The following is a 144,179-nucleotide window of genomic DNA, read 5'->3' on the forward strand; positions in this document are numbered from 1 at the left end:
ATCTTGGATATCAGACCTGATACCAACATCGCTCTGTACCATATCTCTACTATCTTGAGAACCACAGAAACAATATACTTATTATTAAAATGATAATTATATTAATAGTATAAAATTAATAGGCGATCATCTTAGATCTCACAAAAAATGCAGATTCGTTTTAAGCCATTCGATCCGAGAATCTTGGAAATTATTATCTTTTCTTTCTTCCACACTCCTTATATAGGGACCTGACCTAAATATCCTTAAACTCTCATTCTCACACTTAAAACTACATGGTTAGGAGAAGTTAATTTATTTATTTACTTTATTTGGACTAATAAACAGTAACACCATTACATTTAACTATAACTTCTACATATAATCCTTAATTAAAAATTGTGAAACCAACTACATTAGCCACAGATAAATTATATGAGAGAGATAAACACATGTATATAAATAATAAAATAAAATTTAAGTGCTTCGTAATAATTAAATAGAAATATCGAAAAAAAAAACAAAGTATAGTGGAGATTATGATGAGTATGTTAATAAATATAAATGTTTATAACATAAGCATTATTTATTAGCTTTAATATACCATTTAGTTTATCTTAATAATAGTATACTCGTTCTACGCACCTCGAGAAAATTACGTCATTCTCACCCATGCAAAATTGACAATAGCGGGTGGCAATGTCCTACTTATACTTACGTACACGTGGTGCGTGTACGATTTTTTTCCCCACCTGGACGGAAGGGTCGCTTTGAGTCCCGAACTGGTATGAATGAGAAAAGCTGTCTTGCCGGGAAATAATCGGCCACTTTTCTCCCTCCTACCAGGGGCTAAAAGTTAGCTTTTCATTAAGGTGGGAAAAAAAAATTAATTATATTATTAGTAAAGACGTGAAAGCGTAACAAACAAGCAAATAATTCGACTAAAGAGCACATATTTTCGTTTAAAATATTACTAATTATAAATAAAAACAAACTTTCAATAATTTATGTACCCACCTAATAAAAGTTGTTGAGTAAATAATTTGTCTCGAAGAAGTTGACGGTAAAGTTTACGAAGTAGATACAGAAGCAAATAATATGGAGCTATTCAATCGCTGTGTCATTACAAAACTTCGGTTCAAACCAAAGTTAGAAGACAGAAGTAAGACGAGACTTGTCTCTATGTAACTCTTATGTGATGTAGCAGAGACATGTTGTGTCCCATAATTATTTAGTTTCAGTAAAGTTTAGAGAACATTACATGAGTTGGCTTTTGATAGTAATTCATCGTGAAAATTATTTCTCTATGGTCAGTATAATGGCTTGACAACAGCATGCACTTTTATTATTTTACTAGCTGACCCGACAGACGCTTTTCTGTCAATAGAAAATAAATTATGTAAGTACTCGGGAATGATATAGTCTAAAGTCATCATACCAAAGTTAATGAGTAAAAAATTAACAAAAACGTATTTCTGAATGATTTTATTATTTTGTAATTAAATATGATAAGGATTGATATCGTATTTGTGCTACTACATACCAAAAAAGAAGGGGATTTACTGTCAGTAAATTTTGCCAAAACCATCTGTCTACAGCAAATACCACCTCCGAGGCAATAAATGGCGCTAAACCTCATAATGACAACTATGACAAATACTATCTTTGGCTAATTTCATCTGCAGTCGCCCTGAAAACGAGATCTGGAAAGGTCTTGAAACGTCGGGGTAACTAAAATGAAATATAAATAAAACTTTTACGCAAATATCGAATGTAAGAACCATTACAATTACACACGTTTTAATCCTTTAAAAGTGTTTTATTTAAATGTATTGGTGTCCCCGTTGAAATTACTGCTTGAGTGTGCCATTGTTGTAAGTATATACAGACCCCCCGATGCATTATATGAGTTATTTGAGAGTGTATTGGAGGAGGTTCTATCAAAATTATCAGAATCTAAGAAATATATTATGATTTGTGGTGACTTTAATATTAACTTATTAGAAAAATCCACCACAAGTATTAGATTCAAATCTTTGTTTAAATCATATAATTTATCAAATATTTTCTTAGAACCTACTAGAGTAACCAGCACCTCTAAAAGCTATATTGATAATATTTTTACTAATTATAAACCTATTTCTCAATCAATAATTAGTAAACTGAGCTCAGACCACTTTGGTCAATTGGCCTCTTTTAATATTGAAGGGAACAAATGTACTTCAACTAAAAAGTTTATGTTTGTTCCGGTAAACAATAGGCTAATGGAGAAATATAGAGGCAATGTTTTGGAAAAACTCTCAAACTTGTATTTGAATTATAGCAATACTCCAAATGAGATGTATGGTAAGTTATTTAAAATAATTAAAACAGAGTTTGCTTCTATATTTACTTCAAAGACAGTCAACTCGGGTGGTCTCTTGTCATTTAACAACTGGGCAACAGCTGGTATTCATAGGAGCAGACAACGGTTATATGAACGGTTATATATAATGAGAGATCATCATGTAATCATGATGCATCTTTCATGTGAAAAATTATTCAAAATTATTTAAGAAAGTATGTACTATTGCTAAGTCAAATGCATATTATAGAAATAATTAAAAATGCTTCAAATAAAATAAAAATGACTTGGAAAGTTATTAACTGGGAATCTGGAAGAGCGACTGCAAGTTTGAATATAATCTAATAATAAACAATACAAAAATCCACTCTGAGCAGGAAGTAGCTTCTGCTTTTGAGAAATTTTTTTCTGACATTCCAGTTTCCATCTCAAGCACCCTTATCTCCTCCACCAGTGTTGCCGAGTCACTTCTTTTGGAAAATGTTAAGAAATGTAAACAACAATTGAAATTCAGTGTTGTTAGCCCAGAAGAAATAATTAAAACTTTCAGATCCTTAGAAATGAAAAAAACTGCTGATATATGGGGCATATCTGTAAAAATAATAAGTTCTGTTATTGACGTCATAGCACCATATCTAGCACTAGTTTTTAATAGCTGTATTGAACATGGCGTGTTTCCTGACCTTCTGAAGTATAGTAAAATCGAGACTTACTTCTGACCCGAATAACTATCGCCCTGTTTCGGTGTTGCCGACCCTTAGTAAAATTTTTGAAAAAATTATTTTAAGCCAAATGCTTACTCACTTTAACACTTATAAGTTACTTCATATAAAACAATTTGGCTTTACTAGGGGACGCTCGACTACGGATGCAGGTGTTGAACTCATCAGGAATATTTTTGAGGCCTGGGAGGAATCACAGAATGCACTTGGTATCTTCTGTGATTTATCTAAGGCTTTTGATTGTGTTCAACATTCAACGCTGGTCAGGAAGCAATGCCACTATGGTATTAGAGGATCTGCACTCGATCTTCTGATCTCATATTTAAATAATAGGATTCAGAGGGTCGAGGTGAATGGCAGGAGATCTCCTGGGACTCCTCTCGGTACGGGGGTACCACAAGGGTCTTGGACCCTTCCTCTTCCTAATTTATATAAATGATCTACACCTAACCTTGTAGAAAAAAAACACAAGGTGGTATTGTTTGCGGATGACACTTCACTTATATTCAAAGTGAAACGAAGCCAAGTTTTATATGACGAAGTAAACAATGCTCTATCTGACATCGTGTACCGGTTTAGCGCTAATAACTTATTGTTAAATAGTCATAAAACCAAATATATTAAATTCACCGCGCCAAATGTCAAAAATGTAGATGCGAATATTTTATTAAATGGAGAGGTGGTAAAACCAGTGGAATCTGCTGTATTTCTTGGCATTACTTTGATTCCAAATTGCAGTGGGGCCCCCATATTGAGGGATTGGCGAATAGGCTTAGTTCTACAGCATATGCGGTTAAGAAAATCAGACGGTTAACTGACATAGATACGGCGAGATTAGTATACTTTAGTTAGTTTCATAGTATTATGTCCTATGGTATATTGTTATGGGGCAGTGCGGCCGATATTAATACTATCTTTGTGCTGCAGAAGAGGGCTATTCGCGCGATTTATAACCTAGGTCCTAAAGAATCATTAAGAGAAAAATTTAAAGAAATTAACATTTTGACTGTTGCTTCTCAATACATTTTTGATAATGTTTTGTATGTTCATAAGCACATTGAGGAATTTTCTAGAAACTGTGACATTCATAATGTTAACACGAGGAACAAACATAAACTTGTTATGCCTACTACTCGGTTGGGTCGAGTTAGTAAGTCTTTTGTTGGGCGATGTATATGCTTCTACAATATGATCCCAGAAAATGTACAAAACAAATGTGTTACGAAATTTAAAAGAATTGTTAAAAAACGTTTGTGTGGGAAAGGTTATTATAGCATAAACGATTTTCTTAATGACACCACGGACTGGTATTAAAGCGAACACCCTCAGGCTCTTTAATTATTAATGTTTATTGTACGATATTACATTGTAATCCACATTTTATATAAAAAAAAGCCCGCTGAGTTTCTTGCGCCCATTCTTCTCAGGTCTGAGGCAGTCTCTTTTGAATGGGTGGTAGATTTTGACGTTCAATAAGTGATTATAAATCCTATTTTGAATAAAAATATTTCAATTTGGAATTTGAATTTGAATACTTCTATAAATAAATATCTCATATAAGTCCATATGACTTTACTATCCTTAATCAATTCCGTAATAGGTAAATTAAAAATGTAAAATAAAAAAATCCAAAAAGTACCGGTTTCACATACGTGGCTAAAAAGTAAAACCTTTATTTTTTTTAATTTGCTATAAATTTTTCAGTTAATCACTATTATTTATGCTCCGGGGTCAAATCACTATCGCTTCACGAATTTCTCGTGTAAACAAAAAGTGAAAATCTTAGACCATTTATGCGTCTAGATAGACTATTTTCATTGAAATTAATAAAATACAAAATACTTACTGGTGATATATGATCCCAGTGTTTTTTATTTCTTGTAGTATTATTTTAGAACATTTTACTACGCAATCCAGCATTTGTGTTTCTACTTTCTCTGCATTATTATCAAAGTTTAACAGAACATGTGGCACGTCAACGTCACACCTTGTCCAAGACCGCCTATAGTACGCCCATTTGGGTGTAGTATTATTATTATTAGTACAGCAGAGAACAATTCTAAATTTAAGGCAAGCTGATTGAATGATCAAATCAAATCAAATCAAAATCAGTTTATTCATGTAGGTCTCGGAAATGACACTTATGAATGTCAAAAAAAAAATCTTATTGAATCTACCGCTACTTCGTAAAGGGTTGAGCTAATGAGAAGAAATAGCAAGAAACTCATTGCCAATCTTTTATATCAGGATTTACATTTACATCGATTTACAAATAATTTCAATTACAATATAATATGTAAAATGATGCAACAAGCACACTCAAACGCCAAATAGCCAATGTCTTACACGAGTAAGTCAAAAAGTAAATGTAAATTAATACAAAAGTTATTGAGTACAGTAGCTGCATCATCCACATACACCATAAATAAATAAATAAAGGTATTCTGTGAGCATTTTATAAGCGATTATAAATAAATAAATATGTATATATCCATTTTTTGTTTCTGACAAAATATTAAATGGACTCAAAAGTCACACAAAAACGGGATAAAACGTGGCCATTTTGATATGTAGGTCATCTTTCATAAAGTTATTATAAAGTCAAGATCAAAAGCAATCCCGAACCTGTCCGTTGAGTCAGGTTACATAATAACGTCTCACTTAATTATCTCGAGAGCAACCCTTGATTAGCCCCTGCTTTAAATTTACTTTGTGAGTTATTATATATTTCGCATAAGTATTTAATATCTTATAGAATACTAGTCAACCGCCCCGACGTTGTTTGGGCTAAATTTTATAGTTAACTAGCTGACCCAACAGACCCTGTTCTGCTGATAGAAAATGATAAGGATTAATATCGTATTTGTGCAAACGGCTTTTACATTACTGCTTTATAATTGTTAACTTTGAAAATATTAAAATGGATATATCATATGTTAGCTTTAAGAGATAGACATATTATAGCCATCGCGGACTTTTCTGCAGACCTATATAAGATACATAATTCCATCATACATTATTTTGTTATATCTCGAAGGGTTTAGACAGCGCTTTCGCTTAAATTATGCTGTAACCCGAGCCCGTTGCGTCATGCGGTGACCTTGGCATCGCTTGACACGTTAAAGCTCCCAGACGGCTTATTTTTTCAGACAACTCAGGCGAATTTCGTTAATACACAAATAAAATTTGAAAAACAAAATATTTCTAACGATGTGGGATTTGAATCCCTTATTGTGTGTTGTGTATTAATCCTAGAAGTGAGGGTTATCACTTTAGAAGCATATCATATTGTTTAAATTTCGTTAATATGTAAAAAAGTGGTTGCGGCGGAACGAATTAATTAATAATAATTATAATTCGAAGAAGCTGGGCGTCATAAATAGAGCACGGCAATACTTCAAGCTGGTCCACATTCTAGCGCTCTACAAAGCGCAGGTCCGGCCACACATGAAGTATTGTTGTCATATCTGGTCTAGCGCATCCCTGTATCAGCTCGATCCATTTGATCGCATGCAACGCAGAGCAGCTCGAATTGTCGAGGGCTCAGTGCTCTGTGAACGGCTGGATCACTTGGCGTTGCGTAGAGACGTCGCTTCATTGTGTGTTTTTTACCGCATTTCTCTCGGGGTGTGTTCCGAAGAGCTGTTTAACCTGATTCATGCCGCCGAATTCCACCTTCGCATGACACGCCACAAGTAAGGATATCATCCCCACCATCTGGATGTGTGGCGTACTCCACTGGGGATCTTTCTTCCACGTAATACAAAGCTTTGGAATGAGCTTCCTTGCGCGGTGTTTCCGGGACGATACGACATGGGTACCTTCAAAAAAAGCGCGTACATCTTCCTTTAAGGCCGGCAACGCTCGTGTGATTCCACTGCTGTTGCTAGAGAATATGGGTGGTGGTTATCACATAACACCAGGTGACCCGTACGCTTGTCCTCCTATTCCATAAAAAAAAACAATATTAAAGTTCCGCGATGATAAAACATTACAATCACGTATTTTGAATTAGAGTTTTACACGATTTTGAATTTATTGGATGTTTTTGTGTTCAGTCTGTAGAACACACTCATAAAACACTAGTTTTAAATAAAGACACATATTGTTAATGTCCAAAACATTTATTTTTAAATACTTAACATTTACACGGTACGTAATATCTAGAGACATTATAATAATATCACAGTTTGGAAACTTTATAAAATTTATTTACAAGTAGATACAAATATTATTATTATTAGTAATAGACACATAATTTAATTACATTTAAACAAACTCCTTAATAAAAGGGATCTTAAACAATCAAATATGACCTAGTTTTACAATATGTATCTAACGAATATCTGAAACATTAAATCATTACATATTTATTAAGCCTTTCTAATTTTCACGACATTTAAAAATATAAATTTGGAAAAACCACAGAACAGGTAAAAGACATTGGAATGGCCATCACGCGTATTTTGTATGGGAACCACTGTCGCCACTCAATATTATACTACACGCCCTAGACACGCCCTAGTCAAAAAAACACAAGCATTCGCACAAATTCGTAACCAATATCGCAGCCCTGTAATTGGTCAACACACTGATAATTGGCCAACACACGCCTACTTTTGACAGCTCACGCCTATGAAGTTTTGTTTTTTTTTCTAGTTTAACTATCATACCGATAATGTTATACTTCATGGATGGGTAGATAAGTATATATGATGTGCCACGCATAACAAACAACCCGACTTAAATCTCTTTAAATTGTTCTGTGGGAAAAACTATGTTTAATAAGTATTTCAGATCGATATAATATATGTCATGGCCCCTTTTGGGTATAGGCCTCCTCCGGTATGCCGGAGTAGGTATGCTGGTAGTCCGGTATTCGTATTTTTTCTTAATTAAAAAACAAAACCAACTCAAATCATAACTATTCAACCAATAATAGTCGTGAATGAATTGATCCAAAATTTGTACATCTTGCATAAATTAATATATTTAATATTCCATTATTTAATTACATTAAAATTTATGTACAATTCGGGATTAAATAACTGGAACTGGTACAGGGGTTGGACTAACACAATTGAATTTTACCAGTGGTTCTTTTGCACAGGATACCGGCTAGATTATGGGTACCACAACGGTGCCTATTTCTGCCGTGAAGCATTACTGTGTTTCAGTCTGAAAGGCGTCGTAGCTGGTGAAATTACTGGGCAAATGAGACTAAACATCTTATATCTCAAGGTGACGAGCACAATTGTGAGCGGCACATAATTATGTGCCGCTCAGAATTTTTGGGTTTTTCAATAATCCTGATCGGCACTGCATTGTAATGGGCAGGGCGTATCAATTTACATCAGCTGAACGCCCTGCTCGTCTCGTCCCTTATTTTCATAAAAAAATATTATTTTACCAGAAATTTATTTTGATTAAAATTTTTAACAAATCAGTTTACAAAATAACTTCGTAGATACACCATGATGTTTGTTAAAAATGATTTGTTTTTAATAAACATCTTTTTAGTCATTCGTCATAAAGTAAAAGAACATTGTTTTAATTCAACTTTTAAAATCTAGATTCTTCCACTAGCTATTCAGTTCTTACGGCACTGCTCACTGCTACCTGCAAAATGAAAGATCATAAAATAATTCTAATAACTATAATATATTTAGAATTAATTTGTGTAATTAATCCCAGAAGTGAAGGTTATCACTTTAAAAATAACAATATGTTAAGCTTTGAAAGAGCGACATCTCAAGTCTCTTGAGCAGGTTATCAACTGTAAAGTAGATCTTCTAGATGAAGCCACAACCTGAGAGTTTAACAAAGATATATCAAGATTTGTGAACTTTACGTGACTCGAACGGTTGGCTTAGTGGAAGAGCGCTCGCACGGAAGGCGAGGGGTCAGGGGTTCGAGTATCGCATCGTTCATTAATTTTGATTTAAATTTAATTTGTGTAATTAATCCCAGAAGTGAGGGTTATCACTATAAAAAAATACGAATTGTGTTCGTAAGCAGAAGAATAATTATATAATTCAGTTAGTAAGATATTTAACTTCTTAAAATGTTTACTGACGATTGTAAGCCACTTATTTATAATATTAGTTTTTAGGCTTCCAACTTTGACCTTTAATAATTTTAGACTATGGCCAGACTAAGTATATAGTCTATGGTTATCTCGAAATCAACTAAAACAATTAAAAAATCCATAAAGGCATATAACATGGATAAATAAAAAAAAACTGATAAAAATAAATTTTGGTAATATTCAGAGGTAGGTTAATCCGTAAGCCAAAAGTTGTTGTAACCGATATAAAAATATTGTAGGCTAATTGTACCAATATAAAGAATTTATTCTAAAATCAATTTGGCAATCACGTTATCAAATGAAAGCCTTAATAATAGACTTTGTAGTGATGATTCATAATTTTGAATGTAATAACTTATATCTGCAGATTAATTAAATTTGATACCATTATAGAGGGTGTCAGAATATTGCTGCCTCCAAATTAATGGATTGCCAGGGGTAAAGTAGAAAGTGGTAATCATATTAAGGGTATTGACCCTGATATTGACAGTTCGGTGTTTCCTCTGCTCGTATTGAAAAATGTTTTTTTAAAGTTCCTTGCTATATACAACCATATGTTGTCATGTCTATCTATTCAAAACGTTGAACTGGTTGAAATAAAGGAATATTTAAAGCCATAAGCTTTGTTTTTTAACGCAATAAAATTGTAAATGGGGTCCTTTATCGTATTTTACGGAAATTCTTCTTAAAATAAATAAATAATATACTACACTTTATTTCGTGCGGGTAATATATAGCCTGAGTCTAATAGTTTGCTATTCATAACATGCCTGTACTAAACAATTTGTTATTGTGAGCGCTCTTCCACTGAGTCAACTATTCGAGTGACGTCACGTTCATAAATATTGATATGTCTGTTCGAATCTCAGGTTGTGGCTTCATCTTCAGGAACTACTTTACAGTTGATAACCTGCTCAACCCCAATATTTGCATATTAGGAAATTAAATTTGAGATGTCGCTCTTTCAAATCTGAACAATGTGTTATTTTTTTAAAGTGATAACCCTCACTTCTCAGATTAATTACGCAAATTTAATTTGGAAACAAAATTTATGAACGATGGCGGGACTCGAACCCGCGACATCTCGCGTTCCGTGCGAGCGCTATTCCACTTAACCAACCGTTCGAGTGACGTTAAGTTCATACATGTTCTGGCTTCATCTACAGGATCTACTTTACAGTTGATAACCTGCTCAACCCCAATACTTGCATATTAAGAAATTGATTTGAAATGTCGCTGTGTCACAAATAAACAATTTGCCCGTACAACTGTATCTCATTTTAAATTACGACAGTTCACAAAAGTGTTAGTTATTTTAGTCACATAGTCAATATGCATACTTATTCATGAACTCGGCGCTAGTAAAACCAGACTTTCTGACCGCCATGAATAAACAGTATGCTAATAAGGCTCCTAGGGTTTACTGCCTTTATTTAGAGGTTAGCGCCACTTTGTGCAATGTAATACATTGCTCTGCATCTGCCCAGTCTTCTCTAGCTTAAATTTAATTTAATGGTGCTTTTTAATTTTGTTTCGCAAGTATGCCATTTCTTGTTTAAGTAGAAATAGCAATATAAATACAAAATCTGCCTAGTTTCTACAAATATGTTATTTATATTATATTAAATTGTTAAATTAATTATCCCTTCTTGCTAGTCTTGCTTTTTTTTAACTGGCAATAATACGTACTCACAAGCGGGACCAGTGGGATCATAGGTAAGTCAACAGCGCCTATTTCTGCCGCGAATCAGTAATGTGTAAACATTACTGTGTTTCGGTCTGAAGGGCGCCGTAGCTAGTGAAATTACTGGGCAAATGAGACTTAACATCTTGCCTCTAAGTGACGAGCGCAATTGTGGTGTTGCTCATAATTTTTGGGTTTTTCAAGAATCCTGAACGGCACTGCATTGTAATGGGTAGCGCGTATCAATTACCATCAGCTGATTGTCCTGCTCGTCACGTCCCTTATTTTCATAAAGAAAAAAAGCTTTATATAAAACTCTACAGAATCTATCCCGATTATTTCATAATTACATTATTTTAAAAGAATTGTTAAAAAATGTTTGTGTGGTAAAGGTTACTATAACATAAATGACTTTCTTAATGATACCACAGATTGGGAATGGAGTGATCGCCCTCAGGCTATTAAGAAATAAGTTTAATTGTATAATATTACTTTGTAAACATATTCATTCGATGAAAAAAAAGGCCGCTGAGTTTGTTGCGCCCATTCTTCTCAGGTCTGAGGCTACTACCACCCATTCCAAAATGAATATTTTGGAATGGGTGATAGTTTTTGACTTACAATAAGTGATGTCACATCCTATTTAGAATAAAAATATTTGAATTTGAATTTGAATATAATAAATACATACCAAAACTAAATAAACAATTAAAATAAATAAGAAACTTAGAAGTCTTGACAAAATATCGTAGATATATGAATGAAATATTGACTCATTTGTAGCAATTTGAAGATTTTGTTTTAAGTGTTGGATTCAAAAACAAATCAACAAACAAACAAATTTCAAGATCGGCAAAATATATTATTGCTCTTTCATTTGCTTCGTTTGCAACTAGACATTATATTAATGAACTATTCTTGTTTTGTTTCAACGATAAACAATATTTACTGTTATACTGTGCAAGCTGTTAACCTATGGAATACTATTCCCATTGAAATCAGAAGGGCTCAAACTCTCAAATCTTTCAAAATAATGCTCCTTTTTTATTTCAATAAGGGACGAGACGAGCAGGACGTTCAGCTGATGGTAATTGATATGCCCATTACAATGCAGTACCGCTCAGGATTCTTGAAAAGCCCCAAAATTCTGACCAGCTCTACAATTGCGGTAGTCACCTTGAGACATAAGATGTTAAGTCTCATTTGCCCAGTAATTTCACTAGCTACGGCGCCCTTCCGACCGAAACACAGTAAAGTTTACAGATTACTGCTTTACGGCAGAAATAGGCGCCGTTGTGGTATCCATAATCTAGCCGACATCCGGTGCAAAGGACCCACTGGTGTTACATTAGTTCCACATTATTTCTTTCCCTGGTATTATTTACCGTATGTATATGTTTAAATTATATGTATATCGATAGCACCACCTACTGTTATTTTATCAACTAAAATTTAAAAATAAATTATAATTTAATAAAATTTAAAATATTTCAGTACAGGTCGCCTGGAAGAAATCGCTCTTAAGCGATAAGACCGCCTATTGCTATGCATAACAATGTATTCTCGATTTTGTTATATTTTTTTTTGTGCTTTGCAATGAAGATGTATTTCATTTCATTATTTATATTTCATTATTTTGTAGTATTACACATACATTAATTTACACTGTCGTTATAAATTTATAATTTTTAAGAGTTTCTTGCACCCGTTCTTATCAGGTCTGAGGCAGTCTATTTTGAATGGGTGGTAGTTAATGAGCCTTTGTCCACTAAGATCCATTGATGGATCTTTTTCCACTTTTATGTCCACTTTGATCCATTAATCAAGACTGTTGTACATAGTGGATTTTTAAGCACAAATGAGTGTCAAAAAATCCATTGCACATGTAAGGGTGGTGATATACAAAACTCAAATTAACTATATTACTTCAATCTATCAAAACCTTGCACCATTAGAAGAAAATGTAGCAAATTGCTTTTTTCCGATTCTAGCGTTCTTATTGGTGATAATAGCAACAGAAATACAAATTTTACTAAACGGTTTTAAGCGGTGATTTCACATATAATAAGAATACGGGCTGGATATACCATGCAGTATTATAGCGTTAAAAATTCTAGAAGACGTACAGCTCAAATCAAATTTATGCCTTTATTCACCACTATTAAACCGAAATTAGAAATATAAACACGTGTTCAATAAGTGATTTGGAAACCTATTTTAAATAAAAATATTTGAATAGGAAAAATAAAACTCACTGTGATGTAAATGTTGATGCAGTTTGGTGAAAAGAAAGAAACAAATAAAGTTGATTATAAAATAACAAACACTTATAAACAAAACCAATTGTTTTCCTTCAAAATCCTCGTTTATTTCCAAAATATAACTGTTTTTCAACTTTTGTCGAAAGAAAGGTCTGTGTAAAATAAAATAAAGCTACAAATAAAATAAATTGGCATTTATTATATACATTGTTTCAATAGCTTTCAGATGATTTCACTGAAATCACCGTAACTATAAGCATTCTTGTGCCACATGTAAAATAATACGCATAGATAACCGTCGCGCGCGAGTAATGGCCGTTCCCAATATTCAGTCTATCTCTTACTTGAGATAAAAATCGTCAGTATCGTTGACTTTTCTGTCCCAATAAACTTATGGACGGTAACTCACATTATCCGTATTCCGTACACGCTGTCAGTCAATGGGACGACGCGGACGTATAGCTTACCAACGATAGATGGAAATTTCAATTCACGCGTTCCAATATAAGGCGATAAGAATGACTTATCGGGTATATTGGGACCGCTTCAGATTATTGACAGCTAATTACTGACAATAGAAGGTAGTAACTTATCTCTATCTGTAGATAGTTTATTGGGAACGGCCGTAAGTCATTCGGTAATTGGGCGAATTTTACCAATCAGAGAGCGGATAACATAACACGTTAAAAATCAGCGAATGTTGAGTTTAGACTTTCCTGAATGATCGATAACGTTTCAGTTTTTCCGGTGTTTTTAATTTTAACTCAATAAATTACTGAATAGAAGAGAGATAAGAAATGGTGTATTTTCTGAATAAACGTATTCAAATTCAAATATTTTAATCCGAAATCACTTCTTGAACGTCAAAAACTATCATTTTAAAAATCCCATTCAAAAATAGATCTGACTCGGACTGAGAAGTGTTGGTGCAAGAAACTCAGGGGGCTTTTTTTAAATAAAAGTATGTATTACAATGTAATATCGTAAAATAAACATTTATAATTAAAGAGCCTGTGGGTGAGCGCTTCATTCTCAGTCTGTGCCTTGTGGTATCATTAAGAAAATCATTAATGTTAGAATTACCTTTCCCACACAAACGTTTTTTAACAATTCTTTTAACATTTGTTTTACCTGTACCTTATTATTTATGTGATGGGAATAGGTGATCACCTACTGTAACCAAGTAACATAATTAACTGTCGTTGACTGACATACAAAATATATGCAGATAGGCATATAATTTTCTATCTGTAATAATTATACTGTTGCTACAAATAGTGCTTTTCCATTACCTTGTTATATTATCCCTTGAGTAACACGTTTGCACGTCTGGATGTTGAGGTAACTCGTGTGCTGGAAAACGCGTTGGAGTGTGCGGAGATAGAGCTGCTGCATTAATAGCTCTTATTCTCGCTCGAAGTTTCTCATACTGCTCCGGTTGGTACTGCGCTGCTATCGTTACCGCATTGCCGGAGTACTGGCGTTAAATAATAAAAAAATTATAGGCTTATTTAAATTATTTGCTTTGGTAAGTAAGTAAGTAAGATCTTTATGTGTTGACAAGGGTAATATATTATAGATGATTTAAACATATTTTTAGGTCTTCAAGTTGTACCAGTTATTGAGTATACAATTATTATACATAAAGAAAATTTATTCATAAGGACTATCGCAAAACAAAATTGATTACATCATTAAATAAAATTAAGTTAAATTAATTGCATCATGAAGTTAAAAATAAGAGTTCTCACATCATTATTAAGATAAATTATTTCTAAATGTCATAATTAAATTAAAAAGTGTGTTCAAAATATATTACATACTCGTTATTTGTCAATATTACTTCAAAGCCTCAATGTCATTTTCTTTTAAAAATTAACTTATATTATAATAGCATTTATGCGCTAAATATATTTTAAGTTTATGTTTGGTAAAACTTACTTGTAGCATTAAAATGATGCTTTTTATATTGATAAGGACGTTTCGTGAGTTCTAGTATGGGCATAACGACGATATTATTTGGACGAACACAAAACGTTTGGAGACACTAATCTTACATCAGATAACAATATGAAGTGATAAGAACGTTAGGTTAGGTAAGGTTAGTATCTGCTACATAGCTAGCAGATACAATCTGTAAATTGGTTACCAAAAGACCAGTCTTTTCTTTTTCTTAAGGCTTCAAGAAGTCTTCAATATCTTTAGAATATATATAAATACAGTGCCCTGATTGTTTAAAGTGAATTCCTTGACTAATGAACGGATTTTAATGGAGATTACTTCATGGAGTGCAGTTTAGTCTAACTTGAGAGATAAGATTCGAAGATTTCGATTTGGGACCCATAACAAATTTTTATTTTCAATATTTGTTTTGTATGGAAATATTTCTCTATGAGTGACTTTGACGCACGGTTTGACAGTTCTGCTGTGAAACAATTTCATTATAACAACTGGGAGCATATTTTACGAAATAGTTCTTGATGATGAAGAAATACTATTGACAAATTCATAAAAAAACAGTATTTTATTTATTATGTACAGAACAACGTCTGTCGTGTCAGCTAGTATTTTTATATATTCAAAGATTCAACGCCTAACACAAAAAGGGCAAAATTTTCGTTTAATAAAATCTGCTTATGAAACGAGATACCTTTTGACAAGCTAAGCTTAGACAATTGACGAGACCCTCCAATTTCATTGTTATGATGTCCATAAATAGTTATGTATTCGTTGTGTATTCTATTACCTCCAGTCCATAGATAACAATAACAGCAGAAGTTACTTCCTGCTCAGTGGATTTAACTGTTGCTTATTAATAGATTATATTTAAAATTGCAGTCTTTCGTTCTTCCAGATTCTCAGTTAATAACTTTCAAAGTCATTTTTAATTTATTTTACACGTTTGCATTTATGTAACAAAGCCAATATTGTCAAATTTCTTGGATTGAAAACAGCTTATATGCTTACAATCCTCGTTATTCACTACTAATCTGAATAAATGAACCTACACAAAAAAGTAAAAGCTAAAAGAATAACTTTTCTGAGAGAAGTACCAAAAAAATGCGTCTTGCCATGCCAAAAAAAGGCTCGGCAGTGTTATCTATAACCAACAGCAAGCATAAGCAACCTACAAATAAGACTTAAGGATATGTGTAACAGGATTAAGTAGTGTTCATAGCTCGAAATGCTATACTTTCACTACAAAACTTGTCTAAAAACACCATGTTTGCGTGTTTTTTGCTTTCTCTTCGCCTTAACATCTTATGTCTCTAGGTGACGAACACAATTGTAGTGCCGCTAAGAATTTGGGAATTATAATTTGTAGGGCGTATCAATTACTAATAGCTGAACGTCCTGCTGGTCTTGTCATTTACTGCCATTAAAAAAAACAATAGAATATACCTTCAAAGCAGCAGCCGCTTGTTCATGTGTTGCCTTCGTAAGATCACGGCCATCAACGCTCAGTATTCTGTCCCCTCTGTGCAACATTCCACAAGCAGCGCCATCTATCGCTACTCCGGACACGAAAACTCCACACGCATTGTCCTCACTCGATCCTTCTGAATCACCCAACCCTCCAACAATGTCCATTCCCAATCGAGATCCCGTGCGGACCAGTCGTACCATTCTCACGCATCTAAATCAATTAAACATTGTTTTAAACTTTCACGGCTTTTGATAATATTATTATATAGGTCACTTACGGCTGTTCCCAATATAATATCTACAGATAGAGATAAATTACTACCTTCTACTGCCAGTAATTAGCTGTCAATAATCTGAAGCTTTCCCAATATACCCGATAAGTCATTCTTATCGCCTTCTATTAGGACGCGTGAATTGCAATTTCCATACAAACTTTATATCGCTGGTAAGCTATACGTCGTCCTATTGACAGACAGCGTGCACGGATAAGGTGAGTTACCATCGATAAGTTTATTGGGACAGAAAAGTCAATGATAGTTTCAATTTTAATCTCACGTAAGAGATAGACTGAATATTGGGAACGGTCATAAATCATTCTTATAGCCTTATATTGGGACGCGTGAATTGTAATTTCCATACAAACTTTATATCGCTGGTGGCTAATCTAGCGGTCGTTTCTAACGGCGTATGCCGCAGAGCTGAGTCTATCTGCTAGTTAGACATTACGTGGACCCCACTGAAGCTTTTTATCTAACGTAATACCCAAGAATACCGTAGTGTCTACAAGTTCCGATCTCTGGTCATTTATAAGTACGTTGGTTTGTACCTCCTCTGTGTTTTGTGTAATTAACCGTAAACACTTTGTTTTTTTTTTACTGTTTAAGGCGAGGACTGACTAGGATTGTAAACGCTACAACCAATAGTACAATATTTGTGTTCATCATGTGGATAAGCTGCAAATGGGCATTTTACTGGTTTTCTTTTGTTTATTCAAAATATACATATTAAATTGAATAATTGTTCGGTTTAAGTTTTAGAAAAATACTAATTCTATTAAATTCTTTAAAAAAACAATGTTGTTGTTGCTGAAAATTCAGAGATTTTCAACTCCAAAGTTTATTTTTGGGAAGCAACTTCTAAAGTTTTTATTGGATATTTCATATTATATATAAATATTCTATTCATTTCAAATTTTTCTTTAGGACCTCCTTTTTGTAATGTATTTTTTGCATAGGATTATTTTCATTACATTATGTTGTAATCGACTCTCTAAGAAACCATTTTTTATGGATATTGAGATATCACCGCGCCTTAAGTTCATTACTAAGATCTTTAAGTTTAAATTTGAAAATCACTTCATGAATACTATAGAATTAAACTTTATGTCGGTAAATAAGTATCTAGAATTAATTCCAAGCGCCAATGCGATTTATTCGACATCATAATACCATACATTGCCATACAAATGCTAGCGTAATAATACTCTCATGTTACTTTGACATGATGAATTTAATTAGTTGCGGAAATTTAGATTCACAACGCATAGAATATGTTGTAAAATAATATGGACTGTATTTCAAGTATTATTTATAAATATTGTAATTTTGTATCAAAATAAAATTTTCTTGATTTCGGTAGGTAGGCAGGAAAAGTTTTCGCTTCAAGTGCGTGGTGTATCTAAGAACACAGGTATATATTATAATTTTCTTATATTTAACAGTATTTGATATTATTTTCCTATTCCTACTAATTATTCATGTACCAATTATATTATGAATTAATATTATTTATTTTATAGCACTTTTAAAATATTTTAATATAAGACATGACGTGCAAGAAAGACGATGCCTGCTTATGGCATTTGTGTGTGGCGTCATTTATAGATCCCACCGGAAGATCAGCGCTGGTCGCGATAGCTATCAGCATTATGCTGAAGTGTCACCATTAGTGACAAACTCTGTAACATGTAGTGTATTCTGTAAGTATATGTTTGTTCTATTTTACTATGTTAATATTGTGTTTGTTGCAAATAAATATATTTCTATTTCTTTTTTATATAAAATATGACAATAATAGGTGTATTATAGTAGGTGTGTTGTAGTAGTGGTAGTAAAACAATTAGGAAAATAAAAATCCAATCCAAGTAGAAAAACATTCATTTTACGTTGTTCCTTTCTTTTAAAATACTATGTTACTTAAGACGAGTTATTAGTTTTTGGCCATTCTTTCGATTGGCATTATAAAAGTAGGGGTGAATTTTTTTTACACTTCAGCCGGTTCGATTCTCAGACGAGGCAAGTAATTTTGAGAAAGTCTTTGAATACAGAAGTACTAACTTTTAAAAATAACATAAAGTCTTCTTTCAGTAAAATTGCCTATCTTCGATATTTAAGGTACTTTCCCTTCATGTCCCATAACTTTGGGACACCCTTTATATGTGATTAATGTAAAACTGTAGACAAAGAATCACTTGCCGCACAGTGTTTTTCTAATTTTAAATTATGTTGTTTTTTGTGATTTTATTTATTAAAAAAAATGTTTTTTATATATTTATCAATAAAGAAAATGTGTGGCTTTATGTGTTTTTTTTGTTGTTGATATTTTTTTAATTGTATTCTAATGACTACACTAGATTTCAGGCCAAAGCACTATGTGTGTAGTATTGTAGGTTATACGGGCTTATCATAGAACAATCTGATTAGACCTGAAATCTGATTTGGCCAACAACATCAGTGGGAGGCTCCTTTGTACATGATATTGGCTAGATCATGGGTACCACAATGGCGCCTATTTCTGCCGCGAAGCAGTAATATGTAAACATTTTTGTGTTTTAGTCTGAAGGACGCTGTAACTAGAGAAATTACTGGGCAAATGAGACTTAACATCTTATGTCTCAAGGTGACGAGCGCAATTGTAGTGCCGCTCAGAATTTTTGGGTGTTTTAAAAATCCTGAGCGGCACTGCATTGTAATGGGCAGGGCATATCAATTACCATCAGCTGAACATCCTGCTCGTCTCGTCCCTTATTTTAATAAAAAAAAAACGATATATAAATAATATTTAAGTTAACATATTTTGTACAATCAGAAACACATTAGCAAAATGGTTTAGTCATCATAATTGTGTCAAAGAATTAATTTTAAGCAATATATCTAGCCTCTTGAACCTTATGGTAAAAAATTGCATGAAATTTTAATTATACCTCGGTATTTGACTCGCTTCCTCTTCAAAGAGCTCGTGTAGAGTTGAACATGACGTTGCCTGCGTTCTTGCTGCCAATTATTAATTAAGTTAATGAAGCAGTTATTATTCGCATCAAAATGTTTACTGTACAGAAATATAGTGTATTGCCGATGCCACATAATAAATTAAAGAAGTTGACATGAATGATACTCATTTTCGTAGAGAATCCTACTGATGAAGAAACAGGAATAGAAGAGAAATTATATGTTTAAAATGAATACTTTTCTGTTTAGTTTAAGGATTGGTCTATGCTGCGTTCCAACTAAATACCGCAGGCGTAGTCGCACAGTGCGGTCACTAGTACTACGCCCAAGTGGGAGTACTTGAACCAGTCTCGAACAATGTATGTCATTGACGTGCCACATGTTCTGTTAAACGTTGCTAATAATTGAAGCTAGAATGTCGGGTTACGCTTTTAAACTTTGTAAAAATAATACTATAAGAAATAAGAACGACACTGAGATCACATCATCAGTAAGTATTTTGTATTTTATTACATTCAATGTTAAGTAACACGAAGTGTATGTTACAAAATTTGAAAGATGCCATTGAGTGTCAAGATGCAGGCAACTAATAGTTGCCGTAATAAAAAGCTATTGTTCTTAGGTAGTGCGGTATCTAGTTAGAACGCACCGGTCAAGCTTTGCTGTCAATATTATTGAGGCGTTTTTTGAGTATCAATAAATTAACACATAAAAACTTTTGAATAGTTTGTTTTCTAGATTCTCCTTGCAATTCTATTCCTGAGGAAAGTAGGGTTTATTTTACTTGCATGATAAAACGTCCAATTTTATGACTTCAATAGACCGCAGCCGCTGATAATGTTTGTTAATTTAAACTTGATTCTGAAAAAAGTTGGCGAGAATGGGCAAGAGAAGTAGGAGCACAACGTTTAACTCTATTTCTGTGTAATATTGTTTAGAAGTTAGGTTAGCAAGGTACCCATGTGTTATCGTTCCGGAAACAAAAGGAAACTCATTCCACAGCGTTGCAGTACTTGGAAGAAAGTTCCTTGAAAACCGCACTGCAAATGGTGGGGATAATATCTTAATTTGTGTCTTGTCGTGCGAAGTTGGATTGTTGAACCGTAGCCAATGTGCGGACGCATTAGTGCGATTAATAATATGGTGATCACACTTTTAAGAATAAAAAAGGTCAGAGTTTCTTATTTTTGGTAAATACTAAAAAATATCACTATATTGTAATTGCGCATATTAAATCAAGGTTAATGGGACCGTCTACTTTTGCTGCCAAGCAGTCTGCAAGCACTATTCCTAATTATCGTTCATAAATTTTGTATTCAAAATTTTATTTATTGTTTAGATTTGAAAGAGTGACATCTCAAGTCAATTTCCTAATATGCAAATATTGGGGTTCAGCAGGTTATCAACTGTAAAGTAGATCCTGTAGATGAAGCCACAACCTGAGAGTTCAACAAAGCATACAAAATTTATCAACGATATGTAACTCGAACGGTAGGATCAGTTCGCATGAAACGTGAGAGGTTGGGGTTCGTGTCCCGCATCGTTCATAAATTTTTTGTTGGTAAGTATTCGTCTTTCCGTCTGAAGGGCCTCGTGGCTGGTTTAAATTACTGGGCTAATGAGATTTAACATCCTTAGCTAAAGTACCAAGGGATTATTGGTTTAACCGAATCCTTATTAGCACTGCATTGTGATGGGCAGGGCGTTACACTTAGCACAAGGTGAACATCATATATATATATATTTTTTTTCTTAATTCGTAATGAAGTGGATGAATTCTTTGAAACGTGTTACATGAAACACGTCTCATAAAACAATTTGCTCATCATTCGCGCTGCTCGCTTTAAAGTTATGAAGATTTAATTTGCAGTAATATTTATGAATACTAATAAACAGATGTTTATATATTAATGAAATGTCTTAGGATATTATATATCAATGGTCTTGATTGGGGGACAGTCGGACACAATAGATCTTAAATCTAAAGATTTTTTTTCTCCCTTAGCCGTACTGACAAGTCATTGAAATAATAGAGATAATTCATTAATTAGTGTTTAACTTCTTTATTTTGTGGTATCTTGAGATTAAAGGGTATGCTCACTTGAGTGAAGCGGAGCGGTTCTTGTTATGGGCGGGATAGAAGCGGCCGGGAGAACCACAAGTGTCACGTGGTCGCCTGTACTTCGCAACGCTAGGACCGCCTCCGCATGTGTAGCTCCAATTAATGATCTTTCTATTCCCTGTTAAAAAATGTAAAAGAAGAAACAATGTTAATTATATTTAACTCAATAATCTTCTTAATTTATTCTTATATCTCACACTTTCTATATTCAACCGCAATGAACGAAATTATGGAAAGTTATATAAATTAAAAAATAAATTACTATTTCTATTGATTATAAAATCTCGGGTCGTATCGCCGCTACTATTGTACGGTGCAGTCTGCTAGGTACCGGAGCGGGGATCGCGACGTAGGCTTGAAGCGAGAACCGGTCATGCAGGTGTTACGTTATCAAAGATAAAATAATCACAAGCTTGGTAAAACTTTTAAAATTTTCGAAATGCACCAGAAAACATTATTACTTAAAAAAATTCTTATGTTCTATATTCCTAATAACAAAAGAACAAAGTGATAATTTTAGGCTGAGATCTATACAGCTTACGTAAACTTTGCTCAGACTCTACTTAGGTAAAACATTGGGCTGTTTTAGCTTAAGCACATTAAATACCGCAGTGTCTGAAGACGAAGATTTTCAACAAGTGTGTGTTGCCAGTGATGACTTACGGTACGCAGACGTGGTTGCTAACTATGGGCCTGATGAGAAAGCTCATTGTCACCCAAAGGGCAATGGAAAGGGCCATGCTCGGAGTTTCCCTCCGAGATCGAATCAGACCTCATTTCTGATCCGTAGGAGAGCCAAAGTTACCGACATAGCCCAAATGATTGCAAAACTGAAGTGGCAGTAGGCAGGGTGCATAGTTTGACGACAGATGGCCGGTGGGGCAGAAAATTACTCCAATGGTGATCACGTACGAGAAGACGCAGTGTTGGTAGGCCCCCAACAAGATGGACCGACGATCTGGTCAAGATCGCCGGAATACGTTGGATGAGGGCAGCGTAGGACCAACCGTCGTGGAGATCTTTGGGGTTTGGAATGATGATGAAGACATTACAATTTCAGCTCACAAATGACTAAATAAACGGAATCACAGATTGTGCTAAGCTTACTCTTAGCCAAGTTTTCCGTAAGTAAGTCTGAGCAAAGTATAAGTACGCTCTATAGATCTCAGCTTAGTATTCTTACGACTTAATTCCTCTTATGATTTCATTTTCCCCATAATTTCTAAGAAAAACCCATTTTTACTTATGAACAAACATTAATATATCATAGTTATTTGTAAAGTTATCTTTGTGCTCTTAAGATTTAATTGAAATATTTTATTTTTAAAGATGACAACTGAATGAACCTGTTGAACAGGGACTTTATTATAGAAGTGTTTGGAATTTACCCTTGAGAGCTATTTCGTATCTAATGAAACCTGGAACAAACATTCCTTATTTTGTAGTTTTATAACAATTAAAGTCACTATTAAGAGCAAAAATTGATATTGACCCATTTAGCACCAGACCACAGTATTTTGTATCGTGTATAACATAAATTCTAATTCAAATATTTCAAAATGGATGTAACATCACATATTGAAAGTCAAAAGCTAACATCCATTCCAAAGCCTTTGCTTTGCCTCAGACCTGAGAATAATGGGCGCAACAAATTCAGCGGGCTTTTTTTTCATCGAAAAAATATTATGTTTACAATCTGTGGTTATAACTTACATGTTCATCTCTAACAGCGAGGATTTTATCACCAAGTTTGAGTCTGCCGTCGTGATGTGCCGCACCGCCGACAGCGATGTGTGATATAAACACGCCGCCAGCAGTAGCGTCGTCCGCTCCGCCCGCTATGCCGAGCCCCAATCCGCGTGCGCCTCTGCACAATGTCACTACCCTGGGTCGACGCGCTCTCCTCACTCGCTAGCAAATTATACGATATAATGTGAGAAATGTAACTGCAACTTATACACTATCAAAATAAAAATATAATTAAAAAATAAACAAAAAAATACTACAGTTTTTTAATTAACTTTGCTTTAATTAAATTGACAATACTCTTTTATAAATATTATTATGCTTTAGAAATAAATCGGTGTGGCTTTTAATCTTAATTAAATGTTATGAAATCAATGAGGACTATCGGCAGAGTTAATATAAAACTTAAAAAAGGTTATTTTTCCATTTTAAAAGTAATGGTTTACCAAAAAAATGGATTTATTTTATTTTAATTATTTAGGAGGCTTTACTCGCTATTAAAGCGTTGTCCACATAAAAAGGACGTAGGTGAACGATTGGAAAATAAAAGAATCTGTTCTCTTATTCTCGCCTCTATACACATACTCTATTTCCTTTTTTGTATCTTCTTTCACAATCTCTTGTTAAATGTGGATTCAGCCTTAGACGGAAATTGATCTAGCCAAGTGGTTAAGATGTAGAAGTATTCTGAGTATTCGTCCTGAGTATGTGAGATTTACCAGGTATTATTAGAGCAGCTCGAATTGTCGGGGACTCAGTGCTCTGTGAACGGCTGGATCACTTGGCGTTGCGTAGAGACGTCGCTTCATTGTGTGTCTTCTACCGCATTTATCACGGGGAGTGTTCCGAAGAGCTGTATAACCTGATTCCTGCTGCCGAATTCCATCTTCGCACGACACGCCACAAGTTAGGATATCATTCCCACCATCTGGATGTGTGGCGGTCCTCCACAGTGCGGTTTTCAAGGAGCTTTCTCCCTCGTACAACAAAGCTGTGGAATGAGCTTCCTTGTGCGGTGTTTCCGGGACGATACGTCATGGGTACCTTCAAAAAAAGCGCGTACATCTTCCTTAAAGGCCGGCAACGCTCTTGTGATTCCTCTGGTGTTGCAAGAGAATGTGGGCGGCGGTGATCAATTAACACCAGGTGAATCATATGCTCGTTTGTCCTCCGTTTCCATAAAAAATAATCCAAAACTATCTAAGAGTGAAGTCGAAAACCAGATATATTCAATTTATTTTAATGGCTATACATAGTAGTGGATAGACTTAGATTGTTTTCCACTCCCGAAAATGCTCAATGCGCTGGAAATTCATTTTCTTAAATTTAACTTATGAACTGAAGTTCTAAGCCCGAAGTATATTTGGTAAACTTAATAATGTTTACATCCTTGGCTCAACAAAGTAAATATCTTATTTCTTAAATGTTGTCATCACATTAAAATGAGCCTACCGACAACTTACGGGCAGGGAATATTTTGAATAAAGTTTCACAAAACATGACATCAGAAATCTTCCATATTTTTCAGCATAATAACACAATAATCGCAGTTATATTTAGATGTTATTTTCTTTAAACCATGATAATGGTTAATTATTTATTATTAAAGAGAATACGTTGAGCATCCATAATATTAACAGCATACCGTCTCCTAACATGCCTAGAACTTGAATTGCCTATTCATAGGAAACTATAGCGCTCTTGTTTCTTTATTAGTGTCATTAAACGTTATATTTCCATAGCCATGCATATCAAGAGCCACTCGTTTAGCTACTTACTAGTTTGACAAGGTTTCCAGCTTTTTGTAACACGTTCACAGCAGCTGAATGGGGCGCACCCTCCACTGAGACGTCGTTAACCTACATAACGGACAAGTAAGTTTTGTTAAAAAAATAAATTGTTAGTAAATTGTAGTAACCCTCTTAATTCTACACGATTGAAATGGCAATGAAATACACACTTCTATTAATACATGCTACATATGACAACACAGCCTCGATAAACATGTTGCCTTACAGGTGACTAATAATAAGCTCATATACAAATGATTTAAGTCTTCTTTAGTGTTAATTCCGCCAATATTTGTTTTTAAAAACAATTCGACACGTGCACGTCTCGCCAAAATCTGGCACGAGTCTTGTGCAACACAACACGTCCTGGAGATGCCTCGTGTAGAGGCGAAGCACGTGTCGAATTGTTTTTAAAAACAAATATTAGCGGAACTAACACTAAAGAAGACTTAAATCATTTGTATAATTATGGATTTCCGCATAGTGACGCCTAATTCAATATTTTTTTTTCAATAATACCTCTCCAAGTAAACCAATAAAAAAATTTCATTGGTAAGTCTTTTCTTAAACTAACAGTTGTTGTAAAACTTATAGCAACCCACGTTTTGTTGGATTTAAAAAAATAGCTAACTTCTACTCCACTGATGTCACTGTCCAAATCGGGTTCTAAATTCAAAATACGCAGCTGAAACTGAAATAGTGTTTACATTGCTGCCTATTGACCAATTTTATTTAAACAACTGGAGTAAACGCAGAAATGTATAGACATAGCAGTCAAAGGTTATTATGATGTCATTTGTGGCATGTGCCATATTTCGGCTTTGATTTTGTATGAGGTGCATTGTCTATATGCATAGAACTTCATTGATCCGGAGCGTTGAAAGCGTACGTCACAATGTTATATAGGTGTAATCTCAGAGCAATTGTCAAGCCTAGAGAAGTTACAATAAGTTGAGATGTACTGGCATGGCTTTTCTAACTTAGGCGTAACGCAATGCACTGAAAAGAGACAGACATATATTACCTTGTCTGTCTTGGAATGCAAAAAAATAACTGGATTAATTGATCATGACAATTTGATCACCAGTCTGGTGACCATTGCGAGTGTGATTTAAAGTACTGTGTTAAAAAAGTGTATTTTTGTTTATATTGTTCTTTTCTGAAACCCATTACAATGAGAGCGGCGCTCGTGACCTTGAGAACTAAGATGTGAAGATTTTGCTAAGTAATTTCACGATCTACGGCGCCCTTCCGACCGAAACACAATGATTACACATTACTGCTTCATGGCAGAAATAGGCGCCGTTGTGGTATCCCTAATTGTTGGGTTATTTATTATCACTAATTAGTTTATGTTTGTAAAACTATTATTAAAAATTGCCTACTAAAAATATCTTATAATAATAAGAATATCTTATAATTATACTAAAATTATGTAAGAAAAACAATTTTTATTGTATCGATTATATTATTTCATTAGTTCTTAATTCTAGTTACAATTATTGTTATTTTTGGAAACAATTATCAACTTTTACCAAGTCGAAAGTTCTGAGGTAACAAACGTAAAAAAAATACCGACGAATTGAGAACCTCCAGTTTTTTTGAAGTCGCTTAAAATATGATCTAGTCTTATATATAACATAAATTTGTATTCAATGTCAAATAATTTCAGTGATATTCAATCCTTAACATCGGATATCTGTCCTCAGAACCTTGACAAAAGGACGGTACAATGTTAATGCTTTTAAATGTATACTTTCATTCATGTAATATTATTCAGAATGTTATTTCAATCAACCAAAATGTTCGAGTATTGTTTGAAATAATATTATTCGCAGTAGACATTACAATTTTCGTGAATCGCTTTAATATTTGGTTTGTCCTAACGATTTCAATTTGCCTTTGAAACCTTATGACCTTCCGATGAATAAACATTAGGGTTGGTTTCGGAAATGAGCCTCTTTCCTTTGCTCGTAGCTAATTCAAACAGCAGCTGAGAACACTTACAACGTTTATCGAGCTTATCATATATCCCAAGGCTTCCGAAATACGCTGCAAACGAATACTTGTTGTATAACGACTTGAGTACAGGAAAAGCTGTAATGGTTATGGTGTAAGCTATAATTTTATGAGTAAATTGTATTAATAAGTTAAGTGATTTTATGTTTAAAAATATTTAGTTCTACATTTGAATGGAGGAAAGAAAAATCTTGTATTCAATAAGGTCAAAATGACGCTTACTTTGGCTGACACCGACTCCAAAAATAACAATAATCGTTACTAGAATTAGATTAAATAATTGTAAATGTATCGTTATAGAACAACGTTTGTAATATATATATTTGATGAATTTTAATTGTTATTTCAATACATTTACTTTGCATATGTGTATTTACTGAATAAAGTAATTTTATATACCCGGGTGCATGCCCTACTCGTGGCTCTAGGTACATATCGAGAGCGAGACTTGACGGAATATACTTGATGGAATTATTTTTACTTGTTTCAGAGAATCCATGAAAAATGTGCTTGAAGAGATGATGCCTCGGATAGTGTCAATTGAACATGGCACGGAAAAATATTTTTTACTGTGACCCACGCGTCGTTCACCAACATTCTATTTTTATGCTTTTGGTTTTTTGGGTTCCATAAACATGGTTCTCCTTGCAGCAACTCAATAAATTCTAGGATGTATTCATTACTCAAGTCCATTTTCAACGATCAAGCACGTAGTGTCGTTCGCGCAAATGGTCTTTCAAATAGGCCTAATAGTGTGGAAGGCTACGCACTTATTTGAAGGAATGAAGAAGAAGAAGGAATGTGACCTTTGATGTGCGCTAAAAAACCGATACCGCTCGGCAAAGTGCAAATCTGTGTACAGAATTTGGAACACACAGACAATGTCTCATGCCACACAGTGTGTCCACTCGAGTGTGCAAATAAGTGGACATATGTCTGGCCGGCGTTAAATTCATACCTCTACTCTCTTGTAGGTGATAAATGATACTGATTGGACACATGGAGTGAATGAGTGAAGAAAGAATGACTTATCGATATATAAGGCAAGTGTGTGGGGGCAAAACGGTCGCTGGAGACCTCGTAGAACATTCGTCCATCAAATTGAGGACGTTTTGAGAAAAGGAGAGGTCCGAAGCACCCGGAACCGGCGAGCATGTATGTACAGAGTAATGAATGTAGAGGAAGCGCGTGAGGTTTGTAAGGGTAGAAGCCAGTGGCATTCTGTTGTCTTTGCCTACCCCGAGGGGAACAAGGCGTGAGTATGTGTGAAAATTATAAAGAAAGTTTTGAAAATTTTGGATAATAATCAGTTTTTCCTTTGTCCTTGGAGAACGTAATTTAAAAAAAAAATTTTTCAAAAATGTTATTAAAATTATAAATGTCTTCAATTTTATCTAGGTAACAGTCGCCAAATAACTTCTATAACAATAATTCGAAGAAATTTGAAACAATTTCTTAGAGGTGAGTTGGCGTTCGTTGGCGAGGCAGTTAAATATTTTTAGTGCTAACTCCATTAAATATGTTGCAAAATATACGTACATACTTCACATAACAAATCAATGGTTTTGATTTATGATAACCAAAAATAAGATTTGTATTCGTCATATAAGAAAAAATGATATGCTACAAATCAGCAATATTCATTGTTATTTAGAGGACAGCAGGGTATGCTTTCTACACCGGCCGTGCCAACATGTCCCGGGATAGTGTCAAGGAGAACCGGAACAAACTCCGGTCTGAAATTTAGACTAAGATTTACAAAGTCTCGGAATAGGGCCGACAAAATTTAGTTTAAATCAAGCCCAAGAAGACACAATTTAGTGCGTTCACTGCTAAAAAGTCTTCATTTGTCGTATCTCCTCGATTCGAGATCACTCCTATAACTGCCACAGCCTGTGTCTACATACTTGATGTCGGCATATATCGAGCGACGTTCAGTTCCGTGGTCACTTGGAAGAGAAGGCCAAACTAGCCTCTAAAAACCTTGGTGTACTCAGTAAGGCGAGACAGTACTTCACTACAAGCCACCGCCTGCAACTATATAAGGCACAAATTCGGCCTCACATGGAGTACTCTTGATGGGCGCCCCCCAGTAGCAGCTTCTTTCATTTGACCGCATATAACGAAGAGCGGCTCCAATCATCGACGATCAAGTCATCTCCGGTCGGCTTGATTCCTTAGCGTTGCGTAGAGTTGTGGGTTCTCTCTGCATCTTCTACCGCATTTATCACGGGCAGTGCTCAGAGGAGCTGTTCGCGTTGATTCCAGCAGCTGAATACCACAACCAGGTTGTATACTTTTATTGAAAAGAGCGCAAAAAAAAAGAATGCTGGAGAGTTTCTTGCGCCGCTTCTTCTCTCTCAGAGCGCTATTTGTTTCCGAAGCGGTAGTAGTATCTAGTAGTATAAGAAATGACATCAAAAAGAATTCTAAAGGAATCAATTTTGAGAAAATAAATGCCTTTTATGCCTTTTATGCCTTTTAGGTATTACGTCAAAATGCAAAATACCACCCGCATCACGTTGACACATTGACCTCTGGCACTGCACCGCTGCGCGTTTCGCAAGAAATTACTTGCCTCGCACAGCCACTTTGTGGTATCAGTTCTCAGTTGCTGTTTTCCCGAACGAATATGGCCTTAAAGGCCGGAAACGCATCTGTTGACACCTGTTGTTGCTAATCTCCATTTGCGGTCACCACACCAGTCCTCATCCGGTGAGCCTCTTGCCTGTTTGCCCTCTCTTATGTTAAAAAAACATCGATTAAATACACGAGGGCTGAAGGTAAATTCAAATTATACCCACTCACACCGTGGTGCCCAGAGGTAATTGAATAAATAATAATATTAAGATCTTAAGCTGTACATTATCCTGTTCCGACTGATTCTCTGCGTTGACACAATATCGAGTGAAGAATATTTATATTCATATCAAACTACATTTGGAGTTGAAGAAAAGGTGTGATGAACTTCGGCGGGAATCTTTTCAAATTTTTATCCGCATTGTTATGCATTAATATAAAAAATATTTAAAATCTAGAGAAATAATAATATAAAATCGCGGGTTCAAGTTCCGCATCTTTCATATATATTGTTTATTAATTTATTTCGTGTAATTAATCCCAGAAGTGAGGGTTATCAATTTGGAAAATTGTTTAGATTTGCAAGAGCGACATCTCAAGGCAATTCCCTAATATGCAAATATTGGGTTTGAGCAGGTTATCAACTGTAAAGTAGATCCTGTAGATGAAGCCACAACCTGAGAGTTGAACAAGACATACAAGATTTAACAACAATACGTCACTCGAACGTTTCGCTCAGTCGAAGAGCAAGAAATTTTGTTTACAGCACAGAAAAACTGAATATTACTTCAAAAAAAAATTGTCTAGAATATAAAACATATTGGAAAAATTATATGAAATAAATAACTCCCTGAAAGCATACCCTCGCATCTAATACCCCTAATGCTTTGGCGTAATATTAATACCTCAATGAATGCGCGCCTCGATACAGCCAGGCACTTTTCCGGTTTGATAGCGCATCTGTACATTTTACTTATCTAAAAGTATGTTTCCCCGTTTCCCCTTAATATTGCAATACTTCGCGTTGAATTCATGCCGATGTAGCACAGTAAGCTAACCCATTTTATTTACAGTCTCGGGTTTCGTTTATAACTCAACCTATAAAATTTGATAAAACGTTTCGCATACTGCAAGCCACTTTATCTTCTTCACTTGATAATATTTCTGTTTTATTACGCAGCTATATTCCTATGTGAAATTGGGTTTATATTCAGATTTTATGATACCTTACGGTTATGTTTAGTATTATAATCCGCATCATTACTGAATTCAATTTGAGTTCAAATAATAACTGGCGGTTCTTGCTACATCGTCCGCCTGGTTTTACGTTATAAAATAAAAATACTTTTTAAGACTTTTTCATCATCATCAGCCGGAAGACGTTTACTGCTGGACAAAGGCCTCCCCCTCCACGACGATCGGTCCTGCGCTGCCCTCATCCAACATATTCCGGCGATCTTGACCAGATCATCGGTCCATCTTGTGGGGGGCCTACCAACACTGCGTCTTCCGGTACGTGATCGCTTTTTTTGTCTTTTTGTCCGTCTTATTATCTTAATTGACTTAATGGAATAAAATTACGAGGCCCCTGTACTGGGTGTGGACCCATATTACTGGAAACCCCGCTCATCTACCAAGACTAGAGAGTCATAATACAGAGTGGGGATAAAATTAAATTACACGATTGTGTGTGTGTAGCACACCAAAACATAAACTAAATATAAAAGAAAGTAAAAACGTGTACGACAGTACAGTGTGTGTGTGTGTATGTGTGTGTGTGAATGTGTGTCATTTGTTATCGTTACAGATCGTCCATTAATTTTGTTATTATTTTTACTTTAATTTCTGGCGCAGTATTTTAATTTCCAAATTGCATTTGCTACTCCTACGTGAGCTATGTGCCTGTCGAAGTCCCTTCAAAAACGGTCCAGGCGAAGCCGTTTCGAAAACTGTGAGAGAAAAAAATATTAAATAGTATTTTTTTTGCTATAATTACTGAGTTTCATTTCATTCCTATTATGCTTTTTTTATTACTATAACGTAATTTTATTATTTTTGACAGTTCCTGTTGCTACTTGAAATGAGTATGAACATCAAGACATAAATTCGGATATAAATTTTGTTTTCAAATTGTGATCGATGCGGGACTCGAACCCGCGACCTCTCGCTTTCCGTGTGAGCGCTCTTCCAACTGAGGCAACCGTCGGAGTGACGAATCATTGATAAATCTTGTATATCTTGTTCAACTTTCAGGTTTGATTAATTAATAATAAAACTGCAATAGAAATCACAAATCACGCTGAAATTGTCGCAACAGTTGTTCGCAAATTACACCAGAGGGATCAAAAGTGCAAAAGTGCCGGTAACAAAGACTGATACTTCACTCCTTGACAAAAATAAAATATACTTGCCTGAGTTAAAATGTCACCGATTTGTAACCGACCATCATTGTTGGCAGCACCTCCCGGAGCAATCCTAGTTATACTGACGTCACCACCATTTTCTCCACCTGCTATACTGAGGCCAAGTCCGGTCATCCCTCTCTCTAATGTCACCTCTGTAGATTCCCACACCTCATCAGAGTCTGTAGAGATCTATAGAATAGAAAACATAGATATATTTACAATATATTCGTAAATAGAAAAGAAATCTTATTCTAAGTTATTAATTTTGCTTATACTACTAATTGTCTCCTCCACCAGTGTTGCCGAGTCACTTCTTTTGGAAAATGTTAATTTTAATGTAAACAAAATTTCAAATTCAGTGTTGTTAGCCCAGCAGAAATAATTAAAACTTTCAGATCCTTAGAAATGAAAAAAACTGCTGATATATGGGGCATATCTGTAAAAATAATAAGTTCTGTTATTGACGTCATAGCACCATATCTAGCACTAGTTTTTAATAGCTGTATTGAACATGGCGTGTTTCCTGACCTTCTGAAGTATAGTAAAATTACACCAATATTCAAATCGGGACTCACTTCTGACCCGAATAACTATCGCCCTGTTTCGGTATTGCCGACTCTTAGTAAAATTTTTGAAAAAAATATTTTAAGCCAAATGCTTACTCACTTTAACACTTATAAGTTACTTCATATAAAACAATTTGGCTTTACTAGGGGACGCTCGACTACGGATGCAGGTGTTGAACTCATCAGGAATATTTTTGAGGCCTGGGAGGAATCACAGAATGCACTTGGTATCTTCTGTGATTTATCTAAGGCTTTTGATTGTGTTCAACATTCAACGCTGGTCAGGAAGCTATGCCACTATGGTATAAGAGGATCTGCACTCGATCTTCTGATCTCATATTTAAATAATAGGATTCAGAGGGTCGAGGTGAATGGCAGGAGATCTCCTGGGACTCTTCTCGGTATGGGGGTACCACAAGGGTCTATTCTTAGACCCTTCCTCTTCCTAATTTATATAAATGATCTCCCTAACCTTGTAGAAAAAAAACACAAGGTGGTATTGTTTGCGGATGACACTTCACTTATATTCAAAGTGAAACGAAGCCAAGTTTTATATGACGAAGTAAACAATGCTCTATCTGACATCGTGTACCGGTTTAGCGCCAATAACTTATTGTTAAATAATCATAAAACCAAATATATTAAATTCACCGCGCCAAATGTCAAAAATGTAGATGCGAATATTTTATTAAATGGAGAGGTGGTAAAACCAGTGGAATCTGCTATATTTCTTGGCATTACTCTTGATTCCAAATTGCAGTGGGGCCCCCATATTGAAGGATTGGCGAATAGGCTTAGTTCTGCAGCATATGCGGTTAAGAAAATCAGATGGTTAGCTGACATAGATACGGCGAGATTAGTATACTTTAGTTATTTTCATAGTATTATTTCCTATGGTATATTGTTATGGGGCAGTGCGGCCGATATTAATACTATCTTTGTGCTGCAGAAGAGGGCTATTCGCGCGATTTATAACCTAGGTCCTAAATAATCATTAAGAGAAAAATTTAAAGAAATAAACATATTGACTGTTGCTTCTCAATACATTTTTGATAATGTTTTGTATGTTTATAAGCACATTGAGGAATTTTCTAGAAACTGTGACATTCATAATGTTAACACGAGGAACAAACATAAACTTGTTATGCCTACTACTCGGTTGGTTAGTAAGTCTTTTGTTGGGCGATGTATATGCTTCTACAATATGATCCCAGAAAATGTACAAAACAAATGTGTTACGAAATTTAAAAGAATTGTTAAAAAACGTTTGTGTGGGATAGGTTATTATAGCATAAACGATTTTCTGAGGCAGTCTCTTTTGAATGGGTGGTAGATTTTGACGTTCAATAAGTGATTAGAAATCCTATTTTGAATAAAAATATTTGAATTTGAATTGAATTTGAATTTGAATGATAAGTCTAAGGAACACATGGGTGCTGAAACAAAACTGCTACGGTTTATCGACCAACGGTGTGTTGCGTGTACCACAAAAAAAATTGAGGCACTGCGGCGGCTTAACACGCAGAGTGCGTTGTTCGGGATAGCGAGGTCGTTACAAACCATGTCGCAAATTGCAGAACGCGGTATTTTACAGGTTAGATAACATTAACATTTGAGATTTTTATTTGGATTTCGGGTTGGTAAATGATAATTTAAAAAAAAATAATTGTAATCCGTTAAAAAATATTTTTGATATCTGTGTCACAGATAAACAGCAACCTAATTTAATACAAATACCTAGGCACTATGTGTACCTAGGCCATAAGGCTGGTTTCAAAAATTCTCGCGATGTTAAATTCTATTGTCTAGTGTATTCTGTACGTCACTACTGATTAATTTAGTAGTCACTTACCGCCATTAAGACGGTGTTTGGTATTGTGGACGTTAAAAAGTTTTTTGGGGAAAAAGTAACTTTTATAATAACATGCTTTGAAGTCTGATAGTTTTAAGCGTTTTTAATAGTCATTGATCTTTTATATGCCGTTGGTTCTTTTCTTTTACTAGTATTAAAACAATCATAAAGTTACGAGATTAATAACTCCAAATTATTTGAAATCCACCATTTTGTTGAATTTGGAGTAGTGTTGTACCTCGGTCACTGTCAATCAATTGGTCAGTGGCCAAGGTACATATAGATGTTGTACATTGGCCAAGAGAACATTTTTTTTAATTATTTCACTTTCACGTAATTTATTATTCCTAATAAAATTTAAAAGCTTTCTCTTATTATAAAAAAGGAACCATGAATATCATTTTGAGATTGTTCAGAATTTATGAGTTATATTTTGTTAAATATGTTACATAAACTAATAAAACGGTTTTAGATAAGAATACTTATATTTTTCATAAATTACCTGAAATTCCTAGGTGCTCCATAGTACTGGCTTAGGTACATAGGCTATGTTGTACCTTAGCCATAAATCCCTTTTTTCGTTTTAATTATTATAAGTATGAAATATACATTATTGATATTTTGATTGACCTTTCAAAATATGCAAAAATCGTTTGAGTACAGTTCGTAAAACAAAAACAAAAAATTGATATCTAAAAAACTGTCCTAGTTACAACAGATTCCCCTATAGTCTCTTCTTTCTCTTCTCTCCATTCTACAAAATACTATAATATACGTATATATGATTGCTGAGTTTACTTCTCATTAGAAAAAATAAATCATAACTGCGTAAAAACGATACCACCCGCAGATTTTATACAATAATACCAACAGAGAATCTCACGGGACATAAAAATTATTTACAATATTCTTCGGAACGTTGGTTTCGTTGAAAGTAAGTGTCTATTCACTGAAAATGAACAATGAAGTAAATAGCGCCCTTTTTCATTTTACAATGAAAAAGACAGTAAAAATAGTTCCTAAAGTATATTGAATTTAAGTGATAAAGGCGGATTTTTAAATTAGTTTCAAGCAAAGTATCTGTAAAATAGACTCTTTATCAAAAATAAGCATAAAAGCATAGTTAAATTTATAAGTTGTTTAAATATTGAAATAAATAAATATTGGATTTCAATAGAACTACTTATGCCACTGCACACACAATGAATCCAATTTCTAAAGGTTGATATATCCAATATACGATAATTTATATTTATACATTTAATTCTTTATGAAATAATTTATGTTATTTTGACACTACTCATATATTGGATGCAGTACCTTGACAATTCAAAAGCGCTTAGTTTCAGCCTAGTTGAATAATGTTTATTTGACTTTGACTTTGACTGCCAAGTAATGAGTGTTTTTGTAACCATGACAGTACGAGAGTGTTATAATGGCTACTATAAATAAAAATGTATTGGTTTAGCTACAAATAAAAGTTAAATATAACTGATCGCTTATAAAGCATGGAGAATCAGATAACTGTGACTTTCTAAATAATAACCAGCTGGTTGTGCTACTGGTTAACGTCCGTTCCCAATATACTATCTACAGGTAGAGATAAATTACTACCTTCTACTGTCAGTAATTAGCTGTCAAGAATCTGAAACTGTCCCAATATACCCGATAAGTCATTATTATTGCCTTATATTGGGACGCGTGAATTGCAATTTCCATACAAACTTCTATCGTTGGTAAGCTATACGTCGTCCCATTGACAGACAGCGTGTACGGATAAGGTGAGTTACCGTCGATAAGTTTATTGGGACAGAAAAGTCAACGATAGTTACGATTTTTATCTCAAGTAAGCGATAGACTGAATATTGGCAACGGCCGTAAGACTGTCTGTTTTACGAAAAACTTATATTATAAGGAAATCTTTGAAGTAAGAGTTAAGTTTAAGTGCAATTAAAATTAAACTAACAACGTTATGACTTGCAAAAAAGCACTTAAGCCTTTTGTCTCACTAAGAATTACACACACACACACACACACATACACATACACATACACATACACATACACATACACATACACATACACATACACATACACGTACACGTACACGTACACGTACACGTACACGTACACGTACACGTACACATACACATACACATAAACATACACATACACATACATATACACATACACGTACACTTACACATACACATACACACACACACATACACACACACATACACATACACATATACATACACATACACATACACATACACATACACATACACATACACATACACATACACATACACATACACATACACATACACTTACACATACACATACACATACACATACACATACACACACACACACACACATTCACATTTAATTTTTATTTTTTAATTTTGTTTTGTTTGTCATTGTCATTTGTCGAGGAATCACCCCGAAGATACAGTTTTAACTAGTTTCGGGGTCAGAGGTCAACCTATTTTAATATCACTGCAAAACCGTTTTGCAATGTTCAATGTATTATTACAATTAGCGATAAAAGATGTAAATAATTGGTATTATGTAATAAATATTGCACATTTAGTAATTTAAGATATTTGCAGTGAGTGTAAAAGAAAATGAAATAAATTATTATTATTTTTAAGGTCATGATATATTTATTCGCAAGTAAATAATGCTTATTTTATCACTACGACACTATCATATAAAACTATTCCCACGAGGAAGTGCACCAACTATACTAGAAGCGTTTCCGCGTTCGATAACCAGACTGGAAGAAACATAAATGTAGTATTTAAATAAAACACTATTAAAGGGTTTAAACGCGTGTAAATCATAACTCGGTTTTTTCAATAGATTTTTGGCTAAAATTTTATTATTATTAAACTGAAAATGAGGTCTAGGAATGTCTATAAACATCAGGTTAACTATAATAATAATAAAAATGTAACTTTTACGTGAAAATTTTATTTAAATTTGTAACACTTGCTTTAATCAAAGAAAATACTATTAACTTAGTATATACTATCGTAGTAGACGAAGTCTGTGTGAAAGTGAGATAACTATCCTTACATACAAACATAGGTGTGAGAACGAGACAGAATTGATAAAGACCATGAAACCGTTTTGAAACAATTTAGTGTCGATTAGTCTCCTGTAAATTTTGACCGCTTTTTAGTTTTAGTGATTTTATCGTTATTGTTCTTTGTACTTAACGGACATTTATTAAATAATAAAATGGTATCTGGCAGCACTTGGGTACCTACTAGCGCGTAGATAGTATTTTATACATTCTCCGCGCCGAGGGGTTTGACAAATGGCATAGAGCTTTAAGACCCACTGAGACCGACAATTTTTTTTTATGAAAATGATGGTAATTGATACGCCCTACCCATTACAAAGCAGTGCAGGTCAGGATTCTTGAAAAACCTAAAAATTCTGAGTGGCACTACAATTGCGCTCGTCACCTTCAGACATAAGATGTTAAGTCTCATTTGCCCAGTAATTTCACTAGCTACGGCGCCGTTCAGACCGAGACACAGTAATGTCTACACATTACTGCTTCACGGCAGAAATAGCCGGCTTCCTGTTCAAAGGAGCCTCCCACTGGTATGTTTGATATATTTGCTGTGTTCGGCATTTGAAGCAGCAGCCGGCAACTGAAGTAGCTTGGACATGAAAAGAAGCTAGAAGTGATCTTGTCCCACACCAGCACGCTTCTCCGTGCCCGTTATTCAAATACTACTCTTCATTGATACGACTTGCCGATTCTAGGAAGGACAGCCTGTGGGTCCTAGTGCATTGATGTTTATTAAAATATTACTCTGTCAAAAAAGTACCGCGAAAAGATCAATAATACACAAAAAGTTAGTTATTCAATGAATTTCTTTTATCACCTTCAAAGTATGCGCGTCCAAAACCGATACACTTATTATGTCAGCGAATAATCCAATCATCAAATATTTTTTCCTGAATTGAGTTGAGTTCTTATCGCAATTCTTCATATCTATCGAATGAATACGCGTGCCACAAAGTGGTAATTTGAGTATAGGATAAAGGAAAAAGTCGACTGGAGTCTAAAACTAAAAACAGCACTGTATTTAATGTAAATGTCAGAAGCAGCCAAATATTCCGCGCCAAAATGAAAACCAGTTGTGCCAACCATAGAACAACAGAGAAAACCAAAAAATATTAATTTGGTACCTCATAAAAATTATCCATTTATTATCCCGATCCTTTTTTTGGCTGAACGTAGTCAAACCAATTAATGGTACAGTTTTTTTTTTTAAATTAAAATGAAAGAGTTTTATTGAAATCTATGTGAGGATGAGGATCATTGCTTTCATATGAGTTTTTAACGCCAAGAATAAATTAATGTTCATTCGAAAGTATTGCGATGACTATTCGATGTTAATAATAACGTTACTATTTCATGTATAAATAGACTGGAAATATGATAATTATGTAATGAAAATTTAGTTGTGTTTAACAGAAAAATCAATGCTAAATACAGATGTCGTATTATCAGGTATAATTCTGTGTTACAAGTTCCAAATTAAGATACTTTTCAATTTGGTATTATTATTTATCTCTTAGTTTATTATATTGCATCTTTATTCTTCATAGTTTATGCGTTAGTCATATCAACGGAGCGTACATGTCATGCCGATGACAGGCGTATGACGCCAAGCTACATACGATGGAAAAAAACGAAGTGTTGGTTCTCATGACTGTCTCTTCTTTTTATGGAATAGGAGGACAAACGAGCATACGGTCACCTGTTGTTAAGTGATCACCGCCGCCCACATTCTCTTGCAACACCAGAGGAATCACAGGAGCGTTGACGGCCTTTAAGGAAGGTGTACGCGCTTTTTTTTGGTACCCATGTCGTATCGTCCCGGAAAGACCGCTCAAGGAAGTTCAGTTTTGTAGTACGTGGATAAAAGCTCCTTGTAAAACCGCACTGTGGAGGACCGCCACACATCCAGATGGTGGGGATGTCCTTAATTATGCGTGTTATTTAGAGATAAATTAATTCGTTATAATTTATAACTAACGCATTTTGTTTCCATCCCAATAACTACTTATTTTTGATATTTCAGAAACTATTATGTAATAATCAAACGTTGATAGACTATCTGTCACTACGTTTTATGAAACATCCTGTGTGTTTATATTAAATACGTCATAATGACGAAACGGGCATGAAATGTCCGCTCCCTGGTCATATCTATATAAATTAACTTGATCTTAGGTAGCAACTGCCACTTTCATAAATACTGTGACATAAAAATGCTATTTTACTTACTATGCGGAATTTTTCTTCAGAAGAGAAAGTACTGCTTTCATTTGGAGAACACTGTTTACTTTATTTGTTTGATAAAAATAAATATGTAGTTTTTATGTGTAAATATATAATATATTACTAACCAGTCCGCTTCCGTGCCGCCTTTCCCGACTGTGTACCTCACGCCCATCGTAGTTGCTGGCGTTCGCTGAAAAATACACATAAATAAATAAACCGCTTTCGTATTTTTTCGTATTCACGTTTACAAACACCCAATTTAGCGTTCGTCGAAACAAATCGATTTACGAATACTGCGATCGTGGATGACGCCATTCAATTAAAGGCACGCTTTAGACATTGCGCTTTGAAATATTTGTACTTATTTTAACTAAACGCATATATACTATTATACACGATGTTTGGAATAACAATTGTGTTTCCATTTTGGATCGCGCGGCCCTTAATGTAGGTATATATTTTTCCTTTATGAAAATAAGAGACGAGAGGAGCAGGACGTTCAGCTGATTCAGCACAAAAAATTCTAAGCGGCACTACAACTGCGATCGTCACCTTGAGACATATGATGTGAAGTCTCATTTGCCCAGTAACTTCACTAGGTAAGGCGCCCTTCAGACCGAAACACAGTAATGCTTACACATTACTGCTTCACGGCAGAAATACGCACCGTTGTCGTACCCATAATCTAGCCGGCATCCTGTGCAAAGGACCACTGGTGTTTTCAACAAACTCACAACGATTTTGTTCAAATTCACTCTAGAGTACGTACTAAGCAAATCTGTAATTGATACGCCTTATCCGTTACAATGCAGTGCCGCTCAGGATTCTTGAAAAATACAAAAATTCTGAGCGGCGATACAATTGCACTCATCACCTTCAGACATAAGATGTTAAGTCTTGTTTGCCCAGTAACTCCACTAGCTACGGCGCCCTTCAGACCGAAAAACAATAATGCTTACACATTAGTGCTTCACGGCACAAATAGGCGCCGTTGTGGTACCCATAATCTAGCCGGCATCCTGCGCAAAGGGGCCTCCCACTGGAAATATTTTAGTGGGCTATTACTTATAAACAGACACACACACACATTTAATATATATTTATTGGTTTAACTCGTTCATCGTGATATTTTTTAAATAATAAAAAGTAAGCGTTTACTATAATTATAAATAATATGGAAATTAGTATCATCTCTCATCAATTTTATTATTATTTTAGTAGAAGTTAGAATGTACCTAGTTAATAAATTTTCTCAAGGCTTTTTTCTATACTTTTGTAAGAAGTCATATTACATATTATTTTCGTAAATTCCTTGTCAAGTTCAAGGATTAGTACAAAGAACTTATGTAAAGGAAAATACGCGGAGAATAAACGGTCTTTAAAATCTTATAATTAATAGAAATTACTTATATCTATACGTAAATTTTTGTTCTGAGTTTATTTATTTATTTAAAAACAAACAGTCACACACATATTTAGGTTTACAAACAGATGTTAATACTAAATTAGTCCTACAGTTTCCTTAAAATTATTTAATGGCCAATAAAGACTAAAGTTCAGCGGAGAAAAATAAATTATATAAAATAAAAAAGAAGTATTTAATCATTAAATTTATAAAAAAAAATATTGGTCGATTTAAATCTCACTCTTCCTTAGAACAGTTAGAACTTTCTATTTAAAACTGGATAAGGTTTCCTTAAAAATATCTAAGTGGCCAAGTTTTCTATTAAAAAGTCGACATGTCCGCGTTACTTAATTATTTCCAGCATAGTAAGTCCAATTTTATGAGTACGTATATTTTTAAATTTAAGTTTAATCGGGTTTCAATCTATTTTTATGATTTATTTTATGAAAATAAGCGACGAGACGAGCAGGACGCTCAGCTGATGGTAATTGATACGCCCCACCCAATACAATGCAGTGCCGCTCAGGATTCTTGAAAAATACAAAAATTCTGAGCGGCAATACAATTGCGTTCGTCACCTTCAGAAATAAGATGTTAAGTTGTTTGCCCAGTAACTCCACTAGCTACGGCGCCCTTCAGACCGAAACACAGTAATATTTACATGCGTCGTTGTGGGACCCATAATCTAGCCGGCTTCCTGTGCAAAAAGAGCCTCCCACTGGTAAATCTGCCGCAGTAAGATTTATCGCTCGTTTTTTTTGTAATTATTTTAATGTTTCTTTTGAAAAACCTTAACGTTAAAAAGATCGTGGTTATTGTGAAGGGAACAACGAATACGATACAGAAATAAAAGTATAGCGCGATTGCATAACATTATGAATGCCGGAAATATTTGTATGGCCACATATGTTAGTTTTTTTTTTTAATTTTTAAATATACCTTTTGATAATGTCTCTTATTTTATTTCTACACGTTTTTTCGTACATCTGTCATAGTGATTGTATGTACATAATAAAAGCTTAAAAGTGAAAATTTATGTGACGAACTTTCGCTCACTCGTTTTTATTTTTATTTTTTGTTGTAGTTGTTTGCATACTTTTAATTACATTTTGCATTAAATTTAATTAGAATTCAACAATAATTTTAATAAATATTATTGTTGAATTCTAATTAAATGCGCGCGGTATGCCTCAGATCGGCGCGATTTTGGCACTCGCGCAGCATTCTGTCAATGCGCATTATTTTACGTGTATTAATAGCTTGCTTATAATTAGGATGATTTTATAGAATGTCTCAGAAAGCTATTGAAAACAAGCTATAAAACTATGCAAAATAAACCATCTTATAAATAAAATAGGGTCTGAACTTGGTGAGGGAGTAGAAGGTTAATAGTTGTTCTTGAATTGAAATAATGTTAAGATTTTGCTTGTTTTAATATGAATTTTTCAATTGAAATACTAAATAAATTAATAAGTGAACGGTAACGTTTTACGTTAAATATTTTACTGTTTACACACTCATTAAACAAATGAAAGTTTGGAGTTTGCTTCTTAAACCAGCGCTTTCAAAATCTCTCGTATAACAAACTTTTTTTATGAAAATAATGGACGAGACTTGAAGGACGTTCAGCTGATACTCATTGATACGCCCTGCCCATTACAACGCAGTACCGCTCAGGATTCTCGAAAAACCCAATAACTCTGAGCGGGACTACAATTGTGCTCGTCGCCTGGAGACAAAATGTTAAGTCTCATTTGCCCAGTAATTTAGAAATACAATAATGCTTACACATTACTGCTTCACGGTTGAAATAGTCATCGTTGTGGTACCTATAATCTAGCCGGCTTACAAAGCAAAGGAGCCTCCCACTGGGGTTCAAAAAACGTCTAAACTTCAGAAATTGAGAGATTGGATATATTTGTTAAGTTCACACCCAAGATACACACTTGTACATCCATTGGTAAGACTCAGCGGCCACTCTTTTCAATCAATTAGAGTATTTTACAATGACTGGATGAAGGTGCTGCATCCAATATATGAATGGTGTTTAAATAATATAGATCAGAGGATCTCAACGTGGGCGATAACGCCCCTTTGTTGCGTTTGAGAATTTCGGGGTAGAAGACCCAGACAAAATTAGAGGGCATTGAGATGGCGCAGATGGGGCGTGGGTAGATTAAAAAATATAGTCTAAAAAGGCAAAAAAATTCACGAAAATACTCTAGAAAGAAACATATTCTCAAAGTGGGCGGTGAACAAAATAAGGTTGAGAAACTATGATGTAGATAATTTCAAAGAAAGTAATAAATAATATCTATACTAATATTATAAAGCTGCAGTGTTTGTTTGTTTGTTTGTTTGTTTGAACGCGCTAATCTCTGGTACTACTGGTCGGATTTGAATGATTCTTTCAGTGTTGGGTAGTCCATTTATCGAGGAAGGCTATAGGCTATGTTTTTTTTTTTTCAAAATTAGGGATCCGTAATAAAATTGCTATTTTGTAACACAAGGTGTAAAATCGAAAACCTATTTTTGCGTGCGCTGCAAAAACTATTGACAATAGAACAAAATGATGTACAGGCTATAATATAGGCAATATTTTATTACTTATAAAACTATTGCATGAATTATACTTTATATGGCAAAACAACGTTTGCCGGGTCAGCTAGTACTGTATAAATATAAATTATTGTATATTGAATGCATCAACCTTTAGAGCTTGAATTCATTGTTTGTGTAAGGATGCTCCGTGAACATGATGACAGTTATTACTGTCATAATTAGTAATTGCATCTAACAATTACAATCATTTATTAACTATAACAGGTCGACGTGGCACCACGCGCAGCACCCATTCACGAGTTGACGCATCGACCAGTCATCCTTCCCATCGCACATATTTGAGGGAAGGAGAGCATGAAAGTTCTCAATTTTTAAAATTTCTCTATACTTTTTAAAGGGCATTTTGTTTTATAATAGAAACTTTAGATTGTCATAATACTATCAACTTTATAATTTGACACTAATTGCGTGTTAGATCAAAACCAAACACCAAAGAGGATGTAAATACTAAGCCAAACACGCACTCCAGAGATTTCACGGATTTATGAGCGATATGAGTTCACGGCTGCCGGCCCGCCATTAATGTAACAAAGCCAATATTCTCAAAATTCTTGCGTGGAAAACAGTTTATATGCTTACAATCCTCGTTATTCACTACTAATCTGAATAAATGAACCTACACAAAAAAGTATAAACTATAGGAATAACTTTTCTGAGAGAAGTACCAAAATAATGCGTCACGCCATGCCAAAAAACTTGTTTAACTTCAAAGAAAAGTGGTAGTTCAAAAAGGCTCGGCAGTGTTAACTATAACCAACAGCAAGCATTAGCAACCTACAAATAAGACTTAAGGATATGTGTAACAGGATTAAGTAGTGTTCATAGCTCGAAATGCTATACTTTCACCACAAAACTTGTCTAAAAACACCATGTTTGCGTGTTTTCTGCTTACTCTTCGCCTTAAGCTGAATTATTATTTTTATTATATTAGACAGTATAAAATAAAAGGTAAAATTGGATAACTATTAGAGAGAGATTCAGCTCTTATTCGTAATAAAAAAGGCTTACTTATTCTAAGTGTGGCTTATGTAATTTCCATTTAAGCTGAAAACCTTTTGAATTCTCTTCATATAATATGTTGAGTGCTTTCTTTGATGTGCAAGTACTATCTATTGCTTCGCTAGTTTTTATCCATCACGACTACATTTACCATCAATTTTGTATATACTTTTTTGTACTTCTTTGAAAATGCCAATAAGTGTAAATTTTTTTTAATGAAAATAAGGGACGAGACGAGCAGGACGTTTAGCTGATGGTAATTGATACGCCCTACCCATTATAATGCAGTGCCGTTCAGGATACTTGAAAAACCCAAAAATTCTGAGCTGCACTACAATTGCGCTCGTCACCTTGAGACATAAGATCAGTTCAGTCTCATTTGCCCAGTAATTTCACTAGCTACGGCGCCCTTCAGACCGAAACACAGTAATGTTTACACATTACTGCTTCACGGCAGAAATAGGCGCCGTTGTGGTACCCATAATCTAGCCGGCTTCCTGTGAAAAGGAGCCTCCCACTGGTAAAATTCATCGGCATTATTATAAAAAAATAATTTAAATGACACGTGTTTTTTTAAACAGTGACTATAACAACGTCAGCGACCTAACAATAACAATGTCTTAAATGGAGTTTATCTTTTTGGAGTTTATTGGAGTTTACTTTAGAATCGATTTTCATATAAGGCACCCGGTATGAGAAAAATATGGAGAGTAAAACCTACTCATCGAATGAGATAGTAACGTTTTTGGTGAGCATCATTTCTCGCGCACCTTTCACTTTTCAGTTGGCGTGACAGTCTAGACGCTCGGTCCCTATATTCGTTGTATTGCAGTGATACGGATAGCAAACTTTGAATCTTACATTATTGAAATTGATTTATTATTATACTTTCATAAAGTTAATTGAAAATTCTATAAATTATGGAAGAATGTGGTGTAAATAATTGTGCCAGAAAATCTGATAAGCACGGGGGTATTAAGTTAGTTTACATAATATGACATGTATTGTATATATAAACATGTCTGCTTTTATTTATTAAACATTGAATTATCAATATAGGTAATACAAATTTATATGAGCTATGCACATAATTAAATGTTTAATTTAATATGGATAGTATATATAGCACATTTTACGCCAAAACGAAATTTTTAACCTAACCTATTATTTTATTTGTTTAATATCTATATTTTTTTTAAATTAATACGCTTTTATTAGCTTCTGCTGTATGTCTGTTTGTAACCGACTCCAGTGGACTTGATTTTGTTTAGTACCTGTTCAAAGACAATCGTTCTTGAGGAGTAAACTCCAGTCGTGCGTCGGAGCTGACACTCACACTTTTTTCTATTACAAAACAGTATTTAACTTGTGTTTAACTAAAACATCGTAGAAAGAACATAAACTGAAGTGTACAGGAACAATTATTAAACGTACGGAACGCAATTTTTGTCAGCTGTCATCTGTCTGTCATCATATTATCTAAATCTTCCATATGAATATGATAAATCCGTTAGACATATCTCAGACAAGCTTCGACTCGTGTTTAAATATAGCGTTTAACAACAAACGTTGAACAAACATAAACTTGTTATGCCTACTACTCGGTTGGGTCGAGTTAGTAAGTCTATTGTTGGGCGATGTATATGCTTCTACAATATGATCCCAGAAAATGTACAAAACAAATGTGTTACGAAATTTAAAATAATTGTTTAAAAACATTTGCCCGCTGAGTTTCTTGCGCCCATTCTTCTTAGGTCTGAGGCAGTCTCTTTTGAATGGGTGGTGGTTTTTGACGTTCAATAAGTGATTTTAAATACTATTTTAATAAAAATATTTGAACAGAACAGAAACAACAGAAAGACACAGATTTGTAATATAACTTTTTTAAAACAAGTGTTCAATACATGTTTAAATTATTTGTAATAACACAGTATTTTTTTTTGATTCAGAAAATTTAATATTTATATAAAATGCATTATAAGAAATTCTTGAGTCCATTCTAACCATACTTTTATTTTACGAGGCGATATTATCAAACCAGAGTTTATAAAAGGCATAAAAGGCATTTATTATCTAAAAAATATTCATTTCATTTACGAACAATGAAATCAGCTGTTAGTCTTTTTAATTTTTACCAAGTTGGAACATAATTATTCTTATAAAAATGATGAAGACGAACCACGGCGCGGCGAGCTAGTCTCACAAAACAAAAACTTTTTTTTTGGACAAAAGTATTTTGCGGACACGATAACACTTGTAAACCATAGAAATAAATCCATTTGAAAATTGATATACCCAATTATTTAAATAACTCTTTTAGACAAAGCTTAAAACCCTGGAGTACTAAAAACGGGCATATTAAGACGTATATAAAAGGCATTTATTTTCTCAAAATTGATTCCTTTAGAATTCTTTTTGATGTCTTTTCTAATATACTAGACACTACTACCGCTTCGGACACAAATGGGGCTCTGAGAGAGAAGAGACGGCGCAAGAAACTCTCCCAGCATTCTTTTTTTTGCGCTCTTTTTAATGAAATGTACAATATTGTACTGTCATTGCAATTGGTATGAAATAATCATAATCTAGTCTCAGGCTATTGGATCACTTAGATATTCAGCTGTGGAGTAGTAGGACTTACGACAGAGCCATTTTTTAATAAAACATTTAAATTTATTTACAGATAATGCCTGAACAGTGGCTGGGACTTTATTATAGAAGTGTATATACATTTACCCTTAAAGTTATTTGTTAGTTTATAATGTATCTTATGAAGCCTACTAGAATTAGTTACAAGCAATCCCTTATTTTTAGTATATTATTATAAATAATGAAAATCTTTAAGATTTTTGTGAACGGATATTAAATTTTCATAAATGTACTGACAATCAACAGTCATAACATTTATTTTTTTAAATTTTTCTTTGAGAGACTGTCTATAACCAAGCTGATAAAGTGCACGAACAGCTCTCTTTTGCAGAGCAAACACTATATCAATGTCAGCAGCATGACATCATAGTAAAATACCGTACGTCATGATGCTGTGAAAATAACTGAAGTACACTAATCTAGCGGTCGCAACATTCGTGTACTCTCTAATCTTTCTAACTGCATATGCCGCAGAGCTGAGTCTATCTGCTAGATGGGCAATATGTGGACAATAATTACTTACTTTAATATTGTAATTGGCTCAGGCTGTTTTGTTAAAGTATAAATAAATAAACTTTAATTTTTAGACGGGCTTGAACTTGAGTACACTCAATGGTGATATTTGAAGGTACTTTTTCTATTTTACTACACAAAACTCCTATCAAGTTATTGGAGTTAAAGTAAACAGCCTATGATGACGATCTCTTTATTGCGGTTGTGTTTCTTCCTAAAATACTGTCCACTAAAGCTTTCCGCTGCTCGTAACTAATTAAGCATTACTGAAAATGCAAGCAAATTAGCAAGCGATTTTCTTAGCGAGTGCCTATACAATAAATAAAATAAAAATTAGGATTCTTGAAAAACCCAAAAATTCTGAGTGACACTACAATTGCGCTCGTCACTTTGAGACATAAGATGTTAAGTCTTATTTGTCCAGTAATTTCACTAGCTACGGTGCCCTTCAGACCGAAACAAAATAATGCTTACACATTACTGCTTCATGGCAGAAATATGAGCCGCTGTGGTACCCATAATCTAGCCGGCATCTTGTGCAAAGGAGCCTTCCACTGGTATATGCTTACCTACGTCTGGACAAAACGCAAAAACTACAGAAGAGATTTACTTCCAAATTTGCATGAATATTAACAAGAGGCGGGGCAACATAACTATATACATACATACATATACATACATACATATCATACATACATATTAGATGCACGTATAGTATTTTTGCTGTTTATAGCAGCTACGCAGACCACGTCGCGGGCAAAAGCTAGTTAAAATACAGGTAAGTCAGTCTTTCGTCAACTTACGCACACAACATAACATCAATCTATTTAAAATTTATTGAAGTAGGCGTTACTTTACGGAAATCCATAATATATATATTGATACAAATGATTTGAGTTTTCTTTAGTGTTAATTCCGCCAATATTTGTCTTTAAACGTTTGACGAGACATGTCTCGTGCCAGATTTTGACGTCACGTCCTGAGGATGCCTCATGTAGAAGCGAAACCCGTGTCAAAATGTTTAAAGACAAATATTGGCAGAATTAACACTAATGAAAACTCAAATCATTTGTATAATTATGGATTTCCGCAAAGTAACGCCTACTTCAATAAATTATCTTGACTGTCACCTTTCAACATATTCTTGATAATGTATTGTATGTTCATAGGCACATAAGTGAATATGCTTGCAACTGTCATAACCATAATGTTATCATCAGGAACAGACATAAACTTATAATGCCTACTACTTGGCTAAGTCGAGTAAGGCCCTCTTTCACCACATTCAAGTAAACTATCAAGTAAGCTAATCACTGAGTAAAGTCAATAGTAACATAACATGCGAATTTCACGACCTTAAAGTAACACTAATCTTAAGATTAACTATCCCGTAACTAACTTGCCGCATCTTCTGCCAATTAGCACGGCTACTTGACAGTTGCATGATATTATGTGCCTACTATTATTATCATTTGTTGTTTTGTGCATCTTTTCAGAGGTAGCATAAAAATAAATGTTTAGATATGAATTTATTCGATTTGATTGATCATCAATTGGACGAGTTAACATTTAAATTCCAAGATATCACCATATTTCTATTTAATAATACCAAAATATCCCTCTCGTGTAAAGTATGCACTTCTCTCTCTTTTAATTTTATCCATAATAATGATATTCATACAAGTAACCATTAAATGACAAAAACTGTATTATACTATTTCCAGATGCTTTCTATTTTCAAAGGTATACAAACATCTGGCGCTAAACAGTGAAATGAACGCTCAACATTTAACAAGATCATAAATGACAATCTGCAATGACGTTTGACAAGTGATATTTGACGTATAATTGAACGAATATGACGTGTGATAGATTCATTACTCACTTAACCAATCAGTAGTTACTCAAGACATAATTTTCGCTTGTGAAATTGGCAAAAGATACTCATAACATGTAGCTTCCAATTAACGTTAATTGAGAAGTTACTAATCACAGCTTTACTTGGACATGGTGAACGAGGCACTAAGTCTTTTAAGGGATGTCCCAGAAAATATTCAAAACAAATGTTTTACGAAATTCAAAATAATTGTTAAAAAGCGTGTGTGTGGTAAAGGTTACTATAACATAATTGACTCTCTTAATGATACCACGTACCATGGGTGTCGTAAGAGGCGACTAAGGGCTTTTTAGAAGTGGGAGAGTCACGCTGCCCTCTTATGAAGCAGCACAATCGGGCCAGACTCGTCCGGCTTTATTACCACACTCGCACAGAATACCGGCGTGAAGTAGCGGCCTAGCGCCGCTATGTTTCGCATAGGTTAGTGTCGAGGACCGGAGGCCATCCCTCCATCCCTAAAAGGAGACTGTTCGGATCCGGCAAACTACAGGCCTATTGCTATAACCTCCCTGCTCTCCAAAATCATGGAGAGCATAACCAACCGCCAGCTCTTGGTATACCTAGAGGGTCATCAGTTGATCAACGACCGACAGTACGGCTTTCGCCATGGTCGGTCAGCAGGTGATCTTCTGGTATACCTAACACATAGATAGGCGGCGGCTATTGAAAGCAAGGAGGAAGGCCTGGCAGTTAGCCTGGATATAGCGAAGGCCTTTAATCGTGTATGGCACATGGCGCTCCTCTCAAAACTTCCATTTGGGGTTCCCGAGAGCTTGTGGAAGTGGACGTCCAGCTTCCTCACTGGGTGCAGCATACAGGTCGTTGTCGACGGATATTGCTCGAACCAAAAGCCCGTGAATGCTGGAGTAACCCAAGGCGCAAGTGTGCTATCTCCTACGCTGTTTCTTCTGCATATCAATGATATGTTGGACACCTCTAACATGCATTGCTATGCAGACGACAGCACTGGTGATGCCCTATACACGGGCCATGCAGGTCTCTCTCGGGAAATCGTCGACCAGTGCCGGGAGAAACTTGTGTCTTCTATCGAGACCTCACTCAAAAAGGTCGCGCAAAGGGGGTAAATTAAACCTTGTCCAATTTAACCCCCAGAAGACTCAAGTTTGCGCGTTTACCACTAAAAAAAACCCATTTGTCGTATCACTGCTCTTCGACAACACTTCCCTTAAAGCCTCGTCTAGTATCGGAATACTGGGCCTCGAAATCTCGAGCGATTGCCAATTTGGTGGCCATCTGGAGGGCAAAGCCAAATTGGCTTCGAAGAAGCTGGGCGTCAACAATAGAGCACGGAAATACTTCAAGCCGTCCCACATTCTTGCGCTCTACAAAGCGCAGGTCCGGGCACACATGGAGTAATGCTGTCATCTCTGGTCTGGCGCACCCCAGTATCAGCTCGATCCACGTGATCGCATGCAACGCAGAGCAGCTCGAATTGTCGGGGACCCAGTGCTCTGCGAACGGCTGGATCACTTGGCGCTCCGACGAGACGTCGCTTATTGTGTGTCTTCTACCGCATTTATCACGGGGAGTGTTCCGAAGAGCTGTTTAACCTGATTCCTACCGCCGAATTCCTCCTTCGCACGACACGCCACAAGTTAGGATATTATCCCCACCATCTGGATGTGTGGCGATCCTCCACAGTGCGGTTTTCAAGGAGCTTTCTTCCTCGTACTACAACGCTATGGAATGGGCTTTCTTGTGTTTCCGGGACGCTACGACATGGGTACTTTAAAAAAAAGCGCGTACACCTTCCTTAAAGGCCGGTAACGCTCTTATGATTCCTCTGGTGTTGCAAGAGAATGTAGGCGGCGGTGATCACTTAACACCAGGTGACCCGTACGCTCGTTTGTCCTCCTATTCCATAAAATAAAAAAATACCTTTTGGAACGGGTGGTATTTTTTGACTTTTAAACAGCCAAGACTTGAGCTATTATAGTCTTCTATATAGTAGCGAAATTTACCTTTCCATTCTAATGTTATTGTAGCTGCTTCTCAATAAAACACAGATAAAGCTACATTTTTTTTTTAATTTAAACCTAGCTTGATTAAATTTTATGTAAATCGTTGGAGCCCTTTCCGAGATTCAGATTATATATATACAAGAATTGCTCGTTTAAAGTTATAAGATAAAGTTTACTGTCGTAAATACCTTTCTCCCATTCATTATTGTGCATAATAAGTTCAAAAGTAATAATTTTGCATAACAACTCGTAAGCTAGGAATAAAAGATGTGAAAGTTCTCTTTAAAATTGTATTCTTTTTCACCATTGTTGCACGTAATCTCAAAGTCAAACTTTTAACAACTTTTTATAACATCTTTCTGCAAGTTTTAGTTATTCGACTTCCGTCGAAAGAAAATAGGCCGCTTAATTGCTATTTTATGAAAAGACGCTGCATTACATATTATGTATTATTTAATGCGTTTTATTGTATTTAACTGATAATTTACCAGTGGGAGGCTCCTTTGCACCGGATGCCGGCTAGATTTTTTTTTTATAATATTTATTTAAAATACAATATAGTTATAGCTTACAATATAATAACACACACTTAACTTTAGGAAGCTTATCTGTGTGTGAAGCCGCTTAAAATTAAATTACATGATATTTAAAAAGAAAAAAACAATTATTTTCAATAAATACAGTTATTACATGATGTTATTTTAAACAAAGTAGCATAGAAATCAATAAAATGCAAAATTAAAAATAATTATCAACTAAATGTTAGTAATTACAAATTAGTTGTCTACTTAGCTTACCGCAGATACAATTATATTAATGAAGAATTTTGTAAAAAGTACTTTTTTAACGATGACTTATATTTTTGAATCTATGGGTACCACAACGGCGGCTATTTCTGCCGTGACGCAGTAATGTGTTAGCATTATTGTGTTTCGGTCTGAAGGGCGTCGTAGCTAGTGAAATCACTGGACAAATGAGACTTGACATCTTATGTCTCAAGGTGACGAGCGCAGTTGTAGTGCCGCTTAGAATTTTTAGGTTTGTCAATAATCCTGAGCGGCAATGCATTGTTATGTACAGGGCGTATCAATTACCATTCGCTGAACGTCTTGCTCGTCTTGTCCCTTATTTTCATAAAAAACATGTATAATTAATTTAGTAAAACATTTTCTGGGAGAGGAGGAGAAAATTAATTTTATACAGTTCTTAGTTTTATAAAATAAATCAATAATTTGAAATAAAAAAATACTTTGAAGTTTCACAGCTGGAATTAGATATCTTTGCTGAGTAGAAATGCATTAAAACAAAGACTATTGAAATCGTGGCAACGGATATCGATAAGTGACGAGAGTGTCTTCAACATTTTATTGGAATTCAAGTTTTTAAGTGAAAATAAAATCAGAATTTAAAAAGTGAAAAATTAATAAATCATATAAAAGCTTTTACGGCGTGAGGACCCATATAGCCCACCGGTTAGTGACCCTGCCCACTGGGATATAGGTTTGATTCCTAACATTTTGATTTCTATGAATATATGTTTGTCTTCCGAGTCATGAATTTATGTTTTTTTTTTAGGATAGAATAATTTATTGTGGTACCATATTAGTTACAAAATATCTGTTACTAAGTATACATTGGTACAAAGGAAGTAACTTTAATTTTACAAGTATTCTGGCCTCACACCAGGATTCCCTTCGCGTGAGGTCTAGTCTCTTCCCCTATAGTAATACAAAATAAAATAAATTCGCGTGTGTGTGTATGGAAGTATGTGTGTATGTATGTTTGTGGGTGTATTTACTAGCTTTTACTCACGAATTCGTGAACGTGCAATTGTTACTTTGCACATCATTTTTTTAATTTTTAATGTACTCACTTTGCACACACACTATAAACTGCTGTGGTTAATACATTGTTCTAAGCTACTAACTATAGAACTTTCATCCCCTTTTGTAATCCCCACACAGGTTTAAGTTTTAAAAACGTTAGAACAAATATTTATTTATTTCTTATCATGTATCTAAATACAAAGTTTCATGGCGTTATCTTCGATAATGACGAACTTTCATACAAACTTCCACCCCCTATTTCAACCCTGCCAAGCCTTTTAATAATAAGCGATAATTTTAATCAGCCTATGTCCTTTCTCAAGCTCTTGTCAATTTCATCAAAATCGGTTCAGCAACGCTAACGCGCTACGCGAAAGCGTATAAAACAAACTTACATTGACATAATAAGTAGGGATGTATGTTTAAGAAAGTGTGTTTTAATATAGCGTTGTCTTGTCATTGCCGACCCAAAGTACAGGCTATGACTTGTTAGAGACCGGAAAATTTGTGTAAGAGCCGCAATCCGCTATCGCCTCTCGCCTCCTCACGACTCAAGCACATCTCACCTATAACTATGTATGTAGTAACAAACCTAAGGTAGGTTTGTTACTACATACATAGTTATGGTAAATGACACCGACTCCAAAAATTACAATAATCGTAACTAGAATAAGATTAATTAATTAGATTGTATAAAAATACGCAATTATTTTTATACTTTTTAGTGCACATTATATCTATTGTTTTGGAATAGTGTTTTTGAAGGCGGTTGTTTTTTTGTTAAAAAAAAAATAATTTTATGATTTTTAGTGAATTTGAAATACACTAACTAACAATTTGTCTAAATATGTGTAGATATACTAAATTTTCCAATGCAGCAATGAACGTAAGCGCTTTGCAATTTGATTAGAGACAGTGTTCCGTTACTTTGTCATGGATTCCATAATCAGAACCTAACCAACTCCCACCAAACCATCTTTGAAGTATATCCTTTCCAATAAAAAAAGAATCATCGAAATCGGTTGGCGCGATATTGAGTTATTCGTAAATTTATCATCCACATTGCTATACGTATGTATAGCAACATTAAGACTTTTATGGTTTTCTCATAGATGCCATTGTCAGATCTGGACCAAAGTACAATGGGACCACAAGGGAAGCACCAGCTTTCAAATAAAGAAAGAATTATCAAAATCGGTTCACCCAGTCGAAAGTTTAGAGGTAGCAAACATAAAAAAAAACCGATGAATTGAGAACCTCCTCCTTTTTTGAAGTCTGGATCGTGGGCTTATTTTTGGATAAGATATCTTATTGCTCCTTTTTAAGAGTTCATGTACTCCGAAAATTAAAACCTGTAACAAAACCGGATGTGAATAAGTCAATTTTCTATCGAGGTACCTACAGGTTACGAGAAAATGCGCATTTTAAATCGCTATGGTTATACTTTACTAATCCACTATATATTGACACACTTTTTGCACAAATTATCTTGCCCCAAGTTAAGCATATATAGCCTGTGTTATGGGTTACAAGACAATGATATATTTAATACAATATACTTACTGAAACATACAAAAAGTCATATAAATATCCATGACTCGGAAACAAACATCCACATTCATCATATAAATGCTTGCACCTACCGGGATTCGAACCCGGGACCTCTAGCTTAGTAGGTAGGATCGCTATACAGGTCGTCAAATATATATTTGTATATATATATATAAATATATATATATATATATATATATACATTGTTACTTACTTTTAAGGCAAGAAAGATTTCATCGGGTGCCTCATTAAGGAAAGTCTCCATTTTTTGACCGAGAGCACTTTGGATATTTTAGGTTTAAATCCATCATACCCTCTTCAGATATGATATTAATTTCGAAATGTGTCCAGTTTTACATAGCTTTAGAACTGACTTTTGATTACAGCATTGAGTAGGTATTCAAAAGAGTGGAAGGTTGTTTAGTTTTGCCTAAGTTTTTTTTATGAAAATAAGGGACGAAACCAGCAGGACTTTCAGCTGACGGTTATTGATACGCCCTAACCATTACAATGCAGTGCCGCTCAGGATTCTTGAAAAACCCAAAAATTCTGAGCGGCACTACAATTGCGCTCGTCACCTTGAGACATAAGATCTTAAGTCTCATTTGCCCAGTAATTTCACTAGCTACGTCACCCTTCAGACCGAAACACAGTTATGTTTACTCAATACTGCTTCACGGTAGAAATAGGCACCGTTGTGGTACCCATAATCTAGCCAGCATCCTGTGCAAAGGAGCCTCCTACTAGTATAAGTACTGGAAGTAGGCCAGAAACATAGATACTGAAAAATTCTTGGTGCCTCTTAAATTTCTCCATTCAATAAAATACAATAGGCTTTTATATATATATTTCTCCCGGGATTTTGCGTGTAATAGATTATCCATCACATTTCTTACGTCACTACTAATACTTTCAGGAGTTTATTCAAAACAAAAACAAGAATTTCTAACAAACCGTGAAAATTTAAGAAAACTTATGCTCATAAATTATTTTTTTATTCAGCCGGCGCGCGGCGCGACTATGGGCCGTCGTAACAGCCAGTCTTTATTCAAAAAATATTTGCGTTCGATTTCTTTGGCGCTGAAGACTAAGATGTTCCAAATTCAAAAACGGCGTGGCAAAGACAATCTCGGCGCACTTATAAAGAGGATTATAAACTCATTACTGCCCGCTAAAAGTTTTAGAAAACACCACCTTTGCATTTAAAAGCGAAGCAAATCGTCCTTTTGGAATACATGGAATTAAAATGATTTTATTAATTGTCCTTATCGTTACGATAAAGCGCCAATACTCAAAAAGTTCATCAAACAACGCAAATTTAATATAGCATTATACATCAAAAAAAAATGAAATTAAACATACAAATATTGTATATTCATCTATTATCCAAAATATTCTGAAAATATATAACAATATATTCTGAATTTATAAGATAAAATGATAAAAAAACCTTTAACTATATCACAGAATTGTGCTTTATTGTAAAATTATATAAATAAACGAATGTATTTAACTATAGAAAAAATAGAATATATTTAGCATAAAATATATTTGTTTTTATAGCTATAACCTTGTTTCGTATCCAACAAATTGATTCCATAACTATCAACCTAATCTGCCTTATTTGTTGTGCAATAGTTACGTGAACTTCAGTGCCTTGGGAAATCTAACCCGATCTTGAAAACACGGCGTCCGACTTAATGATGTCACAATACCTACTGCTGCAATTTTCTAGATAACCTATAACTAGAATTTCTGAATAAGAAAGATTTAAATCTGGTAAAGGTAACTATAGCATAAATGAGGGCGTATCAGGTGACTGTCACTTTTTCTCATAAAAATGCAACATTTGAATGTTTATATTAGTTGCTGGTCTTAATATGAAACATACGCTTAGAAATACCAACTGAATAAATCTATCGTTTTTAATCATTGTGATTCTACTGAAAATCTTTGTGATTTATAGTGTTTTCTTCGATTAACGCGAGTGTTACACTTTTAAATAAAACACTTTAAAAGGATTAAAATGAGTGAAATTGTAACTGTTTTTACATTAGATTTCATCATCTGCAGGCCCCCTGAAAACGAGATCTGGAAAGGTTTTGAACCGTCGGGTTAACTAAAATATTTAACTTTTACGCCTAATCTAATGTAAAAACAGTTACAATTACACGCGTTTTAATCCTTTAAAAGTGTTTTATTTAAATGTGTAACTCTCGCAAAGAAAATACTATAAATCACAAAGATTTTCAGTAGAATCACAATTAAAAACAATAGATTTATTCAGATGATATTTTTATGTGTTTGTTTCATATCAAGACCAACAAGTAATATAAATTTTCAAATGTTGAATAAAAAGCTGAATTTATTTATTTTTGTGATTCATTGTATTTTTATGAGAAAAAGTGACAGTCACCTGATACGCCCTACCCATAACAAAGCAGTGCCGCTGTAGAATCCTGAAAAACTATAAATTCAAAATAATGTGCGACGCTGCAATTGCGCTTTCAATCATTTTAAGGTATTTCCTAGTAATTTCAATATGACGGCGCCCCTCAAATTATTAATAGAGGTAATCCCTGCTATATAGCAGTAGAGTGGTTCGTAATTCGTAAAAATAATAATTAATCACAATTCGTAATAAGTATTTCCAAGTTGCATTTGTCTGTGTTGTATTTGTGTTTTACACAAATACAACACAGACAAATGCACAAATTTAATAAAATAATTTAATTTTGTAATAAATTTAATTGACACACGTGCAAAGCTGCGTGAAGCTAATTATGAACTGCACAAATCATTACATATTTCATAGTACAGATATATGTATGTGGGATCGTCTTACGGCCGTTCCCAATATACAATCTACAGATAGAGATAAATTATTACGACTGAAGCTGTCCCAATATACCAGATAAGTCATTCTTATCGTCTTATATTGGGACGCGTGAATTGAAATTTCCTTACAAACTTCTATCGCTCGTAAGCTATACGTCCCTCGTTCCATTGACAGATAGCGTGTACGGATAAGGTGAGTTACCGTCGATATGTTTATTGAGACAGAAAAGTCAACGATAGTTTTTTTTATATTTTTCTTTTTTTTATCTCAAGTAAGAGATAGACTGAATATTGGGAACGGCCGTTATACAGTTATTTGTCCAGTAACGCGTTATAGGCCAAATTACTGTATTTACTAATAGATTTGCAAACAGAACATTACTGCTTGACGTCAGAAAGTCGTTGACAAGTTGCCTCGTCACGAGCCATCCTGGAGCGCGGTAGCCGTGTCTTTAAAGACTTTCACATATTTTGATATTAAACTCGATCCGATAAAGATTTCCTCTGTGTTGAACTGATTCAAATACATTGTCCATTAGTAAATGTTTATCACAAAAGTAATTAATTAGTTATAATTTGAACCAAACAATCATAAATATCTTATACCCTTAAACGAGCAATTCTTGAATATTATATATAATCTGAGTCTCGGAAACGGCTCCAACGATTTTAATGAAGTATACAGTTAGTCTAGAGGTGAGAAATCGATCTAGATAGGTTTCAATTTTAAAAAATGTAGTTTTATCCAATTTTTAATGAGAAACAGCTACAATAACATTAGAATACAAAAGTAAATTTCGCCACTATATACAACACTATAATAGCTCAGTTGGGACATTGGTGATCCGGGAAGCAGAGGCCCTGGTTCGAATCCAGATGTCCTGTTAGTTTTATTTGTTCAAGTTTTGTACATTCTTAAAAATCCGAGCAAGGCTCGGTCGTCCAGATATTATTATTTAAATTAAGTAAAAACTTTGTAACAGTAAACAGACCTTTACCACTTTAAAAATCGGATTAAAATTTACGAGAAACGTGGTAAAACTCAAAACAATGTTAAAAGAACCTTATTGTAATGTTATTAATAACATTAATGTCTTCTTAAATGAGCCACACATTGAAAATGAACCGCCTCTAGGCTATTTAACATTAACAAATATAATTTAAATGCATTTTTAAGTGGCCCGCTGGATTTCTTGAGCCTGTCATTTTCTGGTCTGATGCCGTTTCCTTGCGAATTGGTAGTAGTATCTGTAAGAAATGACATCAAAAAGAATTTTAAAGGAATTAATTTTAATGCCTTAAATAAATGCCTTTTTATGCCTTTGATGTATGTCTGTCAAAGTGGTGGTAGATGCTGACATTCAATAAATGACTTTATAGCTTCATATTTTTAATGATTATACTTAAGTTTGAGTCTACTGCAATCCGGAAAACATATTAAATCCGCGTTGTGTCGGTCTAAGGAATAATTACCTCTGTACCTAGATCCGGCTAAGTGATCGTAAATTACAGAAAATCCGCAACATTAATGTATATCAACATACAAATATGATTTATAATATTACTGATGATAAAATCTCAGAAACCAAGACAAATTTATAATTGAATACAGCCTGTGTACATATTTTATGCATTAAGGTTTTATCGGGATAAGTTACTGGATCCAAGCTCTCAAACCCTATTCACTATTCGGTTGAAACCCGCTTTTAATGGAAATTTATGTAAAGGACAGTAATTTAAGAACCAGAAACAGTGACTGTAATGAGGCTTAGAGTTTAAAATGTTGACATAAAGCATCTATAAATTGCAAACATTAATTGGTTTCGATTGTAATTTCTGTTCTGTTCTATTTTATTGTGTCTACTTAAAATTGATTCTGTTACTTCAGAAATTGATAAAAAAGAAACGAAATGTTCTAAGACATAATTAAAATAACCATATAATATCTTCATTAATACATGCATATTTAAAAGTTCGAAAGAACTTGGAACTTATTTCACAAAATTAAGGACTAGTTTTAAGCTAAAGCTAAACAGCTGATAAAGTCAAAGTCAGCTCGGCAACGTCAATCACTTAAAAATAAAATTTATATACTTGCCAATTTCACAAAAATTTATCTTCGATATTTTTATTGTTTTGGTTACAAAAAATGAGCGATTCATTTTAAACACTGCAAAAGAACATAATATTCAAGTGAATTTTAATTATTGCAATAAACAAACTGTAAATTACTACTAAAATAAATAATTGTTTCATTAATACTTATTTTATTTGTATATAATCAGTAACGAATGATATTAGGTTACTACTAGGACTGGTATTTTAATGTTAGCAGTAAGCTAACTGTTCCAGAATCTTTTAGAGGATTCATATTCTGGGTGTAGATAAAGTCTTGTATGCAACTGTTGATAGTTGGTTATTAAAACACTCATGTGATACTATTATCACACTCGGCTTCGCCTCGTGAGATAAATCCACATTCGTGTTTTAATACCCCTTATTACACAACAGTTGCATAAATAACTATTATTGTGTTGTTTGCCAGTCAATTATAGTTCCCAAATGTAAAGAAGAATGTATCACATGACACGAAATACGGAAATAGATATTATCGGGACAGTAACAACAAGGACAGTATATCTCCAACTAATTGTTGCCATAGTAATAGTTTCGTGTTGTCATATATTTATGTTTGATTTATTATATACTTCCTTGTTACTCATATGCCAAGATCGTGTATGTAGCCACGTACCAACTTCCTTCCTTTAATACACTGCTAATTTTAGATTATTTATTTATTTAGTTCAGTAGTGATTTATTATAATCAAGGTTGTATCAAACAAGAATAAGACATTCTTAAGTACAGGTTAATGTAAAGTTATTCTAAAGTAAACTTTGCGCGGAATATGTAGAGACTTCGAATTAACTTGAATTACGTAAAACACATGTCAGATCTTAGATTAAGGATTGGTCTCGCGCTTCAACTAAATATCGCAGGCGTAGTCGATAAGTTAGGTAGCTAATACTACGCCCAATGGGCGTACTCGAGCCAGTCTCGAACAATGTGTCACGTTGACGTGCCACATGTTCTGTTATACTTAGCTAATAATTGAAACTAAAATGCCGGGTTGCGTAGTAAAGTATTGAATAAAAAATACTACAAGAAATAAGAAAGACATTGGGATCACATATCGTCAGTAAGTATTTTATTATTTTCAATGTACACAATAACACAGAGCATATGTTACAAAATTTGTTAAATGCAATTGAGTGGTAAGATGCCACGCACATATCCGTCTAATAGTTGCCGTTGTATAAAGCTATTATTCTTAGGTAGTGCGGTACCTAGTGGGAGCGCAGCAAAGATCAATCCTTAATTTAATCGTCAGATATTTTTTAATGCTAACTATCTTATAGGGTGAAAGAATGTATGTGTATTCCAATTCCTATTCCGATGAGTATTAGGATACGCAATATAGTTTTAAAAAATCTAAAGTAACATTATCTTTAAGTATTAGTTTATTTAAAATATTGTATATGTTTATCTAACGTGTTGATTTTGGCAAGTTCACAAAAACACTTCGCCACTCATTCCAGCGTTTGATAAGTTAACAGCTTCGCAAGAAGCTTCGTGTAATCTATCCGTTTCGGGAAACTCTGATCGCGCGGTATGCCTTAGATCGGTGCGATTTTGGCGAGCAGCGTTCTGTGAATGCATATTATTTTACATGTGGCAATAGATTGCTTATAATTAAAATGATTTGAGTGAATATATCAGAAAGATATTGAAACATGCTATAAGACCATGCAAAATAAACCATCTTATAAACAAAATAAGGGTCAGAATTTGGTGAGCGAATAGTGTGCCGTACGGCACTGTCGGTTTTAGTATATCTGAAAAATCTAGTGCTCTGGGGCACTGCCGATAGAACGATAGAGGCGAAACACGTGTCATAGTTATTTATGCGACTGTTGTGTAATAAGGGGTATAGCAACACGAATGTGGGTTTATCACACGAGGCAAAATATCTACACCCATAATATGAATCCTCTATAAAAGATTCGGAAACAGTTAGCTTACTGCTTACATTAAAAAACCCAGTCCTAGTAACCATTACATCATCCAAAGGAGTATTATTATGAAAACGGATGATATAATGTTGTACTGAACTTCATTACAGCACTCGTTTGGATGATGTAATGGTTATTAGGACATTGGGTGTTTTAATGTTGGCAATAAGCTGTTTCAGAATCTTAAATAGAGGATTTAAAGCATGGGTGTAGATAATGTACTATTATGAAGCTTATTGGAAATACCACTACAATAATACATCACTTATAACATTTTATATAGCAATCGTTTTTTAGCGCTTAGTCACCGATTCCACTTGTATTATAAGAAAATCACAAACCACAGAGTAAGTTTTTTATCGCACAACTCATTCACAATAAGTGCAACATCACTGGTCAATTTAAAATGAATAGATTCATTTAAATGAAACCTTTTTTACATTTAAGTTCCAGCAAGCTTAAATGTTACATAAACATGTTTACCACTGATTATTATTATGAACACTCACGCGTAGCTTATAACAACAAAATCATGCGCAGTTAACATTATTCACGTTCCTCTCACTAATACATAACCAGATATAATAGAGATATTTCAAGTTTGAACCAGTACTAAATGTAAGTGTGTATGTAAAGCCTTTTGATCTGTTTTGACGGAACTTGTCATTATGGACTTAAATTAGAAGACATATGTTTATGTTGATATTATAATATACTCACATTCTTCGGTGATTTGCATTTCAATCTTATCCAGGTCCTCGACCTCATCGTCGAAATCTGTCTGTACAGTGACGTCACGAGTGTAATGTTGTAAGGCGATGACGTCAAACGTAGCCCTATCCTCAGGGCTTGGTGTGCGGGGACTGTCCGAACAATCAGACTCGGGCAATCCAGTTCTTGCTCGTTTGCAAGCCGAACACCCACAGAGGGAGCCACGTACCCGTAGAAGCCACACAAGCCCGAACAGCGCCATACATCTGGTCATGCTGTGACACACTCACTATAACACTACACTTTGTCATGTAAATGCCGTCTCCATAAGATTTTCACTCCACAATCCCTAAGGATTCACTCAAACGACATTTTAGCTGGACAAACAAAAGATAAGACAAAATTAAGATTTCTTTTGCAGTAAATCTTTGTAGTCGAGCTTAATTACAACGCGATACGTAAACAATGAATTTCAAAGCATTAGGATTCGTACAATAGAGATGGAAACTCTCAAAAGCAGCTACAGAATGAGCAGAAATGGCGGAGGAAACAGGAAAAATGACTCAGTTTTCTCGGAAAATAACCGTCGCCGCACAAATAAGAAAATTGTTATTAGGAGTCCTTACATCAATAACTATCAGAATCAAAGGACTCAGAAAGAATGATTCAATAAGTTTGTTATGAATTATGAGACGTGTACTTTACAAATGTTGTAATAACATATTACAAATATTTGAGGATTCTATATATTGGAATTATTGTCGCTCATTGTTTTCGAAATCACCCGCAATTGTTTTGGTTATTAATATCTTATAATATGATATCTTTACAAATATGTTATTTTTAAAGTATCAACCCTCGCTTCTGGGATTAATTACACATTTTTTTTAATGGAAATATGGGACAAGACGAGCAGGACGTTCAGCTAATGGTAATTGATATGCCTACACATAACAATGCGGTACCGCTCAGGATTCTTGAACAACCCCAAAAATTCTGAGCAGCACTACAATTGCACTCGTCACCTTGAGACATAAGATGTTAAGTCTTGTTTGCCCATTAATTTCACAAGCTACGGCGCCCTTCAGACCGAAACACAGTAATACTGCTTCACGTCAGAAATAGGCGCCGTTGTGGTACCCATAATCTAGCCGGCATCCTGTGCAAAGGAGCCTCCCGCTGGTAAACACTTATTAACTGGTAAACACAAATAAAAAATTGAAAACATTTATGAACGATGCGGGACCCGAACCCGCGATCTCTCGACGACCGACTGTGAGAGCACTCGCACGGAAGGCGTGTATTCGTGTAATTAGTCCCAGAAGTAGGGATTATCACTTTAAAAAATAAAAAATTGTTGAGATTTGAAAGAGCGCCATATGCAAGTATTGAACTGTAAAGTAGGCAACAAACACATATTAAGAATTATAAACTTTACGTCTCTCTAATGGTTTTCTCAGTAGAAGAGCGCTCGATTGGAACGCGAGAGGTTACGGGTTAGAGTCCCATATCGTTCATAAATTTTATTTTCAAATTTGTGATATCATCTTATTCAAACGCCTGTGATATTGGAAAACTGACCCGATATTATTACTCATGGCCAATGATAGCTGACCTGGGCGATAAGGAGCCCATACTCCTCATGACATCGGCGACTCGATAAAATGATAAATGGCTGCCATAAATTGCAGTCCCAAGTTATAAATGGCAGTTGTTACGATGAAGGACTCATGAAAAATATCAATTTGTTTGAAGCGATGACAGAGATATTTTACAGTACCAAATTATAGCTAAAATACGGCAAAGTATATATCAAAAAGGTAAACTTTTCAGTTATCGCATTTGTAAATCCTGCGGAGAATCGCTTCGAGGCTATCTGAATACAAGGATATTGAAAATTTAATGTTACGTTGACATGAAATATTCAAATGAGATATATACGATGATAGGCAAGAAGGTATTTGTCTGACAGCAGATTTATCTCTTTAAGATTTATCAATATTAACGTTCGCGATTTTCAATTGGATGAATTTAATCTATACAACATATAAAATCTTAACAAAGTAAAAAATATACATCGAATTTATTTTTTAAAGGTAATAAAATTTGAAAAACGAAATTTTATGAACGATGTGGGACTCGAACCCACGACCTCTGGCGTTCCGTGCCAGTGCTCTAACCGAGTTAACTGTTCGAGTGACGTATCATCATAAAATCTTGTATGCTTTGTTCAACTCTAAGGATGTGGCTTCATCTACAGGATCTACTTTACATTTGATAACCTGATTAACCCCAATATTTGCATATAAGGAAATTGACTTGAGATTTCGCTCTTATAAATCTAAACAATTTGTTATGTTTTTAAAGTGATAACCCTCACTTTTAGGATTAATGCACAAATAAAATCTGAAAAACAATTTGCTATGTGCTCTACCAACAACTCCGCATCCAAAACTAGCATGACAAATGATTTCAACCGCTATGAAAGACATTACTATCACCGCTACGATATTTATGTTCTCCTGGTGTCTATCCATTAATACCTTCTAGAATGACGTCAGAATATATTAAGGTATACTCGCATAAGACAATCTCTTCTTAAACTATGATCGCCTGGTACCAAAACACAATATAAAATTAATTTCAATGACTCCCATACGAATATCCCATCCGAGTTTAACATTTATACCCATCCCAAGAAAAGTGCTCACCGCCGCTAAATAATTTTTCACTTCAAAACTACTTTATAGAATTTTTATCTATAATAAAGATGTCGGGATGAGATCGGGGGAAGATACGCTACTTTTTATCACATTATAGCGATCCACACGGATCACGTAGCGGGCAGCAGCTAGCAAGAAATATTATTTAATTAGCACTTAAGAACATGTTTATAGATCTCAGATTAGCTAGTATACTCTATGAAATTAATTTCTCATTAGTTTAATCAAATAATTTGTATGGCGTCTGTCTCAAAGTTAGACGTCTGGCTTGTTTCAGTACTAATGGATTATCATAAATGAATGTACTGATATAGAAATTTTGTTTTATGTTCATTTTCAAATAGCACTGGAATTACTTAGTCTTGTCTCAACTGTTTTAAGTTCGGCTTTACGGGCTCTGTATGCAGACTATCTATGGCATACTATGGTATGGCATATTTTTATCATTAATTATTAGGTTTTAAATAATAGCTTATATTAATATTATAGAAGTAGTATAATCTAAGTCCATAGTAAATATATCCGAAGTGGATATAGTGTAGCTGACATCTAAAAGAATTCTTAAAGCTTGGTGTACTCAGTAAGGCGAGACAGAAAAAGCCACGGCCTGCAACTTTATAAGGCGCAAATTCGGCCTCACATGGAGTACTGTTCTCACCTCTGGGCGGGTGCTCCCCAGTACCAGCTTCTTCTTCTTCCATTTGACCATATACAACGAAGAGCGGCTCGAATCATCGACGATCAAGTCATCTCCGATCGGCTTTATTCTCTAGCATTGCGTAGAGATGTGGGTTCTCTCTGCATCTTCTACCGCATTTATCACCGGGAGTGCTCAGAGGAGCTGTTCGGGTTGATTCCAGCGGCCGAATTCCACCATCGGACATTACGTGCAAAGTACCATCCGCATCACGTAGACGTCTGGCATTCCACAACCGCGCGTTTTGTTCGAAATTTCTTGCCTCGCACAGCCACTTTGTGGAATCAACTACCGGCAGCGGTCTTCCCGAACAGATACGACCACCTTAAAGGCCGGTAACGCATTTCTTGACACACCTGTTGTTGCGGATGTCCATGGGCGGTTGCCTCACCTCTCCCCATCCCGTGAGCCTCTTGCCCGTTTGTCCCCTCTCATAAAAAAAAAGAAAAAGTAATCAATTTTGAGAACATAAATGCCTTTTTCTAACTTTTAATCAGAAGGGTCTATTGACTGTTGATATTCAATTTTCAATATTATTTTTAGTTATTTTAAGCATTAAAATAACCACATAATATCTATTTTATACTAGCTGACCTGGCAAACGTTGTTTTGCCATATAAATTATATATGTAAACCTTCCTTGAGCTTCAACGAATCTATTACAAAAGATTTTTGAGATCGGTCGAATAGTTTAGGAGTTATTAGGGAACATACAAACATACATTCTCTTTTGTATATATAGATTTCTATCGTAGATAGTAAATTTAGTAAGAGTTCTTCATAAAATATTATTAAATTTAAACAACAACATCTTAATAATAATAAAAAACGTATTGCTGGGTCGACCAATGGGAGTGATAAATCAGATATTGAGAGGGCTATTAATTATAAATTGACAAGTCTCAATCGCCATCTAGGATTCTTTTTATGAAAATAAGTTGCACGACAAGCCAGACGTTCAGCTGATGGTAATTGATACGCCCTGCCCATTACAATGCAGTGCCGCATTGGGTTCTTGAAAGTCCGAAAAATGGTACTACAACTGCGCTCATCGCCTTGAAACATAAGATATTAAGTCTAATTTGCCCAGTAATTACACTAGCTAGGGCGCCCTTCACACCGAAACTCAATATTGTTTACACATTACTGCTTCGCGGCAGAAATAGGCGCCGTATGGTAAGATCTTGATAGTATCTCAAGTAACAAATGGTAATATATAAGTAACCATAGTCTCAGTTCAGAGCAAGTTTATTATATTATATAAGACCCCTCTCAAACTCTTAAACGGGCAAGAGATTCACGTGATTGAAGGTGGTGAGGCAACCGCCCATGGACATCTGCAACAATAGGGCTTAAGAGATTTGTTTCCAACCTTTAAGTTGCTCTATGCTCGATGGTCTCTATCTGTTCGGAAAAACTCTGCTTGCTCAAAGCCAAGATGGTATTTGTTAAACGCGGGTTTTGGAAAACCAGACGTCATAATGATGGGGTGGAATTAAGCATTTTAACGTAATGTCCGGTACTGGAATTCGGCTGCTGGTATCAACCCAAGTAACTCCTCCGGGAACTCCTCGTGAAAAATGTGGTAGGAAACCCACATCGCCAAAAAATCAAGTCGATCGGAATTGACTTGATCATCGATTTTTTTTTAAATTTTATAGTCCCGCAATACTGTTCGGACAGTTTGTCTGCAGGATCAAGTCTCTTGTAATACATTAATGCTTATAAGAACATTTATTTTATACAAGTGTAATTAACAAATATTGATAAAAAAATATAATAAAAAATTCGCTCTTCGTTAGATGTGGTCAAATGGAAGAAGCTGTCAGTAGGGAACACCCACCCAAAGGTTAGAACATTACTTCATGTGAGGCCGAATTTTCACCATAATAGTGGCTTGACGTGAAGTACTGTTCCACTTTACTAACTAAACATACTTATCAAGCTCATCTAAATGACTACAGATTCCATAATGGAGCTGATCAGAACACAAAACTGTCTATATGACTAAATACTTGAATCTACTAACGGCCGTTCCTAATATACTATCTACAGATTACTACAAATTACTACCTTCTACTGTCAGTAATAAGCTGTCAATAATCTGAATCCCAATAGACCCGATAAGTCATTCTTATCGCCTTATATTGGGACATGTGAATTGAAATTTCCATACAAACTTCTATCGGTGGTAAGCTACACTTCGTCCCATTGACAGACAGCGTGTACGGATAAGGTGAGTTACCATCGATAAGTTTATTGGGGCAGAAAAGTCAACGATAGTTACGATTTTTATCTCAATTAAGAGATAGACTGAATATTGGGAACGGCCGTAAACGTTTGCTGAGTCTAGCACTGAAATATTTTTTGACATCACACATTTGCATGCACGTGGCAGCCGCCTTCGAATGACGAATCACCCAACGTTTTGACCCATGAGGGTAGAAGATTGATTACACACCCGAGCTGAGTTCTCTGCTCCCTTTTTAGAAATTCCGCTAACATGAATAGCTACTCTGGACGTAAATACATCAAAAAATTCGAACTTAATTAATCTAAAAGATTAAAACAAAGTGTGAATTATCTAGTTGATTCTGTTTTCAACGTTTTGTCTGTTCGTTATGAACTTTATACAAATAGTATGTCTTATCCTAACGTCAGTGGGATAATAAATTTATGGAGCTACCCATTTTTGTGAAACTCGAGATTTTTTATTCATATCGAGTTTGATGCTGCCATATAACTTATATTTATACAGTTTTTATTATTTTCATAATACATTCCGAATATTGGACTTAGTATCTTTAAATTTATCTTTACTATTATTATTGGAAATATCCTTCTCTTTAAAGATCTTGTCCTTGAATATAATAGGATCAAAATTCGTTCAATATAAATAGTTTATGAGTTATTAAAAAAAACTTTATGCCCTCGATTTTATCTTCTCAAATTGTTAGTAAGAATTGCAATTTTTATCTCGTACTACATACTTCAAAATTATATCTCAAAAATAACCTGAGAAGCCTACCTATACTAGATATGAGGCAACTGCTCAAAAAATCTAGGGGTTTAAGGGGTGTCATAGCTTACTGGGCTTTCAGTTCTTATATCACAAAGTGATTAGTGCAATTGTGATCCCGCTTAGAATTTTGGATCCAATTGGATTCAAAAATCCTAAGCGGCACTGTGTTGTAATGAGCAGGGCGTATCATTTACCATCTTGTTCGTCACGTCACATTTTTTCATAAACAAATGTGGGACTTGGTAAACAGCTGACATATTATTAGATCGGGGGATATAAGAAGAATATTAAGAAGGAGTAAGTAAAGAGGTGGCACAAGAAGCCAGAGATATATTTTTTCCCACCTCGATGAAAAGCTGTCGTTTAGTCCCTGATACGAGGGACAAAAGTGGCCGATTCTCTCCTGGCAAGACGACTTTTGTCTCTCATACCAGGGACTAAAAGCGAGCTTTTCATTCAGGTGGGAAAAAAAATCGTATACGCACCACGTGAGATAAGTAGGACATTGACGCGATTGTCAATATTCCGCGGGTGAGAATGACCAACTTTTATCCCTAGGTGCGTAATATACTATTTTATGGAAAAGGAGGACAAACGATCAAAAGGGCCACCGCCATCTTCGTCGTCCTTCAAGGAAGCTCATACTTTGGTTGTGCACTTCTCTGAAAACCGCTCTGTAAAGGTAAACCGCCAGTCATACAGATTCAAATTCAAATATTATTATTCAAAATAGGATTTAAATCACTTATTGAAAGTACTACCACCACTCATTTCAAAAGGTATGCCTCAGACCTGAGAAGAACGGGCGCAACAAACTCAGCGGGCTTCTTTTTTGTGTTTTTAGTGGGGATAATATGATGCGGCAGGTATGAAGTTTTTTTTAAATAAAAACAAGGGACTAGACGATAGAGACGTTCAGCTGATGGTAACTGATAAGCCTCACCCATAACAATGCAGTGCGGTAGGTTCTTGTAAACCCAAAATTGTGAGGGGCAATGCGCTCGTCACCTTGAGACATAAGAAGTTAAGTGAAGTCTCATTTGCTCAGTAATTTCATTAGATACGGTGCCGTTCAGACCGAAACGCAGTAATGTTTACATATTACTGCTTTACGGCAGAAATAGGCGCCGTTGTGGTACCCTTAACCTAGCCGGAATCCTGTGCAAAGGAGCCTCCCACAGGTCTAGTTCCTTCAAAGCACCAAATGACTGAATAATTCTTCAAGTTAAGGTATCAATGTTAGCTACAATCATTATATTTCTCTTGGTATCCCGTACCTTACATGTTTCAACTTTTTTATTACAAAATCTAATTATTTTATTAAATTTGTGTAGTAAAAACTTTAATAGAATATTAAAACTAGGCAAACAATTGGAAATATTTGTAACGAATTGTAATTTATTTTTACTAGGCATAAAAGGTATTCATTTTCTCAAAATTGATCTATTTAGAATTCATTTTAATGTTATTTCTAATATACTAGACACTACTACCGCTTCGGAAACAAATGGCGCTCTGAGAGAGAAGAAGCGGCGGAAGAAACTCTCCCAGCATTTTTTTTTGCGCTCTTTTTAATCAAATATATAATATTGTATTGTCATTGCTAATGCTATAATATTATCATAATTTAGTCCCAGGCTGTCGGATCGCTTAGATATTCAGCTGTTAGTAGTAGTATCTACAACAGAGCCATTTTTTAGTAAAATATTTAAATTTATTTATAGATAATGCCTGAACAGTGGCTGGGACTGAAGTCCATTTAAACACTTTTATAATGAATTATAGAAGTGTATTTAAGGAGACATCCTTGTGTCCATATTTCTATTATTACTTTATCTACTTTCTGTTTAAGGATGTATCTGTATTTGTTTCCAAATAAATAAATAAATATTCATTTACATTTAGCATACATTATTATTACGAATTTCCCTATAGCGTGGTTTCATATAACGTGGAACAAAATCTACCTATTATGATTTCAATAAATATAAACTGATGCAAAAATACTCACACTTACAGCAGTCTATATACTTATCAGATACAACGTCATATTGTGCAAGGCTGTAGTCAGCCAGACGGTTTAAAAATAGATTATATTATTTGACCTTTTCAAATCTTATGCTCAATAAAATATGTTACCAAAATATAATGACAGGTAATGCCTCAACGTTGCTTTGTGAATGAGAAATTCCAATATGTAGTTAACACTAGACTACATGCACTATGATAATGCACAGATATTGCACATATTAAATAACATTTAAGCTTGGATTAAGGATTGGTCTCCGCTGCGTTCCAACTAGATACCGCACTACCTAAGAATAATAGGTTTCTTATTACGGCAACTATTAGATGCTTGGGTGCGTGGTATCTTGACACTCAATGGCATCTTTCAAATTTGTAACATACGCTTCGTGTTATTTTACATTGAAATTAATAAAACACAAAATGACTGACGATATGTGACTCCAGTGTCTTTCCAGTATTTTTACTACTTCAACTATTAGCCAAGTTTAACATAACATGTGGCGCGTCAACGTCACACATAGTTCGAGACTGGCTCGAGTACGCCCACTACGAGGCCAACTTGGGCGTAGTATTAGTTGTCGCACTTTGTGACTACGCCTGCGGTATCTAGTTGGTGCACAGCGGAGACCAATCCTTTATCTAAGGCATGTAGTTGTCCGCTAAACGGATGGATAATGTATTACAAGTCGTTGTATTACATAATGGAACAAGTAACTTAAATAAATAACAATTGTAATTAATAAATATATCGAAAAATTTGTTTATCTTTAGATAGCAGTCTTATCTTAAAAGTTAATTATTGTTTGGTTATTAATTTCTGACATTGAATGCGCTTTAAGGCGGAATCGTGGCTGCCTGCGACGCCTCGAAGCCACTTGGGTTTAATTTGAATGATAAAAAAAATAAAAGGGAGTTAATCTTTGTAATTCACTGTCTTACTTCACCAAGCCTTATCCGCTGACACGAGAATTAGCTAGAAACTGTCGTACCCATAACGTTAACACCAGGAACAAACATAAACTTATAATACCTACTACTCGGCCAAGTCCAGTTACTAACGGCCGTTCCCAATATACTATCTACAGATAGAGATAAAGTACTACCTTCAACTGTCAGTAATTAGTTGTCAATAATCTGAAGCTGTCCCAATATACCCAATAAGTCATTCTTATAACCTTATATTGGGTCGCGTGAATTGAAATTTCCATGCAAACTTTATATAATAACGTCGTCCCATTGTCAAACAGCGTGCACGGATAAGGTGAGTTACCGTCGATAAGTTTATTGGGACAGAAAAGTCAACGATAGTTAAGATTTTTATCTCAAGTAAGAGATAGACTGAATATTGGGAACAGCCGTAAGTCTTTTGTGGGGCGTTTGATATGCTCTTACAGCAAGATCCCAGATAATGTTCAAAACAAATGTATTACGAAAATCAAAAGAATTGTTAAAAATGGTTTGGTGAGGAAAAGTTCACTATAATATAATTACATAAATGACTTTCTTTATGATACCACTGATTGGTAATTGAGCGACCACACGCTAAGAAGCTCGTTGAGTTTGTTGCGCCCGTCCTTCTCAGGTCTGAGGCATAACTTTTGGAATGGGTGGTAGTTTTTGACTTTCAATAAATGATTTTATATCCTGTTTTGAATAAAAATATTTGAATATGACGTAGAGAGCCGTCGAAGAGTTTAAGTGTTAGACGTAGCATAGCTTAAGTTATTTCTAAGCATGCAACTTATTTTTCGCGTAATATTGTAATGTCCATTGTGGCTTACTCGATTGGTAGATAGTTCATTTATATATTTAAAAAAAATAAGTTGAAGTTACGCCACATAATGACACTATGCCAACTATCAAATTGGCGTCAAATGAAATTCTCTAATTATTATGAAGAAAAATTTAAAAGAAAATATTTTGAAACGTATATAGTATGTACACACAAATACAAACAATATAAAATGAAAATAAACTTAAGATTATGTAAAATTATTATTACTTATGATTATATATTATTATAAACATGTAAACACCAGTGGGAGGCTCCTTTGCACAGGATGCCGGCTAGATTATGTACCACAACGGCGCCTATTTCTGCCGTGATGTAGTAATATGTTTCGATCACTGTGTTTCGATCGGAAGGCCGCCGTAACTAGTGAAATTACTGGGCAAATGAGACCGTAACACCTTATGTCTCAAGGTGACGAGCGCAGTTGTAGTGCCGCTCAGAATTATTCGGTTTTTCAATAACTTCTGAGAGGCACTGCATTGTAATCAGCTGAACATCCAGCTAGTCTCGTCTTTTATTTACTTACATAAAAAACAAAACGACTGTAACATACTATATACGATTCAAAAAACGGTCCCAAATCAGCATGTTTCTTGGTTTGAAAACCAATGCTGGTGTTCCAATGGGCCATTTGGTGACGTCATAAATAAAGCAAAACTTTTAATTGGTAGCAAACTAAAAGTAACGTGGAATGAAAACTAAACCTTATAAACTTTCATATGTAACCTTAAATCAATTTCTTTTGTGTATCGATCTGATTTATATAACGTTGGCCAATGAGTTGTTAATTTACGTTTCTACTTGTATACTACTACATGTAAATAAATAAGTAATTTAAATTTCTGTTTGTTGCTTGTTATGTCAACTATCAATTATAATTTATGCCAAAAAATGCAAACGCTTAACTTCTACTATAATAATTAATCTATACATGCATTTATATAAAATTCGAGTGTGTGTTTGTAATATTGAAATAATCGTTTTTTACAACATGTACATGAATATATATAGGTACCAAAATATTTTTTTTTACAATTTTTGTCTGTTTGTCTGTTTGTTCCGGCTAATCTCTGAAATGGCTTGATCGATTTTAACGGCACTTTTATTGGCAGGTTGAATGTGTTTATTTACACATTAAGAAAATTTAATCTTTGAATTCAGAGTATGGTGACTTTGTGAGTGGGATGTCCCGCCATAAATCTGGGGTAAGGTAGGCATAGGTCTTTGCTATTGCAGCATATGTTGCCTTAGCAAAGTTCCCTGAGGTGCCAGTAGAGCCACGGGCTGATGTGTAGCAGTCCTCAACACCATCCATTTGAAGCAGTTTCTTGGGGACAGGGGCCGACACAATACCAGTACCTCGGGGGGCAGGTATTAACCTCACAGTTACAGAGCCACATTTACCAGTTACCTTTTAAGGTACAGTATGAGGCTGATGTAATAAGGAGTAACTAAGGCTACATTTATTTTAGATTCAGAAGTGTAATTATTTTCCCGACGTCAGTAAATAATGTTTGATTTAATAATATGATTATGACACAACAGTATATATTGCGTCACTTGGTTTGATTGTACATTCCACAAAATTAATACAAGGTATCTATCGAATTAATCAAGTCAAAGATTAAATACGCCATGCATATATTGATGCCTAAATATTTTGGGACTCAGGTTGTGTTTCTTCGGTGGTAATGTATCTAGTATACATAATTAATTGATTAGGGTATTCTAAGGGTAAATGTATACACTTCTATAATAAAGTCCCAGCCACTGTTCAGGCACTATCTATAAATAAATTTAAATGTTTTATAAAAAAGGGCTCTGTCGTAAATCCTATTACTCCACTGCTGAATATCTAAATGATCGGACAGCCTGGGACTAGATTGTGATTATTTTATAGCGATAGAAATGACTGTACAATATTGTATATTTTTATTGAAAAAAAGAATGCTGGGAGAGTTTCTTGCGCCGCTTCTTCCCTCTCAGAGCGCCATTTGTGTCCGAAGCGGTGGTAGTATCTAGTAGTTATTAGAAATGACATCAAAAAGAATTCTAAAGGAATTAATTTTGAGAAAATAAATGCCTTTTATGCCTTCTAGATGATGATGCAAGAACAACAACAATATTTGATTACAATTTGTGTGTTTACAAACAGGAAACACAAAATCTCTGATATTACATTTTTTTACTAAGTATGTGGATTTAATCGATAAGCAGATTCGAGTTCTAGTTTGTGATGTGAAGTAGTATTTACTACAGTTAAAGATAAATACTGAGCTAATTAATACGGTTATTTACGGAACACAGAAGTGAACATTTTTGAATAATTTGGAATGATAAGGGAATAATTTCGCACGAATTGCTTTATTTATCAGTATAAAAGTACTAAATGACAGTACAGTACTGTGCTATATGACAATTTATATTACATACAAAATTTAACACTTCAGAAAAATCAATTTTCAACCATAATAAACTGTAAAAATTTTTGACGGCTGAGATTCGATATCCCTCGACATCGCGGTGTTTCGGCTTCGCAATCATAATGACTCAACCACTGGTCCAATGACCGTAAGATAATTAAGTTGAAATTGCCGATCTATAATTAGTTAAAAGTATAAAACTATTAGTTAGAAGTATATACATAATTTCAATGACTGTCTTACGAATCTTCGATCAGGCCACGTGTCCTGACGCGAGTTTAACATTTGATACCATCCCAAGAATGGAAAAGGAGGACAAACGAGCGTACGGGTCACCAGGTGCTAAGTGGTCACCCCCGCCCACATTCTAATGCAACACCAGAGGAATCACAGGAGCGTTGCCGACCTTTAAGGAAGCTTTACGCGTATCGTCCCGGAAACACCTCACAGGGAAGCTCATTCCACAGCTTTGTACTACGTGGAAGAAAGCTCCTTGAAAACCACACTGTGGAGAACCGCCACACATCCAGATGGAAGTTTTTACTTCAAAAATTTTTCGAGTTACTCATAATCACAGTGGCCTTAATGCCAAATAAATATTGACGGCGAAGAAAAATAATTGAGGAAATAACAATGTGCTCTACCTCTAAAAACAATCTTGAAACAGCCCGAAGGAATGTTAAAAAGGAATGAGGAATGGGCAAAGTTTGTCAAAGTAGAGGTTTATTGTACAAAACACAAATCAATCATAGCAGAGGAATTTTGTTGGTACTTTCATCATTTGGAAACTCACAAGTCAAATACCCGACCTTTTGTATTTAAAGCTTGAAATATTAAGATATAAATTATTCCCAAATGAGAAGTCAAACTTAAGACCATAAATTTGAATAAATTTACGCAGTATTTTATTTGGAAACAACATTGCCCGCTGTAGACCTGCCTACCTAGCTACCTGATATAACGTATAATACATTTTGCAAATAAACTTTCAAGAATTACTTGTTATGCCACTCAAGGATTGTTCTAAAGAAAGTTTTATCGTTTTTAAGTTAAATACTTTTTAACTTACAAACCTTGTAAATTAAAAATGTAACAACGCAGTGCCGCTCAGGATTCTTGAAAAAATACTGAGCGGCACTACAATTGCGCTCGTTAGCTTGAGACATAACATGATAACTCTCATTAGCCCAGTAATTTCACTAGCTACGGCGCCTTTTAAACCGAAACTCAAAAACATCACTATGTTTATACATTACTGCTTCACGACAGAAATAAGCGCCGTTGCGGTACCCATGATCTAGCCGGCATCCGGTGTAAGGATGCCTCCCACTGGTAAATATCTAAGTGATCGGACAGCCGGGACTAGATTATGATTATTTTATAGGAATAGCAATGATAGTACAATATTGTATATTTTACTAAAAAGAGCGCAAAAAAAGAATTCTGGGAAAGGTTCTTGCGCCATTTCTTCTCTTTCCGAGTGCCATTTATTTCCGAAGCGTTAGTAGTATCTAGTATATTAGAAATGACATCAAATAGAATTCTAAAGGAATCAATTTTGAGAAAATGCCTATTATTCAACCACCAACCCGTAAGGAACTTACTCAGAAATCAAATTTTAGAGTGCCATTCCTAATAATTTAACTTCAACACAATTACTATGAGATCTGAATTTTAGCTATTAGATCGCAACTATCTACTAATAAAAATGTTACTTAACTGTCGAGTTAGAGAAGATTATTGAGATTATTGAGTTAGAGAATTTATTGAGTAAAATTATAAAAATTTACGGCATTTTTACAGCAAAGTCGTAATTGCCGTTTTACGGTTATTGTAACGGTTGGACTACGATTTGTGTTTACATATTATAACAAAATTGATTTGTCAGTAGCTATTATATCAGTTGTAAAAATATAAATAAATAGAACTAGATTATATCTACTGAAATAAGTTAAGGGTAAATTCATTCACAATGCTACTTTTATATTATAATAAGTTGGCAAATGTGACTCAAACACAAAAATCACAAGTCAGGAGAAGTTGTGGAAATAATCATAAATTATTTATGAGAATCACATCATATGGCTTTATGTAAATGGCTAACAGTTACGATAAAGTTTTAGAGGTAGCATTATTTAGCATTACTACAATTTATATACAGTAATACCATAATAACTTATAGAGATATATAAACATGATGATAGATTGCATTGAGACACTAGTCAAAATTTAAAAATAACTATCATTAGTACATTATTTCCAAGTATTTTTTAGAGATATATTCTGTAAAGTTGAAGTAGAAACACTTATTTACGTAATAACTATTAAAATTCCATCACTTTAGAACTTCACTGCACAAGATAGCAACGCGTTTATGTGAAATTTTCCGGTTTCGCGTTCGTACGTCGCCTCATTTTTAAGACGAAACGGTACGTGCTTTCTCTAACGAATCATCCTCGGAACTGAAGCTTAAATATTAGTCAGATAGAGTGAAATACTACGCATGCGGCCTGCTCTTGTGCTGTGATGAGCTATTTCACAAATATTCTGGATTAATAAGGCAAAATTAATAACGTTAAGCGTCTCAGTTAAATAGCGGATTGTGGGGCTTAATGAAAAATTGATTAACATTTCAGGATTTAAATACCTTTCAGTATGTGATTTATTTTGTGTCCAGAAATGTCAACTTCAATTTAAATGGTTTGTTATATCTGATATCGTTGCAGTTTGACGGCTGTTCATTAAGTGAAAGTTTTGTGATAGATGTCTCTTCTTCTTCTTTGACTTTGTGATAAACTTTACGGCTTTAACAATTAATGTGGTTTTTTATTTTAATAAAACAAGTTCAAAATTTTCGTAACATAAAAACATTTAGTGTTGTGTATACCAGTGGGAGGGTCCTTTGCACAGGATGCCGGCTAGATTATGGGTACCTCAACGGCATCTATTTCTGCCTTAAAGCAGTAATGTGTAAGTTTCGGTCAGAAGGGCGCCGTAGGCTGTAGCTAGCGAAATTACTGGGCAAATGAGACTTAACGTCTTTTATCTCAAAGTGACGAGCGCAGTTGTAGTGCCGCTTGGAAATTTTTGGGTTTTCCAAGAATCCTGAGCGGCACTGCATTGTAATAGGAAGGGCGTATAAATTACCATCAGCTGAACTTCCTGCTCGTCTCGTCCCTTATTGAAATAAAAAAAAACCCCAATGTCCTAATAACCAATACATTATCTAAACAAGTGTTATAATGAAATTCTGTGCAACATTATATCATCCGTTTTCATAATAACACTCTTTTGGATGATATTATGGTTACTAGGCCTGGCTTTTTTAATGTTAGCAGTAAGCTTACTGTTTCAGAATCTTTTATAGAGGATTCATATTATGGATATGTTATATGGATGTAGATAAAGTCTTGTATGCAACTCTTGATAGTTTAATATGGGTGTTTTAATGTTGGCAATAAGCTGTTTTAGAATCTTTATTAGAAGTTTTTAAGCATTGGTGTAGATATACGATTATTATAATATACTAACTGACCCAGCAAACGTTGTATTGCCGATATTAAAATCGCGATACAAAAGTAACTGTTGATCGTAGATGGGTGAAAATTTGAAGTTGTATGTATTTTTTAATGCTGACTCATAATCAAACAAATTAAAAAAAAATAAAAGAAAAAAAAAATTGTGTGGACCACCCTTAACATTTAGGGGGATGAAAAATAGATGTTGTCCGATTCTCAGACCTACCCAATATGCACTCAAAATTTGATGAGAATCGGTCAAGCCGTTTCGGAGGAGTTCAAAGTTTAACACCATGACACGAGAATTTTATATAATATTAGATTTAACTTTAATGTATTATAATTTTAATTTTGACAATATCAACAAGTGCATTTAAGAATATCCTAGCCAACAGATATGTTTGAAGCGTTTAAGCAAAAAGCAATCGTGAACTTATAAAGTCAAGGGCATCCGATGATCGGATCATTTTCGTTCATGAGCATGACGTGTGAATTGTTACCAATGATTTGAAGACAAACGGAGCTTTGAGCCATAAGAAACGGCATAAAAAGTTGTCTTGCGCTTATCCTAAGCGAATCGATGCTGTGTGTGAGTATGTGTGTGTGTGTGAACATGCGTGCGTGTGTGTGGAGGTGTAATAGATTTCTTATAATTAGGATGATTTGAGTGAATGTATCTGAAAGCTATTGAAACAAGCTATAAGACCGTGCAAAATAAATCATCTTATAAACAAAGTAAGGGTCATAACTTGGTGAGGGAATAGTGTGCCGTACGGCACACTTGGTTTTGGTGTATCAGAAAAATCTAGTGCCGGGGCCCTGCCGTTTTGGGAAGGTTATTTATTAAATTCCTTGTTTCACGTCCCCCAAGTAACTACAAATTATGTCCAGAACAATATTTTAAAACGCACATATATATAATATTTTACAACATACTTATATAATACCGAGTACGCAGGTACTGACATTTTTGCGACGTCTAAGCAACGCTTTTTACACGAGATCTCAATACTTAAAACACACGAAAATAAAATTGTATAACATAAACACGAAAACACTCAATCACCCACACCCTCACTCACCTACACTACACACACACACACACACACCTCTTAAATAATATTATTATTAACGTATGTAATAATATTAGCATAAAATAACAGATATATACCTATTAAAGTTTTGTAACTATTATTCTTAATCCTAAATTGGCATATTTGTAAAATTATTTGTACTTACAAATAATTTTACAAAGTCTATTGTAATGGTATATAAAGCTGTTGGATTATTAGTAAATAAATAAAAATAAATATGCTATGTATGAGTTATATATTGCTGTACAACAAACAAATCTTAGGCCCACGCTTTGTGTCTACTATATAAAGTAAAACTAATAAATTATTCAGCTCTAATTGAATTTTCACTCTAAGGAAAGCTCTATTACAAGCACGTGGCCTATATTTCTCAAGGCAAAGCACAATGCTGGCGATTTTTTTATTTCAAATAATCTAGAAGTACCGGCACTATTTGTTTTGAAAATTTTTTTTTCACATATTGAGTACATGCGACATACTATGCAAAACATGAAAGTCCTAAATTTTAATATGTACCTCGAAAGTCATATTAATTGACTTATTATATTACATTCATATACGTACTAATATACTTATTCATATTGTTTCGACATTAAGTTACCTTATTATAAATTTAAATTTACATTGGGTAAGGACCATCTGTTTAATATTTATTTAGATTTTGCTTGAAAAAAATGTGTTAATGTATGTAAGTGATACGCTGAGCCGAAGCGCGACTATGATTTTGGTGTTAGACTTTGAGTACACACATTAAATTTATAAACGAAATTTATGAACGATGTGGGACTCGAAGCCGCGCCTTATCGTGTTCGGGGCGAGTGCTCTTCCACTGAGCCAACCGGTCGAGTGACGCATTGTTGATAAATCTTGTTCAACTCTCAGATTGTGGCTTCATCTACAAGACAGTTAACAGTTGATAACCAGTGGGAGGCTCCTTTGCACAGGAAGCCGGCTAGATTATGGGTACCACAACGGCGCCTATTTCTACCGTGAAGCAGAAATGTGTAAGCATTCCTATGTTTCGGTCTGAAAGGCGCCGTAGCTAGTAAAATTACTGGGCAAATGAGACTTAACATCTTATGTCTCAAGGTGACGAGCGCAATTGTAGTGTGTTTTTGATGATCAAGAATCCTGAGCGGCACTGCATTGTAATGGGTAGGACGTATCAATTACAGTCAGCTGAACTACCTGCTCGATTCGTCCCTTATTTTCACAAAAAAAACCTGCTCAACATCAATATTTGTCATAATAGAAAATTGACTTGAGATGTTAAATCTAAACAATTTGTTGAGAGTTGAACAAAACACATACAGGATTTATCAACCATACGTCCCTCGAACGGTTGGCTCAGTGGAAGAGCACTCGCACGGAACGCGAGAGGTCGCGGGTTCAAGTAGTTTAAATATTATTCCCAGAAGTGACGGTTATCACTTTTAAACAACAAATTGTTAAAAATTTTAGTGTTTTCTTACAAACTTACATAATATTTCTAGTACACATAAGCAAGGTTATGTTAGAATAGTGAGGCTTGAATCATTCTCTTTGCTTAATATTTGCAAGTACAATATAAAAATAACTTGAGAACCAGAAAATGGAAATACCTATCTGAAAAATTACAAGTAAAAAACATTTTTAATTGGTCTCCTAAGTTTAATAAAAATAAATCTGCTATATTTTATTTATTTGTTTATTCATTCGAATAACTATTTTTTTTATAAAAATAAGGGACGAGACGAGCAGGACGTTCAGCTGATGGCAATTAATACGCCCTGCTCATTACAATGCAGTGCCACTCAGGATTATTGAAAAACTCATAAATTCTGAGCGGCACTAGAACTGTGCTCGTCATCTTGAAACATATGTTGTCAAGTCTCATTTATTTGTAATTCAGACTGAAACAGAGTAATGGTTACACATTACTGCTTCACGGCAGAAATAGGCGCCGTTGTGGTACCCATAATCCACTGGTGTAATGGGTCATAATACCTGATTCAATTTTAATGTTGTTAGGACCTGGATTACTCAGATTTTCTGTCTCTACTAATTTTATCGTTTCCTGATTTCTCCAGCTAATTCTTCAAAACATTTAATTATCTTTGTCAGGCAGATGCCTCCCACACGAATATCGAAGGACGCTCGCCTTCATAAAACCTATAATCGGTATAATCTAATAGATTCTAACCCCCTTATTCATAATGGTCCGCTAACTTTAAACAGTCGCTTAGGAGTGTTTTTTCTCATTCTGACTTAGGTCAATAGAAGAAGACAGAGTGAGAATTAGCAATGCTTTAAGTTAGCAGACTATTATGGGGTATGGGGTATTAAGGGGGTAAGAAACCATAACTCATATACCAATGTGCTACTGTTTAGCAAAATGGAATAATATTCCATAAATTTTTAGTTAAATGTCTATAATGTGAAAAAAACTTTCACTTTTACCGTGGTTTCATAAAACCACAGAATCCTATTTTATTCAACGTTTTCACAACTGTCATAGTCTATCTAGTAGACGTATAAATGATCTGAGAGTAAAAGCAAAAACCTTTGGTTAATCAATTTAAACGTAAAATTTTGAAGGTATTTTTAAATCCTTAACGGACTATGGCTAGTACTATTGATATGATCTCAATATTAACACAAACAACAATAATTTGTTATATGTTTTGACCTTATTCAAATGCATGCAAGACGTGTATTCGCTAGTAACAGCTGTCACCGCAGTTTGAAATATAAGCTCCATAAATATTTTATGACATCTGCAGTTTTCAATACGATAAATATTAGGTAGTTGTGGGTCTTTTTTTTTCTAGGGGCACGGCAGAGGAAGTCAAGATTGACTTGGCCATCGCACTTAGCAATCTAATATAGTATGTATTACTTGCAATATACATGATGTTTTTAACAAAAAATAAAAAACATTACGTGCGTACAAAGTACACATGTCAGAATTGAAACCTTCTCCTGGTACATGTTGCTAGGATGACACATGATTTCAACCGCTATGAAAGACATTCCTACCACCACTAATATATATAATAATATGTTATACGTCGTATTGTAATACGTCGTGCGTTTGGAGTCAGAATATATTAAGGTATAATCGCGCCATACTTTAGACAATCTCTTCTTTAACTATGATCGCCTGGTACCAAAACATTGTATTAATGCTTCCTATCTCATTATCTCCCATGTTAAATATTATGAATTGATGTGACTGCTCTTTTTACTGTCGCTTTTTCGTCTCATCGACTTTCAAATCACAACGGTGATAAAGAAGTTTTCACTTCAATAGTATGCATATTTCTGTCTCATTCTTTGCCGGCTTCATCCTACACATTTTTGTATTTTTGTCTCTTACTTGTCGTTTTTTCCGATGCATTCGGTTTGATATCACAACGATTCTAATGAAGTTTCACTTCAAAAATACAATGTGTTTGCATGTGATGGCCAAGTTACTATATTAGATATGGTCACTATAAGATGTTGTTAGGTTAGCTAATTACGTATTTACATAAAAGAAAAGGGACTAAATAAATTGACAGACTTGGTATTGGATATGGTACATGGATGTCACAACTTTTTAAGGTAGAAGAACTGAGACTTCGCTGTTTTTACTAATAATGTTTTTCGCACTCGTAAACACAAAATACGTCACAATGTGTTTGATTGATGTGAAACATCTCTGTTCAAGATAGATTGCGCCGAATCTATATCGGCACCATGAATGTCTACATTGTTTGCCGATAGATGGCGCTAGTACCAGAATGTATGTACTTAACATGCACCTTAAGTATTTGTTTAGATATTGTGACTATATTTAATATTGTAGTAATAATAAGCTGGAAGCTAAAAACTAGAGTAGTCTCATTTTGTTATTCGTATCATTATATATTATAATACTAGTTCAAGTGAATACGTGAAGTTTCATTTAACAATAGAACCTATAGGTCATTCTAGAAAAAGTTCAAACTGAGCTATCATTTAACATAGTCTTTGGTCCTTCGAGCCGGATCCCGTTAAGGGTAGGGTCAAGAATAGGACATCCCCTGAACTCGCAGTGGATCGCAGCAGCAAGCGTACGGGCACTAGTGGCTGTGGTCATCGCTCGCAGTAAAGCGGCGCTGTCTGTGGTTATGGTGGTGGAGTGAATATTAAATTTTCTTAATATATATACTAATGAAATTAAGAAGTAAAAAAATCAAACTATTGACAATGTTATGATTAGCCTCGAATAAATTGTACCTTGACCGGCAGACAGACAGGTCAGATACATGAGTGATACTTTAATGGTTTCATTAGGACATACGGAAGCCTAGCACATATGTATATAATGCATAAACACTTCACTTCCATCATTTTGATTCAATTTTAGCCACACCTTCCTTGGAAACGATATAAATACCACCTACAAAAATATTTAGAGTAGCGGCCATTTTGAATTTCAAATATGATGCAGAATAAATCTATATCATACCATAGAGCGCAGCAATCTTGATTGATTTCAAAAATGATTCCAAGTTCGTTTTCTGCGTTGCATTGTGTGAAATTCAACTTTCTGCAACCTCAGAACATCCACATTGTTACAATAATGATTAGGATATTAGAAAGATCAACATTGGCATTCACAAATAATAAAATATAATAATAATAATAAATAATCCCAAATTCATTTTACGCCATTCTGACAACATCGGAAATGAATCATTTTTATGTAACTTTCTTTCATCGTGGGGTGCAATAAAATGATAATATATTAGGTATATACTTTTCTGTACAGCCTGACCACGTGAGTGAATAAAGTAAAAAAAAAATTAACAAAAAAACAACTGCCTTCCGAAACACTATTCCAAAACAATAGATATATATAATATGCACTAAGAAGTATAAAAATAATTGCGTATTTTTATACAATATAATTCTAGTTACGATTATTGTAATTTTTGAAATGAGTGTCCTTCCGCCGCGACCCGCTCTCGCCTCTCACCTCCTCACGACTCAAGCATATCTCACCTATAACTATTTATGTAGTTACAAGCCTACCTTGGATGACACCGACTCCAAAAATTACAATAATCGTAACTAGAACTAGATTGTATAAAAATACGCAATTATTTTTATACTTTTTAGTGCATATTATACCTACTGTTTTAGAATTGTATTTTTGAAGTCGGTTGTTTTTTTGTTATTTTTTTTTGATTTTTTGATTTTTAGTGAATTTGAAGTACACTAACTAACAATTTGTCCAAATATGTGTAGATATACAAAATTTTCCAATGCAGCAATGAAAGTAAGTGCTTTGCAATTTGATTACAGACAGTGTTCCGTTACTTTTTCATGGATTCCATAATCAGAACCTAACCAAACTCTCACCAAACCATCTTTGAAGTATATCCTTTCCAATAAAAAAAGAATCATCGAAATCGGTTGGTGCGATATTGAGTTATTCGTAAATTTATCATCCACTTTGCTATACGTATGTATAGCAAATTTAAGACTTTTATGGTTTCCTCATAGATGCCATTGTCAGATCTGGACCAAAGTACAATGGGACCACACGGGAAGCACCAGCTTTCAAATAAATAAAGAATTATTGAAATCGGTTCACCCAGTCGAAAGTTTAAGAGGTAACAAACATAAAAAAAAAATACCGATGAATTGAGAACCTCCTCCTTTTTTGAAGTCGGTTAAAAACAAGCAAAAATTAAGCTCACATTCACATTTATAAGACACATTTTTTGTTTTCTTATAAAATAAATTTATGAAAACCTTTCAAAAAAATCATTTTCAAGCACAGTCCCTAAAAATGTAGTTTCTCCTTCACAGCAATCTAAAACTACCTTACTTGAATGAAGTCATCGTAAGTATGGGTAAATTATTGTTTAGTAATAAGATTAAATAAATGGCAGGTATGCCATCGCTGTTAGTAGTCCGAACAAGAGAGGACTTTCACACGTACGTAATAAAAAGTATTTTAGATCAAATTTGATATTGTGTTAGCAAATATCCTAGATCATTTACACGACTATAGACTTTGACAGTTGTGAAAACGTCGAAAGAAAAAGGCTTTAGAACTTACCTCTATTTTGAGAAATTCCCGCACACTAACATAAAATTTCATACAAATAACGAGTGTAAGACGAAGCTTGTCACGCACACTAAACTAATATTCCTGGCCTGTTTTTATCGGTTGTGAAACAGCAAGAGACTCTATCTAGACGTATAAATTATCTAAGGCAAATATATCACGTGCTGTCTGAAAAATGTATATCAAAACATAACTTATAAAAATTAAACACTTTTTTATAATTATATCAATCGAAAGCATCAAGACCATTTTAATATGCACTTAAACTGTTTAGTTAATAAATCTTTAAAAAAAAATACGGTGATTTTATAAATAGGTACTATGTCCAAGGTTTATGTCTAAAAACATCATGTTGAGCTTTTAATCAACAACACATACCCGATAAATTAATTCAAGTATGTCACTCAACAAAAAACACGACACACAAATTCATTAATCCTATGGGATATAAGCTATGAATAATTCCAACAGAATTATCTTATATTATCATGTATAACATATCGAATATATCATATCCACATGCACGATATTGATCAGTTGTCTCTGAACGACATATCATAAAAACTCCTTATTAGATACAAAATACGACCTCTAAACAGTATCAATGTCGGTGATACAACTCGTACAAAACAATAAATCTCGTGTGAATTCTCGCAAGCGTGGCCCTGTTTCCTGACAAGTTTATTTCCGGAGAAGAATGATGTAGTAACTCCGATACAAATCCACAACAGAATGCTTTTAGTACTTTCTCTCCCTTATTCCATTTTACCCTTGTTGAGCCAACGCTTTATCAGCAAATTGCTTACTGGAAATTAAATTTAAATATTATAGCTCCGCCGGCGACAGTGCTAGTTGAATTTGAATTTTGAGCGAAAATCATTAAGTTGCAGCACCAACTAAATATTCTCGAGGAACTTAGCCGGTGGAGTATCTCGCCAATAAAATTGAAAAGCTTACCACCCTAAAGACTGTAAGTTATATTCGGATTACCATAAGTTAGCTTTGCAAGTGATGCAAAGCTGTGCGGAACTTACCGTTGATCTTCAAGCGAGCTGTTCAACTAAAAAGTGATGTGGGTGTTTATAATGCTTCAATATCGATCCTGATTTACTTATAAACTAGTTTCTGTTCACGTATTCTATGTTCCATAGCTTTATTTTTTATACAACTCCCTCGAAAACCCTAAAAAAGAACAAAATATCCACCACTAGAATCCCATATCCTTTGTTGAGGTTGTGCAACGTGTGAACATTTTAAATGAAAAAAAATTTTTTGACTAAAAACAACCGACTTCAACAACAGTATTTCAAAACAATAGATATAATATGCAATAAAAAGTATGAAAATAATTGCGTATTTTTATACAATCTATGTAATTAATCTAATTCTAGTTACGATTATTGTTTTTTGGAATCGGTGTCCTTTCGCCGCGACCCGCTCTCTCCTCTCACCTCCTCACAACTCAAGCTCATCTCACCTATAACTATGTATGTAGTTACAAACCTATCTTGAATGACAAAACTAAATTCGATCTCGCAGGGAAACTCCAAGCATTGCCTCTCCATTGCCCGCTGAGCGATAATAATAAAATAATATATATCTAATTTATAAATTTCGTGCCCCGGTGTTTGTTACCAAACTCCTCCGAAACAGCTGAACCGATTTGAATGAAAATTTGGGTGCATATCGGGTCTGAGTATCGGCCTACATCTATTTTTTACACCCCTAAATGATAGGGGTGAGCCACAACTTCATATTTTTTTTTATTATGATTCAGCATTGAAAAATACACGTAACTTAAAATTTTCGCCCTTCTACGATCTATAACTATTTTTGTATCACGATTTTTATATTATTCTGTTTCATCCACTAAACCGCTATAGAGTTGCATGATGGCAACCGAATACAATAATTGTAGTACGATATATTTGGTAGGTCTGAGAATCGGTTGCATCTATTTTTATAGCCCAAAAATTTTAACTATCGAATTATTTTTATTGGCAATACAACGTTTGCTGGGTCAGCTAGTAAAATAATATAAAGCAATAGGCCGATAGTTAGTAACGTATCTCTAGTTATGGATACATTGCTGTCACCGTTGAATGACAAGATCTTATCTATCCATTAGTTATGTCCAATATAGTTTATAGTCCAATGCTTTATGTCGATAAAATGTATCCATTGAAATGTAGGTAAGCGTTAAAGGATAGATTTGTCTACCTCTAGTAATATAAACTAAGGATAGATAGGTTATTGAAAACGGCCGCTTATCAAGTTAAATATAAATTCAAATTGATTCAGATATATGTTGATAGGTGAGTCATGAAACACATAATTTGCAAATATTATCTATTATAGTGATCTATAGATTCATCCGTGTTTATAAATGTCCGTGTGTGCTCACGATATAATCTACGTTCTTTGTTTAACATAAATACGATTAATAATGCACTTATACGAATATAATTTAACTTGAAATTGTTTTTTGTAATTTCAAAATCACAATTCTGTACTAAATGCATTTGAATGTAACTGGTATGTACCAGAATACAATTTTTTAACTCGGATTTTTAACCTGAGAGTTAAACATGACATATACGAGATTTATCAACGATACGTCTCTCGAACGGTTGGCGTAGTGGAAGAGCACTCGCACGGAACGCTTGAGGTCGCGGGTTCGAGTCCCGCATCGTTCATTTATTTTATTTGTGTAATCAATCACAGAAGTGAGGGTTTTCACTTTGAAAAATAACAAATTGCTTAGAAAATATTATCTAACTTTATTTTATTGATAAATATAGGTAATATCTTTATCCTTCATGATAATTAGTTTGACAATCAGTACAGCTGATACCTGAAAGGGACTGCCCAAGTTTTAAGTTATAATGTAATCATAAATATATGATATTATAAAATATCCCGGAAACACCGGAACAATACGACATGGGTACCTTCAAAAAAAACGCGTACACCTTTCTTAAAGGCCGGCAACGCTTCTGTGATTCCTCTGGTGTTCCAAGAGAATGTGGACGGCGATGATCACTTAACACCAGTTGACCCGTACGCTAGTTTGTGCTGCTTTTACGTTAAAAAAAATATAGTAAGTTTAGTCATCACATCCTTATGAATGTTTTTTTATGACAGTAAGGGATGAGACGAGCAGGACGTTCAGCTGATGGTTATTGATACGTCCTGCCCATTACAATGCAGTACCGCTCAGGAATCTTGAAACACCCAAAATTCTGAGCAGCACTACAACTGCACTCGCCACCTTGAAACATAAGATGTTAAGTCTCATTTGCCCAATAATTTCACTAGCTACGGCGCCCATGAGAGCGAAACACAGTAATACTTAGACATTACTGCTTCACGGCAGAATTAGGCGCCGTTGTGGTACCCATAATCTAGCCGAAATCCTATGCAAAGGAGTCTCGCACTGCTAAATATTATCAAAGTGACTGTGATAAATACCTACTGTCAAAATTAAACTTCGTAAAAATAGCAGGAAAACTTTCCGGGTTTTCCACCTACGTTGGGCATCGGTCGTCATTTTCCTTCCTACCTACTCGCTTATTTGTCACCTTATTCCATTGAAATAATTAGTCACCTGTGGATTGAAGTTGACGTCGAAATATGGAGGATACTCAAAAGTCCTTAGGTCATGGTTAATATCCCATTTAGTGTACTGTGAATATCCCATGTGTTTATAATATAAAAATGAATTGCTGTTCGTTAGTCTTGCCAAAACTCGAGAACGGCTGGACCGATTTGGCAAATTTCAGTCTTGAATTATTTGTGGAAGTCCAGAGAAGCTTTAAAAGGTAGATAAATAGGAAAATGCTCGGAATTAAATAAAAACTACAAATTTGTTTTTCCTTTGATGTGTCTTATACATAATTTCCATGATAGAATTTATTGATGCACGGTTTGAAACTTCTGCTGTGAAAGAATATCATTACAACATCAGGGTGCATATTTTACGAAGTAATTCTTGATGTTATGATATATTATTGACAAATAAAAAAAAAAACATTATTTTATTTATTATATACAGAACGACGTCAGGTCAGCTAGTAATATATAAAAAATTCTTCATGTTATGAAAAATTATGGACAAATTCATTAAAAACAATATTTTGTTTATTATTATGTACAGAACAACGTCTGTAGGGTCAGCTAGTATATAATATAATATTGACACACATTTTACACAAATTATCTTGACCCAAACTAGGCAAAGCCTGTACTATGGGTACCAGACAACGATATATTTAATATATATACTTACTTAAACATACATAAGTACATATAAACATCCATATTCATCATATAAATGTTTGTACCTACCGGGGTTCTAACCCGGGACTTCTAGATCAGTAGGCAGGGTCACTAACCACTGGGCTATAGGGGTCGTCGTAATTACTCAAAGTAATGGACAAACTTATTTTTCTTAATTTAAAGGGCTTTATACTAAAAAGTAGCTACTTTTATACTAAAAACTAGCTAGTCAGCTGACTATACACATCAGTAATAGCAGAAGAAAAGAGTGCGTTGCCAGCCTTTGAGATCGGAGTACGTTCTAAATTTAAAAATTCAAAAGCTGTCAGATGATTCCACAAAGTGGCTGTGCGAGGTTAAAAGCTTGTTGTTAGACGCGATGTGCAATGCCTTACATAAACTTGATGCAGGTGAAATTTCACATTTTGATATAATGAATGTCGGATGGTAAAATTTGGCTGCTGATATGCTGATATAGAGATATATGAGTACTGGAAAACGCAGCGTTGGAAGGCCCAAGATGGACCGACGATCTGGTCAAGATCGCCGGAATACGTTAGATTAGGGCAGCACAGGACCGATCGTCGTGGAAGTCTTTGGGGGAGGCCTTTGTCCAGCAGTGGACGTCTTCCGGGTGATGATAATGATGATGGCGACGCTGATATATGCAGTAGAAGATGCAGAAATGCTCCACATCTCAATACACGACCGAAGAAACAAGCCGTTCAGATATGGCTGAGTCCCTGCCCAGATGTGAGTACTGTTACCAAAAAAATAATGTTTAGTGTAGTCCTGTGTTGTATAACCACTACTTAATAAACAAGGCAATTGTTCGCAGTGAATTTTTTAGGATTCGTCCATATTATTAACTTTCATTGTGTTATATTAATTAAACCAACGATTTCTGTGTATAATGTCAAAATAAAGAATTTAGTTGTTTCATTTAAATAATAAAAAAAAATACTGATACGTTGTAAAGGCGTAATAAAGTAATTTTCTAATTTAAAATATAATTGTTAGTGTTTGAAGTACAGTCCAATACGATATAAGGGTAAACTTTGAAGGTCTTTCCGTGATGTGGGCTGCAGCGAAAAACTTAAATGTCTCAATGAGATTGGTTTTGTTTAGTTAGCAAAATGCAGAGCCTGAGTTGTGTCGCCCAGAGCGGAGCTCTTCTAGCCAGCATCAGGTCTTTATTCTTTGATCATAACTTCAAGTGTTATTGAATTATTAACTTTAACAAAGTTCAAGGCAAATTTGTAAAATATTAGTCGATAGTGCATGAGTTTAATATGTTTTTGTGTTAATTTTTTGGTAAATTAGTATTTTGAGAACTGTTACTTATTTTGTAATATTAAAAAAAATTGTTACGAAAATGTTTTATTATTATTTTGTAGGTGTAAAATTAATTCTTGATAGTGATAGATTTCGTGCTGTTCAAACTTAACCGACATATTTTATTATCTTTACCGTATAAGCGTTATTTCATTAACCTTTTTAATTTGATCAATTTTATTACTAGTACATGTTTTTGAATTAAATGAAAAATAAATGATTCTATTAGTAAATTACAATATGAACGAATTGATTTACATAAAATATTACCCTGGAACAGACATTCAGTCCATAGGATTAATAATTTTGAAAATTATTTAAATCTAATAAAGAAATACATTTTAGATCTTTGGTAATGATAATCCAACTATCTCAGTATATTTAAGGCGTGGTAGAATGTAACAGTGATTAAATATTTCAGCCTGCTGTTAATAACAAATGGAGTGAATGGACTAGTAACCTCTGGGTTGAGCAATTATTCGTTTCCTGACAATTTTATGTTGGGAGTCGCGACGGCTGCATTTCAAATAGAAGGTGCTTGGAATGAGGGAGGTAAGCCTGAAATATAATATTTGTTTGAACTTTCCTCGCCATGTAAACAAAGGCATTAATGGTCGGATTTTCTATCCAGGAGACTAAGTGCTCGTTATGGCACAAAATAAAAAATAACACTGTAGACAAAGCTATGAAATTACTTTAAAAGGTTTGTCGTCTTTTGTTTTCTTTTAAATTAAGCAAACATTTTTGTAACTCTAACAGTGTTTATATTACGCTCCCTTACATTAAGAAAAATATCTGGATGACCGAGCCTTGCTCGGATTTTTAAGAATGTACAAAACTTGAACAAAAAAAAAAACTAATAGGACATCTGGATTCGAACCGGGGTCCTCTGCTTATCGGATCACCCAATGTCCCATCTGAGCTTATTTATTTATTATAGATATATAGTGGCGAAATTTACCTTTGTATTCTAATGTTATTGTAGCTGTTTCTCATTAAAACACGAAAAAAACTCCTTTTTTTTTTAAATTGAAGCTAAATCGACTTGTCGACGCCGAAACTACCTGTATACAAAATTTTATGAAAATCGTTGAAGCCGTTTCCGAGATTCATATTATATATTATATATACAAGAATTGCTGGTTAACGGCCGATCCCAATATATTATCTACAGATAGAGATAAATAACTACCATCTAATGTAAGTACTTAGCTGTCAATAATCTGAAGCTGTACCCGATAAGTCATTCTTATCACCTTAATATTGGGACGCATGAATTGAAATTTCCATACAAACTTCTATCGCTGGTAAGCTATACGTCGTCCCATTGACAGACAGCGTGTAGGGAATACGGATAAGGTGAGTTACCGTCGATAAGTTTATTCGGACAGAAAAGTCAACGATAGTCATGATTTTTATCTCAAGCAAGAGATAGACTGAATATTGGGAACGGCCGATAATCGATAAGATATCTAAAAGTAATGCTGAAGTAAAAACAATTCATTTGAAACAGTTATCTATCGAAATCTCATATTTTTCAAATATCGAAATTGTTATGAACTCTATATAGGAAGACCTATTAAAACTTTTAATGTCATTTTCCAACATTTGAGGAAAACATCAATAGTTGAGGGAAAACTTTGCATATTACGAGGATCGTACGAGCTAAGCTATAATGTATGAAAACCGCATAATTTTGGAAATATTGGTGGCTCGATCGAGTGTGCTACTTTGTAGAAATAATAATATCTCAACTGAGCAATCTAGCTAAATTTACATATTTTACTTCATAATAAAACGTAATAGCAACAAAACTCCGAAGTCGGAATGCGGCATGAAATAATATTTTATTCAATTGTTTTAAAAGCGTTAATCTATCTAATCGTTTGTAAGTTATAAAAAAATAATTTTCGACTAACTTGCTAAATGTGACTGCCTGTGGCAGTGACGTGGGACGGGTCGTTCCCTTCCCTAAAATCTGGTCGACGAAGGCTATGTCTAGCCCATGCGTCATGCTCGTGGACGGGCGCTACTTGTGATGGAAGGATGATCCTGTAACCCTGCTTCATGGTTTTCAAATTAAATTTTAATATATTTTTTTTATTGCTGATGAAATGCTCGCAAAATACTTTTATTTATTTACGGTGTGTGTGGATGATGCAATTACTGTACTCAATAACTTTTGTTTTGCATTCGTTTACATTTACTTTTTTGACTTACTTATGTAAGGTACTATTTGACGTTTGAGTATGTTACATCACTTTACATACATTGTAATTGAAATGATTTGTAAAACGATGAAAATTTAAGTGTTGATTTAAAAGAGTGGCAATGAGTTTCTTGCTACTTCTTCTCATTAGCTCAACCCTTTACGAGGTAGTAGTAAATTCAATAAGAACAAAATAATTAATTCAATTTTACATAAGACATTTTTTTCTGACATTTATAAGTGTCATTTCCGTGACCTACTTGTACAAAGTGATTTTGATTTGATTAGATTTTGTTTTGATGTAATAAATGAATTTACAAAGTCTATATGCATTGTTCGAAAGAAAAATCTCGCACCATACAACGGAACGGTACACGTAGTTCTAATTTTGAACACGTGCTCGTGAAGTCATGTAACATTAGAAACGTCAAAGCTATTTACAATTTTTTGACAGATAGTTTAGGTCAAAAAGTTGGATTCGTCACCTACTGAACCCTTTACTCGCAGATGTGTTAAAAAACGTTGTATGACACATGTGCGGGTATTTACGAATTCGCGACTTTGTTACATTCGTATAAAACGTTTGTAAAAACCAACTTATCGTAGTTGTATCATAAATAATTATTTTTATTAAAATGTTTATTTCCTGTTTTTATGAGTAAGGAAACGAGCAAATGTCCCACTTGATGTCGACCATTACAATATGATTTTAGTAACATATTACTTAACAACCTTAATTGTAGCGTAAAATATATATCGAGGTATATTGGTAACCTGAAATGTTTGCCTGTTACGGTGCCATCCTTAAACAGCGAACCGATTTTGATAAAATTTAGTACAGAGATAGACTAGAGCTTCAAAAAGGACATAAGCTACCTTTTATTGCAAAAAATAAATAAATGGAGGGGTTGAAATAGGGAATGGCAGTTTGTATGGAAATTCGACATTATTGAAGATCCATTAAACTTTGTATTTAGGCACTCGAAAAGAAATAATTTATAAACATTCGTTCGAGCATTTTTGAAACTTTGACATACGTTGGGATGAAATAGGGGATTAAAGTTAACAGGGAAGTACTATTAAAGAGACTGTCCACAATTACAAGGAATATGCACTGTATCATAGAAGAACGCTGCCAGTATCAGAAAGAGCAGTTTGTATATATATTATTTGAAAAGTATCCTAAAAAATTTGCTCTAAGTAACTATTCAATTCGGATGAAGTCGTAGGTAAGACCTAGTTGCTGAATAATTGCATTGAAAATCGTTTTATTAACTGCATCTGTTAAACTATTGAACAACTAACATTACCCACAATTATACTATTTAAATGAATTTACATAAATTTTAACACGAAAATTATCAAGTTTATATAAAAGGATAGTAATAATAATATTGACACACTCTTGCACAAATTATCTTGCTTCAAACTAGGCATAGCCTGTACTATGAGTGCAAGACAACGACATATTTAATACAATATACTTATTTAAAGATACATAAATACAAATAAACATCCACGACTCGGAAACAAATATTCATATTCATTATATAACTGATTGCAACTACCGGGATTCGAACCCGGGACCTCTAGCTCAGTAGGCAGGGTCACTAACCATTGGGCTATGGGGGTAGTCATGTAACATAATATGTAGCAAATTATCTCGAAAGTTTTAAAAGTTGTACAGTGAGTTAATATAATCAATTTCCATGAATACGAGGCCGAATAGTTGTTACAACAAAATATACAATATCAGTGTTGGGGTGTCCTTTTAAGCATGAGTTGCATGTAGTAGGAGGCCCTGCTCTTCCACAACAAAAACATAATAATATGATGTAATAATAAACAAGTGGACTTTAACATAAATATTATAAGCCAAGGGAAAGAAAACTACTAACAATAAGTACATAATAAAAAGTTGTACTTCTTTGGCCTAACAAAGCAAAAATCCTTAAAATTATTTATTCCTCGTGCTATTCTACGTTTGTAGAAAGATCAATATTGTAAAAATCTTGCAACGATGGCTTTGACAATTAATTATTAAATAACGAATGCGGCTGTACGGGCTTGAATCCTTTGCCTATCCTAATAACGGACGAAGAAAATCTCACGTCAAAAATGTCAGAAAATTTTAGGAATCAACTTCACCCTGTTACTTTTGTGTTACAGTGATGGGCGTACATCTTAAAATATCACTTTAATCATCTAAAGATGTGTAACTTCAAAAATTGATTTATATGTAATCTAAACTTAATGTGCTGTGTGTGTGTCTATTTATTATAAGTAGGTTTTTCGTATCTTTATAATTATGACTTTATCCACTCAATTATTATTTTCTTGCATTTATGCAAAAGAAAGCATGCTTTGTTCCAACAGAACAAGGTATTAATTTTTGTAATATTTGTAGGTAAAGGTGAGAGTATGTGGGACACATTTCTGCACAAGAATCCCGACTTCACGCTGGACCGATCTAATGGTGACGTAGCGGCGGACTCATACCACAAGTACAAACAAGACATAATCATGGTACAATCTCTTGGTGTCAAGTATTACCGCCTCTCAATATCATGGCCAAGGTGAGGAATTCCCACAGTTCATTGTACTTTACATATCCGTGATATAATTGCTTCAATACTTCGTATAATACCTCATAGATCTTTTATACGTCTAGATAGACTATGACAGATGTGAAAACGACGAAAAAAGTTTTCACACACACTAATAGGCTCATTCCTGGCCTGTTTTTATCGGTTTTCTTACAGCAAGAGACTCTATCTAGACGTTAAAATTATCTAAGTAATATCTATTCCTATTATTTAAATCTATTTAATGTAATCTTATTTTCCGGCAACGGTTTTGGCATTACAATAATCTATTACGGAATGCTTTTCGTTAGATCTATCTATTGAGATATAGTAGATTTTTATTTGTTTTTTGCTGACCCGACAGACGTTGTTCTGTACATGATAAATAAAATACTGTTTATTATGAATTTGTCAATAATATTTCATAACATTTAGAATTAATTCGCGTAAAATATGCTTCCTGTGGTTATAATGAAATTGTTTCACAGCAGAACTGTCAAACCGTACGTCAATAAATTCTCTCATAAAACATATTTTCATACAAAACAAATATTGTTATAGAAATATTATGGGTGCCTAATCGAAATAAAAGCTATTCTATCTCTCAAGTTGGAATAAGCTGCGCTCCATGAAGTAATCTCAATTAAAATCCGCTCAATTAAAATTAGTTTATCAGTTCACTGAAAGCAAACATCAGGACACTGAATTTATATCTATTAAGATTGTGATAGAGATAAATTACTCACTACCTTCTACTGTTAGTAATTAGCTGTCAATAATCTGAAGCTGTCCCAATGTACCCGATAAGTCATTCTTATCGCCTTATATTGGGACGCGTGAATTGCAATTTCCATAGAAACTTCTTTCGCTGGTAAGCTATACGTCGTCCCGTCTCGATAAGTTTGTTGGGACAGTAAAGTCAACGATAGTAACTATTTTTATCTCAAGTAAGAGATAGACTGAATATTGGGAACGGCTGTAAGATAACAGATAAGTGCAGAATAGAGCAGTGGGATCTTGTACTATTGTTGCAATAAAGATTCAGGATCTAGTGACGGATGACATTAATAGGCATTTATTTTCTTAAAATTTATTCCTTTAGAATTCTTTTTGATGTCATTTCTAATATACTAGATATTACTACCGCTTCGGAAACAAATAGCGCTCTGAGAGAATAGAAGCGGCGCAAGAAACTCTCCCAGCATTCTTTTTTGCGCTCTTTTCAATAAAAATATACAATATTGTACAGTCATTTCTATCGCTATCAAATAATCATAATCTAGTCCCAGGCTGTCCGATCATTTAGATATCCAGCAGTGAAGTAATAGGATTTACGACAAAGCCATTTTTTTAAAGAACATTTAAATTTATTTATAGATACTGCCTGAACAGTGGCTTGGACTTTATTATAAAAGTTTATACATTTACCCTTAAAGCTATTATGTATCTTATGAATAAATTTAAGTTAAATTAATTCATAAGATAAATACATTAAATCTGCATCCTAGAATATCCTATATAGAATTTATTTAGAAATTTGTGAATAGTATTATACTTTTAGAAAATGGATCAGAGTTTCGTGCAAGGTATGAAATTAAAATGAGTAATTAAATATATTTCAATTGTCAAATTGCCACGTAAACGAAAGGGGCTAAGATACGACCGCATCCCAGTCTCACGCGGTTGTAATTTAAAAAAAATGTAAATTATTGGGTTTGGTAACAGAAATTCTCAATCAACACTCGGATCTTACCCTGCAACGTTGAGTGTCTGGGTTGTTTTGATTTGAATATCTTCTAAAGTATTTATTACAATAATAAACTGTCATGATAAACAGTTAGGTACTGTGTTATTATAAAGAAATTAACATGTGTTGAACACTTGTTTTAAAATCATCTTACAAATCTGTGTCTTTCTGTTGTTTAGCGTTCAATAATCTTTAGACATTGCATTATTTAAACAGGTGTCGAAGCTTGTCTAAGGTGTGTCTAATAGATAGATCATATTCATAAGGAAGACTTAGATTATATTATGACAGATAGATGACAGCTGACAAGAATTGCGTTCCTTTCCGGACGAATTTTAATGGGGATTACTTCATGGAGTGCAGTTTAGTCCAACTTGAGAAATAGGATAGTTTTTATTTCTATTTCAGACCCATAATTATTTTTATTTCCAATATTTGTTTTGCATTGAATGTTTGTTTTGTATTTTTTATGAGAGAATTTATTGACGCACAGTTTGACAGTTCTGCTGTGAAACAATTTCATTATAACAACTGGGAGCATATTTTACGAAATAATTCTTGATATGATAAAATATTATTGACAAATTAATAAAAAATAGTATTTTATTTATTATGTAGAGAACAACATCTGTCGGGTCAGCTCGTATTATATATATAACATATATTTTAAACTAATAAAAACTAACACGACGCGCGGCGCCCCGGTTTGATCCTCACCCGACACGTACCGATGTGTTTTTCAGATTTCAACTTCGTATGTATGTTTCTTCGACTCTTGTCATACAATCAACTGGCCTGTATATATGTTCATTTGTTACTTCCATAAAAAAAATATTTAACTTTGTAAAGAAATACTTAAAAAAAATAAGATTAATTCACACCCGGAAAACCATGTGTGTACGGAAAACAGAAAATAATTGACGTCCTTTGCTGCATGACCAAAAGCAAGTGTATTAAAATGTTATAAACGGTTACAAGTTGCCCGCAAGCAATAATTAGTATCGACACGTTTACCTGTATGTGTACTATACGGAAATGCCGCGTAAGTTTTTTTATCCAGTTAATACTTCATTAGATTGGCCTTTATTGCGGTCAAGAACTTAAAGTACTTACTAATATATGTAGTTACGCCTCGCGATTATATGCACGCATATAATCTCATTCTTTTGTACAGAATATACAAATATATAATGTCCGTTTATACACAATACCAAAAGAACAGATTCTTAATTAATATATAAAATGATTTTTTACGGTTTCACAAATTCATAGGATGTGACATCACTTATTGAAAGTCAAAAACTACCACCCATTCCAAAAAGAATGCCTCAGACCTGAGAAGAAAGGGCGCAACAATCTCAGCGGGCTTTTTTTCTTCATCGAAAAAATATTAAAAAGTAATATTATACAATTAAAATGATTATTTAATAGCCTGAGGGCGGTCGCACCATTCCCAATCATTAAAATCGTTATATATTTTTTCCTTTAACATTATAGTTTATTAACAGTACAAGAGAATGTAGTATGAATATAGAATGAATAAGTGCGATTTAACAAGTTATTAAAGTACAGCGCAATTTGCAACTGTGTTACCGCAAGAGTGACGTGAACAAGGCTGTATTATATTAAGTTACCTTATGAGCTAACTTAGAAGATTAGAGGGTTTAGTTGAGAGAAGTGTCTAAGTTATTTAGTGCTCCACTCTCAAATCACTTTAAGCCGCACAAAATACTTTACTTGTAGCATATTCGCTGTTAAGTTTCAACAAAGGCCCGACTTTTGTATTTACCACAATATTCAGTCTAAGTAGCTTATGATTTGAATTATTAATTTTAAGATTCATTTTAACAAAATTCTAAGTAATAATATTAAATGGAAGAAAAGTACAGAAGTGACTAACTTAACGGTTTGGTAATTTTTTAATTTTAGAATTTAATAAGATGTTTTAATATAACAAACGGTTAACAATCCCTACTTATCTTAACATACATAAATTACGTGACACGTTGTTTGTCCGCGATGGACTCCTAAACTAATGAACGGCTTTTAATAGGGATAACTTCATGGAGTGCAGTTTAGTCCAACTTGAGAGATAGGATATTTTTTATTTCGATTTGGGTCCCATAATTATTTCTATTTTTAATATTTCTTTTAATATGAAATAATTTATATTAAAAGAAATATATATGAAATAATTTAGTGACGCACGGTTTGCCAGTTTCATTATAACAATAGGAAGCATATTTAACGAAATAATTCTTGATGTTATGAAATATTATTGACAATTCATAAAAAAACAGTATTTTATTTATTATGTACCGAATGTATTTTAGTTAAAAACCTCGTTAAATATATATTTTTTTTTTAAATTGCTAATGCCAGTCCTCAGGAATACAATAGCGATATTATTTATCTAATTTTTGACTCAATATAATTAATAATAATAAAATAATCACGAGACTCACCCGATTTTCTGCCGTGAAGCTGTAATTTGTAAACACTGTATTGTGATGGGTATCAATTACCATCAGCTGAACGTCCTGCTCGTCTCGTCCCTTATTTTCGTTAAAAAAAACTTAGGAAAATTTAGAGTCTTCTTAATTTGTGTATTTTTTCTATCGATAATTTTTCATTCTATCATATTTTCACCCAATATTAACTTCCACAATTATAATGTAGAACCCTCATCATATATTTTTGGTAATTTTTTACGTTATCTCTCTCTCTATTTAATACATCCAAGACAAAAATTAATATGTTCTCAATAACTTATTGAATAATAAAAATATTTATTTGTTATTTTCTCCAATGTTTCCCGTGTCTAATAACCTGCATGGTCACGGACGATTGTCGCTGTATATTGAAGCAGTAATGTGTAAGCATTAAGGGCACCAAAGCTAGTGAAATTAGTGGGCAAATTAGACTTAATATCTTATGTCTCATGGTGACAAGCGCAGTTGTAGTGCCGCTCAGAATTTTTGGGTTTAACAATAATCTTGAGTGGCACTGCATTGTAATGAGCAGAGCGTATCAATCACCATCAGCTGAACGTCCTGCTCGTTTCGTCCCTTATTTTCATAAAAAAAATATATTTTTAATTATTTCAAATGTGATAAAACATATATTTTGTTTTCGCAGGATATTACCAAAGGGCACAGATAACTATATCAATAAAGAGGGTGTACGATATTATCGAAGGCTTTTCAAAGAACTGCGGAAAGCTAAAATAAATCCAGTTGTTACGCTCTTCCATTGGGATTTGCCGACTCCGCTGATGGATTTAGGTGGATGGAGTAATCCCAAAATGGCTGATTTTTTTGTGGATTACGCAAGAGTGGCTTTCACCTTGTTTGGCGATCTTGTTAAAATATGGACCACTATAAATGAAATACACATACATTGTTATCAAGTAAGTTGACTGCTGCTCATTTATGTGTTTTTACATCTCATCACATCAGCTTCAGCTGTATGTATGTTTGTTTGTAACCAACTCATTTGGGTGCGATTTTGTTCCACTTAAAATGACCAAATTTCGTTCAATCTTATCGATTTATCGAGGAAAATACATTAATTTGATAAAATTATTCCATATTTCAATTTGCAAAATAATATTTTTGTTAATTTATACAATTTTCATCCATCGTCTATAAGGCAGAAATTGATGTTAATTTTAAGTTTCAAAAGAAATTTAATATTTTTTAGTTCAGTTTTCAATACAAAGCGTGTTATTTGGTATTTTTTAACTACTTTTTATTATAGTTATAATTTTTCTATTTCGTTTCAAAAAATTAACATATAAGATAGAAAACTAGTTTCAAATTCATAAAACGAGTTTTTAAATGAATTCAAATCAAAAATAATGTGTTCATTAAGAGCAGAAAATAAGACTTATGAATGTTGAAGATATTTTTACATTTACCACCACTTCGGTAAGATTGAGCTCAACGAGAAGAAGTAGCAAGGAACTCATTGCCAATCATTTTAAATCAATTATGACAGCTTCAGTATTAAAATAATATTTATAAAATATTATGAAAAGTGATACTAAAATTACTCAAAGGTTTCGACTTATTTGAATAAGGTAAAAAGTAGATGCAAATGTGATCTTTATTGAGTGTAAATTCGTGGCAAAAGACTCACAGCTAGCAGTCTGGTGCATGAATTTAGCAAGTCAACATCTCCTGAGGATGCCTCGTGTAGAGACGAAACACGTGTCGAATTGATTTAAAACAGAACTTAGCAGAATATACACTCAATAAAAATTACAACATTTGGATAGTTATGGATTTGCGCAAAATAACGCCTGATTAAATAAAATCAAAAGTAGATGCAGACATATAAGAAGAGTGAATAAATAAAGATAAAATGTGAAATATTCTTATATAAAAATTATGCCTTTCAACTTTTTACTACAAACAAGAGTAAATTTGAAAACAAAATTTAGGAAAGATGCGGGACTCGAACCTGCGACCGCTTGCATTCCATGCGAGCGCTCTTCCACTCAGCCGTTCATAAATTATGTTTTCAAATTTAATTTGTGTAATGAATAACAGAGGGTTTTCACTTTAAAAACATAATAATTTGTGTTTAATAAGAGTTAAGTTTCCAATGACAAGATCGACTAGTGTAGAGTACTTTCCCGTCTGCTCCCTCAAAAAAGAAAAAATTCTGATACATTTATTATTTTTCAGGGATACGGAAGAGATTACTTTGTTCCTGCAATAAAGTTTAGCGGAGTAGCTGACTACTTATGTTCTCACAACATGTTGCTCGGGCACGCTAAAGTATATCATCTCTATGATAAAAAATTCAAGCCTCGCCAAAAAGGTAAGATTTCAAATGACCACAGAGAACGTTTCAACTAAATATTCGTAAATAAATAAATTCATGAGATCCGCTCCTATTGAGAATTACAAAAAAATTTACCAGTGGTCGGCCCCTTTGCACAGCATTTTTTTTTTATGGAATAGGAGGACAAACGAGCGTACGGGTCACCTGGTGTTAAGTGATCACCGCCGCCCACACTCTCCTGCAACACCAGAGCAATCACAAGAGCGTTGCCGGCCTTTAAGGAAGGTGTACGCGCTTTTCTTGAAGGTACCCATGTCGTCTCATCATCATCTATCGCACTGTGGAGGCCACACATCCAGATGGTGGGGATGATATCGTAACTTGTGGCGTGTCGTACGAAGGTGAAATTCGGCGGCAGGAATGGATTAATATAATTAATTCTTAAATTCAGCATGCTGGCTAGATTATAGGTACCTAAACTGCGTCTATTTCTGCGGTGAAGCAGTAATTTTTTTTAAATTATTGTTTCGGTGCCGAAGCTAATGAAATTACTGGGCAAATGAGACTTAGCATCTTTAGTCGCAGGTGACGAGCGCAATTGTAGTGCCGCTCAGAATTTTTGGGTTTTCCAAGAATCCTGAGCAGCACTGCATCGTAATGGGCTAGGCGTTTGAATAGCCATCAGCTGAATGTTCTGCTCGTCTCGTCCCTTATTTTCATTAAAAAAAAAATAGAATACATACAAATTTAAGGCGTTAATGTGATACATTTGTGACTCGTGAAGCAGTAACATATTTTTCGCTTGCTAAAATTACACTATTGCCAATATTTATAAGTTGATCAGAATATAATTGTATAGACTTATGGATACTAACTTAAATAATATACTGGAAAACAAAATATATGATGACAATACTCTTAATTCCAAATTGCAATAAGGGGGAATATCCCAATTCTGCATTTTAATATAAATTAATAATAGTCTACTTGTTTACTAGGCTTAAGTTGCAGAATAAATGATTTTTCTTTCTGTATTATAATTTGTATACTCCAATAGAAGGATTGTCTATTCCTTCAGCAAACACAGTTAAAAAGATTAGAAAATGTCTCCATTTAATAAAATTTTCTCACAGGCAAAGTTGGTTTAACATTGGACGCGTTTCACGCCGATCCTAAAGATCCAACAAAAGCAGATGATCGTGAAGCAGCCGAAAGATATCTTCAGATGACGGTAAGTTCTATTTCAAATTAAAATATTTTTGATATTATGAACTTCTTTACGCACGCTGAGAGAAATAAGATTATTTGGTGAATATTGAATGCTATGACTCTTTTGAATAAGGTCGAGTCGAGTCGACTAAGACTGACTTAGGCCCATCACTGCTGCATAAATACTATTACAATTAAAAATAAACAAAATATTACATTTGAATTTGGAATCTGTCATTTTTATATGATTGTTCATCGAGTTTTCTCATTGGCGCCAATACATTGTACAATATTTTGCGATATTAAAATTGAGTGTGGTGATAAGGAGAACCGAATCGCTGTGATTGCATTACACAAAGTAGGTATGGAGCCAAATGAAAATTTTAAAACTCTCCATATGCTTGGTATTAAAGGCATCAAAACATGTATATCAAGATACCATTATTGTCAAGGTAGTGAAGCCACTTAACAACACCACGTTCAAAAACAACGACCCTTCCAGCAAGACTCGGTGCCGGGTCATAAAGCTCGGTCTACGCAGTCTTGGAAACGAACGTTTCGGACTTCTTCAGGGCGAAGACTGGCCGTCGTCTAGTTAATCCGCTGGATTCTGATTTATGTTCAGTTTTAGAGAGTACGGCTTGCTCTAAACGCCGTGATAATTTGGAGTCCCTAAAACAATCAGTACAATTGGCAGTGAAGTTTTTTCCCATGGAAAGAGTGCGTGCTTCTATTGATAAGTGGCCTCAACGTTTAAAGGACTGTATTGCAGCCAATGGGGACCACTTCGAAACAGCTTTTTATATTTCAAATTCTTTTATATATATGAATTAAATTTAATAAATGTTATTTGTTATAGAAACATTTTTTTTCTTAGTTCCAGTATTTATGGCAAGACTAGGTATTATTGAAATTTAACCGATTTAATTTATTGAAGGGAAAATATATTTTGGCGCGTGAAACGGGTTTAAGTAAACCAGCTGCGGTATCGATATCGCGTTGAATCATAAATATGCTAACGTTAATAGCTAGCTTATAGCATAAAGCGATCCCCTTGACGAGCAATGAAAGTATAACTTATTTTCTTTATATTTATTTAATTTTTTTAAATAAATTAAATTTGAAAACAAAATTTATGAAAGATGTGGGTCTCGAACCCGCGACCTCTCACGTTTCGGTGTGGTCCGCGAACCGTTCGAGTGATATTATCATTATGTCTTGTTCATCTCTCAGGTTGTGGCTTCATCTACAGCATCTACTTTACTGTTAATAACCTGCTAAACCCCAATATTTGCATGATATTAGGAAATTGAAATGAGATGTCGCTCTTTCAAATCTAAGCAATATATTTTTTTAACCCTCACTTCTGGGATTTTAACAAGGCATACAAGATTTATCAACGATATGTCACTCGAACGTTTGGATCAATGGAAAGAGCGCTCGCATGGAACCTGAGAGGTCGCGGGTTCGAGTCCCGCATCGTGCATAAAATTTTGTTTTCAGTTTTATTTGTGTAATATAAACTATTGTTAATTTGTCGTAGTGTTATGTAATAATATTGTTGTTAACATAATATTCATTTATACTTTGCACTACTCCTGCACACACTTTCGGACACATTTGCAAAGTTTAAAAGTTCTGTATGTGAATCAACTTTGCAAAAATCTGGTTGTAAAATCAATACTACCATATAATTTTGTAATAAACATATAATCTGTCTCTGTCTGTTATAAATTTTTTCCAGTGAATTCTGTTATAAGTTTATTCCAGTGAATTCTGTTATAAACTTTTTCCAGTGAATTCTGCTATAATTTTTTTCCAGTACAAAATTCTGTTATAAATTTGACGTCTGTCTGACAACAATTCTACGTAAATCCTTCAATACTTTTTAATAATTTTATTTAGTCTATTGATAGTAAATTGTTTTTTTTAACCTGTTATAAGTAAAAACTGTAGATTCATTTAATTATTATATTATAACTATAAAATTAATAATTTAATTAGAAATTTTTACTTTTTAACGTACTTGCTTTTTATTTAAGAATGTTATTTGCGCCTATAATAGGTAGCACTCAACTTGTATTTTTGTTTATATATATATTATATTTTGCATAAATTAGTGTATACTTTATTGGTGCAATAAATAAATAAATAGCTCTAGAAGAACATAAATTTTGACGGACTACAGTATGGAAGATAGTGACAAGATATACATATTTAACTTCTATGCACATATTATAATATATTATTATATCCAAATAGAAATAGAGTAGAGTTTACTGTAGATTATAAAGCCAAAACCAATTAAACTTTATTCTATTAGGTTTAAACTAAGCGCTTTTGAATTGTCACTACAAATATATCTCTTAAATTACTGAATTTACCATATTATGTTCGTAAAAAGTTGAGCTAGTGAGACGAACATACAAGAATCTCAACGGCCACTCTTTAAATCCAATGCAGTATTTTACAATCGCTGTAATATACATAACAAATTAAGGCGAAGAGTAAGCAGAAAACACGCAAACATGGTGTTTTTAGACAAGTTTTGTGGTGAAAGTATAGCATTTCGAGCTATGAACAATACTTAATCCTGTTACACATATCCTTAAGTCGTATTTGTAGTTTGCTAATGCTTGCTGTTGGTTATAGTTAACACTGCCGAGCCTTTTTGAACTACCACTTTTCTTTGAAGTTAAACAAGTTTTTTGGCATGGCGTAACGAATTTTTTTGGTACTTCTCTCAGAAAAGTTATTCTTATAGCTTGTACTTTTTTGTGTAAGTTCATTTATTCAGATTAGTAGTGAATAACGAGGATTGTAAGCATATAATTTTGAAAATATTGGCTTTGTTACATAGATGGCGGGCCGGCAGCGGTGAACTCATATCGCTCAAGGTCGCTGGCATTTAGTGTCGCCTTAATTTGTAAGGTGCTGCATTCAATATATGAGTCGTGTTTAATAATAGAAATTATTTTATAAAATGTACATTAGGATTGGTTGTGGATTTACTTACGGTGATCACCAAACCAGTGTTATAAATTGTGATACCAATGACCAAACAAAATCATATTGTTATTGTTGGTAACATTATCTTATTTGCAGTTGGGTATTTACGCTCATCCAATCTATTCGGAAAAGGGGGATTACCCGGAACTTGTTCGTGAGAGGATTGATAACATGAGTATTAGTCAGGGATTTGCAAGATCACGACTACCAGTTTTTACCCCGCAAGAAGTAAGTTTTCACTCTTGTATTAAACTTTGAATGCGCTGTTGTAGATTTGCTACTCTTAATGGAGCAAACGTTCGTGTTTGATTATAGTACAGGCCCGATCGTGAGTGGTGAGTGAAATGTAGGCGTAAGGTCGAGTATTTCGCTAAGGAGATTTGTATTACACACCAGTGGGAGGCTCCTTTACACAGGATACCGGCTAGACAATGGGTACCACAACGGCGCCTATTTCTGCTGTGAAGCAGTGATGTGTAAGCATTATTGTGTTTCGGTCTAAAAGGCTCCGTAGCTAGTGAAATTACTAGGCAAAAGAGACTTAACATCTTATGTCTCAAGGTGACAAACGCAATAATTGTAGTGCCGCTCAGAATTGTTGGGTTTTCAAGAATCCTGAGTGCCACAGCAAGTATTATTAGGCGTATCAATTACCATCAGCTGAACGTCCTGCTCGTCTCGTTCCTTATTTTCATAAAAAAAGACAAAACATTTACAAAAATACATAAAAGATTGTACACACACCAATAAAGTTTCCACTAATATACATATCCTGTGAGAAGTCAAACAAAGGGTAAAAAAAAGACTTACAGAATAAATACGAGTATTCTCTAATATATTTTTTAAACAGTGTAATCGAACAAGTATGTAAATCAATATTATTAAATTTTACATTATACTTATTACAAGCCCGATATAAAAAAGTATTTAGAACAATTTAATGATTTTAAAGTTATTTAAAATAATTTCGTTATGAAGATATATTCAATACATTATAGTCTGTGTTACGCAAGTGGGGTAATTATATCAATTCTGAATGCTATGTGGATTATTTGGTTTTCCTGGATTTAATATATTAAACTATTGCGCATTCTAACATTGTCATACAACATTGATTGAATTCATGGAATATCTATTCTTAATGAGTTTTATAATAGTCAGATATCATATCTATTTTGTTAAGTTTTATACTGTTATGTATTAAACGCTGTATTTGTGACGTTTGGACTGATTTTTTTTATTTAATATATAAGATAACTTAATATTTCGAGAAAAAAAATTCTCCATTGCATTTTAAGTTTTTATAATACTAACACGAAATGCATGAATCATATTGTAATTAACACCAGTTTCTGGTACGGAAAATTAAAAGTTATCAATATGTTTTTCTTTCTTGTCTTAAGACAAATTATATGCTTAAGTCAGTATTTATTTTTGGACATTTTTTTTTAAATTATGTTCCATTTATATGAACTGTTTGAATTAATTTTACACCACCTAATTTGATTATTGATAGATTTTCTAATTCTCTATTTCATGTTTCAGGTTGAAATGGTACGCGGATCTTCAGATTTTTTCGGGCTTAACCATTACTCTACATTTCTCATGTCTCTATCGCGTATGGAGGATGGCTGGTCGGTGCCATCAATGGACCATGATATTGGAGTCAAAATGGAACACGACCCAACGTGGCCCACGCCTGGATCTGATTGGTTGGCGGTAAGCATTCTGAACATTTATTTTTAAAGGTATTGTTAAAATAACGTTTGCGTAGTAAATACTATTGCATAAATATTATATATATTGTAATGCAATTTTATAAAAATAGAGGGTCTTCTTCTCAGGTTTTAGGGATCTTTTTGAATGTTTAGAAGATTTTGTCATTTAATAAGTGAATTGGATGCAATGAAGAGGGCTCGGAGTTGCCCTACGAGATCGAATCAGAAATGAGGAGATCCGTAGGAGAACTAAAGTCACTGACATTGTCCAGATGGTTGCGAAACTGAAATGGAAATAGGCAGGGCACGTAGCTCGACGGACAGATGGTCGTTGGGGCAGTAAAGTCCTCGAATAGCGACCACATACCAGAAGACACAGACGTAGTGTTGGTAGCCCCCCCCCACCCCCCAGGATAGACCGTTCTCTGGTCAAGATCTCCGGAATAGGTTGGATTAGGGGAGGATTTTGTCCAGGAGTGGACGATTTCCGACTGAAATAATTTGATGAGAAGTAAATTCAAACCCCTTTTTGGACCTTAAAAAGAACTTCTCCAAGACAATCACTCTCCTTCAATTGTTTTATAAATTTTGTGAGTCTACCTAACTTATTAACATGACAACATCTTCTTTAACTTAATTAAATTAATTGAAAAAAAAAAAACAACGTAGGCATATAGCTTAAAAATAAATGTTTCATAAAATTGCTTTTCTGTTAGCTTACGCGCACTTAAAGTACCACCAGTGGGAGGCTTCTTTGCATAGGATGCCGGCTAGATTATGGGTACCACAACGGCGCCTATCTCTGCCGTATACCAGTTATGTGTAAGCATAACTGTATTTCGACGCCTTAGCTAGTAAAATTACAGGGCAAATTAGACTTAACAACTTATGTCTCACAGTGACGAGCGCAGGAGTAGTGCCGCTCAGAATTTTTGGGTTATTCAAGAATCCTGAGCGGCACTGCATTGTAATGCGCAGGGCGTATCAACTGAACGCCTTGTTCCTTACGGTCATAAAAAAGTACTACATCTCTCAAATCATAATTATTCAAGACTAAGCAATTTTTTTAAATGAAATTAAAACTATTTAATGAAAAATTTTCAAGAAGGTTTTTTGAGACGGCCATGTAGGCTTAGCGACTCTTAATAAGAAGGTGCTATAATTAGCGAGATTCATAATTAATTTAAAAGATTTTTATTTGTTTGTCAAAGTATACTTGAGTTTTATCAAAATTGTGGTGTCAAATTTTTGGGATTACTGCCTAAAACTCTGAAAGAAAATTGTATTTGAAATTTTGAAGGTAAAGATAGCACTTGCAAATTAAATTTATTTTGATATTTGAAATTGAAAGTTCAATCTTGAATTCAAAGAGAAATGTTAATGTTTCATTAGCTAGCCGTCTCAACATCACAAAGGGTACCTAGCTAAATTCTATTTAAAATTACAATATTTATTCAAGCGAAATAGTTTATGTTAAAAATATTATATTTTTAACCACGGACGAGTAAAAAAAGAAGGACTCGGCGCCGTGATATTGAGGGTGAAGCACCGTTATGCTAGTGTGTGTGTGGTTACGGGGGATACTAGTTACACAATTTTTTCTCCCTTAAATAATCATATATGGCCACAAATATTTTTATGGTATTGTTATTACACTATTCACAAAGCATTCTAAAACATTTTATTGCGACGCAAAACTGATCTGCCACAGACGAGGGCACATCTCATAATGGCGGCCGATCGGCTTGTATTAGTGTAAGTGTGTGTGTGAGAGTATGTATTTACACGTTTGCCGGCTTGTTTTGGTGCTAAACTGTTATGTAAGGTGACATGGAGTCCTTATTATTTTACTAGTCCGTGTTTTTAACGGTTAATGTAAAAATATAAAACGTTATCTAAATAATACGTAAGATTTTATATTTTCCCGCTGAAATAAACTCAATAATAACTGTATTTGCGCTATTTATCTGATTCTTCTCGTTGTCTGTTTATCTTAAAGAGAAGACTTAATACTGCATTAATAATTGTATAATTTGCATATTTTTTCTTAAATTAGCTGTTATATTGTTTTTAATTTTATTAATAAGCTGTTATATTATTAAGTTATAAGAGATGACAGTTAAAGAGCATACATTCGAAATATATTTACGGCCGTTCCCAATATTCAGTCTATCTCTTACTTGAGATAAAAATCATAACTCTCGTTGACTTTTCTGTACAAATAAACTTATCAACGGTAACTCACCTTATCCGTACACGCTGTCTGTCAATTGGACGACGTATAGCTTACCAGCGATAGAAGTTTGTATGGAAATTTTAATTTACGCGTCCCATTATAAGGCGATAAGAATGACTTATCGGGTATATTTAATCATTTTTTTTAATCATTCGTCTTTTTATTTGATAATAGTTGCTGTATTTTCTAAATTTTATAAGTTTTTTATTTTTTGGGTTGGTACTATAAAAAAATATTTATGTAGTAAGTAAACAAGGTAATTATCTTATTTTGTAAGAGCTCCTAAGTCTTTTTTTTATGAAAATAAGGGACGTGACGATCAGCTGATGAGAATTGATACGCCCTACCCATTACAATGCAGTGCCGCTCAATATTATTGAAAAACCCAAAAATTCTGAGCGGCACTACAACTGCGCTCGTCCCCTTGAGACATATGATGTCATGTCTCATTCAGACCGAAACACAGTAATGCTTACACATTTCTGCTTCACGGCAAACAGACGCAGTTGTGGTACCCATAATCTAGCTGGCATCCGGTGCAAAGGAGCCTCCCACTGGTAACTGTTTAATTTAGAGCGTAAATATAATGGAAATTATTTAAGATATTATACCCTATAAATTAATATAATCATAGCAAAATTAACATGAAGGTAGATTGTTATTATTTAAATAGTAAGTTATTGATTCAGAAATAAAATAATAACAAATTTTATTATCAGGTTTATCCAGAAGGCTTCCGAAAAATTCTCAATTGGATCACAAAGCAATACGGCACGAAAGTTCCAATTATTGTAACAGAAAATGGATTGTCTGATTTTGGAGGACTCAATGATTATGATAGAGTCTCTTATTACAATAATTACATGAGTCAACTTCTTTTGGCTATTCACGAAGATAAGTGCAATGTCATTGGATATTTTGCTTGGACTCTTATGGACGACTTTGAATGGAAAGATGGTTTTACGTAAGTAACTAACTAACGAGATCAAATTAATCATTACTCATTCATAATCGGCGACCCATATAGCCCAGTGGTTAGCGACCCTGCCTACTGAGCTAGAGTTCCGGGTTCGAATCCCGCTAGGTACTAACATGTATATTATGAATATGGATGTTTGTTTCCGAGTCATAAAAGGCATAAAAGGCATTTATTTTCTCAAAATTGATTCCTTTAGATGTCATTTCTTATACTACTAGATACTACTACCGCTTCGAAAACAAATGGCGCTCCGAGAGAGAAGAAGCGGCGCAAGAAACTCTCCCAGCATTCTTTTTTTGCGCTCTTTTCAATAAAAATATACAATATTGTACAGTCGCTATAAAATAATCACAATCTAGTCCCAGGCTGTCCGATCATTTAGATATTCAGCAGTGGAGTAATAGGATTTACGACAGAGCCATTTTTTTATAAAACATTTAAATTTATTTATAGATAATGCCTGAACAGTGGCTGGGACTTTATTGTAGAAGTGTATACATTTACCCTTAAAGCTATTATGTATTCTACGAAGATATCCATAGATGCTTTATATATATTTATGTTTGTTTAAGATAGTCATTCATCATTCATAATCGACGACTCATATAGCCCAGTGGTTACTGACCCTGCGTACTGAGCTAGAGGTCCCGGGTTCGAATCCCGCTAGGTACTAACATGTATATTATGATTATGGATGTTTGTTTCGAGTCATGGAAGTTTTATATATATTTATTTTTGTTTAAGATAATCATTCATCATTCATAATTTACGACCCATATAGCCCAGTGGTTAGCGACCCTGCCTACTGAGCTATAGGTCCCGGGTTCGAATCCCGCTAGGTACAAACATTTATATGATGAATATGGATGTCTGTTTCGAGTCATAGATGTTTTATGTATATTTAAGTATGTTTAATTAAGTATTAAATATATCCTTGTCTTGTGCCCATAGTACAGGTTATATCTAGTTTGGGGCAAGATAATTTGTGTAAAAGTATATCATTTTTTTTTATTATTATTTTACGATTATGTATAGGTTTATTGAATAACATTGTTTTGTAAGTTAACGTATGTGAGGCGTGATTAACAATATATTTAATAAAAAATAGTTATAGTACTTGTCTTCCAGACAACCCTGATCAGATGTAGTGACGTGATATATACATACATTATACATTTAAAAAAAATATCTGTGTGTGTGTGTGTGCAAGTCACACACGGTAGAAGTGAACAGTTCCTGATTAAAAATACTCATTGAAAAGTATTGAAAAAATTAACAGTAGCTTGATGTAAACTGTATATTTATAAATACATATAAAAAGAATTAGGATTATTGAAAACAATTCAAATTTTATCATTTTCAATACTTTTCAATGAGTATTTTTAATCAGGGGTAGGCTACGAGGGATTGATATGGATATAGAGTATCAGGATAACGTCCGTTTTCAATAACGTATCTCTACGGATATATTGCTATCACCGTTTAATGACAAGATCTTATCTATCCATAGCTATGTCCTATATAGTTATAATCCAATGCTATCTGTTGATAGGTTATTGAAATGTAAGTTAGCGTAAAAGGATAGATTTGTCTACCTCTAATAAGTTAAACTAAGGATAGATAGGTTATTAAAAACGGCTTTTAATGATCAAGTTGGAATCAAATAGACACAACGAGATATGACGTCCAGTAATGAATAGTGTAAGGTTGTTAAAATAATTGACAACTCATTCAGTTCAGTGTGACCACTGACTGACAGTGTCACTACTGACCTAGTAGCCCCGGGTTCGTATCCCGCTAGGTGTAAATATTTGTATCATGAATATAAATGTTTGCTTCCGAGACATTGATGTTTTCATAATCATCATTATATATATACGTTTAAGTATGAACATACAGATATAATCCTTAAAAATATTGTTTATGCAAACAAACTAATCTTATATCTTATTTAAAATACTATGTTTAAAATAAAACTATCATTATGGGGTAGCGTACCAAGAATACTGGCAGCATTGCCGCGTTGGATAGCTAGGCTGATCCGTTGACCGATATAGCTGCCAGCACTTGGGTTTCCAGTAGCCTTAATGAGGCGCGAAGATAGTACTTTGTACATTCTCCGTGCCTCTGGGCCCCACGGGCCAAGTGTCTATCGAGACACCTGGCTGAGACATTAGTATCGACCAAACGGCACAAAGAGTTAGGACTCAAACTCTACAGACTATGTCTAATAAGCAAAAGTTTGAGGCTAGACAATTTGTGTCAATAAAAATTATCACACATTATTATACATAATATAGACAATGACGTTCTATACATATGGATATATCGCATTCTGATAAAGGAACGGCAAAAGTGTGCTTAAAGCCAATGTAAGCACACTTTTCTCCTTAGTCGTGTGTCAACTGTGTGTCAATCAACAAGTCTAAGTGTGCCATAAAAAGTGCTTAAATAACACATTAACGACTCAAAAACAAGACTGCTGTGACTTATCATCGGTAAGGTCAATTTATTATATAAGATTGATATGCAAAAAGCGGAAGTAATTTAATAAAACGAATATTTTTTCATTAAATATGGTACAATATTATTAACAAGTCCCCAGACAAGACCCGCTTGTCAGAATGGGACAGATGAAAGGACACAGTCAGAAATGTATAGACATAGCAGTCGAAGGTTATTATGGTGTCATTTTTGGCATGTGCCATATTTTGGCTTTGATTTTGTATGAGGTGCATTGTCTATATGTATAGAACGTCATTGAATATAGTTCATGATTACATATCGCATGCGCTGTATGGGTGTGGTATAAAACTATTGTCTCACTCATACAGATGTGTTGGAACTTGGAATAAAACAATTATGCATATAAAGCAAATTTATCTATATCCGTTCATCAGAATATAATTGTCGTGGATCACGATCAAACTAATATGCCCTTATAATACAATAGTTAATAATTATTAATTATGCGTAGTTTATTAATAACTTCCTAGCGCTTATTTATTTATTTATTTATTTATTGGTTCCCATACAACATACATGTATTAATAATTACAAAATAACGCTAGTATAAGTAAATCATTATTAACATATACGTCAATTAAATGGAAACACTTATGATGGTAACACGTGATATTTAACTTAAATAAATGTAGAGTTATATAAAACAATAAATAATTTTATGTTACTATCACGACTTAGGAAAATGCATGTAACTTGTTAACTAAGATAAAATAAACATAAATTTAAAACACACAAACTAAAATTATATCCTACATATTATAAGTATAACATAAATATGAAGCACATAAAGATAAGCTAAGGCTCTAACAGGCGCAGAGTGTCTAAAACTAGGCGTCGACAACTGCACAGACTATTAGAAAAAATATCAATACAGTTATTGATATTTGCTAAGTCATTATATGAACGAGATAATCTATTAACTGGTGCTTTATGTGATGTCCACAAGCGAGAAGTTGAAACAAAGAAAGTCCTTACATTTCTAGTCCTACAAGGATTACAGTACAGTGAAAACCTGGACAACAGTTTAGTATGAATATGATGATTTGCAACTTTATACATGTATATTAGATCAATTAATTTACGGCGCATTTCAAGTGAGTCTAGATTAAAATATTTTAATCGAGCTTCATAACTATGCAGTGATTTTCTAAGTTTGAAAGGGTTGCACAAAATTATCAAAAAACGTTTCTGAACATTTTCCACGGTATCAATGTGGTTATATTATCATTCAATTATAGTCCGGGCATCTTTTGTCGCTATTGGGTTTATTTTACTTACAATACTTCCGTTGAAGTTTCATTCCGTTTTATTTGGTCACTTCCTAGTTAATAATGTAACTACTAAATCACACGCCAGTGGGAGGCTCCTTTGCACAGGATGACGGCTAGATGACGGGTACCACAACGGCGTCTATTTCAGCCGTGAAGCAGTAGTCTGAAGGGCGCCGTAGTTAGTTAAATTACTGGGCAAATTAGACTTAACATCTTATGTCTCAATGTAGTGCCGCTCAGAATTTTTGGGTTTTTCAAGAATCCTGAGCGGCACTGCATTGTAATGGGCGGGCCGTAGTTACAAAAAAAAACACTCAAAATATTAAAAAAAAATACGACATACAATTACGCAGTTATTACATTAGAGAATGAATCTCTTCTCCTTTTTTGTTGAAGCATTCCCATTTTGATATTAACACAAAATTCTTTGTCCATTTGCGTGGATACATAGACATAATACCACTAAGTGGCATAAATAAAATAATTTAACATTAATTCCAACTTTCACTTCGAAATATACAAAAACTTCTAGAGTGAAATATTAAGAAATTCGTATTATTCAAAATCAATTCAAATAGGGCTTTAAATCATTTATTATACCTCAAAATCTTCCACACATTCTATATAAAATATCGTCTCAGACTTTAGAAGAACTCTGCTGGTCTCTTCGTGAAAAAAATCGGTACAGTAAAATGTTCAGATAGCCAGAGTAAGGCTTACAGTTGAACTCAAATTAAAATAATTGATACATAGGTTTTCTAAAAGAAAGAGCATTACTTTGTCGTTATTCCTCATGATCTAAATAATTTAGAATAGAATAGAAAACACTTTATTAAACAACTAGCTGACCCGGCAAACGGTGTTTTGCCATATAAAGTATAATTCACGCGATAGTTTTATAAGTAATAAAATATTGCCTATATTATATAATATATATATATATATATTGATATATATATCATTTTGTTCTATTGTCAATAGTTTTTGCAGCGCACGCATAAATAGGTTTTTGATTTTACACCTTGTGTTACAAAATAGCAATTTTATTACGGATCCCTAATTTTGAAAAAAAAAACATAGCCTTCATCGATAAATGGACTACCCAACACTGAAAGAATCATTCAAATCGGACCAGTAGTACCAGAGATTAGCGCGTTCAAACAAACAAACAAACAAACAAACACTGCAGCTTTATAATATTAGTATAGATAAAACACACATTCAATTTACAGTATTAATTATAATCTTAACACATTAAATTAAATAAGTAACAAAAATTATTAAAATATAAAATTAAAAAGAACTAACTTTGCAGCGCGTGATAGCTAAAAGGAGCAGACTCAGTTTGATTAGATCGTATTCAAGTTGCCTAAAGTATATTCGCCTAAATAACTTTTATTTGCATAATGGGTTAATAACTGGTTAATAAAGAGTATAAAACTACTCATTCCCATATTATTATAGTATGTTAGTTTATTACAACAGTATAGAAGAATTTAAAATATAAAAAGATTATTCGAAGTGGTCTCCATTGGCTGCAATACAGTCCTTTAAACGTTTAGGCTTGTTATCAATAGAAGCACGCACTCTTTCCATGGGAAAATTCTTCACTGCCAATCGTACGGATTGATTTAGGAACTCCAAATTCTAATGCCGTTTAGAGCAAGTCGTACTCTCTAAAACTGACCATAAATCATAATCCAGTTTAAGATCGGGACTAGACGACGGCCAGTCTTCAGCTCTGATGAAGTCCGAAACGTTCGTTTCCAACCAAGACTGCGTAGACCGAGTGATAAACGTTACACACTCTTTATCACCTCACTCCAAATATTGTACAATCTATTGGCGCCAAAATGAAAAAACTCAATGAACAATCATATAAAAAAGGCAGATTCCAAATTCAAATGATATATTGTGTATATTTTTAATTGTAACTGTATATATGGCCAGACTAAGTAAAGTATGTTTCAAGAGCAATAAGACTCCTTCACAAAATTAGTAAGAGAAAGTATCATTAACTTTTGGGCCTGCTTGTAATCGTTGATGCTTCCAATATACGATAATTTATATTAATAAAGTTCATTCCTCAATAGTTTTTATGAAATAATTTATATTACTTAAAGACGATTCATATATTGGATGCAGCACATTACAGACGAATTTGTTTTGAATTGATTTTGAAAAATACAGCTATTGTATAATACTCTATTTGATTGAAAAGAGTGGCCGTTGGGTATCTTGTATGTTCTTCTCACGAGCTCAACTTTTTCCTAGCATATGGTAAATTCAGTTATTTAAAAGAGATATTTATATTGAAGATTCAAAAGCGCTTAATTTAAGCCTTATCGAATAAAGTTTATAACTTTGACTAACCTTAATAGCTTGTGTATTATTTTGGATAGATTTCTTTAAATGTATAATGTTCACGCATATGGTTCGTATACTATTAATCAAATCACAAAGTTACAATTGAAACGAAAAAGTGATTAAAAAATTTGTAATTAACACACACACACATACACATTTAATTTTTATTTATTATATTTCTGTTTCATTTGTCGAGGAATCACTGACCCAGTAGATACAGTTTTAACTAGTTTCGGGATCAGAGGTGTACCCCTTCCTTCCAAAATCGAGTAGTACCCTTTGGCACTACATATTTTGTATACACCAATATCGAAAGTGCCGTGCGTACATCCATTCAAATCATCCTAATTATAAGAAATCTATTCATACTCGTAAAATAATACCCATTGGTAGGGCGCTGTGGGCGCGTCAAAATCGCGCCGATCTATGACATACCGTTTTTGAATGTTATTAAAATTAACAATAAAAACATATAAAAAATTTGTATTACATAATAAATATTCTAAATATAGTAATTTAAGTTAACTATTAACTTTTTTCAGGGTGAAATTTGGGCTTTTCGAGGTCGACTTCAAGAGTCCTAAGAAAACAAGAACACCAAAATTATCAGCAATTAACTTCCGTGAAATTGTAAGGACAAGAAAGATAAACCACAACTTCATTAAAATACCAAGTTATAAATACAAACGGCAGCTATAACTTTAGTATTAAATACTATTACTTAACTGGTTTGTAGCTATATTTAACTAATGTTGTGAATATTGTTAGTAAGTTATGTTTAAACTATTTTAGAATTGTTAAATATATTATTTATGGTTGTTGTTATTTTGTTTTTTTATTTATTGAAAAACATATAATCCTAGTAATAAATAAATAATATTATATATAATAAACATATAAGTTTTACCAGGCATATATTCAATCACATTTTTATAGAAAAGGATTACAAACGAGCAAATATAACAGATCATTGAATAAACGTTATGTCGCAGAGATATGATAAAAACGGTGATTTGGTCAAATCTCGGAGGATGTTAAAATAACAACACGATTTTATCATTTCTCTAAACAAATCTAGTGATTTGACCAAATGCCAGACTTAGTTCCGTGATGATGACTGACAAAAAGTATTTTTGTTGGTATTTAAAAGATTTATTTGGTAAGACTTAGACATAATTTGGTAAGAATTTAGTATCGTGTCGCAAGGGGATGGTGGTGAAAGGGAAAGGGGGAGGGAGAAAGATGATCTCTGTCCCCTGGCTCACTCTCCCATTCCCATGAAAAGGTATCGCACCAGTCTCTTGAAAATCAAATTAATGTAACCTAGCCTCAAAACAGATAAAAGTTTTTCTAAAGGCTAAGTAGCCTATCTTATTAGAAAAAAACCATGATATCCACCTAACCTGACTGGGTCGGGGTATGACTCAAGTCTGATGCTCGCTTTTACATCCTCAAGTTCTTCTAGTCGCGTCACTCATTGTCATTTCACGGAATCAACACTGGCATTTGGTCAAATCACTAGATTTGCTTAGAGAAATGACAAAATCGTGTTGTTCTTTAAACATACTCCGTGATTTGATCAAATCACTCAGTGAATTGACCAAATGTCTGTTATTATCATTTCCCTGCGACATATTCACAAACTAACTGTCTCACGTTCCGTGCGAAAGCTCTATCTTATGAGCCAACCGTTCGAGTGACATATTGTTATAAATCTTGAATGTGTTTTTCAACTCTCTACTTTGCAGTTGAAAACCCGCTCAACCCCAATATTTGAATATTAGGAAATTGACTTGAGATGTATGCCTTTCAAATCTAATTAATTTGTTATTTTTTTTAAAGTTTCATCCTTCACTTTGGGATTAATTACACAAATTAAATTTGAAAACAAAATATATGAGCGATGCAGCACTCGAACCTGCGACCTCTCGCGTTCCGTGCGAGTGTTTTTTTTTCACTGAGCCATCCGTTCAAGTGACGTATATCAGAGTAACCGAAAACACATTTGCACGTGTTCAATGTCTCTGCCTATTCCGTCACTCTATCAATGTTAAAGAGTTAGCTTACTATCAATGAGAGACTGTTAGCGATTCCTGCTAAGGTACAGTTTGTAAGCACAAGTCGAATCCAAAGGCCCTTGTACACCGGAATAGCGATGACACACATACCGAGTTGTATCACTTTATACGGCACCTCGAAAGTTCCTTTTTATTGAGGTGACAACTTAAAAATGTATAAATATCCATTTCAAAGTGTTCTTTTTGTTTTAGATTTTAAGTAATTTGATAGAGACTATGATAGCAAGTAACTTTTACATTTTTTTTTATATTTGAAAAATTACAATACAAAAAGGAAACATTATTATTAAGCAAATAAATTTAAAATATCAACTATTGAAAATGAATGTGTGCTATTTGAAGTCTTTTTGGCCGCATAGAAAAAGTTTTTATAGGCGCCGTGCACGCTATCTTTAAGTGGGACGACTTATAGCTTACCAGCGATAGAAGTTTGTATGGAAATTGCAATTCACGCGTCCCAATATAAGGCGATTAGAATGACTTATCGGGTATACTGGGACAGCTTCAGATTACTGACAGTAGAAGGTAGTAATTTATCTCTATCTCTAGATAGTATATTGGAAACGGCCGTAAGACAATCCCGCCTCTTATTACATAGTAATTACATCCTCTTTATAAAAAATAACATCCACACAAATGCACGTTCCAAGAAAGTGTGGTATAAAATCTCTTATTTGTTAGTTTAATTTAAGTTACAAGTAAAATATGTAGAGAAACGGTAGCCCAAGCCGCAACAATGGTTAGAGAGACACAATATATAATTAGTTATTCAACAATTCGAAACCAAGATGGATGTGACAGTAAATTCCAACTAGTTAACCCGAGCCCTACAAATTTAACTAAAGGATGTGTTAAATCATTATTATGTTGACTAGATCCAATAGCATATCCAATAGTGGGCCGTGATTGGTTACTTTGGTTGAAGTTAGTAGCCTATAATTATATTAGGGGATAACTTTTATAATTGCTGTTTTCTACTAAAAATTCAAGTTTATTTATGTTATATTTGTTAAAACGAATCTATAATCTATTCATTTTCACCATGTCATTGAAAAGGGTCTCAACATTTTAATTAGTATGACGGGCACTCACGATATTTCCAGTGTCAATGTGTTTCTCGCCGCCTCCGCAGTTCCGCCGTGACCACGATTCATGCAATTAGGTCGAAATATCGGCACCAAATTAATAAAATATATATCGTGAGTACCCGTCATAATAATTACAATGTTAAATTTCCGCGATGATAAAAGTTTAAGGTCTCAACATACTCTATGAAGGCATTTAATATTGCATCTGGAGAATTAAATTGTTAACGTGTGAAAATTGTCCACAATGTGGAAAAAATAGTTGTTGAGCCAAGTCTGGTGAGTACGGAGATGTTGGAGGATTTTTAATTGTCATTCCTATAGAGTTAATGGTTGCTCGGGACGTGTGTTTAGAGTGAAGTTCAGTACAAGAGATATCTGCTGTCATTGCTTGACCAGATCAGATAGAGCTGTAGACAATCAAACCATGGAATAACCGAACAGTTAAAATCATTTTTCCATCGGTAAGCTTCGCTTTAGGGCACTGTTACGGCACTTACATCCTTTACATGAAGTTCAGGTTACATTACACACAATCAGTTGGTGATGCAGAATGCACAATTAACTTTCTTTGATTAATCGACTAACGAGTCATTTCAATCGTTTCATATTTATTTTACTTAGATGTTATATCGTTTATTTAAAATGGTGTACACGAAATCCAAGCGAGCGAAATCGGAGCCAACTGCTAGTTTTATTGTGATATAATAATGCATTCAATCATTAATGTATAAAGTAAATCGAGGTAAATGGGACGCATTGCGGTATTACTGGTAAGAATTATTCTTGTAGGTACAATTCGCTACAAGTGTGGGTGGGGGGGATTCATGTTCTTTTGAAAAATTCATTTAAATTGTAGTCATATTATCTCTGAATTCACGATTCCTTTAACATACACGTCATACAATTTGGCGACTTTACGTGCATACCTACTAATATTATAAATGTGAATGTAAGTTTGTTTGTAACGATACGCTCAGGTGTAACATCGTAACAACCGCTACTGAACCGATTTTGATGAAATTTGGTACAGCGATAGACTAGAGTTTGGGAAAGGACATAGGCTACATTTTAGCCTGGAAAAAAACATGGTTCCCGCGGGATTTGTGAAAAAATAAAATTTACGTCGATAAGCGTTAACTATTCCAATAGTAGGTTCAGTTTGCCATAGCAATCTTCCTCGATATAAGTTTCATATAATATATGTGAACGGGAGCGAAAACGGGAACCGGAACTGGAATAGAATATAAGATAATCTTCAATTCCAAACTTGCTTATTATTTTTAAAAACCCTTTATCTACGCGGACGAAGTCGCGGGCATCAACTATTAATTTATATTTTGAATCTCTCCCTGCTAACTTGACTCAAACACTCGCTATAATTAATACGTGTACTAAATAAGGATTAGTCTCGCTTATATGAGAATAAGAGAAAGAAAAGAGAGAACAAAGCAAAGCACGAGCAACCTTTGCACGGCTTCGGTCCGTATGGCAATCACGGAAACTGACACGGACATTTAAGCTCAAAATATTCCAACGTGAAGACCGTTGCTGTATGGGTGTGAGACGTGGAAGGTCACAAAGCCCATCTCTCATCAACTTCAGGTTTTCGTTATCCAAATATCGCCTTCGAAATATCCTCGGTATTCTCTGGCCCGACAAAATTTCCAGCGATCATCTTTGGCAACGCTGTCATGAACTCCCAATCGACCATTAAATAAAACGCCGCAAATGGAGCTGGTCACACAGTCCGGAGGGATCCCATCCATATACCAAGGCAAGCCCTAGACTGAAACCCTCAAGGAAAACGCAAACGTGGCTGTCCAAAGCAAACCTGGCGGCGGACTGTCATTGGCGAAGCGAAAGACATCGGAAAGACCTGGAGTGAAATTAAGAGAGATGCTCAGGACCGATCGTGATGGAGATACGCTGTGCCCCAGCTAGGGCATACAGGAACTTAAATGATATGAGAATAGTTTCCAATAAAAAAAAATTAATAAAAAACAACCGACTTCAAAAACACTATTCCAAAACAATAGATATAATAGGCACTAAAAAGTATAAAAATAATTGCGTATTTTTATACAATCTAATTAATTAATCTTATTCTAGTTACAACTATTGTTATATTTGGAAGTGTCCTTCCGCCTCGACCCGCTCTCGCCTCCTCACGACTCAAGCACATCTCACCTAAAACTATGTATGTAGTACCTATCTTTGATGACACCGACGATATTGAGTCTTTTATGTTTTTCTAATGGATGCCATTGTCAGATCTGGACCAAATTACAATGGGACCACACGAGCAGCACCAGCTTTCAAATAAAAAAAGAATTATCAATATCGGTTCACCCAGTCGAAAGTTTTGAGGTAACAAACATAAAAAAAGAACATTTAGACGAATTGAGAACCTCCTCCTTTTTTGAAGTCGGTTAAAAACAATATAAACATGCAGCAAGAGCTTGTTATATTCACCTTATAAATAATAAAGTACAAATTATAGTAATCGTTGTTAAAACTTGTGAATTGCATCGTCGCTCGTGACCGGTCGACCTCGGAAGCCGGTACGGGAGACTTTTGATTATTTATCATTGCGGTAAGCCAAACGCATACTTTGCTGGGGTTAATTGGATTACATTATTCGGTAGTCGCTAAAAGCCAGGTTCGCTTAAACGATACAGTAATAAATGTAATTTGAAAACAATGTTTCATATCCGTATCATATTGTGTATTACGTAGTAATACTTGATGTATTACATAATGTGTTTTTTTTTTATGGAATAGGAGGACAAACGAGCGTACGGGTCACCTGGTGTTAAGTGATCACCGCCGCCCACATTCTCTTGCAACACCAGAGGAATCATAAGAGCGTTGCCGGCCTTTAAGGAAGGTGTATGCGCTTTTTTTGAAGGTACCCATGTCGTCCCGGAAACACCGCACAAGGAAGCTCATTCCACAGCTTTGTAGTACGAGGAAGAAAGCTCCTTGAAAACCGCACTGTGGAGGACCGACACACATCCAGATGGTGGGGATGATATCCTAACGAAGGTGGAATATAATGTATGTTAAATGAATTCCGATTGAGTTGCAAACTTAAATTCACAAGTAAATAGTAATAAAATAAAAAAACGAGTGCTTCTTGAGACGTCGGACAGAAGTGATAACTAAAATTAATCTATGTCACAAAAGGTCGCAACCCTTAGAAAATTTCTGGATACTTTTATTTATTATTTAATTCAAAATAAGTAATAAATAAACACTTAAAAACTTGGCAATTTTCAATAAATATAACTGAGCAATTTTTATAAAACCATTAATTTATAACGGTTAAAAGTTGTTTCAAATATTTTATACGAAGCAGTTTACCCATAAACTTAGTATACTAGCGTTATAGACGAACCTAGTCTAAAAGTGAGATAACTATCCTTGAAACATTTTAGTGTCCATTAGTCTCCTGTAAAATAGTACCGCGTTTTATTTAGTGTGGTTGTGGTGGCACGTCAACCAATGTAGGTTACATACATAGTTATAGGTGAGATGTGCTTGAGATGCACGCGTGGCCGAGGCGGGAGGACACCGATTCCAAAAATAGCAATTATCATTACTAGAATTAGATTAATTAATTATTAATTGAAGTCTGTTGTTTATCTGATATATCTTGAGAAACCCCAAAAATTCTGAGCGGCACTACAACTCCGCTCGTCACCTTGAGACATAATATGTGATGTTAAATTAATTTCAATTTTTATTTAGGCACCCCGCCTCTTATTAGGTAGTATTTACATCCTATTTGGCAGTGTCACGAAATCAACATAACGGAACTCGTCCAATGCTATGTGAAATTAGTTTCACGAAAGTAGTTTCACACCGGTGAAATAAGTCATTGTAAATAATGTTCCACGAAGCAGAAAGTTATTGTTAATATCATGAAACGGAGTGCATTATAGCTGTATTTGCAGTCTTTGTGCATTTGTATTTAACATATAGTAATATTTAAGCGTAGTAAATCAACACAAAGAATTCATTATTCCTCTTTCTTTTTATTATTTTGTATTGCTTCCTTTCGTTGCGATTTAAAATAAATACAAACGAAAACAAACTTAGAATATTACTTGGTAAATTTATCATTTCAAATTCATAGTTCCTATAGGCACTCTATAATGTTTATACTTCTCCTTAGTACACTCGATTATGAGTTATGCTCTTCATTGTTACGGCCTCATATTCATAATATACGTATTCAAAACATACATTGACAATCTTGAGTCACTGCAAACTAGGTTTTTGAAACTGCTTGTTAATGCAAAACTAAAAATAGCTGTAAAGGAGATTATCGCAAGCTTTTCAAAATATGCAAAATTTTACCAGTCAGTCTTAAACACAAGAACCTTTTGGCAGTTAATAACCATGACAATCTCAAAGTAACGCCCCATACTGTTAACTTCTGATAGTCTAACAATAAGAAAACATATTTATTAATAACATATTGAAAATAATATTAATAACACCGATAAGTGATGAAAAGAAAGAAAAAAGAAATGGCCTTGGAATTCAGTTGATAATATTTAATTCAAACAAGTGGCATTGTAACGGCAACAGTAAAAAAAATGTTTTTAATTTTCTATCCATTCACTGACAATAGAGAGGGCTATGCTAGGAGTTTCCCTGCGAGATCGAATTAGAAATCAGGAGATTTGTAGGAGAACCAAAGTCACCCACATAGCCGAGATGGTTGCGAAACTGAAGTGGTAGTGGGCAGGGCACATAGCTCGACAGACAGAAGGCCGTTGGGGCAGTAAAGTCCTCGAATGGCGATCACGTACCGGAAGACGTAGTGTTGGTAGGCCCCCTACAAGATGGACCGACGATCTGATCAAGATCGCCGGAATACGTTGGATGAGGGCAGCGCAGGACCGATCCTCATGGTGATCTTTGGGGTAGGCCTTTGTCCAGCAGTGGACGTCTGACTGACTGGGTGAAGTTTGCTTTGAAGCAAATACTTACTACTTCAGTATTATCAGGTACTTTACTATAATTTCCTACTGAAGACGAAGTAGAAGTAGTATACTATGCTAAATGTATTTGTAAACTAAACAATATTTAAATGAAAGTAGTGGCTCTCGTATATTTTTTTAAAATAATGACAAAGAAAGCTCTTACTGTAAAATAAATCACATTATATTTGAATATAATGCGGGGCCAGTAGATTACAGGCTTTTGTCATAGTCTTCACCTAATCTGGCTTCTTCAACTCGTGACCAGTCCCTTTTTCAACAATTCGAAATCGGATCATTGAATGAAAAACAAGATATTCAAAATATTTCCAGACAAAGTCAGTTTATAAATATTTGCAGTCAATCTACTTGAAAATATAATGAAAATTTTATATCAAACAGCTTCAATGCCACTTTTATGCCAGCCATTGTTTGCCTAGTCACACGAAAAAAAAAAACTTAAACTGCACACCTCAAAGGATGGAATGCTTTTGTAATAAAGCATTGCATACTAGTAGCACTTAGGCCACTTGCTTATAAAACCATTTATACTTTTTTCCATTGTAATTAGTTTCACTACTTTACCAGTTTAAAAAAGTTGATGTGGCAGGCTCCAAAATTTTTGTGTTTTTAAAAAATCCTGAGCGGCACTGCATTTTAATGGGTAGGGCGTATATTACTATCAGTTGTACGTCCCGCTCGTCTCGTCCTTTATTTTCATAAAAAAAACTTTATTAGTTAAGGACACGGCAAAAAAGATCATTCCACATAAGTACACTTATTATATTAAAGTAAATACATTCTATAATGAGAAATAAAAATATGATTTAATTTTAATGGATAAAAACCGCGTTTACGTGGATATTTTGTCAAACAAAAAGTTAGTCTCACTTACCGTTCGTTATTTTAAGGTGCCTGTAGGTTTTTATGACGCAATCTATACCGTATACGTATAACACGTTTGCATCTAACCATATTTTGTAATGACATATCTTTAAGTTTTTTATTTATAGAAATTTAAAGGGCCAATATTTACGAATATAAAACACCAAAAAACCATTCGTGTATAATAAATTCGATAATCGTCTAAGTCTATAGAGAAATTGGACAATATTATATCCATTGGTGAACTGCAATTGATCGGTGTTGACAAATTTACCAACGCCTACGATAATGAGCGATGCCAAGACTGAACATAGATTTATGCTTTATTAATAATAATAAATATTTGACTTTGATTAATATTATTATTTATAATAGACTAAGCAGCTTTCGCTGATGCGTCTATATCATTTGCCATATCTATTCAAATGTTTGTCCAGTCTATTCTTAAACTGATTAACAGATTTTGATTTAAACACATCCTTAGGCAATCTATTCCATATATGAACAACTCTGTTGGTTAGGAAGTGTTTTAATGGATTTGATGATACTAATCGATATTCTAGCTTCATATCGTGCCCCCTTAGTCTAGGATTGCTCTTCCTTTGAAACATGCTCTCAAAATTTGGGACATTATAATAATTATTTAGTAGTTTGTATGTTTCAATTAGATCGCCTCTTTCTCGCCTGCTTTTGAGGGTGCTCAGTCCAAGCTGTGTAAGTCTTTGTTCAAATGTAAGATTTTTCAGATCCCTAGGCAGCTTAGTGGCTCGCCTCTGTACCCTGTACGCCTGTGTCCAACAATTCTATATCCTCTCCCCTCTATATAAGTGGTTTGTAACTATTTCTTACATGATTGAATATTGCCTTTAGGCTGTGGATTTTATGAGACATTAATTGAAATGTTGCCTTAGACCCTTTGAATTATATTATGTTAATTTTTCGATTTAAAATTGAGATTTTTTGGGAGCTCAAACAAGTATTTTTCAATATATTATTATTATAAATTTAATACGCCACACATCTAATATTCTATGATGAATTCTCCTCAACAATTTTCCTTTTGATCAAATCACTTTGTAAAAATGAAAATACTTTCGTTTCTCGTTTTTCAATATCTGTGAATCTCGAACGTTCTTTTCAACTTTGTAATTTCTGATTAGCTGAATTTAATTTCATATAATTTCTAATATTCTCTAAAAGAATCTAGTTAAAAATGTTATATTGTCTCACCTTTTTTAAAAGGTCTATATTATTGGCTTTTTTAAAGCAATTTTGGGAATAATATCTGGAGAGAGCCAAGCCCCTCGACCCTTTTATTATTTTTCTAACCTAAAACAGTGGAACAGAACTATCGTGAAGACAGTACTCTTGTTGTCATTCTTCAATATCTTTTTCATTATTTGAACATGAGCCCGTAATTTGCAATCCAGCTATTCGCTAATCTTATTTTTTTTTTAAATGTCTCTATTACTTTTTGATCTGCGCTGTGCTCAAACTAAATACCGCAGGCGTAGTTGCAAAGTACGATAACTAATACTACGCCCAAGTGGGCGTACTCGAGCCAGTCTTGAACAATGTGTGACGTTGACGTGCCGCATATTCTGTTGAACTTTGCTAATAATTGAAACTAACATCATGGGTTGGGTAGTAAAACTTTGTAATAATAAAACAACAAGAAATAAGAATGACACTGGGATCACAAATCATCAACAAGTTTTTTAAATTCAATGTAAAATAACACGAAGCGTATGTTACAAAATTTGAAAGATGTCATTGAATGTCAAGATGCCACGCACACAAGCATCTAGTAGTTGCCATAATAATAAAGCTATTGTTCTTGGGTAGTGTGGTATGCAGTTGGAGCACAGTGGAGACCAATCTTTAATCAATTAAGATAAACAAGTTAAATAAGTATTGTGTTAAAATAAGCAAATTCAATAACAATTCTATAGTTGTTTATCAAAAGTTCTAAGTTTGAGATATTTATTTTGGTACTTAGGGTTCACATAAAACAAACAGCGAAAAAAGATGGAGCGAGGGAGAAAGATGTATGCGAATGAAAGGGAAGGAAGACATTTCATTTATCGTTACGCAGACGTGCTCAAAAAAAGCGTGCTTTTAAGTATACTTAAAGTTAGCATGCTCATGCAACTGTTCACATTTGCCAGCAATAAGCATGCTTGCTTAAGCAATCTCATTAAAAGCATTTCGTGCAATATAATATATAACTTCGATAAAGTGACACAAACAGCAAAGTTTTTTCTTCTCCCCAATGCGACATATTGAGGGTTCAATTTTCGTTTTTATTTTAATTTGACGCAAGAACAGTCGCCCGCCGCGGATCGAGATCAAATCGATAATAGCATGACCCCTTATACCCGCGCCTCAGGTAGGATGCTCGAAAATCAAACGTCGATTGATTTTTAAGCACGCTCTAAATAAGTATGCTCAACACTACACACATGCTACTAATGAGCACATGCTCAATAAAAGCATGCTTTCGTGCTAGTAATGAGCACGTCTGTCCGTACCTTTAATCGTTGGATGTGCAAAAGGTCTTAAGCTCTTTTCAGACTACGCTATAATATAATAGCATATAGTTCATACGAGTAGTACAACAATATCGAGCACCATACATTATTGGCTTCTATACGCAATAAAATTGACCGTGTGTTGAGTTCATGCTGTGCTATATCGTGAGCAGCCGTCTTCCTCCTTCTTCCATCTTCAAAAAGTTTGAAATCTCCTCTGAAAATTATATCATTTGATATCCATGCTCTGGCATTTTTCTTCTTTCGCATTAATGACAAGATAGTGTCAATTTCCGCATTGTCATCATCGCTCGATAAGCTTTCAAGACTATCCAGTTTTAAATCCATTGCGTCGATCGTGCACAATCTTCAAACACTGCTGTCTACTGAGCTTGCCATATAATACAAATACTTGCGATTATATCGCGTAATGTGAACGCCATGCGATATAGTATAACATTAGGTCCTTATTTGCATATCACAATTTAATATAGCGTAGAGAAAAGAGCTTAATACTATTTACTTTAGCTTCTACTATATGCCCGACTTTCTACCAGTGGGAGGTTTGACTATGGGTACCACAATGGCGCCTATTTCTGCCGTGAAGCAGTAATGTGTAAGCATTACTGTGTTTCGGTCTGAAGGGCGCGGTAGCTAGTGTAATTACTGCGCAAATGAGACTTAACATCTTATGTCAAGGTGACGAGCGCAGTCGTAGTGCCGCTCAGAATTTGGGTTTTTTAAGAATCCTGAGTAACATTGCATTTTTTACATTACTTTGACCTTGAATTCAAAAGCAAATTCTTATTTAAATAAAAGCATAGGTAACACAGACTTTGTAATTAAAAGAAAAAAAGTTATATTCTTACTAATTTTTAACAATGACTAGATATATCGAAATATGAGTACAATAATATTTTTAACTACAATTTAATAAAATTAACAGCTGTATTTCTGCGTGAAAGCAAACAGAAGCAACTAAAGTCAATCGTTATTTGATCAATCATAAGACAAACTACAATGCGAAACTTACCCGAAGGAAATATTATTACCTTGCAGCAACAAAACGAGAACAAAGGAAAATGTAATTAAAAATAACGATGAAAATTCCCAGCTCAATTCTAGAAAGATGGTTATGATTTTGTAAAATAATTTTATATACTTGTATTATTACGGAATGGTATTCGCTAGAGAATAATCAAATAATACTTATTTTTTTTATGTAACGGGGGACAAACGAGCGTACGGGTCACCTGGTGATAAGTGATCACCGCCGCTCATATTCTCTTGCAACACCAGAGGAATCACAGGAGCGCTTTTTTTGAAGGTACCCATGTCGTATCGTTCCGGAAACACCGCACAAGGAAGCTCATTCGACAGCTTTGTAGTACTTGGAAGAAAGCTCCTTGAAAACCGCACTGTGGAGGACCGCCACACATCCAGATGGTGGGGATGATATCCTAACTTGTGGCGTGTCCTGCGAAGGTGGAATTCGGCGGCAGGAATCAGGTTAAACAGCTCTTCGGAACACTCCCCGTGATAAATGCGGTAAAAAACACACAATGAAGCGACGTCTCTATGCAACGTCAAGTGATCCAGCCATTTACGGAGCACTGGGTCCCCGACAAATCGAGCTGCTCTTCATTGCATGCGGTCAAATGGATCGAGCTGATACTGGGGTGCGCCAGACCAGTGATGACAGCAATACTCCATGTGTGGCCGGACCTGCTCTTTGTTGAGTGCTAGAATGTGGGCCGACTTGGTATTACCGTGCTCTATTAATGACGCCCAGCTTCTTAGAAGCCAATTTGGCTTTGCCCTTCAGATGGACACGGAATTGGCAGTCGCTCGAGATTTTGAGACCCAGTATTCCGATACTAGGCGAGGCTTTAAGGGAAGTGTTGTCGAATAGTGAAAATAAAATAAAAATTAATTACATAAAAACAGATATAAACAAACAAAATTCTTACCATTTTGTAAATATTTTTAGTTAGTATTGTGTGTACAGCAAATTCCACCTCCGAGGAAATAAATAGCGCTAAACTTCATAATGACAACTATGACATTCATAATTAATACTATCTTTGACTCACTTCATCTGCAGTCCCCCTGAAAACGAGATCTGGAAAGGTCTTGAAAGGTCGGGTTAACTAAAATAAAAATGTAACTTGTACGCAAACATCTAATGTAAAACCGTTACAATTACACGCGTTTTAATCCTTTAAAAGTGTTTTATTTAAAAGTGTAACTAAGGATTCAACGACCAGATAAGCTTCGAATTAAGTTGACGAAGACGCGTGACTTCAATTGTAATGTTCACAATAAATGGCAGCAATAAATATAGATTTGTCAGGATTTCACTCAAGTCTAAATTTGAAAAATTGTTATAGTCATCGTCTGCAATATTGTCTAGCTATTAATACGAGTATATCTGACATTCAATGGTGATTCAACTAATTGAAATATGATAATATTTAACATCGATCATTTATACGTCTAGATAGACTATGACAGCTGTGAAAACGTCGATAAAAATTGAGCTTAGAACTTACCTCTATTTTGAGCAATTCACGCACAATAACAAATTATATTAATAATAACAATAATTCATTTACTATTTCTTCATCAAACAGGGTCTAATAATCCTTTAGGAATTAATAGAAACTTAGATAAAATCCCATTCCGTCCATTCTTTATTTTTAAAAATTTATTTGGATTTATTATTTTAATTTTTATTTTAACTTTATTAACACTTACTAATACCTCTACTTTGTTACGACTTATTCCAATTTTCAAATGAAAGTGACGGGCAATATGTACATATTTTAATTTTTGATCATTTTATTAAATTAAATAAAATTACAGTTAAATCCACCTTCAATAATCTTTTACAAAATTATATTCATTTAATTTTTTATTAAGTGTCGTACAAATCGCGAGTGTAAGACGTAGCTAGTCACGCACACTAAACTAATATTCCTGGTCTGTTTTTATCGATTGTCAAACAGCAATAGCCTCTATCTAGACGTGTAAATTATTTAATATATTTAAATTAATTGAATCACCATTGAAAATCCAGATTGCAGACGATGGACAATATCATTATTTTTCATTCACTTCAACAAATTTTGTATTGTTTATCTGGAAATCATTGATGAACGTATCATAGACCAATTTGAAATTTTATTTTTGTTTTACTTTACACTAATCGTATTTTTTAAGCAGTTGAAAAGTAAATATAGAACGGTTATAAAATTCGAGCGTTTGATAGGTCTGCAATCACTTTATGTTTATTTCCTTAACAGATCAGTGTCGATAATTATTGAAACCCAAAAAAAATATAGTAGGATGAAATCTATTGGAAAGGGACGAAAATATAACGAAAATAAAAGAAAAAATAAACAACGGACAATTAGAGTTCGGGAAGTGGTAAAGGGGGGCTATTTAAGGGTAAAAGAAAACTAACGTTGTAGATTTTTTTATTACCTACAACTTTGCTATTTGACTTTACAATAGGACCTGTAGTTTCGCCTAAAATCGTGATAAACCGTTTTTATCCTTCAACACCCCCCCCCCCCTTTCATTTCCCGACTTCAGATCACCCGTAATTTATTTTTACTTTCAATTTTGTTATATTCTCTTCCCTTTCCAATGGATTTCATTCTAGTATTTTTTTTTACTTTTTTTTCTATGATAACAACTACGATTCAATTGAGTTTTTCTCTTACCATTTTCACTTAACTTCAGTTAATTATATTTGAAGCATTATTTTCCAATAATTGATCAATAAATTATTTTTGGTACAATCTAATGTTGACATTGCATGTTGTCTTAAATTTTTCAGCTATTCTTACGAAATATTAATACCTCAAATAAAGCCACATTACTTTCTTTAAGAGTAAATAATTTTATCCTAAGCTAATATTTCTCTTTTCTACTTTGGATAACTCCATTATTCCCATGCTCCCTACTCTAACGCTTAGAATATAACTTAATAAAATCCAAGTAACGATAAGATTGCTAAGAAATACTTATACGGCATTATTCATGTCCACAATCACTTCTCAGTATTTCTCTCTGACCAGTTCATTTGCCATATAAGTTAAGGATTACGTTGTTGAAAAGAAAATAATCATAGATAGGATTGTTACTTAAAATAATGTTTATTTATCTATTACATTTTCGAGGCTTGTAAATATTTGCGTAACCACATATATCTAGTCACGTCAGATGTTGAGGTGAATGCTAGAGTTACAAGACAGCCGCAAAGACTGGTTTTGAAACATTGTCCTAAAAAACACTTTTTCTCAAAATAAAAAATTATGTAACAAAATGCCTGAGGACTTGAAAATACTGTCAAATAAAATGTTTGTTGCAAGACACTTTAAATGGCTGCTTGATAAAAAAAATTATAGTATAAATATTTAATAAGAGTTAAGTTTTTGCTTGCTTTTAAATATATGCTGGTTATTTTTCATTTGCATTTACACAGAGTGCGTAGGTATTCACAAAAACAAAAAATATACTTTTTAATAAGAAAGAACTAGAAAATAACAAAAAAAACTTCAATAAATAATAATTAATGGAACCACAAAATCTGTTCTATAATTAAATATAATTAAAAAATCTTTTAAAACTCCAATTACAATTCAATATTTTTTTCTCTTTTTTAACTATTTCTTAAGACTTTTAAGACCAATAACAAAAGTCATCAGGTCGACTTGGCAGGTACCTACTGTAATTCAGTGTTGGAATTACGGTTATCCTAATCTAAATTCCAAAAATGCTGAGTGGGTGTCGTTTTCATGAAACCATATTTTTAATTTGTTAATTTTACCATGTATATATTTTCTTATATTGTTCTTCTTCTTCGTCGGTTTACTCTTGACAGAACAGTCGTGGTCACGTCGAACAACGAACGATTCTACGCCAGTTATCCCTGGCTGTTGCTTTTCTGGCACATGTGTTGAGGGGAGTGTTGGTTAGGGCTTTGATATGGTCTGTCCAGCGCATAGGGGAGCGTCCTCTTGACCTACTGCCGTTGACCCCTGAACAACAATTCTCTCTATGGCATCCTCTCCACATCGTGTGACATGTTCGAAGTATCTGAGGATACGCGCTCTGACTATAAATGAAAGCTTTTCTTTTACCTTGAGTTCTTCAAGTATCGAGACGTTTGTGCGGCGTTGTGTTCAAGATACTCGTAGCTTTCGTCTCGAACACCATATTTCTAGTGCGTCAATCCTTTTGTCTCTCTCGTTCTTTGACTGTTTGTTCTATTGGAATATCAGAGAGTTCGCAACACTTTTTCCATATTGAGATGGGCTTTGAAGAGAGGTGTTTCGGCACCATATAGTAGTATGGGAAACACTAGAGATCTCACTAACTGGACTTTAGTTGCTTTGGTGATATTCCTGTCCCGCCATATCCTCGTCAACTTCTGCATTGCAGATCTGGTAATAGCAATTCGCCTTTTAATTTCGTCTTCCGAGTCTTTTATTGTAATGTGTCATAAATAAATGCTTACTTTACTTTACTAGTATGATGTAAGTACGACACAGTGTTAATATCTGTTTCTATAATAAAATAATTGATGAACATTTAACTTACTCGTAGACTCAAAACGATAGTAAACCACAACTTCGCTTGTTATCTCCTTTGTATAAGGGCGATAGAGATTATGCGGTTATGCTACATCCACAGGTTATACCACAAGTATGCCACACGGAGAGGAAGTAATTTAAATACTTAATATAGGACATTGAAATATCTGAAGTAAGTGGCATTCACAAATTTATTGAAACCCCGAATTAAGACCAGGAATGTAAAAAACACAATATGTATTTTAAAATTCAAAAGGGTAAATCGTAGGGAAATTTTTTAAAGGAATAATCATTAGCTTTATTATTTATATTATATATTGTATTCTCAATAATTTAATTTAATTTCTCGTTATATATTATTCACATTTTGTTATATGATCAAAATATAATGTACAAAGCCAATCTTATAATAATAATTTCTGTTGATTTTTTTATATTTGTTTGGCGAATGTTAGAAATAATACGTCCGAACAACCTCAGGCCCGTTGCTCATTGGCATACAGGTAGTGTACGTGTCCACAAATTTTCTTATCTCGGAGCTAGGGAGAGAGTGTCAGAGACTGGGAGGGACTGAAGAGAGTATCACTTCTGGGATCGCTAAAGTACCTGCAACGTTTGCACGGCTTCGATCCCTATGGCAACGTAAAGACATTATTGCTTTATGGGTGTGAGACTTTGAAGGTTACCAAGTCCATCGCTCATTTACTTCAGGTTTTCGATATCCGATGCCTTTGCAATATCCTCAGTATTCACTGGCCCGACAAAATATCTTACGATAATCTTTGGCAACGGCATCATGAAGTTCCAATTGACCAACAGATAAAATGCCGCAAATGGAGCTGGATAGACCACGAATGGAACCCAACCATATCCGGATTCCAACCAATCTCGGGATATACCGAGGCAAGCCTTAGACTGGAACCCTCAAGAAAAACCCAAACGTGGCCGTCCAAATCAAACCTGGCGGTCATTAACGAAGCGAAAGACATCGGACAAACCGGGAGTAAAATCAAGAGAGACTTCTGCACCAGCTAGGGGTTACAGGAACTCAAATGACGATGGTAAATGCTTAGTACTGTCAACATAATTCTTGTTAATTGAATCTTTTACATAACCCCATAAAAATAAATCACGGAGATTTTTAGATCTGGGGATCGTAGTAGTGTTAATTACTAATTTGCCCATAAGTAACGATTGGAGAATATGCTCATAAAAATTGGCTGTTCTCCGCTGCTCTGAGTCAAAGTCCCATCTTAGATTAAAAATGAGATTTCGTAGATATTTGTATGTATATATTTAGATGAACGCACCTGTCAATTGTTATATTTAAAAAAGAATTACGAGAACCAAATGGTACAATTCATTGTTTTCTTTTATTTTAAGTGCCATGTTATTAAGAAAAAAATATGACCCTTTTGACCGTTCATTTAGCACAATATTTTGTATATATACAGGTGGCTTTTTTAGTAGGGCGGTGATGGCCAAGTTGGAAACTACGAGTATTAGAGAAAAGTCGTGATAGGAGTCATGCCCTCGATTTATAAGAAAACAATAACTGCATTTGTCCTTTTTTTTAATTTTTAGAACATTTGACGGATATCGACCCGAAAGATTTTTCAGAAAAAATTAATCCGTGTATTATTGGACCAAAGGACTTTGTTGCTTATAAAGATTAATCTATATATACATACATATACAGGTTGTCCCAAAGTATAAGTATACATATCTTTCACGTATCCCCAAAAGAAGAAATCTAATGGTGTAAGGTCCGGGGATCTGGCCCGCCATCTAATCGGTCCATTCGTACCAATCCAAGTAGGAAAACATTCATTTTACGTTGTTCCTTTTTTTTTAAATACTATGTTACTGAAAAAGAGTTATTAGTTTCTGGCCATTCTTTCGATTGGCATCATAAAAGTAGGGGTGTTTTTTTTTACATTTCAGTCGGTTCGATTCCCAGACGAGGCAAGTATTTTTTAGAAAATCTTTGAATGTAGAAATACTAACTTTAAAAAATAACATAAAGTCTTCTTTCAGTAAAATAGCATATCTTCGATATTTAAGGTACTTTCCCTTCATGTCCCATAACTTTGGACACCCTATATATATACATATATTTCTTTTTCTTTTTGGTATTATTATAGTTCATGCGAGATTGATTTCCAGTATCATACTTTTAATACTCTTAAAAGATCATATATCATCCCAAATAAGCAAACAAATAATAAATATGTTTACCAAAAATATAAAATATCTCAATTCTTTTTCGGAGAGCTTCTGTTATTAAATTTGGCTTTGCATAATCTACAAAAATATTGAGTGGCCTTCATGAGGATTTCCAATACATTTATTATGGGATTGGGCGGTTCATATAACGTACATTTAAAATATGGCTTATTATTGTTCAGTGCGAATATACTTTCGGCGTGAAACGGTAAAATGGAATTTGAATACGAATTTGCGTTGAAAGCGTTGACTTAAATGTTTTGGAATTCTCTTTTTTGCAGTTCTTTTTCTATCATTTATTTATCATTGTATCTAATGATTTAGAAATGTATTTTGTAAAATTTGCACGCCATAAATGTGGCAAACATGTTCATGGAAATAAAAACTTTGACTTTCACTTAGACTTTTGTGTGTCTGTTTGCGATAAATTAAAAACTACTGCACCGATTTTCATGTTGCTCTCACCAATGGATAGCGTGGTTCTCGAGGAAGGCTTTGGTGATAATTTGTTAAAATTTTGTATAGACCTTTGTATAAATATTTCGATATTTGTTGGAGTTGTGGGACAAATCAGCCGTCTGGGAGCTTTCAACGAAAACGCTGTCTAAGGCCTTTGAGATATAACAAAATGAATTGTGTATCTTATATAGGTCTACAGAAAAGCCCGCGATGGCAATTATGTCTATAACTTAAGGGTAACATACTATTTCCATTGTTTCATTTTTAACTAATTAAAAAATGATAACATATTTCCGAGTGCTTTTTATATTGCATTAATCCCGAATTCATCATAATATTTTGTTTTCTGTTGACCGAGCAGCATTTGTCGGGTCAGCTAGTATGATAATAAAAATCGATGGATATGGATTTATTTAGGAAGGTTCAAGATTTTTAATTTACGTGTAAGCTGTTTATGTTAACAATTATGAAGCTGACTTACTATCGAAATCTTAGAACTTAGAACTCATAATGGAGGAAGCTTTTTTTTATCTCTACTGAATATTTACTAACACTTTGTTCTATTGGAATATCAGAGAGTTCGCAACACTTTTTCCATATTGAGATGGGCTTTGAATCCAAAAATGATCATATTGCATGGAATAACATCATAAAGATGTTTAACTGGAATATATTTGTTAATTTTAATTCTATAAATTCGTTGTACTTGGCTTTGACGTTCATATAATTTAATGAATTAAGTGATCGCCCTTGGCCTTAGTAAAGTTCGTTTAAATGAGAATAAATTCCAAGTATAATTTGGTTATCTTTGACGTTCGTTGGATCTCACAGATTACACTTTGATACGGTTTAATTTTTATTTAAATTGAGTGATCGCCAGTGGCGAATCTCGCTGAAAATTTCATATTATAGTCCAGTGGCTTTTCTAGTTTATGCATTCTTGTTTCCTTCATATTTTCTAGATGCTTCATTAAGAATTTCTGAATCTCGCAATTTGCCGTTCTTCTCTTATTTTTAAGTAGCTCTGCATTTTGCGGGATTTTTTTAACTTGCTTGCCTTTGTTATGCCATGATAAGTATGTAATCCATCATCCTCTTCCTGTCTTTTATCGATTTATCCCGTCTTAGAGCTGGATTGTGAAAATATGCATTGTAATGTCTACTGGAGATATCCTCATAATATATAATAATAATAATATGTCATTTATTTCAGGCATTTTAAACCCATTACAGTAAATTGAATAAAATAGAATAAGATGTACTTAAAAATTAAATTGTATACATCACAGTACTTAATAATTAAATAACTTTAAACTAAAATTGTCCCAAAGGGGGGTTCGTACAAAAAGTAATGTACTGATAATACTATTTCCAGTTAATGTCACGATGCACCGAAAGCCAGTAATCGTGTATAGGATTCTCTGGGTGCTCAGAGCATACACTGAGAATTTCGTTTTCGGATTCGCGAATGCGAGACCAAAAAGCAGCAACTCGTGATCTTATCACTGCGAAATAATCGGGGACTCTGGCGTCGGCAAACATTCCCGACGCACTGCAATATTTGGGCAGTCTCATCAGAATACGGTATGCATTATTATACTGCACTCTGATGCTGCTTCGTGCAGTTTTAGTGCAGTTGACCCAAAGCTGACACGTGTAGAAGCATTGACAATATGCTCTAAACAGTGTCAGCTTCGCCTCAGGACTGCACCGTGCAAACCGGCGTGCGAGCATATTGCATCGAACAGCCAGAGCCCTCCGCTCGCGTTCTACGAGTATATCTTCGCTATCACACAAACTCTCAGTTAGGATATGCACCAAGTACCTGAATCGGTCCACTCTATCTATGGATACACCGTCTAAAAAGACCATCGGAATTCTCTCCAGACCTTTCTTAGCCGGAAACACCATCATTTGTGTTTTTTTTTACATTATATTTGAGGCCATGCTGCCCTGCATATACAGCCTTCTGATGGCAATGCGTGACTTTTTTCTTACCATAAAGCTTTATCCTTGAAAAAACTAGATAAATCTGTCTCCACGATCATTTCCGTCACCCGAATTCTACTTTTCAGTTATATTACTTGTTTCATAGTTGTCTTCATGTATAAATCGCCCATAATTATTTAGACCTCATGTTTCATCATGCCAGTCATAGTGTTCTTAACATTAACAAAAAAATGCTTAGCATCATTCATCTGTTAAAATTTATAATTTCACGATTCCTCCGCATATCAATTATTCTAAAGTTTACCAACAATTGTTTTTCTAAGTAAAGCTTAATGATTTCACCTTTCTATCGCCAATAAATGCTTTTGCACACTTGAAATGATCAGAGACTACACTAAGAAAATAACAAATATTATGTGTTACATCATTTGCAACGCTACAAAGCACGCACGGAACAAAGCACAGATTTTATACAATTTTTTATATTAAAATCCAAATATTACATGTGTAAAACAGTTTCTAAAGATACACCACCACATAACGAGATATACCCGGAATACGAAGCCCCGAAGTTAACCAACTCAAAGTGTGATGTCTGAGTTTCTCAACTTGATTGATCGATTTGTGAGAATAGTACACCGCTATCATTTATGCATGGCTTTGACTTTAAGTAATTTGAAATTAATATAAGAACAAAATATTATAAACTTCATTAGCAAATATTCTATATTATTAATTATTTTAGTATAACCTAGCTATCCAGGCATTTGGGCTTATTTGACAGTACCTCCTGTAGACTGAAGGAAAATATTTTTTTTTTTCATCCATGAAGATTAATCCTCTGCCATTGCTACGTGGTTATGGACTGTATATTCAATATCTTCACAGCTATTTATATATATATATCTATATAGATCAGCATCTGATTTCATTTTATTAGATATCTATACAATGGGGGTTTGCAAAAAAATATACCAATCATAGCGGCTATTTGTGATTTACAATGGTGCAGAGTATTATCATTTGATATAAAGGTTTGTTCAAAATTAGTTATTTTTAGTGTGATAAATCCCTGGAATAAATCAGTTAACAGCAAAAGGTATTAAAATAAAATTATAAGACTTGACCCAATCAAGTCAAGCTAAAAAAACCATAAAAACGGTCTTAATGTCAAAGGGTAGAATAGTTGATCAAATTGCAGCTAATTTTGTTTGTCTATTGGATTTACAGAATGTAAAAGAATATAATAGTACCCAAGAGAAAACATCAGACAGAATCAATGTAAGCGAGAACAATCAATCACGATTAGCTGACAAAGCGTAATTAGAACAACCTTTAGACACGCTTCGCTTCATTACAATCAGGAACAAAATATATTGTGTAGCTTCAATTTTATTAAGATTGCTGCTAGCGCATTAAATATAAACGATAAAAGGTCACATGTGAATTTATTATGATCTTATGAAGGTAAATGTAAAGTTATAATTAATATCAGTAAGGATTTTGTATTAAATATAAAATGTAAATTGTTGAAGTTAAAACTTCTTTAGCGGCGTCGAGCACTTTTCTTGGCATGGGTATAAAATGTTAGACTCGCGTCAGGACACGTGGCGCGATCGAAAATTCGTAAGACAGACGTTGAAATTATGGATGAAAGATTTAAAGTTTTAACTTATTTAATTTAGGCTATTTCAACTTAATAATCACACGGTCATTGGACCAGTGGTTGAATCAATGTGATTGCTATATCGAAACACTGCGAGGTCGAGGGATTAAATATAAGCCGTGAAATATTTTTACAGTTTATTATGGATGAAAGTTGATTCTTCTGAGAGATAAGCTGTTTAATGCAAAATAAATTGTAATAGTTCTGAAGTGTTAATATTTTGTTTAATATAAATTGTCATTTTTTATACGATAGCGAAATAAATTAATATTGTATTTAGTCATATAAATGCTAGTACTTTTATACTGCGAAGTTACTATTCTATTCAAAAATGTACAACGTTCAAGTTTTTACTTCTGCCGGCACCACCGGAGTGCAATCCGTTTTTTTTTCTGCAACAGATTTTCTTTAAAAGTTAAATACATTACAATGTTACCTTATTAAATCAATACGAAACCATACAATTTATTGTACTGCTCTGGTAGTAAAGTGGCAAGAACATCTGGAGTTTTCTCGAAAACGGCCCCAATAGTTACGGCGTGGCTTAACCATTTTCACCCCAGTACCCTTCGATAAAATATGTGCTAGATTTAAACTGACGGCCATCGATTATTTCAGGTTATGTTGATGCCTATACTTTTCGAAGTGAATATTTTTACGGGTATAATATAATATGTCGCAGGTATATTGTCAAAGCCATGATATTATAATTAACCAGTAGATTGTCAATTAAACCAAGCCGGTTAAAGTGTAATGTCACGGGTGATATTGTAAGAGTATGATATTTTGACAATTTTACTGGGAGTTTTTATTATGTTGGCCTTACTTTTTAGTTATGCATTAGTTTAATCAACTTATTGTTATGTAATTGAATCGGCCTTTGTTCACTACTATGCCCCAAAAAAAATTAATACTGTTAATCACAACGCACGGGCCGAGCGTAGCGTGCCGCGGCAGCGGCCGGCTAGTGCCAGAATTGAATCGGCCCGTGTTCCCAAAAAACAATAATTTATATAATAATAAATTGTTCGTACAGTACCCGTATTCACAATCATAAATTGTTCGTACAGTACGCTTATTAATAGACTCAGCCTATTCTTTCAATTGTAACTTTTACATAGAATCTTGTATCATAACGTTTAAAAATACTTGACGTAAATACGAAGGCTTAGTTTAAACTTGCCGTAAGAAAATATCATCAATATCTTATTTTTACTTATATATAATATAAAACTTAGCTCAAGATCAAATTATCGAATATTAATTTTTTTGGAAATTAAAATTCTCATGGATCAAAGGCCCTTAGATAAATTTCAAATGAAATGAAATTTTTCATTTTGCTTTGCTTAAATATTATGTATCCTCTATATAGGATAGGTTGAAATAGCCTAAATTAAATTACTTAAAACTTTAAATCTTTCATCCATAATTTCAACGTCTGTCTTACGAATTTTCGATCGCGCCACGTGTCCTGACGCGAGTCTAACATTTTATACCCATGCCAAGAAAAGTGCTCGACGCCGCTAAAGAAGTTTTAACTTCAACAATTTACATTTTATATTTAATACAAAATCCTTACTGATATTAATTATAACTTTACATTTACCTTCATAAGATCATAATAAATTCACATGTGACCTTTTATCGTTTATATTTAATGCGCTAGCAGCAATCTTAATAAAATTGAAGCTACACAATATATTTTGTTCCTGATTGTAATGAAGCGAAGCGTGTCTAAAGGTTGTTCTAATTACGCTTTGTCAGCTAATCGTGATTGATTGTTCTCGCTTACATTGATTCTGTCTGATGTTTTCTCTTGGGTACTATTATATTCTTTTACATTCTGTAAATCCAATAGACAAACA

The 144,179-nt window shown here is 34.1% G+C and overlaps 2 protein-coding genes across 2 annotated transcripts; one reads left to right on the top strand and one right to left on the bottom strand.

The window, feature by feature from the left end:
• Window positions 1-7,265: 7,265 nt before the first annotated feature.
• On the bottom strand, window positions 7,266-78,326 carry LOC126967185 (disks large homolog 4-like). Its single transcript, XM_050811662.1, has 11 exons — window positions 78,195-78,326; window positions 63,205-63,572; window positions 40,257-40,321; window positions 32,400-32,582; window positions 25,378-25,458; window positions 23,567-23,764; window positions 21,833-21,971; window positions 19,707-19,776; window positions 16,481-16,715; window positions 14,371-14,555; window positions 7,266-8,664 (listed from the first exon to the last, which is right to left on the bottom strand). Exons 2-11 carry the CDS (start codon window positions 63,467-63,469, stop codon window positions 8,661-8,663), a joined length of 1,425 nt encoding a protein of 474 aa, XP_050667619.1. The 5' UTR covers window positions 63,470-63,572; window positions 78,195-78,326; the 3' UTR covers window positions 7,266-8,660.
• A 13,665-nt stretch (window positions 78,327-91,991) lies between these two features.
• LOC126967179 (myrosinase 1-like) lies at window positions 91,992-119,603 on the top strand. The gene is made up of 10 exons (XM_050811654.1): window positions 91,992-92,044; window positions 92,612-92,742; window positions 96,807-96,975; window positions 101,870-102,140; window positions 103,423-103,558; window positions 104,656-104,753; window positions 107,837-107,968; window positions 109,286-109,459; window positions 112,414-112,658; window positions 119,380-119,603. Exons 1-10 carry the CDS (start codon window positions 91,992-91,994, stop codon window positions 119,534-119,536), a joined length of 1,566 nt encoding a protein of 521 aa, XP_050667611.1. The 3' UTR covers window positions 119,537-119,603.
• The last annotated feature ends 24,576 nt before the right edge of the window (window positions 119,604-144,179 follow it).

Source organism: Leptidea sinapis, chromosome 12 (assembly GCF_905404315.1).
Source record: "Leptidea sinapis chromosome 12, ilLepSina1.1, whole genome shotgun sequence".
Classification (NCBI taxonomy): Eukaryota; Metazoa; Arthropoda; class Insecta; order Lepidoptera; family Pieridae; genus Leptidea; species Leptidea sinapis.

Bases quoted from the DNA above. Each gene is read 5' to 3' on its own strand.
- LOC126967185 (XM_050811662.1), bottom strand. From the start codon at position 63,469: ATGACCAGATGTATGGCGCTGTTCGGGCTTGTGTGGCTTCTACGGGTA. The intron at 23,765-25,377 runs GTAAGTAGCTAA...ATAATTTGCTAG, and splicing joins CTGGAAACCTTGTCAAACTA to CGAGTGAGGAGAGCGCGTCG. The intron at 21,972-23,566 runs GTAAGTTATAAC...ATTTTTTAACAG, and splicing joins TCGCTGTTAGAGATGAACAT to GGAATAGAAAGATCATTAAT.
- LOC126967179 (XM_050811654.1), top strand. From the start codon at position 91,992: ATGCAGAGCCTGAGTTGTGTCGCCCAGAGCGGAGCTCTTCTAGCCAGC. The intron at 102,141-103,422 runs GTAAGTTGACTG...ATTATTTTTCAG, and splicing joins TACACATACATTGTTATCAA to GGATACGGAAGAGATTACTT. The intron at 109,460-112,413 runs GTAAGCATTCTG...TTTTATTATCAG, and splicing joins CTGGATCTGATTGGTTGGCG to GTTTATCCAGAAGGCTTCCG.